Here is a 144179-nt window from a genome sequence, read left to right as displayed (position 1 = left end):
AGTGGGCAAACAGCTGGCCAGAGCAAGAACGAGGCATTGTCCAGTGGAACCAAAGCAATCCTGACCAGCTGTTGGTGACTTTACCCAGACAGAGGGGAAGAGAAGACCCTCGGGGAACCACCAGGAAATAGAATGACATTCACAGTAATCTTCATTTATTAATACGTCATCAGGAGTCTGATGCATTTCATAGAGATCCATTTCCTCGTCTTCAGAACAATCCTTAGGAAGCCTTGGCACCATTCCGGTGTGGTAGAAATGAAACTAAGCCACAAGAATAAAGGGACTTAATAAGATCCTCATAATCCCAGTGAGGAAACCGAATTCAAGCTATGAACGGAAGTTCCTTCAAAGGCACTGAATTTGAGCTTATGGGTTATTTAATTATCACGGGTTAAAGGTGGGGTGTGCTTAAGCAGAGATGAAGTGTAAATCTAAAAGTGCAAGTTGTATTGGGACGTCTGGCCTAATTTGAAAGCAACTGCCATAGCCTCTCTCCCTCTTAATTTGCATGTCTGTGGTTGTACAATATTTTATAAATGTATGTCTGCCTTTATTTAATTCATTTTTAGTTGGATATTTCATTTATTTACATTTCAAATGTTATCCCCTTTACCGGTTTCCCCTCTGCAAAGCCCCCATCCTATCTCCCCTTACCCTGCTTCTATGAGGGTGCTCCCCGACCCACCCTCCCACCCACTCCCACCTTACCGCCCTAGCATTCCTCTACACTGGGGCATCAAGCCTTCACAGGACCAAGGGCTTCTCCTTCCGTTGATGACAGATAAGGACCCTTTAGCTCCTTCAGTCCTTTCCCTAACTCCTCCATTGGGGTCCCTGTTCTCAGTCCAATAATTGGTTTGAAGCATCCACATCTGAATTGGTCAGGATCTGGCAGAGACTCTCAGGAGGCAACTGTATCAGGTTCCTGTCAGCAAGCACTTCCTGGCATCCACAATAGTGTCTGGGTTTGGTGTCTGCACGTGGGATGGATCCCCAAGTGGGACAGTCTCTGGATGGCCTTTCCTTCAGTCTCTGCTCCACTCTATTTAATTCTTGAGGTTTGCACTCATACAATAGTGGCATCAAGGTTATGGGGATAACTGCTTTGGGGTTAGATTTAAGGCCAGATCCACAGAAAAGAACTGAAGCCTAAACTCTAAACCTAGTCAAAAGTCCATGACTTGAAAGGTCACAAGTTGTTAGGGAGAACCTACTATAGATGTTTGCTGAGTGACATGATTCCAAGCTCCTTTTAAATATTTCTGATAATGCAAATGGATTAGTGCTACCCTCAACCTTAACCAAAGATACTTCTCTCTGCTGTGGTGAGCAGCTAATGTGGAGACTCACTGCTGATCAAAGAGAACAGTAGTTGAGCGCTTGGCCCTAAATAAATAAGTCTCTCTCTCTCTCTCTCTCTCTCTTTCTCTCTCTCTCTCTCTCTCTCTCTCTCTCTTCACACACACACACACACACACACACACACACACACACACACACACATACAGAGAGGGGAGGGGAGGGGGAAGGTGGAAATAATATTAGTTTGAAAATGGGAATGAATGTAACACTGGTGGTGTCTGTGTGGATTTTAGTAGAATGAGTAGTGTTTGAGCTACTCTTCAGTTGCAGTGATAAAATACCATGACTAGAACAACTCATGAAAGGAAGAGGTCATTCTGGCCTACAGTTTCAGAGGTGTAAGAGTCTGCCATGGTCGGGAGGCATGGCAGCAAACTGCAGGAGAAAGAAGCTGTGAGCTCACATTTTCACCAACAAACAAGAAGCAGGAAGAGGAAACCAGAAGTGGAGCAAGGCTCTGTACTCTCAAAGCCCACCTGCAGTGCTGTGCTTCCCCCTAACAAGGCTAACTCAGAGCTTCTCCCAAATATTGACACCAACTGGGGATCATGTATTCCAAAGGGGGTGCTATGGGGAACATTTCTCTTTCCAACCCACCACAGGTAGTCTTGTTCTAAGAAGATTGATTTTTTTTTTAAATTTATAAATAAAGAAATACAGTTAAGTAAAACTGAGACAATAGTAATAATGAAACGATAAAATTCAAATATGTTGCTAAAGATCCCACTTTCCTGAGACAAAAATCAAGAAATAAAATTACCAAACTTCTTTCTTTTTTTTTTTTTCTTTTTCTTTTTGTTTTTTCTTTTTTCTTTTTTCTTTTTTTTCCCCCAGAGCTGAGGACTGAACCCAGGGCCTTGCACTTGCTAGGCAATCCCTCTACCACTGAGCTAAATCCCCAACCCCAGCTTCTTTGATTAGTAGGGACACGGGACACACCAAAATGTTAGCCCCAATCAAACTAATTGTGTAAGACCCAATGTATGTCTTAATCTTTATGGAAGCAATTCATTATTATAGATTTTCCAATTTTGATTTTGTTGGAGAGTTCACAGCTCTCCCAAATACCCAGCATGACTTTAAGCTCATCCATTTACATGTTGGAACTGGATTACCACTACAAAGGGAACAGTGGCCAGAAAGAATGTTTCCTTCCTGACTGGTCCACGTGAAGCTCAGCATACTTTACACTGCTAGCATGGCCTGCTGGGCTTCGCCAGCCTCCTGCAGTGGCCAGAACAGCCAGCAGAGGGAGGTGTGAGTACTTGGTCTGCCTACAGTGCACTTTGTTAATCAAAAGAGCTTAAACTCTGTGAGTTGCCTATAGAATATCTTCTCCCCAAACAAACTGCAATTTGGGGTGCTTCTTCCCAAAGGATAATGACTAAAAGAGATAGAGTAAGTTAAGAAATTACAAGTTTTTGAATTAGTAGATTTGTTAGAAAAGAAATTACAGCAATTCTGAGTATCAAAATTAACGCTGAGAATTATCTCTGGATGAAGTATTCTAAGAAATGGATTACTAAAAGGAATTGTGACGCGGTTGTGACAGAAGTGAAACCAGGATGAAAAGGGAATAAACAAATGTTTATGAATGGATTGAGTGGCTGACCCTCAACAAGATATGCACACCAGCCTCTCTAAAGCTTAGAAAGATAAAGGACGAAGGAGGGGTAGAAAGAATACAAGGGCTGGAGCATAGCGAGAAGGGCTTTCAAGTGCCATCTTCTGGGCATGACCTGGCCATTTCAATCCTGATCTCACAGCAGTTGTGGTCAACTATACTGGGTCTGTGCAAGAATGGGCCCTTCAACAGTCAGTCAGCAATGGGTAGCAGGGCCAAAGGGGACTCCTCCTCCATGCTGAACTATTGGCTAATGATAGAACTCCATGACCTTCAGGACAGCCCTGAAGTCTGTGGGAGAGAACGCTGAAAACATGATTTCAAAAATATATAATTTCTCAACTATGCAAAATATAAGGATGCAATGTGAATTGTATAAGGAGCTTCACGGGCCTAAAAGAACAGAGGTAGCTGCACTATGAGCCAGCTGGTCAGAAAGACATAAGGATGAACATGAAGAGAATTAGGGAGTGTTGATTGGAGGGCAAGATCCCAACCAGCTAAGCTGTTTTGTTTTGTTTATGCTTACAAAGGCAGGCAGATTCCTGAGTTAAAGGTCAGCCGGGGACAGAGGGAGTTTAGGTCCAGGGCCAGGCATTGTAGGGATAGCAATTTCAGGGCAGGGTCCCACCCAGCTATTTTATTGTTTGTGCTTGAGCTTGCTAACTCTTCCTAAGAATCAAGGGGCTGAATAATGGGATGCTGATTCATGGGATAATCAAAAGGGAACCTAGGTTAATGACTAGATTGATATAGAAATAAAAGACTGGTCTTTTAATCTGCAAAAGATGACCTCTCCAGAAGATTTTTTAGAATTGCATAAAAGGGCTGGAGAGATGGCTCAGAGGTTCAGATCACTGACTGCTCTTCCAGAGGTCCTGAGTTCAAATCCCAGTAACCACATGGTGGCTCATAACTGTCTGTAATGGGATCTGATGTCCTCTTTGGGTGTGTCTGAAGACAGCTACAGTATATTTGTATATAATACATAAATAAATCTTTTTTTAAAGAGTTGCAAAAAAAGCTGTCTTGAGCAGGGAACTGTCTGGAGATCTCCAAAGAAATCTGGCAAGAGAACAAAAGAGAGAGCTAGAGAGTGAGAGCGAGAGCAAGAGAGCAAGAGAGAGGCAATCTAGAAAGCTGTTTCTATCAGAACATAGGCCATTAGCTTGTAGCCCATGACTTACAGTAGTTTGTTTTGAAGCTCCCAGATACCCCTTCTCTCTGGAACCCTTCTCCAAGCTGAGGCCAGTCCTTGGCAATAGGGTAGGAGTAACAGAATCCATCATATATAAAGCCTAAGAACAAATTTAATTTTCAAAGAACACACATATGTTTGGACAAGAGCTGTAACCAGTTGGTAACTCTATCTGCCTAACGTGCTAGAGAGCCTGGGTTCAATCCCCAGTACCATTCAAACCAGTGCACTGCTCACCTAGCATCCGAGACCTCAGGAGGTAAAGTCAGGAGGATCAAGTGTTCAAGGTCAGGCTCGGCTACATAGTGAGCCTGAGGCCAGCCAGGGGTACATGAAATAAAAGTTAGTACCTAGAAGATGTTTAACATAGAAACGCTAACAGAAGTATAATGTGAAGAAAATACATGTTTGGTCAAAATGTTGGTTCAACATATCTTTACACACATTAATATAGAATGATGTGGAACGGGGTCACCCTGATGGTTCACGAAGCACCGGCCTCCAAGCCTGATAACCTGAGTTTTAAAGCCTGGGATGTGGCACGCCCATGACAGGAGAGACCCAAACCCTGCAGATTATCCTGTGACCTCCCCATGGGGGCATATACATAAGTACAATCCTCACCTCCATAAAAAGTAAATGGAATATTGGAGAACATCAAGAAAAATGGGGAAGTATTGACCAGTGATTGTCTCTGGGAGGTGGGGAAAAAAATGAACAATTGTGATTGCCATAGCTTCCTCACCAAAAACATTCTGGAAATGGGTCTCTACTGGTGTGGCCTGAGAGATGTGTTAGTTTGCTTAACTAACCATTGTAACTAAAGGGATAAAATACAGCCCCAGATAAATGGCATGACTAGGCAGTGTGGAGGGAGAGGGGGAAGAAAAGGAGTGAACAGTGAGGGACCCTAATGAATGTCATCAGGCAAAGCGGGGCCATGTCCACTCCAGGCTCCTCATCCAGGGCTTTCATGCCAGAAACTTGACCATTGTGCATTTATTTACAGAATGCAAAAACCAAGTAATGCCTCGTGGCAGAAACTCATTGTTTAAAAAAAATTCCCTTTCACTTTCCGTTTTATTTACAGTGACATTTGCTTTGCTTCGCTTATGCCTCTTAAAATGCCAAGCCAGCTGTATGAAGTGGTTGTAAGTTTGAATCCCTGTCATGAAAGCAATTTTAGTAAAAATAAATAAGCCTTGTAAAGGATGTATTTACTCAAAAGCAGAATCCTTGCCAAGGAAATGGTAAGAAGGGAGAGGCCGCCATCTAGCGGCTACAGGGTTTTCGTATCAGTGTGAAAACACGAAGGATTTAGAAACAGATTGGCTTAAGGGAGATTATTCTATCAGCAAGAAGAAATAAAATGATTAAAAACTAAATTGGGCATGAGAGCACGTCTGGAACCCGGCAGTTAGGAGGCTTGAGCCAATGGGATGGGTTTGTGGCTATCCCTGGCTACATATTGAGTTTGAGGCTAGCTTGGGCTGCATGAAACTGTGTCTCCCTTCCTGTTCCCCTTCCCAAAATATATGTTTTCTTTAAATAAAAGTCACAAAAGATAAATTTGGAAAAATCATCAAGGAAATAGTTACACAAAATCTCCTCTCACCTCCTATCACTGTGGGGTTACATTAAACCTGGTTCCTGTCTTGGCTTCATGAGATTTTTTTTGGGGGGGGGGGGGACTAGTCAAATTTCTGTGGCTGTCTTTCACAAATTGCAAAATATAAGTATTCAATTCACACTCATATAACTCGTCATAATACCACTATTAAGTTTTTTTTTTTTAACTTGAGTATTTCAAGTGTTATTCCCTTTCCCGGTATCCGGGCAAACATCCCCCTCCCCCCTCCCCTTCCTTATGGGTGTTCCCCTCCCCATCCTCCCCCCATTGCCGCCCTCCCCCCACAAGTCTAGTTCACTGGGGGTTCAGTCTTAGCAGGACCCAGGGCTTCCCCTTCCACTGGTGCTCTTACTAGGATATGCATTGCTACCTATGAGGTCAGAGTCCAGGGTCAGTCCATGAATAGTCTTTAGGTAGTGGCTTAGTCCCTGGAAGCTCTGGTTGCTTGGCATTGTTGTACACATGGAGTCTCGAGCCCCTTCAAGCTCTTCCAGTTCTTTCTCTGATTCCTTCAACGGGGGTCCTATTCTCAGTTCAGTGGTTTGCTGCTGGCATTTGCCTCTGTATTTGCTGTATTCTGGCTGTGTCTCTCAGGAGCGATCTACATCCGGCTCCTGTCGGTCTGCACTTCTTTGCTTCATCCATCTTGTCTAATTGGGTGGCTATATATGTATGGGCCACATGTGGGGCAGACGCTGAATGGGTGTTCCTTCAGTCTCTGTTTTAGTCTTTGCCTCTCTCTTCCCTGCCAAGGGTATTCTTGTTCCCCTTTTAAAGAAGGAGTGAAGCATTCACATTTTGATCATCCGTCTTGAGTTTCATTTGCTCTAGGCATCTAGGGTAATTCAAGCATTTGGGCTAATAGCCACTTATCAATGAGTGCATACCATGTATGTCTTTCTGTGATTGGGTTAGCTCACTCAGGATGATGTTTTCCAGTTCCAACCATTTGCCTACGAATTTCATAAAGTCGTTGTTTTTGATAGCTGAGTAATATTCCATTGTGTAGATGTACCACATTTTCTGTATCCATTCCTCTGTTGAAGGGCATCTGGGTTCTTTCCAGCTTCTGGCTATTATAAATAAGGCTGCTATGAACATAGTGCAGCACGTGTCTTTTTTATATGTTGGGGCATCTTTTGGGTATATGCCCAAGAGAGGTATAGCTGGATCCTCAGGCAGTTCAATGTCCAATTTTCTGAGGATTCTCCAGACTGATTTCCAGAATGGTTGTACAAGTTTGCAATCACACCAACAATGGAGGAGTGTTCCTCTTCCTCCACATCCTCGCCAGCATCTGTTGTCCCCTGAGTTTTTGATCTTAGCCATTCTCACTGGTGTGACGTGAAATCTCAGGGTTGTTTTGATTTGCATTTCCCTTATGACTAAAGATGTTGAACATTTCTTTAGGTGTTTCTCAGCCATTCGGCATTCCTCAGCTGTGAATTCTTTGTTTAGCTCTGAACCCCATTTTTTAATAGGGTTATTTGTTTCCCTGCGGTCTAACTTCTTGAGTTCTTTGTATATTTTGGATATAAGGCCTCTATCTGTTGTAGGATTGGTAAAGATCTTTTCCCAATCTGTTGGTTGCCGTTTTGTCCTAACCACCGTGTCCTTTGCCTTACAGAAGCTTTGTAGTTTTATGAGATCCCATTTGTCGATTCTTGATCTTAGAGCGTAAGCCATTGGTGTTTTGTTTAGGAAATTTTTTCTAGTGCCCATGTGTTCCAGATGCTTCCCTAGTTTTTCTTCTATTAGTTTGAGTGTGTCTGGTTTGATGTGGAGGTCCTTGATCCACTTGGACTTAAGCTTTGTACAGGGTGATAAGCATGGATCGATCTGCATTCTTCTACATGTTGACCTCCAGTTGAACCAGCACCATTTGCTGAAAATGCTATCTTTTTTCCATTGGATGGTTTTGGCTCCTTTGTCAAAAATCAAGTGACCATAGGTGTGTGGGTTCATTTCTGGGTCTTCAATTCTATTCCATTGGTCTATCTGTCTGTCTCTGTACCAATACCATGCAGTTTTTATCACTATTGCTCTGTAATACTGCTTGAGTTCAGGGATAGTGATTCCCCCTGAAGTCCTTTTATTGTTGAGGATAGCTTTAGCTATCCTGGGTTTTTTGTTATTCCAGATGAATTTGCAAATTGTTCTGTCTAACTCTTTGAAGAATTGGATTGGTATTTTGATGGGGATTGCATTGAATCTGTAGATTGCTTTTGGTAAAATGGCCATTTTTACTATATTAATCCTGCCAATCCATGAGCATGGGAGATCTTTCCATCTTCTGAGGTCTTCTTCAATTTCCTTCTTCAGTGTCTTGAAGTTCTTATTGTACAGATCTTTTACTTGCTTGGTTAAAGTCACACCGAGGTACTTTATATTAATTGGGTCTATTATGAAGGGTGTCGTTTCCCTAATTTCTTTCTCGGCTTGTTTCTCTTTTGTGTAGAGGAAGGCTACTGATTTATTTGAGTTAATTTTATACCCAGCCACTTTGCTGAAGTTGTTTATCAGCTTTAGTAGTTCTCTGGTGGAACTTTTGGGATCACTTAAATATACTATCATATCATCTGCAAACAGTGATATTTTGACTTCTTCTTTTCCGATCTGTATCCCCTTGACCTCCTTTTGTTGTCTGATTGCTCTGGCTAGAACTTCAAGAACTATATTGAATAAGTAGGGAGAGAGTGGGCAGCCTTGTCTAGTCCCTGATTTTAGTGGGATTGCTTCGAGTTTCTCTCCATTTAGTTTAATGTTAGCAACTGGTTTGCTGTATATGGCTTTTACTATGTTCAGGTATGGGCCTTGAATTCCTATTCTCTCCAGGACTTTTATCATGAAGGGGTGTTGAATTTTGTCAAATGCTTTCTCAGCGTCTAATGAAATGATCATGTGGTTTTGTTCTTTCAGTTTGTTTATATAATGGATCACGTTGATGGTTTTCCGTATATTAAACCATCCCTGCATGCCTGGGATGAAGCCTACTTGGTCATGGTGGATGATTGTTTTGATGTGCTCTTGGATTCGGTTTGCCAGAATTTTGTTGAGTATTTTTGCATCGATATTCATAAGGGAAATTGGTCTGAAGTTCTCTTTCTTTGTTGTGTCTTTGTGTGGTTTAGGTATAAGAGTAATTGTGGCTTCGTAGAAGGTATTCGGTAGTGATCCATCTGTTTCAATTTTGTGGAATAGTTTGGATAATATTGGTATGAGGTCTTCTATGAAGGTTTGATAGAATTCTGCACTAAACCCGTCTGGACCTGGGCTCTTTTTGGTTGGGAGACCTTTAATGACTGCTTCTATTTCCTTAGGAGTTATGGGGTTGTTTAACTGGTTTATCTGTTCCTGATTTAACTTCGGTACCTGGTATCTGTCTAGGAAATTATCCATTTCCTGAAGATTTTCAAGTTTTGTTGAATATAGGTTTTTATAGTAAGATCTGATGATTTTTTGAATTTCCTCTGAATCTGTTGTTATGTCTCCCTTTTCATTTCTGATTTTGTTAATTTGGACGCACTCTCTGTGTCCTCTCGTTAGTCTGGCTAAGGGTTTATCTATCTTGTTGATTTTCTCAAAGAACCAACTTTTGGTTTTGTTGATTCTTTCTATGGTCCTTTTTGTTTCTACTTGGTTGATTTCCGCTCTGAGTTTGATTATTTCCTGCCTTCTACTCCTCCTGGGTGTATTTGCTTCTTTTTGTTCTAGAGCTTTTAGGTGTGCTGTCAAGCTGCTGACATATGCTCTTTCCTGTTTCTTTCTGCAGGCACTCAGCGCTATGAGTTTTCCTCTTATCACAGCTTTCATTGTGTCCCATAAGTTTGGGTATGTTGTACCTTCATTTTCATTAAATTCTAAAAAGTTTTTAATTTCTTTCTTTATTTCTTCCTTGACCAGGTTATCATTGAGTAGAGCATTGTTCAATTTCCAAGTGTATGTGGGCATTCTTCCCTTATTGTTATTGAAGACCAGTTTTAGGCCGTGGTGGTCTGATAGCACGCATAGGATTATTTCTATCTTTCTGTACCTGTTGAGGCCCGTTTTTTGACCAATTATATGGTCAGTTTTGGAGAAAGTACCATGAGGAGCTGAGAAGAAGGTATATCCTTTTGCTTTAGGATAGAATGTTCTATAAATATCCGTTAAGTCCATTTGGCTCATGACTTCTCTTAGTCTGTCTACATCTCTGTTCAATTTCTGTTTCCATGATCTGTCCATTGATGAGAGTGGGGTGTTGAAATCTCCCACTATTATTGTGTGAGGTGCAATGTGTGTTTTGAGCTTTAGTAAGGTTTCTTTTATGTATGTAGGTGCCCTTGTATTTGGGGCATAGATATTTAGGATTGAGAGTTCATCTTGATGAATTTTTCCTTTGATGAATATGAAGTGTCCTTCCTTATCTTTTTTGATGACTTTTAATTGAAAATTGATTTTATTTGATATTAGAATGGCTACTCCAGCTTGCTTCTTCTGACCATTTGCTTGGAAAATTGTTTTCCAGCCTTTCACTCTGAGGTAATGTCTGTCTTTGTCTCTGAGGTGTGTTTCCTGTAGGCAGCAGAATGCAGGGTCCTCGTTGCGTATCCAGTTTGTTAATCTATGTCTTTTTATTGGGGAGTTGAGGCCATTGATGTTAAGAGATATTAAGGAATAGTGATTATTGCTTCCCATTATATTCATATTTGGATGTGAGGTTATGTTTGTGTGCTTTCATTCTCTTTCTTTTGTTGCCAAGACGGTTAGTTTCTTGCTTCTTCTAGGGTATAGCTTGCCTCCTTATGTTGGGCTTTACCATTTATTATCCTTTGTAGTGCTGGATTTGTAGAAAGATATTGTGTAAATTTGGTTTTGTCATGGAATATCTTGGTTTCTCCATCTATGTTAATTGAGAGTTTTGCAGGATACAGTAACCTGGGCTGGCATTTGTGTTCTCTTAGGGTCTGTATGACATCAGTCCAGGATCTTCTGGCCTTCATAGTTTCTGGCGAGAAGTCTGGTGTGATTCTGATAGGTCTGCCTTTATATGTTACTTGACCTTTTTCCCTTACTGCTTTTAATATTCTTTCTTTATTTTGTGCGTTTGGTGTTTTGACTATTATGTGACAGGAGGTGTTTCTTTTCTGGTCCAATCTATTTGGAGTTCTGTAGGCTTCTTGTATGCCTATGGGTATCTCTTTTTTTAGATTAGGGAAGTTTTCTTCTATGATTTTGTTGAAGATATTTACTGGTCCTTTGAGCTGGGAGTCTTCACTCTCTTCTATACCTATTATCCTTAGGTTTGATCTTCTCATTGAGTCCTGGATTTCCTGTATGTTTTGGACCAGTAGCTTTTTCCGCTTTACATTATCTTTGACAGTTGAGTCAATGATTTCTATGGAATCTTCTGCTCCTGATATTCTCTCTTCCATCTCTTGTATTCTGTTGGTGAAGCTTGTATCTACAGCTCCTTGTCTCTTCTTTTGGTTTTCTATATCCAGGGTTGTTTCCATGTGTTCTTTCTTGATTGCTTCTATTTCCATTTTTAATTCCTTCAACTGTTTGATTGTGTTTTCCTGGAATTCTTTCAGGGATTTTTGCGATTCCTCTCTGTAGGCTTCTACTTGTTCTCTAAGGGAGTTCTTCACGTCTTTCTTGAAGTCCTCCAGCATCATGATCAAATATGATTTTGAAACTAGATCTTGCTTTTCTGGTGTGTTTGGATATTCCATGTTTGTTTTGGTGGGAGAATTGGGCTCCGATGATGCCAAGTATTCTTGGTTTCTGTTGCTTGGGTTCCTGCGCTTGCCTCTCGCCATCAGATTATCTCTAGTGTTACTTTGTTCTGCTATTTCTGACAGTGGCTAGACTGTCCTATAAGCCTGTGTGTCAGGAGTGCTGTAGACCTGTTTTCCTGTTTTCTTTCAGCCAGTTATGGGAACAGAGTGTTCTGCTTTCGGGCGTGTAGTTTTTCCTCTCTACAGGTCTTCAGCTGTTCCTGTGGGCCTGTGTCTTGAGTTCACCAGGCAGCTTTCTTGCAGCAGAAAAGTTGGTCTTACCTGTGGTCCCAAGGCTCAAATTCGCTCGTGGGGTGCTGCCCACGGGCTCTCTGCGGCGGCAGTAACCAGGAATACCTGTGCCGCCTCTTCCGGGAGCTTCAGTGCACCAGGGTTCCAGATGGCCTTTGGTGTTTTCCTCTGGCGTCCGAGATGTATGTACAGAGATCAGTCTCTTCTGGTTTCCCAGGCTTGTCTGCCTCTCTGAAGGTTTAGCTCTCCCTCCCACGGGATTTGGGTGCAGAGAACTGTTTATCCGGTCTGTTTCCTTCAGGGTCCGGCGGTGTCTCTGGCAGGGGTCCTGCCGCTCCTGGGCCCTCCCCCACGGGAGCCCAGAGGCCTTATACGGTTTCTTCTTGGGCCAGGGATGTGGGCAGGGGTGAGCAGTGTTGGTGGTCTCTTCCGCTCTGCAGCCTCAGGAGTGCCCACCTGACCAGGCAGTTGGGTCTCTCTCTCCCACTATTAAGTTTAACATCTGGCCGTGTGATCACAGCTTAGCTATGTAATATTAATTGGAGAAGCAGATTCCCCAAATGTCTTAGTTAGGATTTCATTCATCTCAAGAGACACTATGACCAAGGTGACTTTTATAAAGTACAATATTTTAATTGGGGCTGGCTTCCAGTTCCTGAGGTTCAGACCATTATCATCACGGTTGGAAGCATGGCAAAGTCCAGGCAGATGTGGTGCTGGAGAAAGAGCTGCGATTTCTACATCCTGATGCAAAGGTAGCCAGGAAGAGACTCTCCTGTAGAAGGCTAGGAGAAGGGTCCCTTCCATACTGGGCAGATCCTGAGCATTAGGAGCCCTCAAAGCCTACCTTTGACACCTTTCCTCCAACAAGGCCACACCTAGTCTAAGAAAGCCACACCTCCCAGTAGTGCCACTTCCCATGGGCCAAGCGTATTCAAAGCACCACACCGAGTTTATCTCACACATCTCACAAATTTATAACACATATAATATCATTTTATAAGGTTAAAATCAACTAAAGTAAGAAATATATGTTTTTAACATGATATACCCATGTAAAAATCATAAATAAAATGGTAAACAAGAGAATAATTCTTGCAAGGAAGATCCGTATCAGTTTTTGAAATTTTAATTTTTTAATTTTAAAAAAAGGGGAGGAAAGGGTAGACGTCTTGCCTGATGTGTGTAAAACCATGGGAAAAGTACAAAGAGGGAACGCGTGGTTTACAGAAGCAACGTTGTCATTCTCCGGTTTAGAAACATAAATACATATGACACGGCCCCTTGCTCTGTGAAGGTCATTTCTTGGTACATCAAGTAGATCCATGGAATCGCAGGGGAGAAAGAGAGTAGAATCCTGGGGACAAGATGGGAACATGGTGGAGAGGTGGAATGGGACGTACGATTTTTGTCTGTGCTGATAGGCACAGGCTTCAAAGAAATCCTGGTTGGTAAGGCGGTGTTTGTATTAGCTACTCTTCTCCTGGCTTTGAAATAATGCCCAAGAAGAGCAACTTAAAGACGGAAGGGTTTGTACTGATGCCGTCTGAGGAGAAAGAACATGACGACAGAGTAAGGCAACTGGTCACATTCTAAGAAACAGTGGGAGGGGCATGCTGGTGTTCTGCTTACTTTCTTCTTTCTATTCGGTGTAGAACCCTGGCCCATGGGATGATGCTATCCATATTTAAGGTATGCTATCCCACCTCAAGAAATCCACTCTACAGCCTCCAGAACCCTCACCGATACACCCAGAGGTTTATCCACTCAGCGATACCGACTCGACGATGCTAATCGTCTATTTGTTACAATACGATTACCTCATAGAGTAACATAATTTAGGAGAGAAGAAGGTTTTAAATGTCTTCTTTTGGGCCCCTTTTCATTTTCTACAAAAGTTAAGCGAAACCCAGAGAAGTTAAATAACTTGGCAACGCTACAAAGCTCAGCAGGAGAAGAATAGGAAGCTGAGCATGGAGCTGACCTCTTCGCCCATGCTAACTGGAGTGCCTGCTGCTGCTACCTTCTAACTACAATTTAGAGCCGCAATTTCGTTCCTGGCCTTGTATGGCAAAGTCTTATTGATGATCAAGTGACACAAGCAAAGACGACCTGCCAAAAATGTGAGAAAGAACAGTTTATTTGTGAAACAAGAAAGGAGATGGCTTTTATTGATGGGCCAGCTCTTTTTAGTTTCCTCTACTAGCAGTTTTATTAAATTATTATGAAATGTAGTAGTGCTAAGCTCCCATGCTCTATTTTTATGTAACGTGTTATTAAGCAACAGTAACTTAATATGCAGAAATGTCCATTATTGAAAAGTCTCTTCAAAAACAGATAAATTAGTCTATCAGATTTAGGATCATCGAGAAATAAAATAATATCCTGAATATATTATATATTATAATCACATAGATTATATACCATGTAATTAACTTTAAGGTAGACCTACCATTTGCATCTGTAAAAATTGTTATGGCATTTTGTTATTTTTTTTTAAATGCCATGATTTCATCGAAGAAATGATGAACTACCTACCTTTGTTTTGAAAACCCTTCAACACTTTGCATTAAAAAACGAGGCTTGTCTAACCTCTCTGTGTCAGCCACAATTCAGGCCTGACCTATTTCAGTCTTCAGAGTAGATTGCAGGGAGTGGGGGGTCACTTGGGGAGGTCAAGTGGGAAGGGATCATTGTGAGCATGAGTGTGAGACAATGAACCTCAGAACATTAAAAATCACAGGAGGGTTAACTTTTATGGAAGTCAGCTGTATTTAGTATCCAAGGCAGTTGTAAAGAGCTATAAAGAACGACCCTGTGGTTTCTCTATTAAGGAAACTCACTTACTCAGTAGTCTGTTACACTTGCTCAGTTCATTTGTTTAGTCTTTGATTTCCACCATAAATGATTGGAGTGGGCTGATGTTTGGCTAGCTAAAAACTGTTGACTCAAAGGATGTGTGCAGAGCCTATGGCATCAAGTCAAGCCTGGGAACTATAAGTAGTCCATGTTTTTAGATATGACTGTTAACTATGTCTGCCCCCAACCCCTAAAAGAGAGTGATGAATGGTGACTAAATTCTGGGGAGGGGCTGTGGAAAGAGCAGACTTGGTGTTTGATTTATCAATATGTGCAATAATTTAAAAGAATACATTTGGAAACCTTTGTAGAAATGCAAACTTAGGGTTTGTAAAGTAGAATTAATTAAAGCAATAAAATACTCAGACAAAAGCCTAAGGAAGATAGTGTTTATTTTAGCTCACAGCTTGAGGTAGAGTCTGTCACAGCAGGAAAGTCAAGACAGCTAGAAGCTAGAAGCACATTCTGTCCACAGTCAGAAGAAGAGAGCAACAGACACACGTGCACATCTAGTGCTCAGCTCCTTTCTCCATTTTGGAGTCTAAGGTTACTGACAAGGAAAGGTGCCACCCACAGTAAGTGGGTTTTCCTACCTCAGTTGACATAATCAAGATAATTCCTCACATACATGGCCAGAGCCCATTTCCCTAATGATTCCAGATTCTGTCAGGTTGACAATCAATAGTGACCAATCATCAAAGTATTGCTTATCTGCACTTTCACTCTGAACAACAGTAGGGCGGTTGTATTATTCATTTAATGACTTTGAATTTTAAAAATATTTATCTAAGGTTGTGGGGAGGTAGCTAGGTACTTAAGATCACTGGTTGTTCTTTCTGAGGACCCACATATTGGCTCACAATTCTGTAAATCGAGTTCCATGGGATCCAATGCCTTCTTTAAACCTCTGCAGGTACCAGGCACATACATAGAATACATACAAACAAGCAGGCAACATAGACATACACACAACATAGTAAAATAAAAAATAGTTTCCAATTTAAAAACATCTATAATAAAACTATAAAGCATGTGAAGTAAATTAATCATCTTGCCCCCCCCCCAAGTCTTGTTTCTGTTCTTGAATTATGGAAGATCTCCTTTCAGATATTTGAAAGGAGTCCTGTGTGTCACAAGATCTTGGGTAGTGTAATATAATTTTATATTAAGTCATTGGGGCTTTGGGTCAAGCAGGTGTTGGTCTTCTACTAAATCCATGTTGAATCACAACTCTGAGGGCATTAGGATAAAAGGGTATGGCTTTGGGAGGGAGATTATACCCTCGAATGGATCTGAAGTTGAAAGGAGCTGGTTCTTACTCTTCTATTCCTTCTATTTTATGAGGAAATAATATTGTTCCTTCCATAGAATAGAGTAACAAAGTGTCATCATGAAAGATGAGACCAACTGTTCCCAGACACTGAAGCTGTTGATACCTTGATCATGGTCTTCACAGTCTTAATAAGAAATAACTTTATAGCCTTTATTCAACACAAATGGACTCAGACGTCTGGGGAACGAAGGTCAACCAAGATGGCTGTCAACCATATATAAGCGACCATATCCCAATAAAGATCTCTGGACACAATGATCTAGAATTATCTCTGTCTGGCAAGATGGCTTATATGTTGTCATACATCATCACTGGGAAAAGTTAGGGTTGCTCTTGACTCTACTGAGAGAGGTCAATTTGAAGCTTTTTCTGTGGGATTCTCCACCCTTCTCTCTCTCTCCCTCTTTCTCTCCCTCTCCCTCTCCCTCTCCCTCTCCGTCTCCCTCTCTCTCTCCCTCTCCGTCTCCCTCTCCCTTTCTCTTCCTATGGGTGTTCATAATCTCTACCCTTCATCTACAATAACCCATCACTAAGCAACAGTCATTTAGTCATTTTCTGTGATTTCTGTGAGACCTTCCAGTAAATTATCCAACACAAGGGTAGCCTTGGGGATTTGTAAACTCAACAAAGCATTATCAACTTGGTGAATATTTTATCTTTTGAAACAGTACCTGGGAATAATTTCAAGCATTAGCTAAATGACTTCGTTTTGCATGTGAAAAGTGCAATCAAGGTACAGTTCAGGAATTAACTTTCAGTTTATATCATTGAAGAATGGTGGACATTTCAGCAGCCTTTGGAGAAAAGCTGAGAGTACATTCTACCTACCTATAAAGTTTCTTATAAGTCCTTTTCTCTGTACTGTGTGAGTTTGTATGGAAACCATTACTGTGTTGTGTAAGCTTCCTTGTCTGAAGCTACCACAGGGGGCGGGGGGAGAAGCATGATTATTGGACCTGTACTATTTGGGTTTTGAAAACACCTTGGTGGTAACTGCCTTCTGAAACTTTATGTTGGTCATGGAAGTCATTCATAATGAGATCTCTTACATCAAACTGTACACTACTGCATTTCAGGGTTTTTCCATTACTCAATCCCCAGAGTCAAACACCAAACATTTGCCAGCTTTATAGTCACACTTTTTTTAAAGATTTGTTTATTTATTTATTTATTTATTTATTTATTTATTTATTTAATGTATAGGAGTACACTGTAGCTGTCTTCAGACATACCAGATCTCATTACAGATGGTTGTGAGCCACCATGTGATTGCTGGGAATTGAACTCAGGACCTCTGGAAGAGCAGTTAGAGCTCTTAACCGCTGAGCCATTTCTCCAGCCCTATATTCACACTTAATCAGTCTATTCCCATATCTGTTTGCTGTGTTTTGACTCAAACATGTGCTTGTTTGCCACCTAGTCTAGAATCCAAGACTCCATTCTTACACCTCCTCAGATCTTTCTATTTCTTCTCATCCCTGTTGCACCTCTCAGCTCACCCTTCGTGGAAGAAATGTGTAGTGGTTGTCTTTCAGTAGAACCAAGAGAACTTGCTGGGTGAGAGTCCTTGAGATCACTGAGAGCCCTCCTGAAGAAGTGTCTCTCATTGCAAAGAAAGTCTGTTTATAAACACGACTATTTTCCAATAACTCAACCACTTCAAACACCTCCTCAAAACCAGAATAGGTATTTCATTTCTTTAAAAATGCATTTGGAAAGACACAGTGTATAGCTTATGATCAAAATTCCCCAGAAGTCAGGCATTTGAGTTGGGTATGAAATTCAGTCCTCTCTCAGAGTACTGCATGCTTTCTTTGGGGGCTGCACAGAGAGTTGCTGAAAAAATATGCCTAAGTGACTTTGTTCTTTGCTTATTTTAATTTCTAAGCCTAGTAGAGTGGTACTTTAAAAAATATAGTAACTACTAGAAAAAGAAAATAAATTCAAGTTTATAAAAGTAAAGTAAATAAAGTAATTTCAAGTATAAAGACCTTCATGTTTTATTTTAGATTTAAAGAAAATAAAAAGGACCTGGAGAAATGGTTTAGTGGTTAATTTGCTGTTTCTGCAGAGGACCCAGGTTCAGTTCCCAGCAACTACAAGTCTGTCCACCCTCACTGTAACTCCGGTTTCAGGGGATATGATACCCTACACTGGCCTCTGTTGACACTGCATGCACATAAAACACATAAAACTGAAAAATTAAAAAAGAGAGAGAGGGAAATAAAATGGGTTGAATTGCAATGTTTCTATACCATGTGAATTTCCCTTCTGTATCTACTGATCTTCTCTGTTCCTAAGTCCTAACTTCAGGACTCCAATCTCTTTTTCAGATTTCTTTGTTGTAAATCTTGCATAGCACAGATGTGGGTGAGCCACCTTTACACAATGACACAAATACAGTCTCAACCATGGCAGGAGGGGGGGATTCCCTGGATAGTTTAGAGGGCTCCATTTATAAAATCTGCACATTTATACTTTGTATCATATGAGGCCATGTCTATTGCAAGAAGAGAAATCAAAAATTTGAAATTTAGTTTCCTCTCATATAGTGATGGATCATGAACAAGCAATTGAATCTGGTGCTCAAATTAAGTACATTTATCTCAAAACCTGGCACATAGGTATTGAGCAGTTCAGTATCTACCACACAGTTAATGAACTCTGTTGGAATTAACTTAGAAGAACACTGCCCTTATGAAGCAATTAATCAGATCACCAATTAGTTGATCCAAACCAATTACAGTAATAACCAAGAAAGTGCATCCAGACTCACTCGTGGCACATTTATTTCTTCTAAATTCTGGGCTAAAGACGTACAACTTGCTAAGAAATTAAGTATTCAAAGTACCCTGTCAAACAAGGATACACATTTCATTTCTCTAGAAATGTGTTTGAAAGATACAAATATAGAGGGCTTCCTCTATGTGAGTGAAAACATCCTGAATTCCAGGTATCTGTTAAAAATCTAGTCCTCTACCTGTGTACCATGTGCTTGCTTGAGGGATAGAAGGACGGGGAAGGCTGATGAATGATACACAAAGGAGATGTGTAGAAGTGACCCAGGAGCTACTTATGTGAATAGTTGTCTTGTTTCGCTCACTTCTTAGAACTTCGGTTTCATATTTCACTGCCATATCACCACGCACACATCCCTTTGAAGACTTCGACACTAAAATAGGATGATTCTTCACCTTATTTCAAACTACATGTAGAAGATAAGAAATTTTTGTCCTTGGGATTGTTCTTTGGCCCAAAATTCCTGGGGTGAAACCCAAGACATTGCTACTGTTTCCTCCACAGGTCTTTTCAATATTATCAAGAAAGCAATGATTTAATGATAACAGTATTGGTAGCTGTTTTAGGGTGAATCTATGTTCATGAATCAATAAACGACTCTGCTACGAAGTAACAAAAACAGCTTTTCTCCCACTGGGCTTCATGTTCTGTAAAGATGATATTCTGCCTATGACTTCCTTGTACAGAACAAGATTTTTCTCTAATCACTATCTCACCCTACAAACAATAACGCACACATGGGTGCATAAATGCAATCAGAGGTGTCCTTTCCTTCCTCGATTCTCTTACATATTCATAATTTCTCTTTTAATTACAAGATGGGTCTAGGGTTTCAGTGCTCCAAAAATTAGTGTCTAAAAATTAAATTATCACATTCAGTTTCCTTTTCTTGTCTAAGACATCAAAGGAAGCCAATTTTTTTTTCTGAAAATATCAACAATTTTCACAGTCTGTATATGAAACCTGCAAAGAAGTCAGTTGGTAACAAAGGTAAAAAAAAAAAATCTCTCTCTCTCTCTGTGTGTGTGTGTGTGTGTGTGTGTGTGTGTGTGTGTGTGTGTGTGTGACAGTCAGGGCATGTATGTACCATGATGTGATAGTGAAGGTCACAGGGGAGCTTTTCCCGAGTTTTCTCCTCTCACCTGGTTGAGGTGGGCTCTCTCTTGTCTCTGCCGTGATGCACACTCCAGGCTAGCTGGCTAGCCAGATTCCTGGATATTCTCTTGTCTTCTGTACCACCTCACCATAAGAGTTCCAGGATTACAGAAGCTTAGCATCTTATGGAGGTTTTTATATTATGGGGGTCAAACTCAGCTGAGTCATATCCCTGACTCCCAAGACTACCCTTTTTTTAAAATATTACTCTGACTGATTCATTTTTAAATAACAACAAATCAAAAAGACATTTTGTTGCACTAACAAACCTCTAGTTTCTACTTCCCAAGAGTAGGAATTACAAGCATGCTAGATTCTAATCTTTTTTTAAAGGCTCGTGTGGTATTTTATAAGAAAATTTTTATTTCAGCCTTGAAGCACTGTAGTAGACAGAACAATGCCTAAATATATCTGTTTCCAAATCCTAAGAGCCTACAACTAAATACTAAGGGCCAGCTAAGATAGGGACGGTGAGACTAGGAATGTAGTTCAGTGGTAGGGTATTTGTTTAGGATGACCTAGGTCTTGGGTTTCATTCCCAGCACTGTGATGGAGGAGGGGGAGGAGGAGGAAGAGGAGGAAGAGGAGAAGGAGGAAGAGGAGGAGGAGGAGGAGGAGGAAGAGGAGGAGGAGGAGGAGGAGGAAGAGGAGGAGGAGGAGGAAGAGGAGGAGGAGGAGAGAAAGGGAGGGGACAGACAAGGATGGGGATGTTTTAGATGGAATTAAGGTTGATGGTTTGACAGTCTTAAAATTAGCCTTGATGTGTTGGGTCTTCAACTAGAACAAGCTACAGTGATCTGCAGAGACAGAGCCAGGAGGATGCATGGGGTTTGCTGGCCATCTAGTCTAGCCAAAACAGTGAGGTTCAGTGAGAGACTCTGTCTCCAAAAAAACAAAGTGGATAACAGGTGAGGAAGACACACAGCATCAACCTCTAGCCTCCACAAACAAGTACACACACAGACATGCAAAGACAAACACACACACACACACACACACACACACACACACACACACTATACATAAAGATATCACAGAACATATTTAGAAGCAGAAAAAAAAATCTAACCAACCAAACTAATTTGAATTTATCTTCATTTTCTTCCCTTTATTTAGAAAGACTCTGATTAAATGTCTCGGGAAGACTTCAAACTCACAATATTCTGCTGGGCTTACCTAGGAGTATATGCATAACTGAACCAAGTTCAAATTAATTTTAGTTGGGCATAGGTTGAGCAACTGGGTCTCATGTAGCCCAGGATGGCCTCAAATTCACCATGTAGTTGAGGCTATCCTTAAATCCTGACCTTCCATCTTCCCCCTCTCAAGTTCTAAGACAATAGGTATGTGCCACCACGTCGGGCTGCTCCCAATTTAGGTTTCTTCGTGGAGGATATTCAAGGGACAGAAAATAAGACTAGAAATCAAAGTCAATGTTGTAATCAACATTACAAGTTTCTTTGCTGAGTCATTCAGTTTCATGGTATTATAAAAGAGAACCAGTAAGCATGGAGGGATGTGTCAAAAACATGTGAACATTTTTGGTAAAGAACGTTTTTTAAAAAAGCATATTTCAGATTAGAAATAATTTTATGTAGTAAAATAAGATTTAATCAGAGATAAAATAGCTGGTGAGGTGGTTTGAATATGCTTGGGCCAGGGAGTCGCACTATTATGAGGTATGGCCTTGTTGGAGGAGGTGTGGCCTTGTTAGAGGTGTGGCCTTGTTGGAGGAGGTGTGGCCTTGGTGGAGGAGATGTGGCCTTGTTAAAGGTGTGGCCTTGGTGGAGATGTGGCCTTGTTAGAGGTGTGGTCTTGTTAGAGGTGTGGCCTTGTTGGAGGAGGTGTGGTCTTGTTAAAGGTGTGGCCTTGGTGGAGATGTGGCCTTGTTAGAGGTGTGGTCTTGTTAGAGGTGTGGCCTTGTTGAAGGAGGTGTGGCCTTGTTAAAGGTGTGGCCTTGGTGGAGATGTGGCCTTGTCAGAGGTGTGGCCTTGGTGAGGGGATGTGGCCTTGTTGGAGGTGGGGCCTTGTTAAGGGAAGCATGTCACTTTGCGGATGGAATTTGGGACCCTCCTCCTAGCTGCCTGAAGACAGTCTGCTCCTGGCTTCCTCTCAGTTCCTCCCTGCTTCTTGTATGGATAATAATAGACTGAACCTCTGAACCTGTAAGGCAGCCCCAATTAAATGCTGTCCTTATAAGGATTGCCTCGGTCATGATGTCTGTTAACAGAAGTAAAACCCTAACTAATACAGCTGGATTGTTTTTTTTTTTTTCAAAAAAAAAAGAAAGAAAAAAAGAAAGAAAGAATAAGAAAAAGAAATGCAAAAGTAGGAAGCTTAAGTACACCATAAAGGTCACAAAAGGTCTGTAAAAGATAAAACTCAAAGATTCTCCCTGTATCATGAGTAAACATTGTTAAAATTCCTAAGGTCAAAATCCAGGTCACTGACGTAAGTTTGAAATCTGCTTTTTGTTGAAAGCAATAAAGTTTTCCTAATGCATTTATCTGTTCATGGTACTATTTACAAGAACAGACCTAAAGGACAAAGGTTTTAGGGTTTTTGTAAATATAATTATATATGTTGTGTTCTAGGCTTGTTAAGTTTTTATCTATTTGAAAAGTCATACCTTACTAAAAATCAAGATTTATTGAAAAAAATCTGTTAGCTTTTATTTGAACTTTGCTTAAATGCTACCTTCAAAAAGTTAAACTAACATCCTTTGGTTCTTCTGTAAAACTGACAAAACTTCTGAGTGTTCACCAACAAAAGCATACAAGCCAAATCTACTGGCAGTGGGAAGGATTCTAAAAAGACTGTCAATATTTTGGCATTTACTCTCCAAGGTCAGGACAGACCCAGAGAGTGATGAGACCCTTGTACAATGATCTCATCCTGAGTGAGGTAACACAATCACAAAAGAACATACATGATATGTACTCACTGATAAGTGGTAATTAGCCCAAAAGCTCGAAATACTCAAGATACAATTATAGACCACATGAAGCTCAAGAAGAAGAAAGACCAAAGTGAGGATGCTTTCGTCCTTCTTAGAAGGGGAAACAAAATACTCATAGGAGGAGACAAAGTTTGGAGCAGAGACTGAAGGAAAGACCATCCAGAGACAGCTACACCTGGGGATCCATCCCATATGTAGTCATCAAACCCAGACACTATTGCAGATGCCAAGAAGTGCATGTTGACAGGAGCCTGGTATAGCTATCTCCTGAGAGGCTCTGCCAGAGCCTGACAAATATAGAGGTGGATGCTCACAGCCAACCATTGAACTGAGAACAGGGTCCCCAATGGAGGAGTTAGAGAAAGGACTGAAGTAGCTGAAGGGGTTTGCAACCCCACAGGAAAAACAACAAAATCAACCAACCAGATACCCTAGAGCTGCCAGGCACTAAACCACCAACCGAAGAGTACAAATGGAGGACCCATGGCTCCAGCCACATATGTAGCAGAGGATGGCCTTGTCAGGCATCAATGAGAGGAGAGGCCCTTGGTCCTGTGAAGGTTTGATGCCCCAGTCCAGGGGAATGCCAAGGCAGGAAGGCAGAAGGGAGTGGGTTGGTGGATAGAAGCAGGGGGGAGGGGTGATGGGATGGAAGTTTCCGGAGGGGAAATCAGGAATGGGGATAACATTTGAAATATAAATAAGGAAAATATCCAATAAAAAAATGATCCCATTCCTCCAGCAAGCCATAGCCCCTTCATCTGAGACGCTAAGGATGCCCTAGATGCTCTCTAACCACCAAAAGCCCTGCAAAGGATAAGGCTGAAGCCAAGGTGCCTGCCACAGATTATCTCTGAGGCTATGCCAGAATTCCTGTGTCTATGCTAGCTTCTGGTGGCTTGCTGGAAATTCTGAACATCCCTTGGCTTATAGAAGCATTATTCTAATTGTTTTCTTCATCTTATCTTTACATTGGGTTTTCTTGTGTCTGCCTTTGTGCAGTCTGAGAGAGAGAAAGACAGACAGAGGGAGACAGAGACACACATACAGACAGACACACCATAGAGGAACAGATCCCATGTCTAATGCCTTCTTTGGGGGGTTTGATTACCTTAAGAGCCTTTTCTCAAGGTGATGTATTTGGGGTCAGGACTCCGGTGCCATCTTGGAGTATAGAACCCCAATACTTACTTAATTATCCACATGCGTTACAACTTACAACGCTAAAAATAACTTACTGGCTAGTTTTACTAAAATAATGATCTGCACTGTGATACAGAACCTGCCTTTTGTAACACAAAAAAAATTTTTGCAGTTCATGGTATTCATTTCAACATTGCAACTGTTGTTATTAGTAACAGTTTGGCTTACTGGCAAGCCTTAATATTAGGTCAAATGCTACTTGGAATAAATATTTATAAATTCTGACCGTGTGTGTGTGTGTGTGTGTGTGTGTGTGTGTGTGTGTGTGTGTGTGTATCTAGGTTATCCACAGGGAGGTTGTGTCCTGTGGGAACATACGCGTAACTAGTAATTACTAGATTTATATAGTATCTATTCCTTATAGAGAGAGGTAAACACTGTAATACCCAGAGCCTCTGATTCCTAAGCATTGAAAACAGGGTTAATAATACCCAGCTGTCTCCCTCAAGATCACAGAGTCTATGTGAAGCCTCATTAAGATGCATCACTCTACTCCTCCATAGAAGAAAGGAATACGGTGTTTGTAGGCACCCATGGCTTCCTATCCTCACCTTTGTCGGAAGTTCATTTGAGTTCATCAACAAAAAGATACTTCAGCTGCAGCCAGGGCTGCCGTATAGTGCGTTTTGAGTAGGTATCCTATGAATTTTGAAAACAGTTTATCACCTTCCATGATTACGCTGGAGCCTTTACAAGTTTAAACAGATTCCACCTGTCCATTAGCATGTTATCTTTATAAATGTAGATTAAGGAAAGGGGAGATGCGTGTCTGTTTACATGGATGGGACAATGGCCAAGAAGAAGGGGAATGAAGGTCAAAGGTAAAGTTTGAGAAACTGAAGTCTGAAGTGTCCTGAAAATGTCCTAGTCCCACCCAAACGCTCCCTAAGTGTAGTGAATCCCACAAGTCCCTTCCAATTCCGGGAGTAGGCTTAGCCTCACTCGGGCATTGACCTCCTCAGTTCTCCTGGTTTCTAAGAAGAGCCTGTTCGTGCTTTGCACACTCTTAAGACACGCCCGTGTCTTTCTAAACTCAAAACGAGCAGAGGAACAACAGACGCAGTGAACTACAAGTCCTTGCTGGAGCTCTGAGCTAGCTGTCCAGGGTGTGCTGAGGGATGTCTGTAAGGGGAACACTGCTAATTGTGGCACCTTGGAGTGGGGGACTTGGGTTCCAGCTAGTGTAACGTCCTTAAAGCACCACTCCAAGAGGCTCAGGCACTGGATGGGTACCAGCCGGACCTTTTCCACCTGTCACTCTCGTGCTACAACTAGACGAAGAAGCAGGCTCACAGTTTCATTTGAATTGCCAGAGAGTATTCAGGGTTCACACCACTTCACTCTAGACAGTCCTGTACCGTGCTCCGCTCCCTCATCTGCCAAAGCTCCGTGCTTGCCCAAGACTGCTCGCCAGCATACGCCCCACAAAAGCTAGGTCCTTCACTCACGACATCCTACCACTCACCTGAGCCTGACCCGCCTCTTACTGCCTCCGACCTGTCCCTTATTAGCAAAACTCTACCCACCTCCAGAACAACTTCCTCCGCTTCCCAATACCTCCTCTCACCTAGTCTTCACCCGCCCGAGTATTCATCCTCAGCACACGCTCCGCCCCTTATTTACTTTCGCTGTGTTCTTCACCCTGACCCTCATTGTCCTTCATCAGCAAATGCTCCGGGACTGGTCCGTTCTAGCAATGCCCCATATCACTTGCCACCCCACGCTCTCCCTCCCCGCTGCCCCACACTCAGACTCCCACTCGCTCTCCCGCTCGTTCTCCCGCTCGTTCTCCTGGCCCGCCCATCTCTTGTGACCAGTCAACCATCCTCCCTTCACCTCGCTCCTCCCGACGGCGGAGGACCCTCCCTCCAGCCTATTAGACTCGTCGCTTCCATTCCACTTGTCCAATGAGAGTCTCGAGACCGCTCCCCGCCCCGCGCCGTGCGTCGGGTTAAAGGCAGTCCGACCCCAGCCCCACGCTGGTCACATGCCATGTGGCGCTTCAGCGGTCGGCGGGGACTGTGCGCTGTACAGCGACTGAGCAGCGGGTGAGCCACTCCTGGTGACTACAGGGAACAGGCAGGGGCGGGCCGGTAGGAGAGACTTCAGAGTCTCTGCCATCTCTGGGCGTGCGTGACAACCTCTCTGGGGCTCCTTTTACCCCAAACTCTTCCTGGTGCCTCCAGGATCCCCAAACTTTCTTCTGGGCTCCCCAAACCAAGTATTCCTATGCCCTACTTCTATCAGAGGCCCCCTGTAGGGCCTGTAAATAGGTCCTTCTCTCTGTGGCTTGGCACAGCACACTTCCCAAGAAACTGCTGTCCCAGCTACCAGAGTTAGGGGTGACATCAGTACTCCAAAGGGGGGAGCCAGGACCAGGGCATTGAGCTGACCCACTTTCCCTTCTGGATGATGACCCCAGAGAGAGTCCTGAGTGTGGGTTACCAAGGCTGTTTGAAGTAAAGATAGGCTTTGATGCGGATTTTAGCTGTGTAATTAAAAGGCAATTTATGGCTCGTTAAGATTTGCGCCGACTCATTTCTGTTACAAGGCATCGTTTAGGGCTCCATGCTGTTGTGGTAAAGTTATGCCTCCTGGACCCGAACATTGTGTGGGGACTCGATTTATGGAAAAAAGAAATAAGGTGCTTTTAAAGAGTGTTTGGCTTTCATGTTCATCCAAGTCCTTATTTCAGAGTGTAGCCAAGCCCCTGTTAGTCTAGATGAAGAAACCTGGGGGTACAGGTTTCTGTGAGATTGTTGGGTAGGAAGTGTTTGAACTTTGTAAACAGCAGTAGTTGTGTATGTAGCAACCGATGAGTGAACTCCTAGCGATTTGTCATTCAGCCTTATCATGCGTTTCCTCTCAACAATTCAACATCTATATCTAGGATTTTCTGTCTGTGAGGAAATCCAGTTGATTTTAGCATATCTCCCTGATGCTGCCAGTGACCAAATTGGTGGATTTTTTTTTTCCCTTCTGCCCCTACAACTTTTAAAAGGGATATTTCTGAGATATTTAAAAAAAAATAGAAAAAATTCATAAGACATACAGTTTGAGAAAATAATTATTTTAAGTGAGTTCATTAATGCTAGGCCAGATGGCCCTGACAAGATGATAACTCTTTATGTGTTTTGCATAGTCATTACCACCACCACCCTTAAATTATCCATTTGCTTTTTTCTTTTTAATATCTGTGTGCAGTCCTACAGTAAGTTTACCTGCTGACTTGATACCCTGGTGAAGGTTAAATGCTGGACTGGAAACTAGTCTTCTGAAATGTCCAAGATTTTGGAAGATGAAGGATACAAGTTGTTTTTACTTAGTTGTCGTTATCCTACAGGGTTACCTACATATATCGCAAAGATAGGCAGCCAAACAACTTTCCGGGAGACTTGCTAACTTTGAGAACTTTCTTTAAACCGAGCAGGGTCCACCACAAAGTGTGGAGAGAGAAGAGTGACCAAGCCTGTGATCGTGCTCTGCAGTATAAAGTGGGGGAAAAAATCCACGGGTTCACCGTCAACCAGGTACCCGCCCTTCTATCCCGCCATGTTCAAGGTTGATAACACATCATTTTTCCTGGCAGGTGAGATCTGTCAGAGTAGAGACTCCAGTTTTGTCCTTGCATTCCCAGGACCTGGTTAGCCTCCTGACACATCGTGGGTACTCCAGACAGGTTATAATGAAATGATACCCAAGCCTTAATTGTACCCTTCAAAGGTTCCATCATTTCAGATATTAGAAAACGACACCCCCACTCTAGTAGGGCCTCAGTAAATATGCTGATGTGTCTACAACTAAGCCTGATCATTGAATGAGATCTATGCAGATGCTATTTGCTGTTCCCTAGGTCTGCTCATTCACACTCTGTGGTCAAGTATGGTTGCCTTATATGTACATGCGACCTTTTTCTACCTATTTTATCTTGGAGTTGTAAAGAAGCAATCATAGACCAGTATGTACTTGATTTACGTTAAAGACGGGTTTTGTTGGTTCTTTTGATTGTCTTTTTTTTTTTTAACTTTTAGATTAAAACCTTTACATTACTTTTTATTTAATGTATTATTGAAAAAAAAAAGCAGTATATGTCCGTGAATTCAGGGTTATTTTTTAAATATTTAGCAAGTTCATGGCCAGCCTGTCTTGAATGAACACACACACACACACACACACACACACACACACACACACAGAGAGAGAGAGAGAGAGAGAGAGAGAGAGAGAGAGAGAGAAGAAAAATCAGCAATTCAAATTTTTTGGTTACAGCCTTGTGTTATGCTTAAGGATTTAACAAATATGTGAGGGAAGGCAGGGCCTTTAAGCTAGCGTCCTTGTGCAGCTGTAGCAGATGACAGAATCTGAAAAGCTTGTAGCAGTAAGCAAGGTCAGAGACCCGGAGCATCAGTTCCGGGGAGATGAGTCACAAAAGCGGGTGAGAGCGTCATGCACGCTCTGAAAGGCTATACGGAGGAATTTAAGTTTATAATATAAGTCGCTGGTACTGAAGACCTTGTTCCGAATGGTACGCTCTTTTCCTGATATTTCAAACCAAAGAGAAGCTTGAAAGAAATGGTAAATCTTGTTTACCCAGATAACCATTGTTAGGCGGGTGTCACATTATCTCCTGGTTTTACGGACATTGATCATCTAAGTAAATCCAGAAACATTAAACCAGGTATACTTACTAAAGTATGAAGCCCCCTTTTTTCAGTCATTTTTTGTGTCTAGGTCCCTAAGACTCAGGAGACTTGATTCTAATGGTGCCTCTGCCAGGAACTTCCTGTAGAGATGTGAACAGGTTATGTTCATGGTCTCTAAGAAAAGAGAATGATAGCAGTATAGTTATAATATTGTGGATGCCCCGTGAATGAAAGAAAGAGGACTGGCTGACATGAATGCGTGGCAGGGCATTGTGTGTGTGTCCATCTATGTGTGTCCCTGTAGGTGCCAGAGGTCTTCCTTAGGGGTGTCATCCTCAATCACACTACTGTATGTATTTATTTATTTATAGCAGGTTTTCATGTAGTCCTGACTGGACCCCAATGTTTCTTGTAACCAAGCTGAAGGACACCCTTCAACTTCTCTTATCTTCCCCCCTCCATCTCCCAGGAGCTGGAATTACCCATGTGCGCTCCCACACTCTGTTTCTTAGGTTGCTGAGATGGGAACTCAGGGCCTCATGCACTGCCCTCCACCAACTGAGTTGCATCCACAGCCTTGAGATGGGTCTCTCACTAAACCTGGAGTTTACCGAGTCTGTTAGGTTGACTGCTGGCCAGTGAACTGCAGGAGTCTTCCGGTCTCTGCCTCCTTGGTGCTATGAATATAGACACACCCTATTGTATCTGGATTTCTGTTGGTCCTGGGGATCCAACTTAGGTCTTCTTATGTGTGCAGTAAACATTTTACTGACTTATCTATCTCCCTAGCCCCCCAGAACCCTCAGTTTATATTAAGGACTCTAGAGACTTCCTCAAGTATAAGGTCATTTCTCCATCTGTCTCTTCCTTTGTTCCCTCCCTGGAGAGTAGGGATCGTTGTTTTGTTTTGTTTTTTTAAATTTTATTATTCTTGGATATTTTATGTATTTACATTTCAAATGTTATCCCCTCCCATACCTCTCCCCGCTCCTGCTGCTTCTCTGAGGATGCTCCTACTCCCACCTGTCCACTCCCCACCTCAACACCCTGGCATTCCCCTACATTGGGGAAACGAGCCTTCACAAGACCAAGGGCTTTTCCTCCTATTGATGCTGGACAATGCCATTCTCTGCTACATTTGTGGCTGGAGTCATGAATCCCTCCATGTGTACTCATGGATCATTCATTTTTATTGCAGGCATTTATGTCATAGTTCAGTGGAAAGAACATAGTTCAGTCTTAAGAACGTAGACACCAGGTGGATCTTAAGAACGTAGACACCAGGTGGATCTTGGCTCAGTGGTCATTAACTCTGAGCTCAGCTTTTTTCATGTATGAATGCGGGGCTGGTTGTCAATGTGCTCCTTGCAGTTTGTATGTAACATGCTTGGAAAGTGACTGGTAAACAGTTAGTAATTAGGCAGGGTATAGCACTGCACACTTTTAACCCCAGCACTTGAGAGGCAGAGGTAGGTATAACTCTGCGAGTTTGAAGCCAGTCTAGTCTAAAAAGCAGGTTCCAGGACAGCCAGGGCTATTATACACAAAAATCCTGTCTCAAACAAAAAAGTAATTAAGACCCAAATAGCACATAGTCTCATTAGCCTTTAATTGGGCCTTTATTTCCTTGTCTGTGAGATCAGGAATTTGGATCAGGTGGTCTGTCCCTGTTGGGTTTTCTGGCATCTAGTTTAACACCAAATAGCCAGGTCTTTGTCAGAAAAAATAACTTGGTCAAATACTTGAAAGAGGCCCTAAATTGGATCACCAGAACCCATGTTAGAATAAAACAAAGAAACAAAAAAAAAAAAAAATGCCCCTTTCCCCCTAAAGCCCAAAGATGATATCATATACCTGTAATCTCCTAAGAGAAGAGGTAGGGACAGGAATTGGTGGGTTCGTGATGCTCACTGGCCTGTCAGCCTGGCTTACTCGGCAAGTCCGAGAGTAATGAACATGCACACACAAGAACAGAAGCTGGCACTGCTGGTGTGTGCATGCTGTGTAAGTCCGTTCACACTCTCCTCCTCCCCTCAGGTCACTCCTGTTCCGGAACTGTTCCTGACAGCGGTGAAACTCAGCCATGACAACACGGGAGCCAGATACCTGCACCTGGCCAGGGAAGATAACAATAACTTATTCAGGTGTGTGCTCCCTTTAGGACCTGCATCCTAAAATGAGAAGGAAAAAAACGTGCCTTGCCAGGCATGGCAGCTCGCCAGGAAACCTAGTACTAGGGAGGCTGGAACAGGAGGATTGCTGCAAGTTCCAGGCGGTGTGAGTTCCAGGCCAGAGTAGGTTATAGTGTTAGAATATTTCCACTTCTCCCTTTCTACCCAAAGAGGAAGATTATACGAATTCATCTGACGTTTCTATCACATGGATACATTACAATTTTGCGGTATGACTCAGTGGTTCATACATGGTAGTAGAACGCATTTTATCAATCGTCTCCCATTCATCATCTTTCCTGTCCCTCAGTGTACAGTTCCGCACAACCCCAATGGATAGCACCGGAGTCCCCCATGTTCTCGAGCATACCGTGCTCTGCGGCTCTCAGAAGTACCCATGCAGAGATCCTTTCTTCAAAATGCTCAACAGGTCCCTGTCCACATTTATGAATGCCTTCACAGGTAAGAAGGACGTCCTGAATCAGAACCATGTTTAGGGAGCTGGAGAGATGGCTTAGGGGTTATGAGCACTGACTGCTCTTCTAGGGGTCCTGAGTTCAGTTCCCAGCAACCACATGGTGGCTCACAACCATCTGCAATGGGATCTGATGTGTCTGAAGACAGTGACAGTGTACTCATATACATAAATCTTTTTTTTTAGATCCAATTGATAAGATATAATTGCCCACCTAAACGTACAAAGCCCAGTACCATCCATCCCTTAAGAACATTAATAACAACCTTTAAATATGTAGAGCAGACTCTTAACATCACCTGCCATGACTTCTCCCTCTCTCCCTCCTGTCTCTTCATATACATAAATCTTAAACAAGAAAGAAAGAAACAAACAAACATGTTTGGTCCATCAGGCGCCAGTAGATAAATTATTTTATAGGAATAAGAGTGGACTTAATGTTGTAGAGTAATTTCTTTTAAATTTTATTTATTTTTACATCCCAACTGCAATTTTCCCCTCCTTCCCCCCACTACTCTCCCCTTAACTTTCCCAACCCCAGCACCTCCTCCTCTGTTTCCCTCCAGAACAAGGCTGGCCTCCATGGATGTCAATCAGCCATGGCATATCATATCACGTAGCAGAGGACTAGGCACCTCCTCTTCTACTAAGGTTAGAAGAGGCAACCTGGTAGCAGGAGAGGGTCCCAAAAGCAGGCCACAGAGTCAGAGACAGCTCCTCCTCCCACTGTCAGGAGTCCCACAGTAAGACCCAAGCCGCACAACTATATTTTATGCGCAGAAGACCTGTATTAGGTGAAAGACGTTAGAAGCTGAATTATTTTAGGAAAACCATATCTTGATTAGATTATTAAAATATAAATACTAGGGGCTGTCAGGATGGCACCGTTGACAAAGTGCCTGCCCCACAAGCATGAGGACTCACATTTGGAATGCTAGCACCCATGTGAAAGCCAGGTATACTGGTATGTATTTATAATCTCAATTCAGGAGAGGTGGAGGCAGTAGGATCTTTTGACTTTTCTAGCTAGTCCAAGTCACGGGGCGAGCTCCAGTGTAACAGCCTGTATCAAAATAAGGAGAGTAATGGGCAAGAGTATCAGCGTGAACCTATGTCCTCCATGTTCAGACACGTTCCTGCGGACATGCATCTAAGCATGCAAACACGCACACACTCATACATGTGCACACACAGTTAACAAGTAGATAAGTGAAACCCAGAGTCTTAGAACGATGGTGTGGAAGTTTTTTCCCAATAAAGTTCAGAACAATTTTGGGACTGTCCCTACAGGTTCTACAGTGTCATGGTTGATGTATGTATTGCTTAAATTAAATCAGTCTCTCAACCTTATCAATTAAACAAGTCAAGCAGTCAATCAAATGAAAGCGTAGGGAAGGTGACTGACGAGTTGGCGCTGATGTCTCTTCAGAGAAGACTTTGGGATTTGGGAGAGGGCAAGGCTCAGGGTGCCGAGCAGAGTGGAAATAAGGCAAGCGTGGCTTCTGCTTCCTGTTTTCACGGGAGGGAAATACTGAAGGATGTCGACCGGTGAGACTTCGATGTAATAAGTTTCCGCGGGCATGTCACATTTCAAGATCTCACGCTTCATTTCTCCCCAGCCAGCGATTACACCATGTATCCGTTTTCCACACAAAATCCCAAAGACTTTCAAAACCTCCTCTCGGTGTATTTGGATGCCACCTTCTTCCCGTGCTTGAGGGAACTGGACTTCTGGTATGTAATGATGAGTTATAGGATTGGTGCTTTGGTCGTCTGCTCAGCACCGTGACTTATTTATCCCGTTATCATTTGTTCAGGCAGGAAGGATGGCGACTAGAGCATGAGGATCCGAGCGACCCTCAGACGCCCTTGATCTTCAAGGGGGTCGTCTTCAACGAGATGAAAGGGGCGTTTGTAAGTGATCCTCCCCGCTTCTGCTGCACTAAGGTTATCTTTTAAAGAAGTCTGTGTATTTGTATGTCACATGCTCGTTCGTGAGTGCGGGCTCTAATCTGCCACATGCATAACATGTCACATGCGTGTGGAGGTCATGACAAGCTGAGGTGCTAGTGCTTGCCTGCCACTTGGTTTGGAGTGGGTTCTCCTATTTTTCACATGAGGCATTCTGGCCCATGAACCTCTAGAGCATGTCCTTTTTTTCTACCTCCCATCTTGCTATGGGAGCGCTGAGCTTAGGGTGGGTTGCTAACACATCCACCTTTATGTGTGTACTGGGGATTTGAACTCAGATCGTCTTGCTAATCACTGAGCCATCCATCCAGCCCAACTTTGTTAAGTTTTGAAAAGTATGGGTGCTTGCGATATAGGAGACCTGTTGTTAGTTAGTCTCCTCATCTCGATCCTTAAACTATCTGGAGTCTATACTGCGAGCAGAACCCTTCAACGGTAGAAGGGCCTGGTGTCATTATACATGATCTGGAGTGTGAAGGCCTTCCCTGGTCTTTCCTACTCTTCCAGAAGTACATAGATGGTTCGCGTATTTCAGAGCACTCTGATTCTTCTGGTCCCTTTAAATAGCAAACTTGTTATCCTTTATCCTCCATCTGTATCACTTTGTTCGTGAGACCCCATGACAGTACCATCCTTTGGTCTGTATAGTTAATGGACCAAGGACTTCTTGCTCGTCAGTCCTCATCCCACCATGACGTTCTCTCTGACTTAACTGGGCAGTAGATGAAAGACAAACTTCTCAGTCAAGAGAGCCAGTCCCCAGCTCCCGTGCACAGATCACGAGTAACTTGGCTGCCAACTTAAACTGCACCTGTGTAGCTGTTGGGTGGCGTTTGATTGACGAGAATTTTCATGAACTTATTTATTTTCAATTTCAAGACAGACAACGAGAGGATATTCTCCCAGCACCTCCAGAACAAGCTTCTTCCTGACCACACATACTCTGTGGTTTCTGGAGGGGACCCACTGTGCATCCCTGAGCTCACGTGGGAGCAGCTGAAACAGTTCCACACAACTCACTATCACCCAAGCAATGCCAGGTAGTGTTGGGTGTAGAGGTTTGGTGGTAGATCGACCAATAGTGGACTTGTTTGCGTTCTTACATTGAGTGATATGGCGTCTCATTTAGTGAAGAAACATTTGCTGAACAGATTCATTGCTCTGGGTATAGTTGCATTGTTTTAGTTCATCTACAGATCCTACAGGAGGAATCGCTGTAAATATCAATAGTCATAACTCTCCGTTGGCAGTGTTTAGTGGTTACAGCCTTTAGTGTCACCTCTGCTGGAGTCCCAGGTCCCCATCCTGCTCCGTGTCAAGGCCGTCTTATATATAGATCTTATATATGGTAGTGTCCACTCTGGGACTAATGTTCACCATACTCATGAAGCCTTCTGTTGTCTTTGGCGGAATTGAACTTTATTTTTTGTTGTTAGTTTTTTTTGCTGTGTGTGGGGGCGGGGGCAGGTGTGCGCTCACACACATGCGTGCATATGCGTGTGTTTCTGTTGCTTTGCTTGGTGTTGTTTTATTTTTTGAGGCAGGGTCTCACTGCTTAGCTCTGGCTAGTCTCAAGTTTACTATGTAGATCAGGTGGCCTCAAATTCAGAGAAATCCACCCGCTTCTGACTTCTTTAAGTGCTTGGACGTCACATGGTAGCTCTGATGGAAAAGGAAGATGGCCTCTGGGATGTGTAGTCTTTCTTTTCTGGATGGTGACTTAAGTATAGTGTATTAAAAACATGTAATCTAGTAATTGTAGCCTGAAGTTTAGTTTTACGAAGTTCCTTATTTTGGGCTGTCAATCTTAGTTATATTCTTACATACATTACGTATCATAGGAACTCATTTGGCTTCTACAGTGCCAAAATATGACAAGTTCAAAATAAAGCTAATTTTTGTTACATTTAACCTTTTAACCAAATCCTCCTGTTCGCTGTGTGTAGTTAAACTGCCTTAAAACACAGAAGTCGTCCTATATGCAGTTCAGGGGAAGATTAGCTTGGCACACCCTGGTACCCTCTGTGTTATGCAAAAGATTTGGATGTTATTTGTCCCCATCTCATGCAAATAAAGTGCTGTGTTCCCTGGATTTTGTAGGTTCTTCACTTATGGAAATTTTCCGCTGGAAGATCACCTGAAGCAAATTCATGAGGAAGCCCTGAGTAAATTTCAGAAAATGGAGGAGAGCACAGCGGTGCCTGCCCAGAAGTACTGGGACAAGCCTGTGAGTACCCACTTCCCCTTTGTCGGCATTTCAGTCACACCTGTTAAATGCACCACAGACTGGGTCATGCAATGATGCTTTGAGAAGTTGCCCTCGGCTGCACAGTAAGCTTTTCAAGACTGAGAGAATGGTTATTGGTGCAAGCCAAGTGTTTGACATGTCCAGATAATCTGTGGTTAAGACCTTTCATACTCTGTGCCTGCCTGAGGTATCACGTCATTTTGCAGAGGGAATTCCATATAACGTGTGGCCCAGATTCACTAGCTACAGATGCTACCAAGCAAACAACTGTCAGCGTTAGCTTCCTCTTACCAGAGTAAGTACGTGTTGTAAAATTTATGCTTGTCAGCAGTAAGAAAATATACAGATTAGAAGGCTAGATAATTCTCCATGGCTTATGTAATGGGCAGGTGGGAGGGTTAAAAGAATCAACCCAGTTTTAAGAAAAAGAACAAATGTCAAGGTTTTAATAACATCAAAATGGAGTAGGGAAATCAATTTTGCCAGCCAATCAGAGAAAAGTATTTTTCTTACTGTACACACACACACACACACACACACACACACACACACACACATGCACACACATTCACAGGTGGTCTCTACAGTTCAGTCTGACTTGGAATTGGCTGTGTAGCCAAGGGTAACCTGGTGCTTCCTCCTGCCTCTACCTCTCAAATGCTGTGATAATAAGTAAGTGTCACTACTCCTGGTTTTTAATGCAGTCCTGGGAAATGAACCCAAGTTTTCAAGGCTAAGGCAAGGACCTTACCAACTGACCCACACTCCCTTTCCTACTTAGTATATAAGCCTGTTAGTTAATTAGTGTTAAATGCTTCCAGAAAAGAGACTGGTTTTAATTGTTTAACTTGGGGGTGACGGGGGTGGCGAGGATGACTGATCCACGTCAGAAATAAACATCCTGTGAATGCTGTCCTCTGGAGAATATGCCACAAACAAGATTCAGGCCCTGAAGAGCATGTAAGAAAGGAAAGACAGGCTCTTCCACCCTGCCCGAGCTCTGGCTGCTACCCATAACTCTACCTTCCTCTATGGTGCGGACATGGTCCTTTTGCAGAACCTACAGTATGTCAAATACATGGTAGACCTTCTTGTGACACCATTTGCTGCATAGCTAAATTAATTCTGGTTCTGAGCCACCCCACCCCCATCCCATATAGTTAGTAAAATAAAGTACAAATTTAAGAATTTCTGGGAGAAATTAGGTTTGATTGGAGATGCAGGTATTAATTGAAGAGTAGTAGCTGATGCTATGAGCTCTTAGGGCTGTCCAGATGGCTCCGTCAGTAAAGGTTGTACAATCTAAGCCTGAGAGCTGAGTTCAGTCCCAGAAAGCCGGGTGTGGAGACACAAACTCCCAATCTTAGTGCTTGGGTGGAGTGCAAAGATAGACAGATCTTTGGGGCTCTCTTTCCAACCAGCCAAGCAGAATAAGAAACTTCTAGTAAATAAAACAGAGAGCCTGTCTGAGAAAGTAAGGTAGATGTCATCTAAGGACCAATGGATGGGGTTGACTTCTGTTATGTATGCATGTGCACAGCTACAAACGCACATGTTTACACACACACACACACACACACACACACACACACACAGTTTTTTAAAGAAGAAAATACGCCACAACTACTGGGGATGAATCTGGGGGAGATGGGGGTTGGGGAGAGACTGGGAGGAGTGGAGGGAGGAGAAACTGTAGTCAGGATGTAATGTATGAGAAAAGAATAAAAACTTAAAATATATATGAATATATATACTACGTATGTGTGTATAGCCACCAGGAGGTGTTTTAATGTATCCGTCTTACTGACTGACCATCACTTATGTCTGCCCCCTCCATGCAGTATCACCAACACCTTTGAAGCCTTCACCTTGAACCTTCTGTCTTCCCTCCTGATTTCCGGCCCTAACTCCCCTTTCTACAAAGCTTTGATTGAGTCTGGGCTTGGCACAGACTTCTCTCCCGACGTTGGGTAGGTTGGTTGTACTCCTTTGGTTGAATTTGACTGACTTGAACGGTTGACTTTTTGATATGAGTAGGATCCCACATAGGTGATTGACTGGTGAATGGACTGGTTGGGTTTCAACTGACATGATTGATTTAGTTAATTTGATTCATTGGATGATTTGCCCTGGTTGGCCTTGGCATTTTTAGTCCTCCTGCCTCAGCCTCTTGGATAAGTAGGATTAGAGGCCTGTGTTCTAAGGCCTGGATTTATTGGTCTTTTATATCAATACCACTTATTTGTGTTTTAAAATTCATATTATTAGTTCATGTTCCTTAAAATATTAAGATGTTATAAAACAGCAGTTCATTGTTTCCAGAATTATTTTATCATAATGTAAAAGGTTAAGTAGTACTGACTTTCAGAATTATTTAAAAGGGTATGGTTGTACATTTGACTACATTTTGGGAGCAAGCGGCTGAGATTGCTTTAATGCGTTCTCTAGTGGGACGTGATGTAAAAGTCTCCAGTCCTGATGTCAGTAAAGTACATCCCAAATGACAGTGCTTGGCTTCTGATGGTTTGCCCATTTCTGCTTTTTAGATATAACGGCTACACACGGGAGGCTTACTTCAGCGTCGGGCTCCAGGGGATTGCAGAGAACGATGTCAAGACGGTCAGAGAGCTCGTAGACAGGACAATTGAAGAAGTTATAGAGTACGTGTGTGTGTGTGTGTGTGTGTGTGTGTGTGTGTGTGTGTGTGTGTGTGTGCGCGCGCGCGCGCACATAGGAATGGAGTGGTATGACATTTCCATGCATTTCCATGATTTGTTCTTCTTTTTCTTCCTCATGCTGTCTCCTTCCTCCCGCCACGTGCATGAATATGTATATTATATCTCACTTGTTTAATTATCTCATTACTGCCCCTGCAGCTGTGTGCCTCCGAGACCTTTCTCTCTTCCCAGCGTCTCATTTGTTAATTCGTGTGTCTTGTCTTCTTTTAGGAAAGGTTTTGAAGATGATCAGATTGAAGCACTGCTTCATAAAATCGAGATCCAAATGAAGCATCAGTCGGCCAGTTTTGGCATGGCCCTGACATCAGTACGTGATCTTGTTGCCACCAAGGCTTTCCCTTCTGTTTGATTTTGGTTTTATAACTAGTGGTTCTCTATGGTTTTTGTTTGTTTTTTTATTGATGGTGTGTATTGTTCCTTTTTTCTTTTTCTTTTCTTTTCTTTCTTTATTTTTTTAGCTTTATTTTAGACAGGGTCCAGCCACGTAGCTGTGGCTGGCTCCAAGCTTAGCTCTCCCTTAGCCTCCTGGATGCCAGGGTTACAGACATGCACCATGATGCTCCCTGTGCTTCTTGACAGCGCCAAAGTTATTGGTTAATACTAATAATTGGTTTTCATCTGAGTCTTGAACTTCTACTATCCTGAATCAAATACAAACATACTTCTGGTTTAATTTCGTTTTTCTATCATTTTATTTTTTAAAAATATATGTGTATGAGTGAATGCCTTTGAGAATTTATGCTCATTGTGTGCATTCGGAAAGCCCTGGGGCCCAGAAGAGAGTACTGGATACCCTAGGAACCTAGCATGGGTCCTGTGCAAGAGCAGTAGCTCTCCTCACCACTGAGCCGTCTTATCAGCCCTTTGTTGTTGTCGTCTGATTAGCTTGCTTAATTGTCTGACAGTTTTGTTTTCTTTTATTTGCTTGGATGTATATATGTAAGTTGCAGACATATATACATACACACACACACACACACACACACACACACACACACATATATATATATAAAGGTGTGTATGTATCTGGTGTGTTATGTGGAGACTAGAGGCACACATATTGCACCTTAGCTGCTGTCCACTATTTATTATTTATTTATTTATTTATTTTTACTTAAGACTGGGTGGCTCACTGGCTTCTCACTTCATAAGCGAGGCTGACTGGACAGTGAGCCACAGGAACCCACCTGTCTCTTGCCTTCCCAGCATGCATCACCATGCTTGGCTTTTTTTCTTCTTTAGGTGGGTTCTGAAGATCAAAGGAAGATGGATATGTTTGCAGAGCAAGCATTTCACCAGCTTAGCTATCTAACCAGCCCTTAACTTGGCTATTTAGGAACATTATGTTTTTATATAAAGTAGATTTATTTATACCACTAATACACTGTATATCATAAACAAAACAGAGTTAGTAAGCTTTTCTCCAAACAAGTAATGACTTAAAATTTTGTTGTAAACAGTTATGTCTTGGGGCTGGGCAATAATAGGGATTAAACAGGAGGCCTTGAATACACCAGAAAATTGCTGTACAAGCTAAACTATATCTCGAGCCCTTGACCATGAGATTTTAATTAGACATGATAGATTGGCATGCCTTTTATGTGTAGGGTGGGGCAGCCTAGTTTTTCTGAGGTAATAACAGTGTGTTGTGTATTTAAAATTCTTTGTTCTAGTATATAGCTTCTTGCTGGAATCATGATGGGGACCCCGTGGAGCTCCTGCAAATGGGAAGTCAGCTGACTAAATTTAGGAAGTGCCTTAAGGAAAATCCAAAATTTTTACAAGAAAAAGTAGAGCAGTATTTTAAGGTAAGAAACGTAGAGAATCTGTTGTCTATAACTTAGTAGGTAGATTTCAAAATATTCAAGTGTGACATTGAAAACTGTGAAGGCAGTGATCACAATCTAGGTAAGTAGGTTCTGTTTATAGATTTTTATATATACATATGTCCGTGTCTTTATAATAAATAGAGGCGTTGCACAGCTTAAATCCTTCTTTCGAGATTGCAGTGCAGATTCAGTCCTTAGTTACAGTAATATGCATGTATAGACTGAATTATCGGATGCTTATTTCCCTGCTTTCTAGCAAGCCGTGCTTAGCTGTCAGTTTTCTGGTATACTCTACTTAATTACCCAGTGTCACAGTGACCTATTTTGAAAGCTTTCTTATAATGATTGCCATTGTTTGGGACAAGGAATATAATAATTTGACCTGTGATTGCTGTGTTCTATATATCCACCCCTCACACACTTTGATTGATTTAAGTCCAAGCTAGCTTTGAGCTTTCAACCTTCCTGCCTCTGCCTCCTAAGTGTTGGGATTACAGACAAGCACCATCACTTCTAGCTGTTACGTGAGTTCTTACTGGAATCTAATCCACTCCCCTGTCCTTGTAGACTTCCAGTTGAACATTGTGTGCATATGGTGAACTGTTGAAGGAAGTAACAGAAGCATTCTAAGAGCACATTCTTTTATATTTGGTCGCTGTCTGTTTTGTGCACATAACTCATAAACAGATGACTCGTTAATTCCATTGCAGAGGTGGATGTGGTGGCACATGCCTCTGATCCCAGAGCTAGGGGAGCAGAAGCAGGAAGATCAGGGGTCAAAGGTACCCCTGTCTCCATAGTTAGGTTTGAGGCCATCCCGGGCTACCTGAAACCCTGTCTCGAAACAAACAAAATATCGTATTGTAGTTCTAGACTTTCAGGAATTCTTAGTGCTAGATAAACATTAATTTTAAGTTTTTGGATCTTTAATGTAATTCAAGATACTAGGAAGTGCAGGTTTTCTTTACAACCAAGATGTGCATTTTGGGAAACACAGGGGTTACAATAGGCCTTATTGGTTCACATACCGACCAGAGAACAGGTTTGCTTATGAGGGTTTCATATGACATGTGTGGACACAGTGGCGAAACAGGCCTAATGACGTTCTCATCATTAACAGGTGGGTAAACAGAATGCTAAGGCCAAGTCACGCTCTTCTCGGATGTTTTAATTCGTTCAAATTTAGTGTCACCCAGTTGTGTTTTAATCCGGGTTGTTGTTGCCCTGGTTCCCACAGAACAATCCGCACAGGCTGACTTTATCCATGAAACCAGATGACAGGTATTACGAAAAGCAAACTCAGATGGAGACGGAAAAGCTAGAGCAGAAGGTGAATTCTCTCTCCCAGGCGGACAAAAAGCAGATCTACGAGAAAGGTCAGACCTATTTGGGGTGATGCGACTTTCTTGATCCGATGTGTGTGACTTGATGTTCCTTGGGTGTGAACTTGGGGCGCTGTGCGAGCTAGGCAAGCGCTGCCACTCACTCAGCTCTGTCTCCAGCCTGGCACTGTTTATTCTGAGATGAGGCCTCAACACTGGCCTTGTGTGCCACCATAGGAGGGAGGCTAAGGTGGCAGGCATGTGAAACAGCTATCAAAGCCCATCCTGAGTCAAGGTCAGAGCACAGAGCATGCACGCATGCGTGTCCACTTGCCTGTGCTTGGCTAGCTTTCTTCACTTTTACACAGTTCAGAGCCCAGCTCAGGAATGGTGGCACCTACATTCAGGGTAGGTCTTCCTACCTCAGTTAGCTCAGTCCAGACAGACAGTCCCCTCACAGACATACCCAAGTCAGCCTGGTCCAAGTATCTCTAGGTTGCATCAAGTTGAAGATTGAAATAGAGCAGTAGCAAAGACGTTAACGACGATGCTCGTGTTATAGAAGGTGTTTTTCCTGTACACATGCGTGACAGAGCCCCTTTAAAGTAGGGAGGCACAGTGCTGGTACCACAATGGTTGTTTTAAAAACCACTCTGTGGGTTTTAAATCGTGCAGTTCAGTAGTTAGAAATTCTGTGGGTTGAAGTCCAGACAGAAAATGCCTGTGTGTGGGGAAAGGTTTATTAAGGCTAGTCATCAGTGTCTTTGGTGACCGACTTGCATAAAAGACAAAAGTCCTTACCACAAGGGACCTTTTGATTTGAGAAAAGGAAAAAGTAAGATAGCTGAGTGTTTCAGATAATTACTGAGTGTATACAAGCGAGGAGCAATTGGAGTGCCCAGGAAGCTGCAGAATCTCGCAGTGACATCGGTTTGCCTAGACATGGAGCGGCAGTCCCTTGTCCACCGTGAGGATCAGATCCTCTCACCTTGTGGCCTCAGTACCTCCTGGTGCATCTTGGATAATGAAGAATAGCACATTCAGACCCTAAAACCTCCAAACTCCAAACCTTATAGGCAGGTTCCTTTGGGTTTTTTCACTTTCTGTTTCTTTGTCTCTTCTTTTTCTCCACTTCAGGTTTAGAATTGCAGAAGCAGCAAAGTAAACATCAAGACGCCTCCTGTCTCCCGGCACTAAAAGTCTCTGACATCGAGCCCACCATGCCTTTCACCAAGTTTGACATCGCCCTCTCAGGTCATCATCAAGCCATTCCCATGGGTGCCTGGGTTCTTTGACTGTGTTGAATCGCAATTTGCAAACAGGCAGGGGCAGGTTTTAGATGTTTTCCAGAAAACATCTCAATGAACAGCCTGTTTATATGGCTCTACTGTTGGTATGCCTTGCAAATTGTTATTGTTTGGTTTGTATGTGCACATACATATGTATGCATGTGTGTGCCGTGTGCGCGTGTGCGTGCGTGTGTGTGTGTGTGTGTGTGTGTGTGTGTGTGTGTGTGTGTGTGTGTGTGTGTATCTAGACCAAAGGCCAATCTTGGTTTAATTCCTCAGGTGCTTTCTACCTGTCCTCACTGGTACTAGGGTTTTGCAATTCAGTCAAGCTGCAGATCCAAGAGAACTACCCGCCTCCATCTCCCAGCTCAGGGATTACCAGCGTGTACCTCCACCTCCAGGTCTTTTTTTTAAAAGGAGATTGTGAGGATCCAACTCAGGCCTTTGTTTGCACCAACTGAGCTTTCTCCCGGCCCTTGAGAATTATTTTGAAGAAGAGGATGTGGTAGGGTAAACCCCTGGAGGAGTTAGGCAGTGATGGCAGGGAAAGGGCCTGGGGCGCTCTTGGACTCCTGTCTCACTGCTTACAAGACCCCAGGCTAGCTTGTGGCTGGTGGCATGGGAGACAGTTATCTCTAGAATAGCATGTTCCTGGAAGATGATAGCAGGTGAATGAACTCCTGAGTGGCCATGGATAGTTTTTGATTCAGACCAGCGTTGGACTTTAATGCGCACTGTGGAGGACGGGATTTGATTCCATATGATTTGATCTTGGAACAACTGAGAGTCTCCTGTGTGCTAGGCAAGCACTTGATGACAACCCCAGCTTAGGTACACTGTTTCTAGTGAGTTATCTCCAATCCACCTTGCATATTTTAACAGTGAATATCGCACTTGTAATAGGTGTTTAATAGGTTTGTGTAGGCAGGTGGGGGGTGTTTCTAGATATTGGGGTTAATGTTTTAATCTACAGATTTTTATTTTTCCATTTTCATATGTCGGCATGGGTGTGTGTGTGTATGTATACATGTATGTGGTTGTGGGAACGTGTGGGAGCATGTGCATGTGGAGGTTGATATTGGGGATCATTCTCCACTGACCTCGTACATTATTTATTAAGGCAGGGTCTTCCAACCTAGAGTTGACTATTAGGGCTACTCTTTCTAGACAGCCTTTTCTGGGGAGTCCCGTCTCCAACCTTCTAAAACTACAGGTGGCTGCTATGCCCATGTGACATTTTACATGGATGTCTGTCTGGAGATCCAAGCTTTGGTGCTCATGCATGTGAGGCAGAAAACTTACGTACAGAGCAATCACCCCAACCCCTCTTATAATTTATTTAGATGTAAATCTCATTAATTTTCTCTAGTAAGTTTCTGTCTCTTTCATAGGGACAATAAATCGATCATCAACAAAAGTTTTCATTCCTTTTTCATGTGTAGGGCACTGTGCTGGGTGGAGAAATGTTAAATAGAACCCTAAAAACCTACCCTAGAGATGGGGGGACACCCTAAGGTCATAAGGACATTGAGGGCTTGTGGAGGACAGGGCATTACACACTACTCAGTGCGGGAGACTATCAGCGTGTAGATTAGATGCTATGATGCAGTCAGATGTTGTGAGCCTGACCATGTTGTGGACCTAACTGTGTTGATGAAGGGAAGCACTCGGTAGAGGGCTCAGTTACAGGTGAAACGGACACTGAGATGTTGCAGAAATCAGCTGGACGTTCAGAAAAATAGGATCCTTCTCCATCTCAGTGCCTCAGCAAGCAGGGATGACGTAACACTGCAAAGGGTTTCAGTGTCATACCGGTAGGAAAGTGCAGTGGGAAACCCGTGTCCGCTGTAGGAAATAAACGGGGCATTTCTGTGTTCTTCCAAGTCTTAAGCCTTCATCCTTGAAAAGCAGTAGTGTGATTCCTTACATACTAAGAATGATTAGGGGCCGGAGGTGTAGTTCAGAAGGGAGAGAACTTGCCCACCATGCACAGTCTTGAGCTCCCTCCCCAGCATCATATAAAAAACCAAGTGAAAGGGCCCCTACCTGTAATCCCAGCAAGAGAGGTCAAGAGTCCAAGGCGATCCTTCACCAAAGCATCTAGTGTGAGAACAGCCTTGGATACATGAAACCCGGGTTTCAAAGACCACAGCAACAAAACCACTGAAATGTGATCAGTTAAAGCAAGAGCAACTGTTTTTGTTTTCCAGCTGGAGACGTCCCTGTGCAGTACTGCCCGCAGCCCACCAACGGCATTGTGTATTTCCGAGCCTTTTCCAGTTTAAACACGCTGCCGGAGGAGTTGAGACCCTTCGTGCCTCTCTTCTGCACTGTGCTGACCAAGTGAGTTGTGGAACACAGTAGGTGCACATCCATGCTTGTCATCATGTGTGTGTGTGTGTGTGTGTGTGTGTGTGTGTGTCCTTTATGTATTTGTGTTATGCCCTGTTAAGCCCTTGTGATGGTAGTCATCTCCCAGGGCGTCACTTTGTTTCATAAACTTAGCGGCACAGTATCTACAAGCTATTTGCTCTCTTACAGTCATATTTTCTTACATAAATAATGTTACAATATTAATCTGTGGATGGATGGATTATACTTATGAAGGCATCTGAACGGATGGATCGCCAAAGATCTTGAAGAAAGGGAATATACCTAGTCAGGAAGTAGGAACAACTCAGTGTAAGGAGTAGCTACACTTTGAGGGGTGTCTTTGCAGAGTTTGGTGGACTCCTCTGCTTCTCTCCCGAGCCAACTCTGCAGCGGCTGCTTTCCCCACAGCCCAGGGTGGGTACGGATAGATTTGGAATCGTGCTTGGGGTTTTCCTTGACAGTGGTAAGCTGAGAGGAAGCAGCTGCAGAGTTCCTCTCCTCCTCTAGGACCATAAAGGGGAACAAAGCTGGACATGGCCCAGCAGCCCTTGCTGCCACTGCTGAGGACTGGATTGCCATGGAAAATGTCCCTGATCCTTGGGACATTCTGTCCCCCGTCTCAACCTTTTTAGTAACTCCCACTTTTTGCACTTTTAAACCAGTTTTCAGGGCCCCTCTCAGGAGTCCTCTGGGCTCAGATTGATAATGCTTCTTCTAGATACATTAGCACGCAGAATTTCTCAGATCCCTCCCACCCCGTTGCCAGATATTGGAGCAAATGAAGTCTGTGAACGTGTGTAGGAGGAAGAGAGCACTCAGGAAAGACGTTCGAGCTAAAGGCTGGAAAAGCATGCTCAGCCTGTTGTCTTTACTAAGAGACGGTAGCTACTGAAGCGTTTGGCTAGGTCCTCAGCGCTGGACATGAGCTCCAAATGGAGAAACGGATTCGTACCTCTGTGAGAGGGCGCGTGAGCCCTGTAGAGGGTTAATGCCAACAAATTCAAAGCTGCACAGTGTACAGCAGGTACAGAGAGCTGCGGTTATGACTTAGCACACGTACGTAACCTGTGGAGGGTGTGGAAATGGTAGGCACAGCCAGTAGCTCAGGCATTACCCGGGTGGGCTCCCGTAACTCGGGTATCTTCTTGCTCTTCAGGCTGGGTTGTGGCATCCTCAACTACAGAGAGCAAGCTCAACAGATCGAGCTGAAGACGGGAGGCATGACCGTCACCCCCCATGTGCTCCCTGATGACTCGCAGCTGGACACCTACGAGCAGGTAGGCAGCCCATCATGCCCCATCATACTGCAGTCAAAGGCTACAGTTTCCAGGGTGTCCTCGTCTGTCATGGTACCCTAATTAATTTTGTCTTGTGTCTTCCTTTGGGGATACAGGGTGTGTTATTTTCATCCCTCTGCCTGGAGCGGAACCTGCCAGACATGATGCATCTGTGGAGCGAAATATTTAACAAGTAACTTTACTCACACCATATATTAATAAATGGGGGTGTGGCATATCTAACTCTGAAATGCTCTGCCAAGTGATTTGTCTCACTTGTCAGATTCTAGTCTCGTTTTACTCGCAATTAATTGCAAAGCACATGGAATCATTTGAAAGATGCTGAGTTCCTCTGTAACAACTCCTCTGGGTGTCGGAGTGGAGCTGGGTCACTCTCTCCCCTCACTGACTTCCCTCTCCTTTCGTAGCCCATGCTTTGAAGAAGAAGAGCACTTCAAAGTGTTGGTGAGGATGAGCGCTCAGGAGCTCTCCAACGGGATCCCAGACTCGGGGCATCTCTACGCAGCCCTCAGAGCAGGCAAGACACTCACGCCTGCAGGGGACTTGCAGGAGACCTTCAGTGGGATGGATCAGGTGGGCACCAGCAAGGCCACGTGCTGGTCCTAGATGAGCAAGGGTTCCGGGAGTTGGTAATGTTCTCCAGTCATACATGATTCCACCTCAGAAAGCTAACCTTCTGAAAGCTGTGTTTGGTGGTTTGTGCTTAGATCCTAGTGCCAAAGAGGCCGAGACAGGTGGATCCCTGAGCATTGCTGGCTGGCCAGCCTAACCTGTTTGGGGAGTGCCAGGCCAGTGAGAGACAGTGTCTCTTTAAAAAGGTGGGCGGTTCCTGAGAAATGGAAGCTGAAGATGTCCTCTGGCCTACACACACACACACACACACACACACACACACACACACACACACTCACACACACACACACACACACACACACACACACACACACACACAGCCTTCATGGAGGAAAGTGTTTTTCCTTTCTTCCTTGTACTTCACAGTCCTTCAGCTTCACCCAAGCTGGACACATCCAGTGGCCAGTCACAACCTGTGTTAGGGATGTCCGCTCTTCAGACCTATCCAGAGAGGGAACAGACAACTGGAAACTATGAAATTACTGCTGACATGAAAATTACATGGCGCCTAAACGATGTGCTGTGGAGACACTTTTCTACAACTCTGCCAAACTCCAGAGCATCACAAATCGCACTCTGGCATTAGTTATTCTGCTAGTCTGATAAAATGTCGTAACCAAAGGCAATGTAAGGAAGAAGAGACCTTTAGCTTGTGGTTCCCAAGGGATGGAGTCTATCCTGGAGGGAAAGGCGTGGCATCATGAGGCAGAAGCAGAGACTGTTGTGTACAAGCTATTGGCTTTCTTATAGTCATTTCTGCGTATTGTGACCCCTCTACTTCCTAGGAGCTCCATAGCCTCCCCAAACATCACCCTGACCTTCCGGGGATCAAGTGTTTAAATGAGTCTTAGGGGTGCTTTTCTCATCCCAAGCGCCATAGCTGTCCTGTAAAGTCTGAACTGTGCAGTGTCTTGACTGTCGGTGTGGTCTGACTCTATGTCTGCCTCCTATGGTTCAGGTGAAGGTGATGAAAAGAATTGCCGAAATGACAGACATCAAGCCCATCCTGAGAAAACTACCCCGGATCAAGAAGTATCTACTAAACTGTGACAACATGAGGTGGGTGTCCTGCCTGTCCCCAAACAGCTGTTAGGAGTCACACTATTTTGTCAAGTGTTATTTTGAGGTATTTTTCATTTGAAGATGAAATTACCTGAATTTATCTTTAAGAGAGAAAGTGTGTATCATTTAGGCGTTAGGTTACAGGATTCACTCTAGACTTTAGTGTGCCGAGAGAATGAAAAGAATTGCATTTTAACTTAGTAAAAGTTGTATGACGTGGAGAAGAAAGCAATTAAGTTCTAGAACTGTGGGCTGGAGAGATGGCTCAGCGGTTAAGAGCACTGACTGCTTTTCTAAAGGTCCTGAGTTCAAATCCCAGCAACCACATAGTGGCTCACAACCATCTGTAATGGGATCTGATGCCCTCTTCTGGTGTGTCTGAAGACAGCAATACTGTAGTTTACTTACAGTAAAAAAAAAAAAAAAAAAAAAAAAAAAATTAGACCTTTAAAAAAAAGTTCTAGAACTATAAAGTAAAAAATCCATAGAGAAGGTTATCTTACTCAATCTCAGGGTCCCAGTTGGGGTTTCCGCTTCTGTGATGAAACCCCATAACCAAAAGCAACTTGGGCAGGAAAGGGTCACAGTCCACTGAGGAAAGCCAAGACAGGCAGCAGGTGGGAACCTGGAGGCAGGAGAAAGGCCACAGGTGGGTACCCTCCTGACTTGTTCATTGTGGCTTGCTCAGCCCGCTTCCTTATAGAACTCAGGAACACCAGCCCAGGATGGCACCACCCACAGTGGGCTGGGCCCTCCCCCATCAGTCACTGATTAAGAGAATGCCCTACAGCAGGATCTTACAAAGCATTCTTCTCAGTGGAGGTTCCCTCTCAGAGAACTCTAGCATGTTCGAGGTGATAGAAAACTAGCCAAGACAACGGATGTCTTGAAACAGTTTGCACACATTACATTAGCTCTCTGTCCTCAGGCTCAGGCACACATGGAGATGAATTATCAGTAATTTACATGCAGTGCCTTGCTACTGATAATACTGATTATTAGTGGATTGTGATTAGACAGTGCATAATCAAAGCTTCTGTTTTGCATAGATTACTGGTGCCTTTCTGTCGCGGTAAATAATAAAAAATGGTTTCTTTTATCCCGCACTAGTGCTGGCACCGTAGGGCCACTTGGCATCTGTGGGATATTTTCATCTCAATCAGCAAAGGGTCTCACCCACTAAGCTGCACCCCATCTCACACTGCCGACGGCTACTCTCTGAGCCCGGCAACAATCTCTCTACCCGTCTAGTTCCCAAGGTGGGTCACTGCCAGGCCAGTTTCAGACAGAGACTGCCTATTTCCCAGCTCTCTTAGTGCGGACTCGATTAAGTCACCACAGGAAAGAACACACCACACAATAACCTTTGATCCAATTGATAAGATATAATTTGCCCATCTAGACAGCACAAAATCCTGTACACACCCATCCCTTAAAAATAGTCATAACATCCTGTATCTATGTGCAGAAAAGAATCTTAACATCTGCCACAATGTTCTCACAACTCCTTCTCTCACTTTGGCTCTTTCTCTCCTTTCTAAAACTTTTCTCCCACCCATCCTTCCTTCTTGTCCTATGATAGGCCTCCTTCTATCCTATACCTGCCTTCCTGAATAAAGACATCAACCTACACCTTTCTCCACTAACAGATGCCACAGGGCTGCTAGCTGGCAGGAATGGGGTCAGTGCTCCAGCCCTGGGTTTATGTGGGCCTGACTTGTACTTCCTTCCCCCTCTACCCAGGCCAGCTGAATTCAGTGCTTGCCCTTCTGCCCCAGGCTTTACCATAATTCCCCAGGCCAGCTTGGCCCAGCACTCACTCTCACATCCCAGGCTAACCTTTCCCAGTGTTCATTTTACACTCCAGCACTTAACCTGTGTCCTGGGCTTGCTTCCTCCTGTGTTCAACTTCACATCCCAGACTAGCTTAGCCAGCACTCACTATAACAACCAAGACCAGCCTGGGTTACTTCACACCATAGACTGTCCTCTTCCTTCTCGATAAAACTCTTTTTGCAAGTTTCTCACAGACAATAAATTGATAATAAACACAAAGAGTGAGTATAGAGCTCATATACAGTTAGCATGAATTCAATAGTCACGGCTGTGAATTCAGTGCCCAAATCGGGAAATGTGCACACCGTAAAACACTGCAGGGTTCTCTGATGGCTGATCTTTGTGATTCTCTCCAGTTTGGAGGAATTTTGTAACAGGATGTTTTAAAATATTTTCGGTACCTTAAGTTTCTGCTGTATGGGGCTGGAGAGATGGCTCAGCAGTTAAGAGCATTTGCTACCTCTTACAGAGGACTAGAGTTCAGTTCCCAGCACCCACATTGAGCGTCTCACAACTCTCTGTAACACTCCAGCTTCAGAGAATCCACTGTCTTCTCCTGGCCTCCCGGGCAGGTACCTCCACATGTGGCCCACATGTAGACTCGTGTACACACACACACACACACACACACACACACACACACTGTTTGTAATTCTCTACTTTAGCAGCAAGTATGTAGTTTCAGATTGTTGAGTCTTTTAGGGATATTCATGTTTCTTTGTTTTAAATTTTCCACCCTTTGTCATAAATCTGAAGGCATTTGTTAACAGCTGTGTCGCAGTGACGTGTGGGTACAGAATGAGAGGGGCTGCATGATTGCCACATCTGCATCCCGTTTCATTTAACGGCTCTTCTGTATTTTATGACAAAGCAATGTTAATCACGTCACATCTTTGTGTCCCTCATACTCGGGTGTGATAAGTTCATAAAATGTAGGGGAGGGGGATGGCTAGATGGTTTTACGTGTACACGATTCTTCTCCGCAGATGCTCAGTGAATGCTACCCCTCAGCAGATGCCTCAGGCAGAGAAAGAGGTGGAAAACTTCCTTAGAAACGTCGGCCGAAGCAAAAAGGAACGGAAGCCTGTCCGCCCCCATATTGTCGAGGTAATGGAACCCAGGTGTGCCTCTCACCCTGACACGCGTCCTGATTCTCAGGCAGGCGGTAGATAAGAGGATTGAGTGACTTGCCCAGCATCACCATACTTCAGTGAGTTCAGACCCTTGCTTTGGTCTCCATCACACACTATGTTTTTGCTCACATGCAGTAGTGAGCTTTTTCCAATAGGGAAGAGAAGAGTTTGGCGTGGGACTCGGTACCATTAACAAAGAGCCGGAAACCTTAGTCTGATGACCTTGTCTCTTGCAGTTTGCTAGGGCCCCGAATCCCACACAAGTTGGTGAAAGCCTTTCTCTTTGTCTCATTTGTCCTAGCGTCCAATGCCTGTCAGTGATGGCACAGGAGGTCACAGCTCCTTTGATCTGCAGACGTTTGTTTAGCTTTTGTTTTTTGAGTCTGAGTCCCTGGGAGCCTCTCTTGTCACAGCAGAAAGCTGTCACTTTGCAGCTCTTGTAGGAATTACTTTAGTGTCATCTGTGCCACAGTTCACACGTCCCTTCTCATTGGCCTCTTCACCACCCTAAGGACGGGAGAGCACATGGAGGTGACCTGCTGCTCTGTAGGACCCTCTGTCTAGAGCCTGTCTTGTCACCCCAACCTCTTGCTTTGGAGGACACAGATATATCTAGATCATTGTTTTGTTGTTGCTGGTACATTTATTTCTCTCTGTGTTCATATGTATATATATGTGTGTATATGTGTGTATATGTGTATGTGAAGGTCAGAGGACAGCTTGTGGAATCAGTTGTCTGTTTCCACCTTGTGGGTCCAGCCCTATTGAGTGCTGTCACACGGGGCCCGAAAGACACAGTTTTATGACTAGAAAGTACCACGGGGTGGGGGTGGGAGGAGGAGGAGAGTGGTTAAAATACCTTAAGTTTGTACACAGGCTGTCTTCATTAACTATTTGAAAAACATGCTTAAGCTTCCATTACAATATGCAGCCTGTCTGCCTTGGCTAACCCATGTAACTGTAACTTTATAATGTCTGTGCCCTAATAAATATTTCAAGGAAGTGTCTCTTCACGCTTGGATCCTTTTTTATTTTCAGAAACCCACACCCAGTGGCCCCAGTGGAGGTGCCCATGCCGATGGGTCCCAGATCATCAGAAAGTTGATAACAGTAAGTGACCTAGGCTGGCAGGCTTGCCATACCCTCAAGCATTCTTCTAGTGGGACCATTCCAGGGCTGAACCATAACCTTAGACCAGGGGGTGTGCTGTCCCTTGTCATTACCACTCTAAGCCTTCTTTTCTTGAGACAGCCCAGAATGGGGGTCCCATCCTTTCATAAGCCTCTGCTTATTGGGTCAAATGGTCTCATCTCTGCTCGGTTTACACAGTGTAGCATCTGATGGTTACATGGCAGCGGCTGCCTCTGGTCAGACCATCGCGTAACATCCCATAACATCCACCCCTCTCTACTCACAGGTTTCCACAGTTGTAATGCTTGACCTGGTCCTTCGCATGGTAGTTTCATGTGTTCATGGAAACTGGTGCACCATCTGAAACGCCTTTAATGCAATAGTAATTTCATTTTATTGCACCTTGCCGAATGGTGGAGTGTTTCTCATTAAAGCTTCCTAGTTTGTGAGGTTCTGCTCTTAGCAGTGGCCTCACTAGTGACTCCCATAGAGAAGTTGATGCCAGGATGCTGCCGCCTGCGTTTACAACCTGAGGGCCACATTGGGTTGGGCATCCTGGTCTGACCCGTAGCCCTCTCTGCCCCTTAGGACCCCACCTTCAAGCCGTGCCAGATGAAGACACATTTCGTGCTGCCCTTCCCGGTGAATTACGTTGGCGAGTGTGTCAGAACCGTCCCCTATGCCGATCCAGATCATGCCAGGTAGGTGGAGGGCGGGAGGTTGGGGAGGAATGCATCCCCCTCTCACAACTAGACTTGAGTGAAACGGTTGGTCCAGCTTGCTAGAAGGTAGAAAAGGGTCAGGTTGGGGAGATGGCTCTGTAAAAATTAAGGACCTTCTGTCTAAAGAATGGCCGTGGTAGCTGAACTTTCACTCCAAATGACTGAACTTACTACTAGCATACACCAATTAAAAGGAAAAGAGCGGAGAGCAAGCAGTTGACCACAGAATATCCAATCCTGTACTTACAATGTCCAGCCGAAGTGACTGGGTGTGCACTGCAGAAGCTGTCAGCTAGAGTCCAGGTTCAAAGTCTCAGCCATGTTTCCCCCTTGAGTGAGGGGCTTCTGGCTTCTGGAAATGGCTTGCCTTCCACCTGTTCTCAGGGCACAATGTTTGTCATCACCCTTGGGCCCTTCTCTTTTCTCCTTGTCATGGGACCATGGGGCCAGCCTGCCCCAGAACGTAAAGTCTTCAAGGACACTCGAGATAAATACGCTCGAGTCTGAAACAAGGGAACTCACCCTGTACACAGTCAGCGCTCACCAAGCACACACAGTACATGACCTGATTCGATTTATAATACAGAGACTCAGAGGGGAAGACATCATTGATTTCTGAAGCGCATGTGCGCGCGCGCGCGCGCGCGCGCGCACGCGCGCACACACACACACACACACACACACACACACACACACACACACAGAGAGAGAGAGAGGCCTGCATGTGAGTGCTGTAGAGGGCACAAGACATGCTTCGTATGTAGAGTTTCTGCACCAGCTTTGCACACTGGACCTTGTGTTACGTTGGACCAGTCTGTCATCCGCATCCTCTGACTGCGCCACTCTGCAATCGTCATATACAAAACAGAACAACCTAGTAGGAGTCTATAAATAGCATCTTTCTGAATAAAACACCCAGTATTGGGTGCAGTTGTTTTTTTTTTAAAGGATTTATTTTATTATGTATTCAGTGTTCTTCCTGCATATGCATCTGCACACCAGAAGAGGGCACCTGATCTCATCATAGCCAGTTATGAGCCACGATGTGGATGCTGGGAATTGAACTCAGAACCTCTAGACCTCTGCAGGAGTAGCCAGTACTCTTAACCTCTGAGCCATCTCTCCAGCCCCTGTGTGCAGTTATTTTTGTGAATTATTTATATCCCTAAGCAGTCCAGTGTGCAACGATATAGATATTTGTGCCCCTAAATGCAAATGTCCTTCAAAGAAAACGTACTCTCCTCATCTTTAACAATTGTATAATTAAATGTTAAATCTGTCTGATAAAGATAGAATGAACCCGAGTCCTTGCATTTCACACACACACACACACACACACACACACACACACACACCTTTGTCCCTGCTGTGACAAGACAGTAACAACTACGGAAGGGAGGTTTATTCTTGTTCACACTTGGAAGCTACGTTTTTGCAGGATGAGGAAACCTTGGCAGGAGGATCATGAAACCACACATAGTGAGTCCACAGCCAGGAAGTGGGGAGCAATTGCTGCTGGTGCTAACTCGCACTCCGCTCTGTACACAGTCTGGGACCCAAGTTCATGGGATGCTGCAGCCCACATTCACTCCTTCCCGTCAGGTTGGCAGTCACTGTTAGCCACTCAGGACGGATGGCGTACAGTGTGTGAGAGCTGCAGGGACATTTTGAAAGTGGCAGATAAGAGGCACATAGACAGTGTACCTCAGGGGTCCTGTGGAGAGACAGACCCACAAGGGAGGAGGACAGGCTGTCCTGAAGCCCTGAGGCAGCAGCCGGCTTCATGGATGCATCTCTGAAAGCAAGATCTGCAAATTAGGGTCTGTTCCAGATTCCTCTGAGGACTCCATGCCCCGCTGCCACCTCAGAAGCTTAGAACGGCCCTGGGTGATGGAGCGGAAGTCAGTGCTTAGAAGAGGGCAACTGTACACGGCCTTACACCTTAGCTGGACTTTCTTTTCCTTTCCAGCTCTGTACCCCACCCCTAGGCTTTGGTTTTCATAGTAGGCTTCCTGTGCGCCATGCTCTTTCTAACTTGGTTTCTCTCTCTTCAGCCTTAAGATCCTTGCCCGTTTAATGACAGCTAAATTCTTGCATACGGAAATTCGAGAAAAGGGGGGTGCTTATGGTGGAGGTGCTAAAGTCACCCACACCGGGATCTTCACGCTCTACTCTTACAGGTGAGTTTCTGAGTTAACATGTGTCCCATGTGAGAGCGCCCACATGCCAGCCGCTGGCTCTGTTCTCTCAGAGTGTCAGCACGCTCTGCCAATGTTAGCACAGCAAAGAGTACAGCTGCTCTTTATTTGGCCCCCATCTAGAGCAACTAACCATAGCCAGCTGTATCTTTCCTGTCTTGCTGCAAGGAATAGACACAGTTGTGTTGTTGTCTATATTAGACAAAATTCTAACCTGATAATCAGCCTGTTTTGCTGGAATGCAGTCAGAATGGTTTCTGAACTTACTTCTATGGTGGGAACGGAATTGAGATACAGTTCTGTTGGGTTTTCATAGAGGGAGACTGTTGCCCTTTTCTGTAAATGGTTAGTTCCTGAGCCACTATTGAATTCTTGTACACCGATGTGTCAAGAGCACCACCTGCCACCAATCTTTCTCCTTGTCCTGACTGTACCATAGAACTCAACTTTAAACAGGGAGGGTCCCATGGACACATCTTCAGTTCCTTGATCATGAGCCTAAAGAACTAAGAGGAGCTTTGTCTTAGACACAAGAAAGTACTCCAAGCTCCCTGCACCCCCCACCCCATCCCACCTCCAGCTAACTTCTAGATTATTCTGGGTCCGTCTAAGGAAGTAAGGGGCTAGTTTAACGTGTGTCTTCTCCATTAATGTCTTAGGGAGTCCTGACACCCCTCCATCCACTAGACTTCCTTTACAGATGAAGTCACAGTCTAGCAGTGAGGTGAATTGCAGTATTAAATACAGAGAGCGTGTTGTGGGGCTTCCTGAGTCAGATTTAAATTGCTCCAGAGAGTGAGCTCTGTCATTGGGTTATGTAGAGTATAGACTATCAGAAGGGGAAAAAATAACTGTTAAATCTACATGATTACCATAGATTGTTTCCCCTTATGATATAATGCTTCTGTATTGATTTTATTGGGTTTTCCAGGGATCCAAACTCCATAGAAACACTACAGTCTTTTGGGAAGGCTATAGACTGGGCTAAATCTGGAAAGTTCACACAGCAGGACATTGATGAAGCCAAGCTTTCCGTTTTCTCCGCTGTGGATTCTCCTGTTGCTCCATCGGATAAAGGTACGTTGAGTTCTGGAAACCTGGGTGCATGGTTTCCCCAGGCAGAATTCCATACAGTATTCTAAGTCACCCGTCTCTGTGCTCACATGCATGAAACATGGTAGCCACTATGTTGTTCCAGTTCCTCCCATCTCTCTGTCCTGTGTAACATGATATCTACACCTGAAGGCTGGAACATTGACATTGCAGCTTCTTGTGGACTGGAGAGATAGCTCCATTATTAAAATTCTCGTTAAGCAAAAGGTCCAACCTTGGTTGAATCCATGTAAAAAGCCAGGCACGGTAGTAAGAGCTTTTTAATCCCAGCCCTGGGAAGGTGAGAACAGGTAGAATCTTGAGCTCAGCAGTTAGCCAGATGACCCAGCTTGGTGAGCTCCAGGCCAGTGAGGGAGACCTTGTCTTAAAAAACAAGATGGGTGGAGCTAGGTAGGTACATGGCTCATCATCTAAGAGTGGCTATTGCTCTTGTAAAGCTGAGTTTGGATCTCAGCACCTGAATCTGGCAGCTAACACCCACCTGTGACTCTAGCTCCAAAGGGATCTGATCGCTAGTTTGGGTGAGGGAACATATTTTGACACAGCACAAGCCTGGCCACATCCTTAGTGCTGCTTCCGTTTGATATGGTAACCTCCACACGTGGCCTATACTGAGTCTCCATCTGTGCTCTGAAAAAGGGAGCTATAACGGGTCAGGTCCTGTTTTGCAGAGGAGGATGTCAGGTTTGATCTGTCTTGCCCGTGCAGACCTCTAGGTTGAAGAGCATACCCTAAAAGTGACAGGAGTGTCCCTGCTGTCCTTTGAGCACAGAGGCTCCTATGCAGCCTGCTCCCCAGCCATACCTGTGCTTTAACTTTTAGGAATGGACCACTTCCTGTACGGCCTCTCCGATGAGATGAAGCAGACATACCGGGAACAGCTCTTCGCTGTCACCCACGACAAGCTGACCTCTGTGAGCCATAAGTGAGTGTGTGCTCTGGCTTCCTGTGTGGGCTGGGGGTAGGGTAACTCAGGATGATGAAGGCTTCCTGTTGACCACTAATGCTTCCAATAGAAAACAGTCCAACGTGCCTTCTCCTTTGCAGATACCTCGGCATCGGGAAGAGCACGCACGGCCTGGCTATTCTGGGACCAGAGAACTCAAAACTCGCCAAAGACCCATCGTGGATCATAAGATGAATATCTTTGAGTATACGTAAGAAGTCAGATGCTCTTAAAAACTGAGCCTCTGAGCTAGATTTAATGTAGATGGATCACAAGAGTTACTGGTTTCTTTGATCCAAAAGCCATTTTCATATGAAAATCCAACCAAAGGTATTTACTGACTGGCAAGTTGGGCAAAAACGCTTAAGGAAATACTGTTACCATGAAGAAATTCATTAATCATGCATTAAATGACAACAGTGAGCAAATTAAGCTTCTGAAACATTCTGAAACATTACTAATAAAAATATTTATTTTAAAAATAAAAGCCAACTCCAACCTACCTGGGCTTTAGTCATTATTCCAAACAGTAATTTACTACATTAAAATTAATGTCTAGGCCTTTAAGAAACATGACTTAGCAGCTAAAAAGCACTTGCCGCTCTTGCAGGAGACCAGGTTTGGGTTATTATCTTCCAAATAGCAGCTCACAGCCGTCTGAAACCACAGTTTCCAGGGATTCTATGGGCACTGCCTGCATCTGGCAAACATGCATGGAGGCCAAACATTCATACACATAAAGACTAAGAACAAGTAGATCATTTAGAATCCTTACAGGAAGTACAGAACTTGGCATGGAGAGAGTGTGTGTGTGTGTGTGTGTGTGTGTGTGTGTGTGTGTGTGTGTGTGTGTGTGTGTGTGGTGTCACACTGCAGGCCTGAAGGAAGCAGGGTGTGAACGCTGAGTTACACGGAGCTGCCCAGCGAGCCTCCACGGGTGCTTGTTAAGTTAATGTTACCTCAAGCTTTTGCCCTCTGTCTCTACTGAGACAGGAAGAAAACTGAGTGTCTGTTTTATTTATCCTCAAACACAACTGACATTTAGTCATCCCTTTTCTCTGTAAACATTTCCTCATGTCTGCTGCAAGGATGTTCCGGAGGATGCCTTTAGGCGGAAGTGAGAAGACACAGACTAGTGACAAGAGGCAGGGATGCTTTGACCTCCAGACAACTCATCAGGCTGGAGCGTCGTGGGGTAGAGTGGATAGGCTTTTGCCAAGGACCCCATCATTTACCCTAAACAGTTGAGTTGAAAAATCTTCCAGAGGGTGAAAAACCCAGCACCCTGGCTGCTTTTGAAGAGGCTGATACCGGATTGTCTTTCGAAACCTTGGCAGCTTTGTCGTACAACTAAGGCTGAAATTGAGAATCACTAGCTCAGAGCTGTGCTTTTAAAATCCTGTATGTGATCTGATTGGAAAAAAAATCATAAACCTAGCACAGAGTAGAGAAGTACATCTTAATCCTAGCACTTGGGAGGTGGAAGGATCCCTGTGAGCTCAAGGTTGTCTGGTCTACCAAAACAATGCTAGGCTACCCCTGCAGTAACTAAAATCATAGACTGGGAGTTAATAATTTCTCAGGTATGATCATCGGTGTTAAGGCCAAGTAAGCACCATACTTAGGTCTCAGGCCAGTGTGTTTGTGTGCGAGATGGTGGTTGGAGGTGGAGATGAGACAGAGAAAAGATAATCTGCATATATATGCATGTGGAGGCTAGAAGACTCCATCAGACATCACCCACCATGTTTTGTTTTTCCGAAACAGGTTCCCTCATTGGCCTGGAGTCACTAAACAGACTAGGATGGCTGCCCACGCTCGAGAGATCTGTCTGTCTCTGCTAGTGCATGTCCATGAGGTTCAAACTCAGGTTCCCTGACCCATCCCCCTTCCATAGATTTTCAGTATAGCCACATAGGAGTTCCATGCTGACTAAATGACACATAGCTGGTGGCTAACACTGTGCTGTCTTTCCCCTCCTCTTATGACTTTGCATTTGCAGGGTCCCTATCTACACCTGTCCCTGGAGCATCTAAGGAGACTTTGCTAACCCCTGTCCACAAAACTGCTGAGGAAACCTTTGGTGGCATGGGAAAAAAATCATCTTGAGGTTTCAGACGCCTAACTTAAAACAATAAACGAGTACCATGGGAGTTGTAACCAAATGTTTAATCCCACAAGATACACACATGGTAAAGCACAAGACAGTAGTACCCGGTACAGTAGAAAACTGACACGTGATCAATCGCGCGAGGCTGGGTTTCATGTCTTAGGGTCTGTTGCGTCAATGGTTATAGCAAGTGATGCTCTCTGATTATTACTGCTGACAATACTCGGCCAACAATTCTTGCATAGAGTGCTGATAAATAACTATGTTACAAAAAGGGGTGGTCCCTGGAGAACATTACAGGCTTCCCTAGGTAAGTGTGCAGGTCAGGAGACGGCATATTCAATCAGATGGCTGATAGTTCTCCGTGGTTATGCACCGGCTCCAGCTTGCCTACGTCTGACATGTCATAGCTTGCCTCATACTTTGCCAAGATCTTCATGATCGGCCGCAGTTTCAGCCACCACTGTTGCTTGGGGATACGGTGCCTGTCAGGAAGAAAAGTCAGCTGTCAAATATGTCTGCTGGAAGACAACTTCTCTCTGCTACAGACCGCCGAGCACTGAATAGTCTCACCAGAAAACTGGCTTTTGTGGTACAGTCACCTAAATATATCTGGGATAAGGTACCTCTTTTTCATTTCAAGACAAAGTAGCCTAGGGTGGCCTTAAATCGGAAAGAAAACCTTCAGCTGGTCAAGCAACTGCTGGGATGACAGGTATGCACCACCATATCAAGTGTAGTGTGTGTGTGTGTGTGTGTGTGTGTGTGTGTGTGTGTGTGTGTGTATTTAGCTTCAGAAAAGCTCATGTTACCTAAAGCAGCTCAACAGTGAGTCCCTTGCAGTACCCAGGGTGGTACTGGAGCTCTTTCCCCAAAGCTCCTATTTCCCCTTCCTCCTAGTGATGAGATTCAGATAAATATCATGGCATCGACTTACTCAAAGTCAGTAGCCTTCCTTAGCTCTGCCACTGGTTTAAACAGGAGGTCTCTCTTCTGAATTCCCAGGACACAAATGGAATCATCACTAACAAATTTTTTCCCTGTGAAAGTAAAGAAAGAAATCTAAGAACTAGTCAACATACTGAATAAGCATATAAAACTGTGTAGGAGGGCCAGCACAGTGAAGGGAGAGAGACCATCAGAGAACAAACCCATGCACAGAGGAAAGAACTGCAGCTCTTCAGAGTCCTGAGGGGTCCTAGCTCTGTGCAAAGCCCACTCGGGATGTGGATTATGCCCGAGAAACCACTGTCCCATCTATTGAGGAGACTTTTAACTGACCGGCGTCTTTCCCAGTCTACCAGCATGTGGTGTAGACAAATTGTAAAGAGGAGGAAAAGCCAGAGCTGGGACTTTGAAAATAGTAAAAGGTCAATTGGAACTATTTATATCTCTTTTGTAGGGTGGCCCTTTTGTAAGCCTCCTGGTAGACATCTCACAGGTCGATTCTGAGAAAAACACACCCAGTAGGACTGAGAAAGAAGGCTGAGATAAGGAGAGGGGACCAAAAAGCCGGGGCCAAATAGCCAGTGTGAAGAGGCAGTGTGATAGGCCTCAAGAGGGAATAGTATAAAGAGTTTTGTGCATATTTGTTGTAGTTTCTTGAAGCACGAATGGATTCATTTAGCACTCACTTCTTTCCACAAAGGAAGCTGGAGGTTTGCACAGGAAGGGTCTACCCGAAACCTAAACTGCTGTCTAAGATAGACTGACGGACGTACCCTCTAATATAGACTGATGGACGTACCCTCTAAGATAGACTGACGGACATACCCTCTAAGATAGACTGACGGACATACCCTCTAAGATAGACTGACAGACGTACCCTCTAAGATAGATTGACGAAGTACCCTCTAAGATAGACTGACGGACGTACCCTCTAATATAGACTGATGGACGTACCCTCTAAGATAGACTGACGGACATACCCTCTAAGATAGACTGACAGACGTACCCTCTAAGATAGACTGACGGAAGTACCCTGCTTCAATTTCATACTTGACCCTGCTGTCTGACAAAGACAATACCAGTGGGGGAAACAGATGGCAGATGTTTCCCGTCACTGAAACAAATGGCCTGCCCCCCAAAGAACTGCCACATGTGGGAAGTCTGGGTATCAGTCCTGGGCCAGGTGGAGGAAAGGGAAGCAGCGCACCTAAGAGTGAACGCAGGACCGCTGAGACTGGCTCAGCGCCTCAGCCGAGCCTACGGATGTGGTTGGTATTAAGTGGTAGGTATTGGGTGAAGGAGACCCAGACCCCACAGCACATGCTGAGTCAGCAAAGTTGGAAATACATGAGGGTCAGCTGGTTATCATGCTGCTCATCAAGGTGTGAATAAGACATCACACAAGTTCAGAAGTTCACCATGGCCTTCCCTTCATAGAAAGCTGAGCTAAACTACATATCTGAGGAGGTATTAACTTGTCATGACATTCTAGAAGAAATCATGGGAATGGGCTGTCATCAAATCCTAAGGTTACCTCTGGAGGAGGGAGCAAGAAATATTGAAGAAAGACAATATTTAAGGTTTGAAGAAGGAAAACAGGACACAGCCCTAGGAAATCAATTGTACATATCCCCTGCCCCTATGTAACTTGCCTACGAATCAAACCAATGAACAAGTGTTAGCCTAAGTGTGAGGGCCTTGAACGAGCTTCGTGACACCACAGAAATAAAAGCTCTATTTTACAGTCTTGCTAATGACAAGCATTATGTGCCAGGCAATCTCCTAGCTAACAAGAATGCTAGCAAACAACTTGTCACCCATCACTAGCGGTAGAAATAAAATAGTTCTATTAATTATGCTTAATTATAACCTCTGGACATCACAATGGTGGTCAGTATTCAGTCAAGGAGAAAGAGCACGGTATGCCAGACCTCTCAATGGCAGACTTAAAGAAGGAAAAACACCATAGCTCTCAGTGAGGTGCTGAGGTACATTTCCCATCCCCAATCCCCTCCTACCTGTGCCGTGGGAGCCCTTCAGTTTGGCCGAGATCCACTCCATAGCTTTGGCAGATATTTTGGTTCCAAAGTTTCTGTCGAATGGAGAAGGTGCTCCCCCCTGTGGTTGGCAAGTTATATGACATGTAAGTCACATGGCAATCACCTGATACTTTAAAAAAAGAGCCCAATGAAAAAAATACCAAAGCTTAATAAGATGCTGTGGTCTGCAAACCCACAAACATGGTTTGGTTTTGTATATCTAGGTCAGGAGGGAAGCAGGCCTGTAAATCCTGGAGCCTGACCTACATAACCTTGAGGTGTTCTCAACAAGAGAGCTGTTATTCTTTGTGTTGTGGTCTCTATTTGTGTCTCTGTGTGGTACAGGCGTGTGAATGTGTAGATGTGCTCTCCTGTGTATACGTGTGCAAAGGGCAGAGCACCACATCAGATACTATGGCTTCCTAACACCTGGCTTCAGGCGGGTTCTCTCACAATTAGAAGCTCCCCATTTAGCCCAGGCTGCCTGTCCTGCTAGTTTCCGGGATCTGTCTATGTCACACCCCAGTAGTGGTATCACAGGCATGGGTGGCCATGCCTGGCTTACTCTGTGGGTTCTGGAGAGTCAAATTCTGATTCTCATTCTTGCAGAGTGAGGGCTGTTTACCCACTGAGCCATCTTCCCAGCCCATTTCTAAGACCAGGGATGAATCACAACTTCTTTTACTGATAACAATCTGTGGACTCACAAAAATGAGCATATACAGATTCCTACTCACATTAACGTCAGGAATTCACGAGCCCTTCAGATATAAAGTTAGGGCCTCCTAGTTTAAAAGTTCCCTGAAATGGGCATCTTTGCTGACTAGCAAAATAGCTATCAATGAGCTCTAAACTGGATTGAAATTCTTCTAGATTGAGTAGTGTGAGAGAGCAAGTGTGGGTGATTCCACATATCAACCTTGGGCCTCCACACGCACACACAAACACACACACACACACACACACACACACACACACACACACACACACACCACACAGATACACACAAATGGATGAAAATTAAAAAGTTCCCTACAATGCACAAAGGCCAACAAATACACAAAAATGGGGCCACTGTCCCCTGAGCTGACCTCCAGCCTTGTGACCTGGGCGTGCTCCCTTGACAGAAAGGGAGAGTAGAAAGAAAAGCAGGGAAGATATTGAATAGAAATGCCCCTGTCCTGGAGGCAGAGAAGTGGCTTTATCTTCCCAAAAGATCTTCATTTGGTGAAAGGGTCAAATGAATACGACTGTCCAGAACTCCACCTTCAAAATTACTAAATGCTGATATTTAACTTGACAAAGGTATCAGAGGTTTTCCAATGACCAGTTTGGGGGTGGAGCTTGAGACAGACGACTTGGAGAAAACAGGTTATTGTGGAAGCTCATTTGTTGTCTCTTAGCCCAGCCCCCAGACTCACCTCATGATTCCCCTAGACCTCCAGACCAAAGCTATTCAAAGCGACCGGCTGCCTCCCACTCCTACCCCCATGCCTTTCCTGCCGAGGCTGGCTCTAACCCCTTAAACTGTCAGCCAGCATAAATCCTTCTTCCGTTATGTTGCTTTTGGTCAGCTTGTCTGGTCACCGGCAGGAGAAAAGCATCTAAGTACTTCCCATAAACTCCGTGTCACAGACTATAAGGACTCCTGAAGGTGATGACATTCCATATGACTGAAAAGTCTGCACACTTGCAATAGCTTCAGAATTAATCTATGCTCACTTCCCACAGACTGGCACCATTCTGAGGAGGGCCCTGGAACCCCCTCAGAGATCACGGAGACCTTGGCCTACCTGCTGCATGTGGCCTAGCACGTTCTTCCTGCAGTCAAACACTCCTTTCCCTTCCTCTGAGTAGAGCTGGTAGATGAAGTCCGTGGTGTAATTTACACTGCAGTTTTCATTTCTGAAACAGATGTGAAGAAGTCAGGTTTACTGGGCTGTGGAGATGGGCCGAGGGCTTTCTGGAGTACAGCTCCAGCCAGCCAGTCCGCCTCAAGGCTCGAGGCGCAAGCGCCACGTGAACTTCCTCATCACTGCTTCTACCCTGACTCTCTACGTTCCCCTTTCCTCATAAAAAGGTCAGGGGGCATGAGGAAATGAGGCATCTTGAAAATAACCATGAGGTCTACAGACTTATATAGAGCAGAAGTAAAGTGCAGAAGGTTGTCCGTTGCTTAAAGAAGACCTGTGCTTCTTTAGCATCCACAGAATCAGTGGCAAAGGAAAGATCCCACTGGGGTTCAAATTGTATGGCAACTTCTGTTCCAGGAAGAATGGGAACCCTTTCGGTTACCTGAGGACAAGGCCCCTCTGGATGCTGGTCTTCATTTTCTCCGTCAAGTGCATGACGTTGGACTAGAAAAGATTGTTTTATTAGTCGGTCAGACAGTACCCTTATTCAGACAGTACCTACGATAACACAACGTATGCTAGAATGCAGCATCTTGTATACACACAGTCAGCAGTTTTTAAACGTCTTGGGGTGGGTGTCACAGTGCACAAGAGTGCAGTAGTTGAGAAAAAGGATGGTATCATTAGTAAACTAGATAAACACAGAATGCGTAAGAGGTGTGGCTGCGCTACTGGGTATATTTACTGGTAAATGAATACTGCCCCACCTCCAACTAGGTTTCCCTTTTTAAAATACTCTACACATTGGCATAATCCACACATTTTTTTTTTAACATTCATGACTGTGATTGTGAGTGTTCACTGTCAACCTGGCACAACCTGTAAACACTAAGGAGGGTCTCTGTGTTATCTAGATTAGGCTGGGTGTATGGGCATGGGTATGGGGGATTCCCTTGATTATGTTAATTGTGGTGGGAGAAGCACCCATTGTGGGTGGCACCATTCCCTAGGAAGGATATTCTCGACCATAAACAGGAGATACTAAGCTGAGCACTAACACTAATGCATGTTTTCTCTATGTGGTCTTGACTACATGTGGCATGCAACATCAGGTTCCAGCTGTGCTGACTTCCATTAGACGGTAACCTGGAAATAAGCCCTTTCTCCCTTAAGTTGCTGTGCCCTGGATGTTTGATCAAAACAATGGGGAGCAAAAGTAGGACAATGGCAATATTTCAAAAGGCCTGGGGACACTGTCTGAAACACCAGGCCCCATTATATAAGTATCTTTAAGTGATTTATATCAGACACTGGGAAAGCATTTCATATTTCTCAAATGAAACACAAATACATACACATACATAAACAGAGTGTGTGTGAGTAGATGAGAGAAACTCTGTGTGTGTGTGTGTGTGTGTGTGTGTGTGTTGACTCCTAAGAGCAATGGCTGGTCTTGCAGAGGACCCAGCTTCTGTTCTCAACACCCTTGTGATGGTTTACAACCATCCTTAATTCCAGTTCAAGGATCTGTCACCCTCTTCTGGCCCCTAAGGGTATGCACATATATAGATACTCACAAAATACTCATATTTACAAAATAAAAATATCAATCAACACACACACACACACAGACACACACACACACACACACACACACACACACACACACGAAGGGCCCTCAGCCCTACCTAGTCATGGTCACTTATCCAAAGAGCTCCTAAGACTTAAGTACAAGCATCTGGATCTGAAGATGGCAACTGAAAAATGAACAGCTTGCAATGTTCTGTGACACCATCTCCAGCCTTCAAAAACTAATGGGGAGTTGTTAGTAAACACGGTTCTTTATTTAGTACTGCTGAGTGAAGTGCTCTGGGAGCCAAGCGTGCGTGCCATGCATCCATTGACATACCTGCAAATCTCGGATATCAAATTGTTCTTCAAAGATGTAGGCAGCATCGGCTCCCGCTGCAAGTCCCCCCATGTTGGCCAGGTAGCCACAGTATCCGCCCATGGTCTCAATGATGAACACCCGGCGCTTGGTCCCACTGGCTGACTGTTTTATGCGGTCGCACGTCTAGTTACAGACACAGAGATCCATCATTTGAATCCAGGACCTTGGCTAGTGCCACATGTGCACGAGCCCAGGGCCTGTACCCTCCACAAACTGCAGCACATCCCTCCACCAAACCTGTGTGCGCGTGCGTGGTGCAGAAGCAAGCATTGGCTACAGAGAGGCACGGTGGCAAAACTGCTCAGGTGTAGCCTGTCAGAGTCTCTGCAATTACCAGAGGTGGGGCCCCGGCTAGGCTATTACCCTGGAGACTAGTCACTCAAGTTAGCTCACTACCTGTGCTGTTCGACTGTGTCCTTGCTGGGAGGATTTTTGCAAGTCGATATTTAGCTGGTATGAATTTGTATTTCTATGGAAATGTTGGTTATCCAACTTCCTCTTTGCTACCTTTACTTTTCTGATGTTTCCTTGTGAAAACCTCTTTGTGATGTTGGGACAGTTTTGTTTACCTTGGGTATATCCTTGGGTCTTTCATAAAAGATACCTCTGTCCAAAGAGAACAGCTTCTTAGACAAAGGCATACAGAAAGCCACTCTCATACTGAAATGCACTGCCAACCATTCTCCAAAAGAACCCAGGTTCAGGATGGAGGACAGCTGAAAACTGCCCCCACCCCACCCCCATGCCCCCAACCTTCCACCCCCGCCTCACACACATGGCAGCAGTGCACGTACCAATCATTTCCTCAGATGTCAGTGAAAGCCTTCTGCCTCATTCTTAGCATGTGTTCCATTCCGGGGAAACTGAGGTCCACACATACAGTCCAAACCTGATGGAGCCTTGGCTTCTTCAAAACCCCTCAGCACAGCTCGTAAAGTATGCCTCAAAGCCTTCCTTCCTTCCTATGGGATGCAGAGCCCTGCCCATCCCCAGCACCCTCTCTGGCTCCCAGCTCCACATGCTGTTCTAGCTCAGAGATCCTGCTCTCTTGAGCCTCCATGGACCCTCACACAGTGGTCTCCAGGCACAGGGAAGAAGACTCAAGAGGTAGGTATTCCATTCATACTCCCTGGCACTCCTCATACATCTTGAGGTGGGAGTATTTTGGATCACCTAAGAGAGTCTTGGGTCATCGTGTCATTGTGAAGTAGGCAAAAGAAGCCAGGGCACGGAAACTCCACAAAGCTACTGCATGAAGGAATGGAACAAAAGACTTTTTGCCAGCTGAGAGGAAGCAACAGAGGCTGGGGTCATGGCCTGCCAGGGACACAGGTGTGGAGATTAGAAGATTCAGGGACAGCCTCTCTCTTAGAGCTCACACCTTGACTTCAGTTCCCTGACTTCTGCCCCTCACAGCTGTAAGCAAATGGCTGCTAGGTTAATACCAAGGATACAGCCATCTATCACAACTGTAAGAGACTCACTCGGGCTCTTTCCTGCTCTCTTATCTGCAACCTGTGACCCAGTTAGAAAGTCATTTCCTCAGGAAGACACTATGTGACCTCCAGGACTGGACAGTCCCTCTTGTGGGAGCTCTCGTGACTCTGTGTCCTCTCTTCACCCCAGTACATCTTCCTGTAAAGTGTGCTTATTAGATTTGAATATTTCCTCTCCAGATTAAAGTCCTTGGAGGAGAGGAGCCCTGGGACAGGTACTACAGTACTACACCAAACCCTGTGGGCTTTGGTGGGTGGGAAGCCTTGGTTTCTCTAGGCAGAGATGTAACAAAGGAAGAGGGGGATCCATGTTGTACCAAACATCTCTCTGTGGCACTCAGGTATTGAAAGGGTCACTGTGTGGTCTTTGTTACAGAGCCACGCTACAAGTGAAGGAAGACTGCATATCAGCACAGAAGGCTATGCTGAGGTGGGGTGCCCGGTTTCGTGAAGGGAGCAAAACCACACAAGTTAATGTCCCACTTTAATCTTTCCCAAATACCCATCCCATTGCTCACTAATCCATAAAACCACGCTGTAGTCACTTAGTGATTCAAGGATATTACTAAGAAAGAAGCCTTTGGTCCCCAGGACTGTTAATACAGATCTCTAAGCTCTGATCTCAACCGGTTGCTGAAGAGACATAAATGAACTGCTTGGACTAAACCTGACATGGAACAAGAGTCCAGGATAAACAACGGGGGTTTGGAATGGTCTGCTCTTGCCTGGAGCTTACAGACACTCCTCCTCAATGCTCTCTCATTACCCAGACTGCACCTGAAGATTTCAATCACCTCCTTCTAAAAATAGTAAGCCATCCTTGCCTTGACTCACTCAATCACTAAAAGTAGTACTGATGTGGAAACAGCCAGAACAGCAAGGCCATCTGCGACATGCGGGTGCCACACGGAGGGGCGTCCCTGACTTCTGGCCAAGAGGAGCGACCACTTAGGACTCTTGTGTCTTATGCTACAACAACTGCCTCATAGGCAAGTTCATCGAGCTCCAAGGGCATAGGGCGGTGATTCTCTGGGGGAGGCCTCTGAGAGGAATGCTGCTGGAAGAATTTCAAGCCATAGTTCAATCATTGTGGCCAGACCACTACACACACACACATACACACACACACACACACACACACACACACACACACACACACACGTCTTTGAAAAGACATATTTGAAAGGTGAGATGGTAAGGTGGAGTCTGTCACAAGGCTAGATCTTTTTCTGAGGGATAGTAATAGACTTTATACGAATGAATGTGGGAATAATCATATCGTATGAATAAGACAAATGGTTCCCTTCCCTCTTCTGCCCCTGACCCCGTAACTGGTATCCCTTCAGAGTGCTTGCTGAAGCGCTCGGGTGGGCAGATAGGGAAGGAACTGGGCAGTATAGGCAGAGGGAATCCTGTCCTATTGTGTGCTGCCAGAGACAAGGGACTGATCCTCATTTCCCTGTCAGTGGGGCCAATGTGGTTCCAGCCAGTGTCTAAGCCAGAAGGCTGAAAAAACATATTGGTTCACCTAGGACTTCTACCTGTCCCATTGCCTGGCAACCATGGTGTTAGAGGACTGTGTCTGGGCCCTAAGGCATATGGTGACACGGGTTCATTCTATGGGCTTCTTTGGGATTCTATTTAACAGGCAAAAACATTAAACTCCAGTGAGGGTGAGTAGGGGTCAGGGGAGCTTCCACATTGCTTAGGAACTAAACCCACAAACAGGTAACAAGGGACAGACCTAGAGTGTGTTAATCTATTTAATAGTCCCATGATAAGATTTTAATGGAAAATTCGGATGCTTGGTCCAGCTGGGCACCTCACCCTTTTTCCTGCCAAGTAATTTAACTTAGAGGGATGAACTTGGGATATAAGGAATCTCTCCAACGTTTAAAACTCACTGCGAACTCCAAAGCAGGAGTTCTCAACATCTCTAACTCCACAATGCTTTAATAGATTTCCTCGTGTTATGGTAACTTAAAATTATTTCCTTACTACCTTACAGCTGTAATTTTGCTACTGTTATGAACGATAACATAAATATCTGATATACAGAATATTTGATACGTGACCCAGCCTGGTTGGGAACCACTGCTCTGGCGCCAGCTTAGGTACAAACATCTTAAGTAAGAGGTCAGCTTGTTGCCTTTGGGTGAGGGTGAAAGGAACTGAGCATGGTAAGAAGTCAACTTATATAATGCCTGACCAGCATCTGTTCTATTATTAGATAACCACTACCTGCAGCAATGGCCTTTAGGCTAGTAGACATCCACCTGTCTCAGTGCATTCACTTCATTACCTGTGTTACAATGTAGACACCAGTACCACACTGGTCCTGCTGGTCCACCTCCCCAGACAGTTTGTAGCGGGTGAAATCACCTTCCTCTCAGAGAGTGACTTTGTCTCCTGGAAAGCCTCTCATCTCTCCAGGATGTCACTGTAAGCCTCAGGCTCCTTTGTTTGAGCACTTGCGTTAACCACACTTAGTCAGTGGATTCTTACACCTACTTACAGGGTAGCTTGGTCCGATCCTTGGTGCACACTCCTGACACTTGCTCTCTAGCCCCCCTTTCCCCCACATCACCACTCTAACAATGGGACTTGGGACAGAAGCAGCTGACCTTAAGAGATGTGATGTCCTCAGCTCTCCTGTTCAGGTGGTACAGAAACGCTATGGAGAGAAACCTGCATGGAGCATTTTATGGTGAGTTAGAAAAAATATAAGGATTCTCACCATGAGAAACTAGGAAACGCTATCCTATCACCAAAGGTAGGGCCAAGCGGTAAAGATGGGATTTGGCTTATTCCCTCTGAAAAAAGACATGAAAGGGTGTCTTTTTCAGCTTAGAAGCTGTCTGACCTTAACAGTTAAGGTCAAACAGGTGAAGGTTAAAGACTACGAGTTGAGAGTTTGAGCTGTCAGGAGGGCTAAGCGCAGAAGAAAAACCCCATTCGGGCAAAGATGAGAATTGAAGCAGAAGATCTCTTACCTGGACAACCACATTCAGGCTAGTATCAGAACCAATACTTATGTCTGTGCCTGGGACATCATTGCTAATGGTGGCAGCCAAGACACATATTGGGATGCAAAACTCATCATGACTGTTTCGAGCCTCAGAGAGCAGCACGGCACTGTGAAAACCCTGAAGCAACAGGGCCATGGCAGTTAGCAGGGTACTGGTACATCACTTGCCAAATCACTGAGCGTGGGCAGTAACTCCAGGGATGTGACAGGGAGGGGACCAAGTAACCAGCAGGAAGTTGGTCCACATGGGTGAGCAGAGCCCATGAGAGTCTAGAATTGGCATCTGAGCAGGTGCAGGGCATGCGCCATGTATTCCCCGGTCACTGGGTGCATCCCTCAGCCTTGTCCTTCTTGTCCCGCAGGAAGAAGACACAAGTGGCAAGTCAAGGCGGTGCAAAGCAGGCAGCAAAGCAGGCAGCAGGCCGAGGGGACAGAATGCATTGTGGGTTAGTCATTAGACGGAGATGCTGCTCCTTACTCAGCATCACAGAGGAGGCGGGGAAAGAAAATGAAGTTGGGGCTTTTCAGCGCAAAGCCCATCCCAATAATTCTTTAGGTGGAGGTGAAGAGTGGGGAGGAGCCCAGGGATAGCAAGGGTAACATCAAATGACTGGTATCACCAATGCACGTGGTTCACTACACCACCGCCAACGGCTGACAGGAAGAGACATGCACTTGACATTACCTGTAGGCCCATCCCAGGACCCACATCGGTGTCTGTGTGGTCCCCTGCTCCCTGTTAGAAATTGGCCATACTTATATGGAGCAAGATAAATCGTTTGGAGCCTCAGGCACTGCTTCAAAATGATAAGTTAAAAATGTCTGACTCTGAGGTAAAGAAGGCTACCAGTTGGTCTACAGAGGTTTCCCATAACCGCCTCAGACAGTAAAAGCTGGGTTAGTGGGAAGGTACAGGTCTACTCACCCACAGTTCCTGAATCCAGGCAGGTCTCAACAGAGTATATAGGGAACTTTTAGACCCTCGTGGATGGCAAGTCTGACTTATTTATTTTTCTGATAATCATTAGTACAGTTTGCTGCAGAATTGTTGCTGCGATAAACGATGCACGTTCTATGCCATCTTCCTTCAACCCAATCATCCTGAGATTCAAAACCTGTGTGCTCCAAGGATTCTGGACAGTGGGTCATGGACCTGGGGTACGTTAGTCCTTGGTATGGTCAGTCAATAGGTCAGACAGGGTAACCAACCCTGGCCAGTGGCAGGGTTTCTTTCCTTCCCAACACAACCAGACCTCCGCCTCCACTCACAGTTGGCTCTAAGTCTTTTGGCTGCTCTCCCTGTGCTTCGGCCATTTTGGGCTAAGGTTATAATTGTTAAAATTGACTGCATTCAAAATGACATCTAATAGGAAAAGCTCTGGGTACACCCACTGGTCAGTGCGCCACCCATTTACTAGGCTCCTTAGAACTTTCCAGGAAAATCCTTTTATTTGCCGAGGGCCATCTTTGCTAGGTATTCATTAGAAATAAATTGTACAGAAAAGAGCGGTGTCTTTGAGAGGCCTCCCACTGGAAGTCAGAGCCGGGGTAGGGAGCATGCTTGACAGACCAGAGCCTTTGGGGTGGGCTGGGGACTGGTTAATGCCTTAACTTCATTCTGACATTGCTGGTAATGGCTATATTGTTGCAAAAGTTTTCTCCCCTCTCTAACCAACTGAAAGTAATGCTCCAGGAGGGAAACCCTACCCAAGAAAAGTAGCAAACTCTGAAGAAACCATCCAGAAAGTCTTACTTCTAGATCCTGTAGGAGGCACCAGCAACTTTGAAAACATCAATAAAGCCACTTTAGACATTTTGAATGACCACCCTGCAACAAGGGATGGTACGCAGTTCTCGGGACCTACAGTCAACGTTGTATACCCTAGTGTTCACAACTTGCGACACCCTCAGAGCTGTAGTCATGTCATGGCCCTGGCGGTCAGAGGCAGCTCTCAGTTATCGTGCCTTGGTTGTGTTTTTTTGACTAGAATAAAGCTTGATACTGATGGTAAGGAATAAACCAAGCCCACTGGAAAGCACACCAGACTTCAGATGTGCCTGTTTTGACCTGCATGGCCCAGAGAACTCATCCGTTACCTTGCAGATGCTGAGATGCTGCCAAGGGACGCACCTATGCCTGAGGATCAGTGCCGGTGAGGAGGAAATGATTTGTAAAGGCAATGGCCAACACGCAAGGGCTATGGTGTTTGATCGGACTGGAGAAGCTCAAGCATTCCCACCTCAGCACAGCAGACATCCTGACGCTGAGCCATCCCCGTGGCAGGGACTGTCCCCATCACTGTAAAGCAGTGAACAGCATTCCTGATATCCACCCATAACACGTGAAGGACTCCTCTCTCCTACCTCTGGTGACGCACAAGGTCCTTCCTCATCGCAGCTGTCTGTGAGATGCATAATCAGGGAAAGCTGAGAACTGCCTGACCTGCCCTAAACCCAAGGGAACAGTTGGTTCTGGGAGACAGCCATAGACTGTGGGCATTGATGTCATTCAGAGCCCGGTAAGAGGCTATTGTCCTCTACCAACAGATATGAGTGAAGATCCAGGTATCTTATTGGATACCTGTTCTTTCCGAGTGACACAGTAAGGTTAGGCAGCACTAGCAACTCCCTGCCAGCTCTCCACCAAGGCCTTCCTAGGTCTAGCAGCAGGAGATGATGGGTGCTTTGGGGAGAGGCTCCTCAGGTCCTCTTTCCCTAGACACAGTGACAGCCTTCTTTCACCCTGTGGTCGGCCTAGCGAAATCAGGTCCAACCTCGAACTATTAGAATTGACACTTTTCCTTCATGCCTTTTTCACGTTCTAGTCATTTTACCCTTGGGGACACATGAAGGGACTCTGAGCTGTGTTCTCATCCTCATACAGCTATTGACTCCAAAGCAAGCAACGGCAACCTTCACCAAGGTTATCCCTAGGGGTCCGGCTTCAGACACCCACCTTGAGATCAAAGAACAACTGAGAAGACCAAACTCCCTGGTGTCAGAGCAGCAAAAAACAACAACAACAACAACAACAAAACAACAACAACAAAACACATGTGCATGCCGACTTACCCCACATGAGCTAGCCTGAAGTCCTCAGGAATGGCCACCTACCTACCTTTCAGCTTGCATTCTCGCATGCTACCACTGGCTTTGAGAAACTCAAATGAATAAGAAAAAGAGATTAAAGAAGAAGAAAAAAAAAAAGCAAGAAATCCCTCTAATGGAAATCCCTCTAATGGGAGTAACAGGAAGAGGGCGTAGATGACCTTTCCCCTCCTCTCTATTTTGAGCTTCAAGTTTTCAACAATATGTATATATTGTATATTCAAATCTGGGACAAAACAACCACCAGTGTGGGAGTGAAGAATCATAAATTCTAATTATGGGGACATTGTAATCAAAGAGAGGATCTTCCCCTCACGTCTGAAGGTGCACACTGAATATCCACCAGGAGATAAATTACCCACCTTGACTGGCATCTACAGAGGCTCCCACCAAACTGCAGGTGACAGTATACAAGTGACAGTATACAGGCGTATCCAGCTACTAAATGTTCTCAAAGGACGATGTTGTCATCTACAAAGTTCACACTCAAAGCCACAGAACATAGTTTCAAAACTGACTTGCAAAAATGAGTCTCATGTTATTTTAAATGAGTTTACGTTTGTTTTGTTTGTTTGTTTGTTTGTTTGTTTGTTTGTTTGCTGACTAGGCCATATTGACAGCTGCTCTAGGGCACATGCTGTCCCAAGGACTACTGCTCAGATACACCTGCAAGTAGGCTTAGGTGTCAAAGAGCTTGTGAAAAAGGCACTCTTAATTGTTTCGCTCTATAAATTCCTCCCATGTAAACTGTAGACTTTGATTCAGTATCTGGGTGCACAGAGCCCGGATCCCAATCCGTTTTGTGACAGACATCCTTCTTTCCATTCACAAAGGACGGTAGATTCACGAAGTGCCCGAATCCATCAACCACAAGGGCAGAAGCAATAATGACAGTCACCAGACAGCACATGCAACAGACAAGAGGCGTTAGTGATCAGGAATAGCCAAAGCAAACACCAGGCACTTGGCTTCAGGAAGCAGAGGCAAGAACAGTTCCGCCATTCAGGAAAGCAAGAAATCAGCGCTAAGCGTTACTTACCACTGTAAGCTTTATCGTTTAAAAGCATGGGGGCTTTTATTTACCAGTACTAGAAATGAGTTTGGTGTCAGGAGCTTAAGAGAAAACAAAATCCTAACCAAATTATGTTTAAGAATTAGGTCTCCTGGGGAAAACAATTTGAGTTCCTGAAAAATTTTAGATTTCTGACTTAGTGATCTTAAACTCCCATAGGAATTAAAAAGTATAATTTAAAAATGTAACACTAACATGTATGTGTATATTTTGTTACTTTTTTTTGCAAAAAGAAAAATAAGAAAGTATCAATATTCATGACACAATTTAAGACCTCCGATTTATAAAATAACGGTTACAACCTTAGCTAAAAACCCTGTGAAATGACCATAGTTGGTTCACGGAATGACATTATGAAATATTTGGTTAATTTTCTATATTTACATATCAAGTAGACAATGTGGGACACAGGATTTAAGTGTAACAAGAGGCTATAGGCAGAAAGAAAGTTACGTTCAGCCAAATCCCTACATTGAGTATCTGATCAGAAAACATGGTGGTCCCGCTCTGCTTGAGCTTGCAAGGGCTGTCACTCCACAGGTCTTGGTGATGCAGCCAAGTCGTGCTAGCAGCAACACGAAAGGAACCATGAGAAAAAACAGGGGATGTGGGGGCAATTAGATGAAGCATTTTCAGGATCCAAAAGGAACTTTGAAAATGTGCTTTCTTGAAACAAAAACACTTAGGGTGTCCGACTAGTAAAAGGCTATTTCTAGTGCACTGGTAGATAAAAGGGTCCCGGCCTCGGGTTAGCATCAGCGGCACCTGCTTTGCTGGTACATCCGCACTTACGTCTGTGATAGTGTTCAGAGCCGTGTCTGCCCCGATGCTGAAATCAGAACCTGGCACATTGTTGGAGACAGTAGCAGGAACCATAACCATAGGGACACAGAACGCCTCATGTTTGTTCCGGGCAGCTGCCAGCTCTAGGAGTCCCAGGTAGGCCTGTCAGATTAAGTCTGTGTGATTGCAGGGCCAAGGGAGGGAGAGGGGGGCGTGGATAGCATGTGGTCGGGGGCGAGCAAGCCCGGGGGTTACACAGTGCACAGGGTACACAGTGAGGAAACCAGGTAACACTAGAAGAACCAACACAGAAGAGTTACAAGCACAGACAAGGACAAGCAGTTTCCTGGGCATAAAGGGGAGAAGGGGTATTAGCATACAGTACTAAGACTAACTCTCTCATCACTTTGAGTCTGGTTATGTGAAGTTCCGATCTTCCTTTAGGTAAATTATTTACGATTTCTATGGAATTCATCCCCATCAAATAGGATGTAAATAAGGACTACAGGTTTTCAAAAAAAAATCTGAAGAGAAACATTAACCATATAATCTTCCTTTCTAAATCATCTGTGTATTTCAAATAGCAAATATGGAATATCTATAGATTGATAACAAATCTGAAAACATCAAAAGATGTTTCAGCAGAATGGGAAAGCTCCGTTAATTTACTCTATCAGAACTAGGCTAGCCTTGGGCTGCATCTCATTACCCTACTATTCTGTATTTCAGGGCAACGGGGTTGCTATTAAAACCCCAGTTCCCAAGGAATAGCCATTAAGATGGGGTAAATGTGACACAAACATAGGGCTACCAATCACACCCCCAAAGCCAACAAGCAGGGAAGGAAGCAGAGACACAATAATGTACCTCGAATCCGCCAATGATCAGAAGGGCATTGATATTTTTCGAGTGCATCTGTTCTGCGATCTTCTCCAAGTACTTTCCGGGTAGGGTGCTGAAGACAGACAGACAGACGAAGAGGTAAGAGTACACCCACCAGCTGCCAAACTTCTTGGAAATCATTCTTTCCACTGCTGGTGTCTCTTCTCCCACCTTCCACCCCTGTCTGAATTCTGTGGTGTGAAAGGTACAGTGGGCAGTGGAGCTACTCTCCCACACTTCCATGGTTGACAGCACCAGGACAGTAGAATCCTGGAGAATGATCTCTTAAGGCAGGAGTGGCAAGGTATCAGGTCCCAAAAGAGCATCTTTTTCAAAAGTAGGAGGTCTAGGGACTTAGCTTAATGGTCGCCTAGGTGCAATCCATACCGCTGCAATAAATAAATGAGTAGGCAGGCAGATAGAAACAGTGCCACTCCAGAAGAATTATCTGGCAGTGTACACCTGAAATCCCAACATTCTAGGTGGAGGTAGGAGGTTTCTTGAGTTCAAGACCAGCCTGGGCTGCAAGGAACATAGTGAATTCCAGAACAGACTGAATCACATAATGCTCTTTCTCAAAAAGGTCAAAAAGAATTGTACTGGCTCATGAGAAAAAAGAAAATATGTATATAGCTTACAGGTATTAAGAGTTAAGTGTTGGGCTGGAGAGATGGCTCAGCGATTAAGAGCACCGACTGCTCTTCCAGAGGTCCTGAGTTCAACCACATGGTGGCTCACAACCATCTATAACAGGATCAGATGTCCCCTTCTGGTGTGTCTGAAGACAGCTGCAGTGTATATATATATATATATATATATATATATATATATATATATATATATATATATATAAAATCTTTAAAAAACATGAGTTTATAAAAAAAAAATAAAGTGATTGGCTCATTTACCATTTAAGAAAAAAGAGTTAACAAGCAGTATTACAGAGCAATAGTGATAAAAACTGCATGGTATTGGTACAGAGACAGACAGATAGACCAATGGAATAGAATTGAAGACCCAGAAATGAACCCACACACCTATGGTCACTTGATTTTTGACAAAGGAGCCAAAACCATCCAATGGAAAAAAGATAGCATTTTCAGCAAATGGTGCTGGTTCAACTGGAGGTCAACATGTAGAAGAATGCAGATCGATCCATGCTTATCACCCTGTACAAAGCTTAAGTCCAAGTGGATCAAGGACCCCCACATCAAACCAGACACACTCAAACTAATAGAAGAAAAACTAGGGGTTGGGGATTTAGCTCAGCGGAAGAGCGCTTGCCTAGTGAGCACAAGGCCCTGGGTTCGGTCCCCAGCTCCGAAAAAAAAAAAAAAAAAAAAAGAAAAACTAGGGAAGCATCTGGAACACATGGGCACTGGAAAAAATTTCCTGAACAAAACACCAATGGCTTATGCTCTAAGATCAAGAATCGACAAATGGGATCTCATAAAACTGCAAAGCTTCTGTAAGGCAAAGGACACTGTGGTTAGGACAAATCGGCAACCAACAGATTGGGAAAAGATCTTTTCCAATCCTACAACAGATAGAGGCCTTATATCCAAAATATACAAAGAACTCAAGAAGTTAGACCGCAGGGAAACAAATAACCCTATTAAAAAATGGGGTTCAGAGCTAAACAAACAATTCACAGCTGAGGAATGCCGAATGGCTGAGAAACACCTAAAGAAATGGTCAACATCTTTAGTCATAAGGGAAATGCAAATCAAAACAACCCTGAGATTTCACCTCACACCAGTGAGAATGGCTAAGATCAAAAACTCAGGTGACAGCAGATGCTGGCGAGGATGCGGAGAAAGAGGAACACTCCTCCATTGTTGGTGGGATTGCAGACTGGTACAACCATTCTGGAAATCAGTCTGGAGGTTCCTCAGAAAATTGGACATTGAACTGCCTGAGGATCCAGCCATACCTCTCTTGGGCATATACCCAAAAGATGCCCCAACATATAAAAAAGACACGTGCTCCACTATGTTCATCGCAGCCTTATTTATAATAGCCAGAAGCTGGAAAGAACCCAGATGCCCTTCAACAGAGGAATGGATACAGAAAATGTGGTACATCTACACAATGGAATATTACTCAGCTATCAAAAACAACGGCTTTATGAAATTCGTAGGCAAATGGTTGGAACTGGAAAATATCATCCTGAGTGAGCTAACCCAATCACAGAAAGACATACATGTATGCACTCACTGATAAGTGGCTATTAGCCCAAATGCTTGAATTACCCTAGATGCCTAGAACAAAAGAAACTCAAGACGGATGATCAAAATGTGAATGCTTCACTCCTTCTCTAAAAGGGGAACAAGAATACCCTTGGCAGGGAAGAGAGAGGCAAAGATTAAAACAGAGACTGAAGGAACACCCATTCAGAGCCTGCCCCACATGTGGCCTATACATATACAGCCACCCAATTAGACAAGATGGATAAAGCAAAGAAGTGCAGACCGACAGGAGCCGGATGTAGATCGCTCCTGAGAGACACAGCCAGAATACAGCAAATACATAGGCGAATGCCAGCAGCAAACCACTGAACTGAGAATAGGACCCCCGTTGAAGGAATCAGAGAAAGAACTGGAAGAGCTTGAAGGGGCTCGAGACCCCATATGTACAACAATGCCAAGCAACCAGAGCTTCCAGGGACTAAGCCACTACCTAAAGACTATACATGGACTGACCCTGGACTCTGACCTCATAGGTAGCAATGAATATCCTAGTAAGAGCACCAGTGGAAGGGGAAGCCCTGGGTCCTGCTAAGAGTGAACCCCCAGTGAACTAGACTGTTGGGGGGAGGGCGGCAATGGTGGGAGGGTTGGGAGGGGAACACCCATAAGGAAGGGGAGGGGGGAGGGGGATGTTTGCCCGGAAACCAAAGAATTATTATTAAGTATTAAATAAATTAAAAAAAAAAATGTAAAAATGTACCTCCATACCTGTACATTTACATGGACATTTACATGGACATACATACACAGACTTTTGTGCCTCCATAGAGGCATAGAGATATAAAATATAATAAATAAAAAAAAAGAGTTAAGTGTTTACTCTTGGAAATTTCCATTTTCCAAATTACATACCTTTGCATATATGCACATGTATATGCCTGTGTATGTATATATTTTATATATAATATATTTAATATATATTTAAGTGTATACAAGTAATATATTATATACAATATACCACACACACGCATATATATATATATATATATATATATACCCTTTGTATAGAGAGATATCCATTTATTTTTCTTAAAAACCATATCCACCCACATTCTGCCTCTATACTGTCACCTACTTCAAATGAGAGCCAGTCAACCGGGACATTACCAAGCAAAGGAAACTTGTTTATGCCCCATTCTAATGTTTTATCCGACAACCACCCCTAAAACTTCCTTCCATGTGTAAAGAAAACACTATATACTTATACTGTTGGTAGACACATGTAAGTTGTAAGATGAAGCTATTCCAATATGGAAAACTGTAGGGAGTGAACATGGCAAACAGGCAAATTTGACAGCTTCAGCGAGCATCTCAAGCTGTCAGCTCATCTCCACCCTGCTCAAGAGCGATGCCCAGGTTGCCTTCCATAAAGCACACTGGGGCCGCAGCTGGACAGCCTCTGTGCCAAGGCCTAGGGAGCTTGTCTGCACAACCCCCAGTCTACCGAGGCTTTGCCATACAACGTCCCAACACCATGGCACAGAGACGCGATCCAGAAGGCTGTGGAAGCCACCTGGGGAATCCCCACCTGTCTAGCTGACACTGGAAGCCCTGATATTGAAGCAAGCAGAAAAGTTGACTTGATTCTTCTCAGACATTAGCCACAGGGACATAAGAGCCCCAAACCTAAAAATTGCTTCTCTTCCGTATGACAGATGAAGGTACAGTAGTAGCTGGTATTAATATTTGCATCCTAGAAATCACCAATGATAACACGGGGCTGGATCTGATATAAAATACTTTCTTAAAAATATCTCAATCCCAAGTACTTCCTCCATGGCTTCAGATACATATGTAGCAGAGGATGGCCTTATCTGACATCGATGGGAGGGGAGTCCCTTGGTCCCAGGGAGGTTTGATGCCCCAGCATAAGGGGATGCAGGCGTGGTGGGATGGGAGAGTGTGAGTGGATGGGGGAGCACTCATACAGGCAAAGGGGAGTGGGGAGGGCGGATGTGGGATGGAGGGTTGGTGGAAGGGGTAACTTGGAAGTGGGATAGCATTTGAGATGTGAACGAATGGAATGAATAATAAAAAAAGAAATTTTAAATTACCGTTTCGTCCCAAGAATGGACCCTCCTTGTCCCGTCCAACCTCCGACATCTCCCCAGCCGATTTCTTTGATCTAGTATTCAAACACAGAGTCAGACAGCTGAGGGGAGGAAGAAAGGCAGACTTGGAAGGCTCTGAAAACAGCTTAGGATTCTGTACGCTCACAGGCTGAGTTCCCACAGAGATAGGGAAGGCAGCAGGTCGGTTTCCAGAACTGCAGGGCTGACTCAGTCAAGGCCTGCCATGCCCTTCTAAGGTTAAACAAAATGCTGAGCTTCAGTGAGAGGCTCCTTCCCTGCCTGTGGAGACCATCCGCACCCTAACCCGAGGCGCGTGTCCTGAGTGGACACCTTAGCTGGCCAGAATCTGTCACTGGTAAAGGGGAAAATAAAGAATACCAAATTGGGGGTTGGGGATTTAGCTCAGTGGTAGAGTGCTTGCCTAGGAAGCGCAAGGCCCTGGGTTTGGTCCCCAGCTCCGAAAAAAAGAACCAAAAAAAAAAAAAAAAAAAAAAAAAAAGAATACCAAATTGGCAAAGGTTAAAGCAATTTAGCAAAGAAGAAAGGGAGAGATAAAATACAGCTTGGGTAAACATATGAAGTTTAGTCAACTGGGGGCGATTCCCAGGTTAGGTGAGGCAGGGGCTAAGTTAAGACTCTGGGTCTGCAAGCTTCCAGTCATGTGGTTTTTGGTGAACTTCTTAATGGATCCTGGTGGGATCTTTAGAAAGTTACAGACATCCCCCAACGTGGCATCTCTAGCTTCAATTCCTCAGGTTCCTGGAGAACCAGCACAGGCTCTACCTTCTTGACTCTCTAAATCCCATTTCTCCCCTTTCACTCGGCCAGCTGAAACACAACAGACTGTGACAAGCTTTGCCTCACACCGCACATCCGTCCTGAACAAAGTGCATTGTGAGAGACTTCAAAATGGAGTCTGATCCTTGAAGGCATCTCTGTCTGCCACGGTTGCCTCTGACACTTCTTGCAGTAACTGTATAATGTCTTTACAGTCCACCTAGTCCGCTAGCTTCCTGCCTTCGCCAGGCATCGGAAAGAAGATGTACCAGTATGTACAACCCCCCTCCTAAGAACCTTCCACCTTATTTAGGCAGAAAACCAAATTCCTACAGATACCTGGCTCTTACTTTCTTCTCCCCTTCTGCTTCCTTCCTCTCCCTCCCTAACCTGGCCCTTATATTATTCTAAAACAGGGGCAGATCCAACCCCGGGGTCTTTGTATCACATCATCTGCCTGGAGTGAGCCAATATCCCTCTTGGTTCCCACTTATCCATTAGTGGGAGATCGGCTTCCCATGAGCAGCTGATGCATGAAACTCGTGCAGAGCGCTGGGGGCCTGTGGACTCTTGTAAATATTGATCCAGCTTACTTCCCTCTCTTCTAAGCCAGCGATATGGCTTGCTAGTGTAGTCTTGCTGTCGTTGCCTCCAAAACATAGAGTCTGCAGAGGTGGGGGTTTAGACCGTCTCGCTCACACGTGTAATTCCACAGGGTTACAAACTGACCGAGGTATCGACCAGATGTAGTACAAACCACAGCATTTCTGGGTTCAGAATACAAACATGCCTCACCATCCTGCTTCAAGTCCTCCATCATGAGAACTGTAGCAGGTGAGTCAATGTTTCTACTCCTTATTTCTCTCATAAGAAAAATGGTAGTAAGACCTTAGACATAGTATAATGTCAAAGGGATTAATACATGTGAACCACATGCTACAAAAGGGAAACAGTGAATGTTCCAGACTTTGTTGGCCAACCGTTGTTCTCCCAATGCTGAGGATAAAACCCTTAAATGCTGGGAAAGTATTCTACTGCTGAGCTAGAAACCCAGCATTTTTATTCTTAAGAATTAGAATTATTATTTTTTTAAGGTTTTATTTCATGGAGTTCTGGTGTGTGCTGGTTTGGATGACACGCCTGTGGTCATCAGAACTTGACACAATAGGCTGTGAGGTGAGCATCATTGGATTACTGTGCCTTGGGGCCTTTTGAGAAAAATCTGAAAGTACATGACACCCTGAGCTTTATGGAAAGGCTTAGAGTTTAACTTAGGGCAGGGATCCTAAGTGAAAGGTAACCCTTAACCCTCAAATTGGTAATAGGTATAACTACAGCACCAAGAATCCTGATGCTGCGGGGAGGCTGGCCTCCCCAAACGCAATGACATTTTAACTTCCCCAGGGACTCCCGGGAGACTCACTTGGCCATTGGCGAGGCCATCAAAGCCGTCATAGATTGCGAACATCTTGTGGCCCTCTGCAATCCCAACCCGAACAGCGGAGCGCACGGCTGCATTCATTCCTGCGGCAGGTGCCCCTACATTGATGATGGCTACATTGCAATTGCTCTGAAAAGAGAACACGGTAGGGCCAAGTCATCAGACGGGTGCAAGTCCCCACCTGTCGCACATCTATAAGGGGTCATACTATGCCATGTTTTGTAGGAGGTGACCGTGTCAGGATTAAGATCGCAATGGAGAGGTGAAGGTAAGTTTCCAGGGACCTGCACTAGAGGGTTGGTCGGGGGTGGTAGAAAGGATTCCTAGGCCACTCTGGAGACTGGATCATGAATGGGAGCTGGCTACCTACCTTGGGGATCTTGTCATCAGGCTCCTTAATGGCAAGACGCTTGTAGGTGTTCAGGTTGCCCTCAAAACTCCTAAAGAAAAAAGGGACATTGTAGTTTTAATTATGTATGGGTTTGTGAGGTGTCTGTGGGGGCCAGAAGAGGGCACCTGATTCCCCTGGAGCTGGAGTTACGAGTAATTAGGAGCTAAGGCATGTGGGTTCTGGGAACCGAACTTGAGTTGGGCTTGTAACTGCAAAGCTTCAGCCCCGGACTCTTAAATTTTTATATTATGACTAAGTCTCAATGACCAAACAAGTACATTTCTACTAAGAGTTTCATTCATGATAACTCACCTTCCTCGGAGTTTTACGGCTTCATCAAATCTCCTTTCATCCATTGCTTTCTGTACATCCTGGGTCTTAAAAAAAAAAAAAAAGAAAGAAAAGAAAAAAATGAATCAAGCCTTCAATGCTCTCTGGGTGGACTTCACAGTCTGACCCCATTGCATTGCTCATGGACCTCAAGCTGACGGCTGACTCGGCTGTGAGGTCAGAGCCCCAAGGAAGGGGAGGTGACACCTGCTGCTCGATGGTCACAAGATCATAAAGATGATTTCCCCAAAGACAGAGCTCGTGGAAATGTGTCTCTTAAGAAAGTATCTGATTATTCCACAGCCTAGCGCAGATGAGGATAAAGAACAACACAGGTAGCTAGCTCACCACGGAAGACTGCAGAACTCGAGTATGCTTCATGATGGCTGAGAGCAACCGAGGGATTAAGGCAGCCTCAAGACACAGAGCTCAGGGCTGGACATCCTGACCAGCCTCAGTGAACTGCTGGTTCTTAGCAAGAGGCTCTCTGTGGTGGCTGCTTATTAACAAAACCACCATGATGGTTTGAATACCCACGCAAGATAACCTCACGACAAACTGTTTTACCCGGACAAATCTACTTGTCCGCAGTGAACTCACGAAGCTGCATAGAAAAGTACCGTGCATGGTTGGGGGTCCTAACCGTTTCAGGCCTATCACCTCTCATGCAGTTTCAGACACTTCTCTTGCTCTTCTATCCCCAGGGATACACAGGAACACACATCCATCTTTGCACGCACAGACACTTGTAGCCACACATATGTACATAAACTGTCCGCGCTCCTACTGGCTTCTGGGAATTAAGTTAGGGCTATTTTCAGCAAGTTCCTTCACACACACACATCCTCATCCTCTCCCTTTCCCTCTCTCTCTCTCTCTGAGAGTGTGGTGTGTTATAAAGAAAATACATGACAGGATCATTCAGAAGCCTAAATAAATAATGCAACATTTCATGAAAAAATAACTGGGGGAAATGAAAGATAATAGCAGTTTCTAAAGAAGCAAGCCTCATCAACTAGAAAACTGAGTTGAAAAATAGAACCATTTTTCTTTCAGCTCTCAGTAGACACGTCTGTGGAATTCCATTCCCTAGTGTACCCTTACAGATCAGACTGTCCCCAGGGACAGAAGGATAGAAGGTAACCAGAGGACCGTAGGCATGTAGCAGCTATAGCACCAGTTAGTTCCAGGCAGGGCCATTTTCCTGCACTGGGGCTCACTGCTCCTGGTGTGCAGGAGCTACAAGGCCCATCGGTAACTGTGGGTGGTGGTCACAGTCAGCGACTCTTTTTTTTTTTTTTTTTTTTTTTATTAACTTGAGTATTTCTTATATACATTTCAAGTGTTATTCCCTTTCCCGGTTTCCGGGCAAACATCCCCCTCCCCCCTCCCCTTCCTTATGGGTGTTCCCCTCCCAACCCTCCCCCCATTGCTGCCCTCCCCCCATAGACTAGTTCACTGGGGGTTCAGTCTTAGCAGGACCCAGGGCTTCACCTTCCACTGGTGCTCTGACTAGGCTATTCATTGCTACCTATGGGGTCAGAGTCCAGGGTCAGTCCATGTATAGTCTTTGGGTAGTGGCTTAGTCCCTGGAAGCTCTGGTTGCTTGGCATTGTTGTACATACGGGGTCTCGAGCCCCTTCAAGCTCTTCCAGTTCTTTGGTTTTCCAGGTCTTAGTGGAGAAGGCTCATGACCAACAGGCAAGCCACAGAGAAGCTTTTACACATCGTCCAAGGATGCAGGAAGCCTGCAGCCATCACCCGGTGGGTATCCTTCTGCCCTCCTAAAGGCCATTTTAACCCAGTGCTCACCGAATCTGAAGCCAACCACGCAGATAGGAGCACCCTATCTACAGGTAGCCCAGTGTCTGTGCTGACCCAGCACCTGAGCGCCTGAGCTCACCATTTGCACGCACTCCATCAGAGGCAGGCGTACAGCTTGATTTCCTCTCAGTGACACGACACAGGCTGGGGTCTCAGGGGTAGCTTCCAGCAAGGCAAGGACAGCCTCCACTCCCATACGGCTGGCCTGCAGATGACAATTGCAACCACTAAGAGATAGCTGACCCCTCATTCTATGCACAAGAGACACCGTGTGCATAACCAGAGGCCACCCCAGGGTTCACATTCTGCCTCCTTTCTTGGGCTGTAAAACGAGGATTTAATCAGGGGCTACCCTGCTTCTGCCATGATTATCTCTACTCATCTCTGTAACAGTAAGACCATAATTCTAATAAGAAATGCTAGGCAATGTGAGAATGTAGGGTTTCGACTCAGGATGCCTGATGTCCTCTTAAGTTAGGTTCTGGAAGCTTGCACTCGGGATACCACATTCCTACCTCCTGGGTTTCACTCTCTTAGCACCCCCGTCTTCCCCATCTGTAAGCAAACTGACCTCCCACATCGGCTGGGACCTCAGCCCGGGAAATCATTCTACGTCAGTAAGTCTCAAAGGACGTTTAAATAAGGGCATAAGCCACTAATGTCTCCAGGGATGAGCCTGCTGGTCAGCCTCTGAGATAAACTAGTGCTTTAGAACGTCTCTTGAAGAGGCCTCATAAGAACATCTAGCAGTTTCGGTCTCCACTTACCAAAATCCTGTCAAATGCAGAAGGGGTCCCTCCTCTCTGGACATGTCCAAGAATGGTGACCCGGGTGTCAAAGCCCAAATTTGTCACCACAAGCTGTGGGGAAAATGTCCGTCAGAAAATACACAACTGAACAGACCACAGTAAGGCTATACCGGCCTCATAAGGTACCAGCACTGAGCAAGGGTCCTCTACTCTGTCTTCAGAATTATGAACGTTAAAACTGGTCATCGTTTCATTTCTACTGTGGGAACAGCTGCCTACAGTCCTAAAATCTATTTTTCCAAATAATGCTTTCATTGTTGAGTAAAAGCTTTTTTAATATTGTTGCTGTTTGTTTTGATTTGGTTTTCTTTACTGAAAACAGTATATACAGGCCAGGTTGGTCTTGAAGTTACGATCCTCCTGCTCAGCATCCTGAGAGTTTGAAAGTTACAGACAGGAAGCACCACACTCGGACTACTAAAGTTAACATCTTTACTTTCTGACAAGCAGATAAAAGTAAATAACACCGACTTCGCTACAAAAATGCTATCTCAGGTAGTTGTTTTTAAAGTATTATTTATGTTATGATTATCTCCCTTCATGATGTACAACTCTGCTGGGAAGGGAAGAACCCAGAAAATCCAGCCCCATGCCACCAGCAATACTGGCTGGTGATCTACAGAGTCTATGAATCTCCTTGGGACTAACAGATCCCCTGCATATATAATAAGGCTACCTATATCCATCCGTGCGCATTTCATGTTGCTGGAGTTCATCTTAATTTTATGTTACTGAGAAAGACAACCTCTGCCCTGCTCTTCTAAATAGATGTCAGTATATGCTGTTTAATATCTTTTTCACCAGCCCCAGTTGATGATTTAATGCTAAGGTGCAGATCTGGTACTGGAGTCATTACAAAATGAGCTTGGCTCATTAAATAACTGTAACTTAACAATGGTAAAGAAATCAGCTTGTAGGGCTATGGGTGTGCCTCGATGGTAAAGCACTTGCCAGGCACTTGAGATCTTGGGTTTCTAGTCCTTGGCACTGCCAAAGACAAGGAGCAAGGCATCGCATGGTGGTTGCACCTTTAATTCTAACAAGAGGATGGCCAATTCGAGGCTGGCACAGGCTCCTTAGCAGGAAGAAAAAAAAATAATGAAAGTTAAAAAATAAACCTTGTAAAACCAGATTAGTAATGCCTGCGGGCCCTGACTCAGGGCTGGAACCACGTAGCCTAGCTGTTGCTTTGTGGCCTCCTTAGTCCTTCTGCGATCCTGGTGAACAAGGCAAAGTCCTGTAGAGACTGGTAAGCACAGGTTGGAAAGAGTAGCAGGAAATTAGCCTGCCAGACCCTGCCCTACCTCAGGGGCCGTGAGGAGGCCGTGACTCATAGCCAAGTAGGCAGTTTTATTGGTGAGAATGTCATCAATTGATGCTTATTGGGCATGGCCTTGTCTATTGTTCCAAACAGAGAGGCTCTCAGAATATGCTGTCTGTGCCAAGTAGTCAAGATTCCTTACCTTCTGTGCAAAGCTTGCCTAACAGATGGTCCTTTCTAACACAAGAACATCATTATCTACCCAACTGTCTCACGTCTATGGTTAGTGACAGTTGTAAATGACCATTGAAGGTGAGGCATAAGAAGAAGCGCTGCCCGTCCAGATGTTCTTAAGTTTCACATCTCCAGTGCTTTGAAAGTTGAGTCCATATTCTAAATCTAATCCTGACAACTGACTGACAACTCCTATGCCCATCTAGGCTTACCTCCTTGATTTTCTCAGAGGTGATTGGCTTATTTTGGGTGTCGATTGCTCCTTCAGACACAATGATGATATTCAGCCTTTTCTTTCGGGCACGGTTCTAAGGAGACAGAAAATCAAGACTCCTAAAACTTTTAGTAGGTTTCTAATGACAACAATTCCGGGGAAATGTGGCCTAAGTGGAGATGGCCTCTTTCCAGGTAGAAATCATTGCCTAACTTGGGAATATTTCTCAGTAACCCCAAAGGTAGGTGAAAGATGCCTTTGCAAGATCTGAGGGGGGTTGTAGACGAGGTGACATTACAAGCGTACACAAGAATTTGGCTCCAGTTAGCCTGGGTTAAAGTATGGTGTGTAGACATGTTGATTATAGTGAGCCCCACAACAGCAGGCAAACCGAGGCTGGACTCTCCCAGTTTAGCCTACCCCGAAGCATGTTTTCTGTTCCCTTTATGCTAGAGCTCTTTCCAGTCTCTGCATGGACTTCCCTAGACTCACTCACATGAGGTCAACAACTCACCCCCATCACATGTGGTAATACTGCATACACGCCTGGGTAGCAGATAGGTACGTAATGGATAAGAAATTGAGAAAGGATACAAAAAAGACCCATGCATTGAGGGATTTTTTTCCCCAGTCTATAGAACCACTGGGTGAGGATATGAGGTGGAGCCTAGAGAGAGAAGACAAATTACCTGGCAAAGGGTCCTTTGGGAGTGGATATTATGACCCCATCCCCACTCTTCATTCCCCCATGGTTTTTTTTTTTTTCTTTCTGGCCACCATGAGGTAAATAATCCTCCTCTGCCTTGTAAGCCCTGTCATGACTCATGGTGTCATTGAGGGTTCAACCAACCATGAGCCAAGACCTCCAAGATCAGGAGCTAAAATAAAGGTTTCCTTGGCCTTAGTTCAGAGGTTTACCGCAGTGACAGAAATCTAACAGACATACTGCCCATGCGAAGGGTCTGAGATGAACACAGTTACCTCTATTTGCCAGGTCCCATTCTGGTGCCCTGTGCCATGTGCTTAGACCCTGGCACACACTGCCTTATATAAACTCAAGCAGTCACTCAAGGATATGACGCGTCTAAGAGTGCCTGGCCACTATATCATGCTGTAGGTTAGCTCAGTGGATTTTCTTTCTATAAAAATCACAAACAAACTATGGTCCCTTAGAAAAAGGTCGGTGTGATGGCCTGAATAATAATGGCCCCCATAAACTAATGTGTTTGAATTCTGGGCCCCTAGGGAGTGGCGCTATTATGAGGTGTGGCCTTGCTGTAGGGGTGGGCTCTGAGGTCTTACATAGGCTCATGCTACGTCCAGTGTGGTACAGTCTCTTCTGCTGCCTGGGGATCAAGATGTAGAACTCTCAGCTTCTTCTCTGCCATGTTTTCTCGCCATGATGTTAATGGGCTAAACTTCTGAAACTGTAAGCCAGCCCCAACTAAATTTTTTCTTTGTATGGGTTGCCATGATATGAGATCTCTTCGCAGCAATAGAAATCCCTAAGACAGCCAGTGTCATGTGTGTGGGGCCCTGGCTATGCCTGAAGGGGGGGCAAGAAGTAGAATGCTGACATGGATCAGAGGCACACAGATAATCAGGGTCACAAAGATTTGTTCTTGTCTATGACAGCTATGAAAAGCGCCACACTTTGAAAAATGTGTACAATGTGAAGAATGAAGAATTTGAAGAATAACAAACACTTTCTTACAAGCGTAAAGGCATGAGAAGTACTGGGTAGATTGCCTTAACGTTCCTTGAGAGAGTACTAGAAAGACAACAGGCCACAGAGATGGGACAGCTAAATAGGTGTGCCATAGCCATGGTGCAAACGATCCCGAAGTGGTTAAAAGACAGTGGAATCCGTGGCCTAGGGAAACAGCTTTGGTTGCTTGTAAAGTACTTGCCCTTTCAAACACAAGAACCTGAATTTCCAGAACTATGCTTTTAAAGAAGGACGGAGGGGCATGATGGACAAGCTTGTCGCACTAAAGCTGGGATAGTCGACAGGAGGTGGTTCCCAATTAAGACAGTGTCTCCAAAGAAGAAAAAGGGTAGACAGTGCCTAAAGAACAACACCCCAAGGCATTTTCTTGATTGCTACTTGAGGTGGGACGGCTGTGCCCACTGTGGGCAGTGACACCCCTGTGCAGGTAGGTTGGCATAAGGAAGTAAGTAAGCAGCATCCCTCAATGGTTCTTGCCTTGGGCTTCTGTCCTATGTTCTCAAGATGACGGACTACAAGCTAAAATAAACCCTTCTCTCCCAAGATCATTTTGGTCCAGTGTTTTATTACACCAACAGAGAAACAAACTATGATTCCTTTGCATGTGTACAAATACATTTATGCATACAAACAATGGAATTCTCAGGGCATTTAAGAAGGAAGAGAGATACAATGGCCCTACCACTTACTGAGTGCCTCCAAGTTCAGGGTCTAGACTGAATTAATTGACCCACTGACCTTCATAAAATCACTAATTTTCCCATGTAAGAGAGGACATAAAAAGGTGACATTCTGTGGTCAAAGTCATTCTCATAGCAGTACAGCCAATGTCTAAGCCAATGAATTCTGTACCCTTGCAAGAGATATTTTTTCCGTAAGCTAGTTAACCCTTCAAAATATTGGGGGAAACCTTACAGCATTGTATTGGTGGCCAGGAAAAAGTAAAAAGACAGATACAAAGAGAGCAAAATGTTCGGCTCTAATTCAGCCAAAACCTGGGGGATGGGAAGGTATAGATCCTGGTTTTGTCATACCAGAAAGCACAGTGTACACGGTCTAGACTCTAAGGAGGTTCTTTAGATAAGATTACATGAAGAAGTAGCCTTTAATCTAAAATGAGTATCTAGACATTGAACGACCGTTTTGAACAAACTGACTGTGCACTTCCTGTCAGCCAAGCCCAACAGTTATCCTTATCCCTGAATCACTCTCCATGGATGTGTGGCCTGTGACAGTGTCACTGTGCAATCAGGCTGCAGGCAAGTCAGGAAGGAGAAGACATGAGAGCATTAGACTTGACGTCTAAGGAAGATGAGACCACAGAAGTGATGAGACCACAGAGGTGACGTCCTGTGTGGTGGTAATCTAGTCCCCTGGGTCATACTCAAGCTCCAGGAAATGGGAATACTACAGCTCAAGGGACCAGGTGTGGACAATCTGTCTTAATTGGACACCTGAGGATATTGCTAATGTCCCACAGGTCAGGACCAAAGCAAAGGAAACTCCCTCCCAGAGGGAGGGTCGTTTTGATCATCCACCAGTAGCACTAGCTTGTTAAGACATCAGGCCTCCAAAAGAAGCTCGGTTTTTCTCACTATGACATAGCTTTAACCGTTCACATAGGTTTCTGTTTTGGCAAAACCTATTTGACTCATGACTTGGATGCTTTTCCTCCTTTAAGACTGACTCAAAAGCAACATTTTATTACCCACACACACGCAGCCGCTTCTACACACTGCTTCGGGGCTCGCTGGCTCTAAATAAAATTGGTCTGTGATATAATGGTTACATAACTTTCTTGTAGCTCAGTTATAAAGATCGCTTCAAAAATAAGGGAGAGAAAAGTCACCTACATATGAAGATCGGTAGTCCTGATAGCTAAGCACAGTCTTAAAGAAGCCAATCCACATTGTCTTCCGACTTCATAGGGGAATATCGGCCCCACCCTAAAAAGCAACTAGGCTGTCAAAGACAACATACAACAAACTCCTGACCAAAAAAGGGAGGAGCATGGATCAAAATAATTAGAGCACAGAAGAGCCTAAACTCCCCACACAATGTAGAAAGGAATGTCACAATACCTCACCCCTTATTTGGATGGTAGGGGAGATAAGATTTAAAAGGAGAGGTCGACACATGCCTGTCTGAGTTCAGTGATGACTCGAATAGCACCCGAGAGTTTCCTCTGTGATCCTGATGTTGGGTAGCCACCATGATCTCATCTTGTGACACTCAAGCCACTTAGAAGCAGAACTACTGCTTTGGATGGGAGGCATCAGTGGTGCCAGTTGTTTCTCCATGACAACGTCAGCCTATGCAAGCAGATCCTTGGCAACGGGCTTGACCTCATTTGGTTTTTGTTTTGTTTTGTTTTTTTACAAGCAAGTTTTTGAGTATTTAAAGGAGCCATCCAGCTTGGCCACCCCAAAAGACCTCGTGCATCCTTACTCTAGCAGCATAGCCCAGAGTCCCAGGTACCTCGGAGAGTTTGAGGCACATTTCTTCCTCCCAACCTTCCTCTGGCGGAGACTCTGGAAGGAACACCCAGTCGGCACCGCAAGCCAAGGCGCTCACCAAGGCCAAGTAACTGTGGGGACAAAAAATAATTAATACACTGGGAGGAAGGAGCCTGCTTGCAAGGCTAGTTAGTGTACCACTTATGCTCACAGACAACCTTGGGCAGCTATGCCCCTTGATATCCCCTGGGGGTTCTGGTTCCTTTGAGACTGCCCCCTGTTTCTAAGACTGCCCCCTGTTGCAATGAGTGGTGCAGAGCACTCATGTAGACGCCGCTAAGGTTCATTCCTACCAGGATGGTGTTGGCAGATACCTACCCACAGTGTCTCCCCATCACCTCCAGGACGAAGGTTCTCTGGTGGCTAGGAAGGGGGTAAAGGACACGTGTTAGCATTCACAGCAGAAAAAGCGTACTTAGAGAAGAAAGCTTGCTCCTCAGCTGTCTGGCTGACACCAAGCTGTCAAAAGCTGACTCGTTTTCTACAAAAAGCAAACTCTACTCAGTGCAAGTGCTTCAGACCTAAAGAGTAATGGGGCTTCAATAGTGACTGCATTTTGAGGGGGGAGGCGGGGGAGGGTGCTTTTTGAAACATGCTCTCATATGCCCCTCAGCTGACCTTGAACTGTGTGGCCAAGCGTAAGTGACCTTGAACTTCCGATCCTTCTGCCTCTGCATCCAAGTTGCTAGGACTACACGCATACGCTACCACCTCCAGCTTATGGGGTGCTGGAAATTGAGCCTGGGCTTCCTGCGTGCGAGGCAAGCACTATACAGCTAAACCACATCCTCGGTATTGCTTCAAGTTGCGATTCATCATTTCCGAAGACCACGCAATACTTTTAAGATGGCTTCCTATGCTTTTTTCTAACAAGCATCTACTCTGAACTAAGTTGGATACTTCTGAAAGCTATGGGTTAGCTGGGATCATAGCCGAGATCTGAGAACTTGAGAGGCCATGAAGTTGGGAGTCTAAAAACGGCCAATCTCATCTACAGAGGGGAAAACAAAGCCCCAAGCTGGTTATATCCAAGTAAGCCCAAGATCATGAATGCTACAAATCAGCTCCACCAGCACACAATGGCTGCCTGTCCTTGCTGTTGAAAGATCCAATTCCTCTGAGCGGTCCTTCCAGTCCAGAAGAGGTGATGTGATTTTCCCAGCGTCACAGAGTACAATGGGCAGAGGCAGCTAAGAACCAGACGTGACACACAAAAGGGGCCAGCCTCCCTCAATAACACTTGTTCCGGATGCTCCAAGCTTCGAGCCATCCCCTCACACAATGAAAGGCGCCTGTCTGGCTTACTATTTAGCTTGATTTTCAGGGAAAGATTTATGGGAATTCTGTGGTTCTCTAGAAAGCTGCTAGTCAGTCATGCCTCCTTGTAAGCCTAGATCACTGCAGATAAACTGTTAAATGTTCTACTCAAAATCGGGCTCATCGGTACCTTGGAATCTCAGCGGTGATGAGGATGTCTTGCTCCACTAACAAGTGTGCCACTCACTAAGAGTCTCTCTCTCTCTCTCTCTCTCTCTCTCTCTCTCTCTCTCTCTCTCTCATTCTGAAACAAGATGGCCTTGGGAGGGGGGGGGGGGCTTTGGATAATTATTGTTTCCTTGTGTTTTCTAGTTTTTCTCCCAATAAGCACATTTAGAATCATACAAATATGGGATCTGCTGAACGCTTTCAGAACCAGAAGTAATAGCCCGCTGGTTGGTTTCCCTAAGTCCTTTTACCTCTGGGCAGTGGTCATGATGGCATCAACAACTTCAATAATTCGGTGCAGAGCTGAATCTGTACCGATGGTCATGTCTGTGCCACAGAAGTCATTGTCAATGGAGCCCACCATGCCCACCACGTTGAGGTAGGCGTGCTTCTTCACTGTGTCCGAATCGATCTCACCTGTGTTAGAGATAAGAAACTCAACTCAGATCCAGCAAGAGCTACCATAGTCTCCTGGTGCTCCACCAGACGTGAAAGACAGTGGCCAGGGTATAGAAGTCAAGTACCCCGAGTTCTGTTTTTTTTATTAATTTCCCCAGAACTCTTCACAGCCTGAAATCAGCATACTGAAGGAAAGGTAAGCTATGTGAAGACAGAAAGAACTAGACAGGACAGAAATTGGCACTGGACAAGTTAGCAAGAACATTAGATTATAAAGATCCAAATGTTGCAACTTAGGATACAAACTTAAACATTCTTCATAGCAATGGCTGTGGACAATAATGAGGACACTTATTAATTTCTGAATTAAGTACCACAGAAACTTCTGATCACCTTCCTAGAGATGTCTTAAGGATGCCCACTCAGGAAACTAGTTAGTAAGTATGCTGTTAGCTGTCAGGATAAACATACCTGGTCAGGTGGTTCTACATAGATGAAATTAGAGTAGTGTGTGGGTGGGGGCGTGTTTCTTCTAAGTCTTTACTCATGGTCACCAATGGGCTGGTGTTAGATGGGGTATTAGAACAAACAGATGGAGTGAGGCTTCTCGGCTCCATTTCCTGAATAGACTTTTGAAGTTTGCTTAAAATGAAACTTGAGGACATACACTTTATCTCATTTCCGATTTTCATGAAATTGCTGTTTGAGCAACAGACTCTTGCTGATTACATTTGATATGCAATTGGGATTACAATAATAAGAACTTTATAGAGTCCTCAGACATCCTAAATAATATCAAAAGAAATTTAAAATTAAGAGAGAGGAGGGGGAGAGCAGATCAGCATCTTTAAATTGAACTCTTGTAACATAGAGATTTAGAGACATCCCTAGACATCTGTGTATCAACAGAAATACGTGATGGCTGGAAATGTGGATGCTGGCGTCCAAGGGCCAGTGTGCACACAGACAATGGTTACAGCTGCTTGGCTTCCCTTATGACCCTTATCTCTTTGATAGGGGTGTATATGATTACTGTCATGAGAGTCCACGGACCTCCCTAGGAAAAGGGGCGCGTAGTACCTAGCACACAATAGGGCTTACTGTCATTGCTGTTCTTATCTGGGATACAGATTTAAACTCTGCAGTGCCAAATCACAAGGGGCAAAATGACAGCCACAATTTGCCTATGGCTAAAAACGAAGCTGGGACTTCATTTGTGTGGTGGTACACCCTTTGAACCCAGGCTGGCAGGGGCAGGTGCAGGGAGATCTATAAGTTCAAATGCCAGTCTGGTCTATGTAGTGAGACCACATCTCAAAAACAAAAATAAGAAAGATGGCTCCGAAGTCGGTATGTTCAGGCTGGAGAGATGGCTCAGTGGTTAAGAGCACTGACTGCTCTTCCAGAGGTCCTGAGTTCAATTCCAAGCAACCACATGGTGGCTCGCAACCATTTGTAATAAGATCTGATGCCTTCTTCTGGTGTGTTGGAAGATAGCTACATTGTACTTATATATAAAATAAATAAATACATCTTTAAAAAAGTATATATGTTCACATCAGTTTCCCTCTCTCCCCCTTAAAGAATACACAGTGTACTTACTATTCCCACACTTTTAAAAACAAAAAAACAAAAAACACCGACAGGGAAATCTGAAGCAGGCTTCTCAGAGAAAAGCACTAACTTGGGAAACGGAAAGAGAAACATACCATTCTTAGCCAGCTCTTCCAGAAGACCGCTCCACTCCTTCCGGAAGAGGTTGGCTCCCGTGAGACTTCCGTCCCCACCGATCACGCACAGGTTGGTTATGCCCAAGCGTACCAGGTTACAGGCGGCTTTCAGACGCCCTTCACGGCTGCGGAAGGCTTGGCAACGCGCACTGCCGATGATGGTCCCACCCTGGAAAGGACATAGCATGCAGGCAGTAAATCAGACGGATCGGCACGGGCAGTGATCCACGAGACTTGCAGGACTTTCCAAAGGGTTTCTTCATTTTCATCTCGGTCATCAGTCTACTTCAAAGTCTGAGTTTCCTACTTTTAGTGGAAGTCCCTAAAGGAACACACTAACACTAGCCTGAAGCTCGTGGAAGGTGAATGTTAGCTTTCCACTGAACAGACAGAGTCAAGTGTCTATGGGGTCACTGCAGCCTCCCAGCTTCTTGGGGTCAAAGCGATGAACTGGCACTCCACTGGGCATCAGCCATGACCTGTAGAGCAAACTGGTCCTGCCTCCTGATGATGACCTCGCTCTCTTATGAGTCAGATCATTGAACCACAGGAATCTGAAAGGTGGGTAGTTTCAGTGGCTTCACTTAAAGTGTAGCCCCAATATGGTTGTCCCCATGAAGGGTCAGGACGATACCCAAGAGTGAGAGTTCACCTGTGCCTCTCTCAGTAAAACTGCCACCGCTCCCCCAAAAGCTTCCCACCCCTTCCCCAAAAGTTATGATTTTAGAACAATAAGGTTTCTTTAAAAAAAAAACAATGAATCAATTTAGAAAAGTTGAGTCCACCCCTTAGACAACTGCTTTTGACTAGTGAGGTTTCCAGGCTGAACCATGCTGCAGGCAGAGTTTCAATGCAGATGGCTCAACTAAAAACCCATTATCCTTCTTGCATGCAGAATTTATTTGTATGTTTATAGCTCATTTATACAGCCATAGAAATTTACAATTTTACCTGAAAATTACTGCCAGGTTGTTGAGTGAAACTTTAGTTAGAAATTACTAATAGAGCTGGAATCAATTCACCACCTATACCAATCCTGGGTTAACATTGCCGATGCTAAGTGTGATGGGAAACTGCTTATTCGGACATCACAGAGGCAGGCCAGGGGTGGCACATGCCAAGTCCAGAGCAGAGCTGAGCCTGTCCTCTGAACCTTCTGATGAAGATCAGTCAGAAGGACAGACTACTTGTTACAACCGGAAGTCAAAGGGAACCATGGGGTCACCAGGGCTGAACAGATATGGCGGCCAAAGCCAGGGAATGAAACTATGAGCAAGCAACTTACAGATGCCATTCACAGATTTACACACACACACACACACACACACACACACACACACACACACACAATCTTTTAACCACAACAGTGTTTCCTGTTTTCCTATCTCAATCACAACAGCAGAATGGGGATGTTCTGTGTTGATAATGCGCTTGTCTTGAGAGCATTACTCCGCCTAACTATGATGTGCCAAAATGTCCTCCACTCTCTAGGCACGCAGCAAAACTAAGAAATTCCCAGGTGCAGTGTCTGAGTCTTTGATATTTGTTAAGGAACACACATGCCTTTAGCACCTTCAGAGCGAATTTGCAATTTTACTTATATTGAAAAGTACTCAGGATAAGTCAAAGATTAATCTTAGGTTTTAAAGGCTCTTCTTTCCTTTCTACAACTTCTCTTTACTTCTCAACTAATTAGGAACCTTCATTAAGGTTCTAGGGATATTAGAGGCAGAAGTTTCCCTGGACAGATTTCTTTAAAATTCAAAGCAAGCAACTGTTTTTTTTTTTTTTTTTTTTTTTTTTTTTTTTTTTTTTTTTTGCCTCCAGTGACAATTACCTCTTCCTTGTGCACAACACAGAAATTAGCTGTGTCTGCTTCAAGCGAGAACAGGGCTGAAGTGTCCCAGTTAAATCCACAGCCCCAGGGGCTGCCAGGCAGAATATTTCCCAGGCTGTGTTTTACTCTGTGCCAAGGATATGTAAAAACCCAGTGGGCACAGAGATTGACCGATGAGCACACAGTACCAGCAAACCGAATTAACCTTTGCACTCTTCTGCTCTGGAGGAAAGAGTCTGCCACAAGTACCACAGTGAACAGTAACTGAGGCTTGCAGAGGCACCCAAGCTTGTACTGCAAAGACGCTTCCTGAGTTAAGGTCCGGTTGATATTTTTAAGACTTAATAAAAGGGCCTGAAAGATGACTCAGTGGTGAAGACTGCTTGCTCTATAATCATGGGGACCAGATCCTCAGATTCTAGCTACCAAATACCAAGCCATGCATTGCACAAATGGTTGTAACTGCAGCCCCGAGGGACCCAACATCATCTTCTAGACTTCCATGCACAGGCATACACATATGCTTACATAGGCACTCAACATACACACATAAAGTAAAAATATAATTAAATGGCACATATTGTAGATTGAATGCAAAGTGTACCCCACAGGCAGCTGACTTTGAAGCCTTGGTCCTCAAGCAGTGGTGCTATTTAAGAAAACTGTAGCTGGGGCTGGGGAGATGGCTCAGCAATTAAGAGCACTGACTGCTCTTCTAGAGGTCCATTGTTTAATTCCCAGCAACCACATGGTGGCTCACAACCATCTGTAATGGGATCCGATGCCCTCTTCTGATGTGTCTGAAATGTACTCACATAGCTTAAAATAAATAAAAATCTTTTAAAAAAAAAAAAAAAAAGAAAGAAAGAAAGAAGGAAAGGAAAGGAAGAAAGACAGAAAGAAAGAAAACTGTAGCTGCTTTGAGACTAGGTGAATTCCAAGTGGTTTGCTGGGGTTGGCCCTTGAAGGTGACAACCATCTCAACTTCTGGCCCCAGTCCTCTGCTTCTGATCTGCCAGGGCACGGAGAAGCCACTCAACAGTCTCTCTTTGTCACAAGCTTGACCACAAGCCACCGTGGCCTGGACTGCACAGTCTCTCAAGCCACCTTGCTCTCCTGACTTGAAGGACTCTACCTACTGAACCACGAGCCAATGTAACCCTCCTTTGGTTTCCTTCAGTCAGATATTTGTCCCAGAGACAAGGAAAATAAGGAACAGGATAAGAAGTGAGTGTTCCCTGGCCTTATAACCATCTTAAAACAATAAACTAATTACAGTTTATCATTAGCTACCAGGGATGGGAACACGTGTTAGAACTTACTCAAGCATCCAGTGTTTTAAACAGAAGCAGAGACTTTAAAATAGAGAAACAAAGAACAGCAAGGCACCTACCACTTGTAGAATGCTGGAGACACACTCCCACTTGGCTTCCACAATATTGGAGCCTCCATCCACCATGCCTTGGTAACCCTGGATGAGAAAAAATAAACATCTATTTAAAAAGAGTCTGGGCTTTAACTGATCAACAAACCCACGAATTATATAACAGAAACACAAGTGACAATGAACCTAGTTTTTAAACTGTTAAAAGACAGTGCAACGTAAGCACTGGATAAAAGTATTTAACTATAGTAATCAATCAACCAATCAATCAATCAAAATCAAAAACCTCTAAGTTCATTTCTATAATGAACATAGGAAGATAAGGGAATGAACAGTTAGAAGTCTCAGTGCACTCTGGGTCCATGTGTCAGGTCCTACTTCCCACTGTGATGAAACAGATCCTGCCTAGGGTGGCGTATCTTCTAGGGTGGAGTATCTTCTAGGGTGGAGTATCTTCTAGGGTGGAGTATCTTCATCCAAACTCTCAGGCTGCTGAGCCGGAGAGAAAACAGTGAAGGCTGCAGCTAGGGTAGCATCACAACTCAGGAGCTCTCCCAGAAAAGCAGGACACAGAGTTACACTCACTGAAGGGCTGGGATACAATGTAACACGAAGACCTGCCAAGCTCGCACACAAAGGCTCATTGAGATAAGGTCTGCACTCAGTGGTAAGAGAATGTGGTCCCAACGTGCACTTTGGAGAAGAGGACCAGCGGGAGGTTCCAAAGCAACCAGAAATTGTTTCGGGTCTAGAGCAGGTACCCCTTTCCTGGCATCAATGTCCTGTAGCATCCACACTCGCAGAACTGTTCCCCACTAGGCCATCACAGACCGTTTGACCACTTAACTATGCTACACATATGTTCCCTTTCCTCTTACTCTTTTAACTTAAATGTTGGGCTCTGTTTGTTGGTGCTCACGCACCCCAGACTAGGCCTGAATTTACTGCGAAGCTGAAGATGACCTTAAACTACCTCCCATGCAATAGAGTTACAGGTGTGCACTGCACCCGCACACCCCGCTTTATTTGGTGCTAGGGATTAAAACCAAGACTTCCTGTGTGCCAGGCAAGTATTCTACCAACCATTCTATACACATAACCAGCCCAAAATACAGACTCGATACTCTAAAAATTGATTTACTTATTTTTTTTTTTTTACAAAGGGTTCTGCTACTTAGAAAACAAGATATAGATAGCCTAGATATGTTCGGCAAAGGAATAAAGTCAAAGGAAAATTCAAAAAAGAAATGAGAAAAGAATGGCTTCGTTACTATTGCCTTTAAAGCTTCCGCCCCACTGCACCCATGGGAGCTTGCTAGGAAATGACTCGGGTTTTTACTGCAAAGTCATTGTGCTCACATCATATCAGAGAGAGAGAGAGAGAGAGCTGCCACCTGCAGCTTTAAGCTGCCTTTGACTAAAAGGAAGAGATTAACAAATTGAGAGAACTAATTTTACCCTTTTCATTCTCATGCAGAAAGTGAGATCCTTTTTTTTCCTATTGAGGCAGAAGGCTAAACACTTAATGTAGCCAAAACATTTTCTAAAATTCCATTTTATACTCTTACCTTCAAAGCCAGTTTTATGACTCACCTAGGAAAGCAAACCTCTGAGCCTTTTAAAGTTCACATTCAGAAGAAAGATTACTACCAGCTTTGTTAATACCTATTCAGAGGCTATGGGACCTGGGCTGGTTCTATCACAGCCATCCTCCAGCAGAAGTTCTCCTGTCAGGCAGTTCACTCCCAGGAAAATGTAGGCCACAGGCTCTGAAGTATTCTGAACAGCACCAGGTTGGGCATCCGTGGCTCCCCACTGATTCTGCTAGTACTTAAGGGTCCTTGTGACTACTCTGCCGAGTCATGTGCTGACTCCACTAGAAACAAAGTAAGACTCACTCACAGAGGGTTTTCAAAGTGATCTCTCTTTTTTATTTTTTAAAAATTAAAAGACCATATGGAAGATTACCATCTCATATTAAATTGGACCTTTCATCATTTTCCTTTTTCCTGACCTCTCTACAACCCTTCCTTCCTACTGCTCTCTCTAATTCATAGCATGTGTGTGTGGGCATATATATATATAATATATATAATACACATATATACACATATAGACACAATTATATATATATATATATATATATATATATATATATACATAAGAGTACATACTCCTAAATATATTTCAATAGACATGCTAACATAAAAGAGAAACTAATAAGACCTCAACTCTACACAAAGAACTATAAGCTACTAAGAAATAGTGAGGTTTTTAAGACCTAGTCTTCCCAAATTGGTTATCCAAAACCGTGAAGTCAAGCAAACACTGGGCCAGCTTTCTAGCCTCACCCCCTTTAATTTCCAAGACAAGATCTCACTCTGCACCCCAGACTTGTCAGGGCCAAGCTAGCCTTGGATTCATGGGAATCCTCCTGCTTCAGCTTCCTGACGCAATTACGTGCATAAATCACCACATGGGTTACCATTGGTTTTTCAAGTTCTGGATCTTGGCTTGGTTTTACCCATGCAGAACCTAAGTAGACAGTGTTCCCTTCTCAACCTGGAGGGCTCTGATCACCTCTCTCCCAAGGGCACTGAACTAAAGTAAAATACTTCACAGCCACCCATTTAAAAAAAAATGTACTCAGTGGCTTAATTACTTCATGGAAAATTCCTATAAGGAAAGAAGCCATAGAGTCAGTCCTTGGTAAAGCTGGGTCAGTTCTAAAATAGATTAGAGCATGGCATGACATTGTATGGTCCTGTACTTGGAGCTTGAGCAAACCACTAACACACTAACTTCATTTATTTCGGCCTTTGGCATTATTAGATTTCCTTAAGCCAAAGCAAACAATTTCAATTGCAGGAAAGCTGTGAACCTAAAAGCCACAACAGGAAGGAGGTGAACCAGCCTTCTACCATGATCACAGTCAAATCTACACGGCTGATCCGGACACCAACATCCTCAATGGGAACTCACTCAGCTTCACTGGGAGTGACAGTGGAGGTGGCCAAATCAGGGAGAGAGTCCAATTTGACAATGTTAAGTGTGTCTGGACGGTCTGAAAGCAAAACCAGCACTGATGGCCGTATGAGGTCAGAAATGGCATGGGGCGTATGAAGTTAGTATAAGAGCTAGCATAGTTTAAGCATTCAAGGAATGGATGAATGAATGAATGAATGAATGAATGAATGAATGAGGAGAGGACGGGAGGGGAGAGGAGGGGAGGGGAGGGGAGGGGAGGGGAGGGGAGGAAGGGAGAGGAGAGGAGAGGAGAGGAGAGGAGAGGAGAGGAGAGGAGAGGAAAGGAAAGGAAAGGAAAGGAAAGGAAAGGAAAGGAAAGGAAAGGAAAGGAAATATCGCTTGCCCCTGAGGCTATTAGCAACACTCCAGACACATCCTAGCCAGTGTTCCAGTGGAAAGGGCAGACATTAATTATATGAATTGGCCTTTTGTAAATCAGTGAAAGTTAGCCAGTGTAGCTAAGAGTCATGCATGTTAGTGCAAGGGCTGGACCTGACAGGGTGTGTGCAGCTGAACAGCCTCTCAGGAGACAGCATATGGGGCTGCAATACAGCTCCACTCTCAAGCACCACTGCTATTAGTTTTAGGCAGATGTAGAGGTTAAGTAGCTTAGGTATTAAGGATCTTCCAATGTACAAATAGTTAAGTTAAAAATCCCAGAAGCATGCTTGAATGAGTTGTGGGTAATAGTGCTTCAAGGTCGAAGCACTGACAGGGGCAGTGGAAGCCAGCACGAGAACGGGAGTGGCATTTGAGGACAGCAATGAACCAAGAGATGCTTTCAAAAGTCAGCCCGGACACGGTGATGTGTTTTCAATTCAAGGAATCCTACCCACTGGCTTTGTCCGTGCATGTCAAGAGCACGAGAATCACCCAGATTGCAGCCCAAAGTCACCTCTGTGCTCATTTCTCCAGGTGTGGGTCCACCATCTTACCCAGGCTGACAGGGCGAGTACACTTCTGAATAAAAAGAGCAGAGGCTAGAACGGGGTTTTGTGGATTTTTCTGTCATAAGCTTAGCATTCCTTACTTGAAAGGCCAGGAGTTGGGAGCTCGTTTTACAGGAGAATGAGAGCTCCAGCAAAGTGAGGGCTGGGGAGGAATCTGCATTAGGAAGGGGAAAAAATGGTGCCAATCCACAAGTTAGGGATTCTTCTTTCCCTTTATTTCTTTGACGTTCATCTTTCTGTTTTATTTATTCACTTGGGGACAGTCTCATGCAGCACCGATTAGGCTCAAACTTAGAGGTTGCCCTTAAAATTCCTGTTCTTCCTGCCTGCACCTCCAGCGAGCTTCCAAGTTTACACTGTCGGGGATCAAAGGCGAAGCAGCAAGCAGGCTAAGAGAGCACTCTCCCACCTGCGCCACACTCCCCAGCATTCGTCAGGATATTAACTAGGCAGGCCGTGGTGCTCAGGGCCTGAAACCAGAGAAGCTGAAGTGGCAGGCTAATTGTTTACATTCAAGATGAAAAGCCCGGCTGGTAGAAACCAGAAATAGACGCGTCAACTGAGAGACAAGGACAAGCAGAGACCCTCAGGCCACTGGAGCCACAGGGAAGATGACATTGGTTCCATTTTGGTCAGTCTGTGAGGCATGGCAGTGTCAGAATTTGGGATTAAAATTTAGGATAGCAATAAGATTAACGGGACTTGGTTTCGGGGTGGGCAATGAGTTGAGCTTGGAGAGTAACTATAAATGACTGCTAATACACAATATCAAACTGCTGTCTTTCATGTAATGATACAAGCCACTTAGGTTACCTTTTTTGTAAAGTCTCTAAGAATGCTTCTTTGAAAATCTGCAAAAAACCTTCCACAATAGGACATGAAACCCACACAATAAACTAAAAGCAATGAGAGTCCCGTCTTCTTCAGATAGGTTAGTTTCATTTTTCCTATCCTGGGTTAGACCCAGGCAGCCTGCTCTGGATATGGTCTTTCCTGAATGTATTGGTCTTGTCTTACCACTGCTACGGAGCCATGGCCTTCTGTGGGCTATTAAGCCATAAAACAAAAAAAACAAGAAACTTAAGAGCAACCAAACGGGGTGGGGGGTGGGGAGAGAAAGTAATAAACAACCAGCTCACTGCATAAGAAAAACTGGGTTAACCCACCAACCCATCCCATCTCTCCTGGAATGGAGCCCAAGACTCCACACGCACCACACGTACGCCTGACCCAGATCCATGGGCCTGCAAAACAGCAGCCAGATGGAGCAGCTCAGCCAAGCAGGTGCCAGGCCTTTGCGGGAAATACCAGACTTTTCAGGTTCATCATACATTTTTCACGCACTTTCAGAAGAAGAGAAGAAGGGGTGGTGGTGGTGGGGAGGAGCATGAGGATAAGCATAGAGAGAGAAACAGGAGAGGGAAGGAGAGGAACAGAGAAAGGGGGGGTGGGGGAGTGAGGTGGGTGGCAGGGGTGGTGGGGTGGTGAGGGAACCAGGAGAAGAACTCATTGTTTCATTAATACTAACTAATCTGTTTAACTGTTCCAATCTTCTGGCAACCTTGGCAGTTCTAGGCAAACAGAAACTAGAGCATTCATTGTTGTCTTTTATAAAAAAAAGAAAAGGAAGGCCAGGGATATGTTTGGTAGGGCGAGGTATGGTGTGGTGGAAGGGGGTGCCTCAGCGGGTCCCTCTGAGGTACCAGCCACACTACAGGTGTAGTACGGAATAGAGTTTATTTAGGACATGGGGAGGGAAGTCGAGAGGGTAGTAGAGACAGAGAAAGGCAGAAAGAGTGTGTAGATGAGTAAAGGCTGACCATGATCACATGGAGAGAGAGGGGGCAGGAGAATGGGGAGAGCAGGGGCATTGGGGGAGCCGGGGGAAGAGGATAAGACAGCAAGAGAGCAAGAGGGGGCAAGCATCCTCTTTTATAGTGAGTCAGGCATTCCTGGCTGTCGCCATGTAACTGTAGGGCAGAGCCTAGAAGAAATGCTAACATACATGAAACAACGTGTTGGGATGAATCACTAAGTGATGCTTCAAAACATAATCCCAGCACCTTTCTAAATTCAAATCAAATAGATTGAGAACAGTAGTCCCTTGTGAGAGGGACTATGCCTCCCGGGAACACAGCCACCTCGAAACGATCTTGACCGATCTTGACCGTTAGAACTATTGGGAGGAGGTGCCTCTGGCCTCGACTGGGTAGAGGCAGAATGCTCCTTCACGCCCTGCAGTGCTCAATACTTCCAGTGCCCACCCTTGAATGATCTTTCCCATCCCAACGTCCACACAGTGCTGCGTGAGGTTAGGAAAGAAGCCTCAGTCTTGGGGACAGCTCATGAGTCCCAGGTCAGGGAGTTCATCACTTCAGTCACATGCCTCAAGTCTGTGCCTGGCTGCAAACCAATGGAGTCAAAGGCAAGTGTGTCTTCTTGCCCTGCAACCAGCCGGCAGCCAGCCCCTTCGGAGGTAGTGCTCGAAACTATTCCACATGTTTTCTCCCAGTGAGGGGGTGAGACAGAAGGGCTTTGTTTTCTTCCTTCCCTTTCTTTTCTCTTTCCTCCCCTTACCTCCCTCCCCACCACCCCATTCTTTTTCTGAGGTTTGGAGGCAAGAACTTATCCGAGGCTGGCCTGGAACTCACTAGGTAACCAAGGATGCCTTTGAACTCCTGAAGCTTCCCTGCCTTCATCATATCCAGCCCAGATATGACTCCCCTGGGTCAAATGAGGTCACAGGATCAAAGGGTTAATGCACTCCTTCCCAGGCACTGTCTGGGCTGCTTGCTGTGGATCCAGTGTCCTACCTAATCCCTGGAAGAGCTGTGCTAGGACTCTAAAGGTTTGGATGTTCAAAGGCAGTGTGGATGTGACCGCACATGTGACTCTGGGTGACCAGGAGCTCAGGGGAGGCCATCCCTGCAGGTGTCGGCTTCTGTACAGAAAGGTACAGCCCCTCACACCAGGTAAGTTGAGCCAAGATAGTTTTCAGCCTCGTTTCAGGTCACCAGGGCTTTGCTGTCAACAAGTGGGTAAAAGCTAACAGATGTGGGGGTTCTTTTTCGTGTTCTAAAATTATTGAAGCACAAGTTTTACATCTACAGTGGACTGCTTACTGCTACTCGAGGGAAGAATCTTACTCATGTGCCAAGTCCACAGCGCCATCGCCCTCGCTCCCATAACGAGGCTTCCAGAGTCTTAGACTGAACATTTGCTCATTTCCCCAGCTCAATCAGAGCAGTTTGAAGAGTGTGTAAGGCAATCTAATAAACCCTGTCTTATAGCCGTACATTGTTGGTTCTGTTTCTCTAAGGAACTCGGAAAACAATAGTGCAGGGGATAAATCCGGTTAACCTCAAAAGAAAGATCAAATGTCTTCCGCTGTAGGCTGACAAGATGTTCTTTCTTTCAAGTCTTTAATTTGTGAAATGTGCAGAGTCTGGTAGACACTGGTCTGGAGTTTATTTAAATATCACCAGAACTCAGACAGATAAGGCGGGATATGACAGAACAAAGTACAGACACAGGACATAAGAACTACCCATGCGGGGCATCTGAGGGAGCACTGAGAGTTTACCAGACAGTAAAGTTAGACCCTCACACAGACATAGCTTGTGGTCTCTTCCCCAACTAACACTCAAAGACAGAGTTGACTTTTAAATGGACCAGTGGGTTTCCCAACATTGCTAGAACTGACACGTGGGGCCCATTGGTTCTTCAAGGTTGAGGGCTTAAAAGGTGTTAGGCAGGGTTCCACTGTAACCTTCTGGGTGCCAGGTACAATCATCTCTCTAAGAATGAGATTATCAAAACTGTCTTCAAGCGATGGCAAACACCCTTCAGTACAAGTCAGAAGTAACTAGGTAAGCTTGGGGGGGTGGGGGTGGGGGTCTGTTATAGGGCTGAGCTCCTTCTGGCCCTACAAAGGACTGAACAGTAACTTGGAGAATGCCAACTGTTTAGGGGAACATTTGGTTTAACTGTGAAGTAACAGAAATATCTGACTTCCTTCCCTCATACAACCTACTGAGCCCCCAGCAAGATCAAAGCAGTGACTCATGTGGAGCTTTCTACTTTCCTCTAGGTGCTCAGCAGCTTGTAGCCAAGAGCAGAGGACACCAGGGCTGTGGCCTGTGTAAAGAAAATCACATGGGCTCCTAGGAGAACCTTCTGTAGACTCTAAGTCCCTAGTAAATTTGAAAGTGCTGCTAATTTTAACAAGAAACCTCATCTGGCACTGCTCCAACCCCAGAGAGCTGGTGAAAGCCACATTACTTATTAAGAACTGCTCTTGGGCCAGAATGCACAGTTTTATCTCAAGGCTCAAGGCAGGAGAGAAAGGCAGAGAGAGAGAGAGAGAGAGAGAGAGAGAGAGAGAGAGAGAGAGAAAGGGAGAGGAGAGGAGAGGAGAGGAGAGGAGAGGAGAGGAGAGGAGAAGAGAGGAGAGGAGAGTGTGAGTGTTAGGGGAGGTGGGAGAGCTCTGAAACAGAAGCAGAAGGAACAATGTAAAGGCCCCAACTGAAACGGGGCTGACACTTGGATCCAGATAACTTGTGTAGCAAGTTCTTACCACACAGAGCCATCTCCTAAGCCTTGAACTGATCTGTTTAAAAAACAATTCTTTTGCATTTTGAGCCCCATTTGACAAATACAAAATTTACAAATATAAAATGGTGTTCCTTATAGTTCTGGAAATAAAGAGGCTCGGTACATGGTGGTTCCTTCTGGTTCTCGTGCTATAGATTTCCTAAGCTGCCAGGACCTGAAGCACCAGAGACAAAGAGCAGTTTTTTGAGTGTGGTTAGTTATTGTTACTGAGTTTCAGTTTGTGTCAGTGATGATGGTTTCATTGTGGCATTTTCATACATGTTTCTCCTCATTCATTGCCCTCCTCTCGCTCCTGTCCTCTTACCCTTCATGCTAATCCCCCATCCCAACATCTTTCTACTGTCCTCGTGTCATAGGTATTTTATCACCTTCTCTCCTGGTCCTGTTCTATGCCTTTAGATGTCTTCTTGCTGTCATATCACACACACACACACACACACACACACACACACACACACACACACACGCACAGGCACATTGAAAATCTAAGATCTGCCGGAGAACAAATGTATTCATCTTTCTGAGGCTAGCATTTAACATGGTGATTTCCACTTGTATCCACTTCCAGACAAACTCATGATGTCGTTTTTTATTTGTGCAGCAATAAAGTTCCATTTAACCCAGATTCTTCACCGTGAAGCCAAGACATGACCAGGCACTGGGGTGTGGTGTCGGCTTCACATTCATGATGGAAAGCTCAAAAGGGATGGCTTTCTATTTCTGGTCCTATTCTTTGAGATCAGCTCACACGTTGACATCCTCATAATCATTGACCCAGCAATCAAGACCAGGAAGTGGATACCAGCATGACTTTTGAGCTGTCTTATCTCAGTTTCCTTCTCACTCCTGGTGCTCAGCCAAGGGAAGCAGTAAGAGAGAGAGACCGGTGAGCTCAGGGCTGTGAGCAAGTGGGTGGGGCAAATTCCCCAGTGAGAGACAACACAAATGGGAAGCACTGACCTCGTATATAAAGTACACTTTGGCCCCCGTGTATATTCCCATGCGCACCACAGCACGGACAGCAGCATTCATGCCTGTGGAAGGAACAGAATCAGTTGTCAGTAGACAGCGTGTGGCTGGTTCACCAAAACCTTGGTTAACTGCATGTGCTTCTGTTTCCTTGTGGGCTGTGACTGTGACACATATACTTCAAGGATTAGTACAGTGAATACAAACAACTGGAAACCAGGGAACCCCGCATATTGGGGTTCATCTAAGGGTGGGGTTCACACTGGAAAAAGAGCCTGGGATATTTTTAGTTTGGAGTATCACTCATCATCTTTCTGTGGCTTTTCCTTTTTTGAGACTAGCTCGAGGCTGACTAAAGCTTCCAGCTCCCTAGCCTCCTGGGTGCTAGGATGGCAGTGTGTGTTCTGAAGCACAGAATACTAGGCAACTCCAGACAAACACTAAGGAAAACGGATGGCAGGTTTTGAGGGCCAAACTCAAAGAAATTAACACCGAAGGTAGCAATGGGTCTGTGACTTGAGGAGAAGCTGAATAATTATTTTATCCCTAGATATTGATGTAATAAAAAAAGTCTTTATTATAAAACAAATCTTGGCATTTTTTTCATTAGAAGAGGAACTAAGACAAGTCAACCTCCTTTTTTTTTTAACGATTTATTTATTTATTTTATGTATATGAGCACACTATAGCTGTCTTCAGACACACCAGACCCCATTACAGATGGTTGTGAGCCACCATGTGGTTGCTGGGAATTGAACTCAGGACCTCTGGAAGAGCAGTTGGTGCGCTTAACTGCTGAGCCATCTCTCCAGCCCCGACAAGCCAACCTCCACACATCCTTAAGAGAGACCAGGGGCATTTTGTACACTTAAAGAGCAGCAGCGAAGCATGTGTTACAATGGAAGGCTTCTGGCTCGATTTACTTTCCACGGGGGCAGTTTTTGGAAACTGAAAACTGGCTTGAGTAGCCTGCCAGTGGCGTAACAGTTGAAGGCCCTTGCATCATCTTAGCTCGGAGTCAAAGGTCCAGCAAGAGAGAAGGAACAAGGTAGAAGAGCCGTGCGCGGCAGGATGGAGCCTTCAGCCTCAGAGTGGAAAGCAACCGGGCTCTCAGCCAAGTCCCTCCGAGGCCACCGTTCTCTCCAATTCTCCCATCCTGTGTCTTGAAATTTGGGGAGACAGCTACCAGACATAGACATGCTACACTACAGAAAGGCGACAAAGGGACGGTTTAACTGAATAAGTGCACACATGAAACCGGAGCCAGGGCAATAGCTCCGTCCGTAGAGTGCTGCACAAGATGGCGGCCTGAGCTCTGAGCGCTACCGTCCATGTAAAGAGCGAGCACCACAGTGCGCCTGTAGTGCTGAGGACCAGGTGAAGACAGGAGGGTTACTGGGACTTGGTAGCTAGCTACTCTGTCCGCTTCAGTGAGATGGGGATTCATTAGCAAACCCTGCGTCAAAAAATAAGGTGGAGGGACATTAGGGGAGTCACCAGACCTCTGGCCTACACAGTAAATGGGTGCGTGTGCACGCATGTGCGTGCGCGCGCACGCACGCGCGCGCGCACACACACACACACACACACACACACACACACACACACACACACACACACACTTCCCTCATCTTCACTTCTGCAAATCACTTAGAAATATGTGCAAGCGGGGTTGGGGATTTAGCTCAGTGGTAGAGCGCTTGCCTAGCAAGCGCAAGGCCCTGGGTTCGGTCCCCAGCTCCGAAAAAAAAAAAAAAAGAAAAAGAAAAGGGGAAAAAAAAAAAAGAAATATGTGCAAGCCTTTATCATGTAAACCCACAGCCTCAATTTTGCCTTCCACTGAAATCCTATTTTGGAAGCTGAGTAGTAGTCCTCTCTGGCATAAGATACCATGTATCACCCAGCAGTGGTGGCACATTCCTTTATTCCTGGCCCTCAGAAGGCACAGACAGGTGGATCTCTCTGTAAGTTCCAGGTCAGCCTGGTCTACAGAGTGAGTTCCAGGACAGCGAAGGCTACATAGAGAAACCCTGTCTTGGAAAAAAAGAAGATATCCTGTATTATTGATTTTGGCTTCTAATCACACATAAGGAGACAGCCGTGAAGGCACCCACCCCTTAAAATATTTGGTAAGGCTCTCAACTGCTGTGTCCTACAGAGTCTCGTCCTTGTTCTTGGACTCAGCAATGTTTGAAGAGTTTTTGGCCAAGAGAGTGACTTTTTTTTCTAGATGTATATATACATGTGCCAAGCTCCTACTCTGCAAGGGTCCAAGGGAAGGGAACCCAAACTGGGGTGTGTGTGTGTGGGGTGAGGGGGTCCTGGCCACACCCTGAGGATTCTCCTGCTATTTGATGTCAGGGAGACAACCCTGTGACAGCTGCCTGCCTGCTTCGCCCCTGATACGGATACCGAGCCCTGAGACCCATTTCGCGGGGGCTTGTGACGACATCTTCCCCTGACCCTTCCATGCTCTTCCCCTGAAGCCCTCCCTTAACTTCCTAGTTCTGCTTCTCCAGTCCCCTACCCACCTCAGACAGAACTACCTGCCCCCTCTGTAGACATAGATGTCTCCTAATGATATAAGCATCTCTCCAAGGGAAAAGTGAGCTCAATCTCGATTTCTCTCTCTCTCTCTCTCTCTCTCTCTCTCTCTCTCTCTCTCTCTCTCTGTCTGTCTCTCCCCATGGCTCCTGCAGGATGGCTGTGGTTCTTCTAGGGCTTTCTACTCCAGCAGTAATCACCTAATAGACCACTAGGTGCCCGAACTATAGGAACCCTTGTAAATGGGTGATACAGTGCTCTGGGCAATGATACCCTGGACTCTTTCGCTCCTTCCTTAAAGACTTCATTTCCACAAGATTTTTTTTTTCCAGAAATTTATTTACTTGAAAACCCTTGGGGGTTTGAAAAATGTGTTCCAAAAAGAGGCAGAAGGAAGAAGATGGCTGAAAGCTGAGAGTAAGAAGGAAAGGAGGAAGCTGGGTGTGATGGAGAAGACGACTCCATTCCTTCTAGAATCCAGTGGGTGGGGTGGGGTGAGGGTGGGGTAGGAGCAGAAGGAATCTTCTGCAACCACTTCACACAGGAGATTCTCCTGATGACCTCCAAACTCACCAGGAAAGAGCATGCTTACACTCAAGCAGGTGACCTCAGGCCCAAGGCAGGCTTCCTAAGGCTGGGGCCTACATATGCTGTATCCCTCCGGGGCTTCTCTAGTAGAGCTGAGAGTTTGTGTTTCTCCCTAGTTCTTGACTGTCTCCAGAATCCTTTGAGGGGCACAACCACCATCCTGGTCATTTGGGTGAGATTCTCTCAATGCCTCTAAAGGCAGCCCATTACCCCAAACCCCCACCCCCAAATCGTGAAAGGGCCCAGCCGGGGCTGGCTGAAACCTCCTGGGGAAGCCTGGGGCTCTATAAGGATAACAACATCAATCAAATGGGAAGTTGTGATTTCAGTTCCCTGTACTTTAATCAGGAAGCTTCCGGTTTGTTTTCGTACTTCAGAATCACCAAAGGCACAAGTTTCACAGAAGAAAGCCTACCCGGGCCAGAGTCCTGTCTAACTGCTAACGAGATTCTAGGCCCCGCTTTGGAAGGGATACAGTCAGTGGGGCAGAGGGCTGCATCGGAGTGGCTCCCTTGGGTAGAAAGCAGAATGACATGAACCCCAGGAAGGCTAGGAGAAGGGCGGACAGAGATCAAAGAGCAAAGAAAGAAACCAATGTGTAGACCGGCATCCTTATAATTTGGGTTTTATAGTCTTCTGGGTAAACATCTGTGTTCAGTCATTTGGCTTACGGTTGTCCTCGTCCTTGGCCACCTGGTCATTTGGGACAAAGACAGATTCAAGGGTTTCCACTCACATTCAACCTACTGTTTCTCCAGAACATAGTCTTCATTCACTCATTTGTTTAGGTTTTATTCTCTGACCAGGGAGTCAAAACAACCTTCCAAGGGGGAAACATCATCTTCCTCCTAAGTAATAAACATGGAGTTTCGAAAGAAGTCTAAATCCCAGTCCAGGGCTCCCAGGCTTGGAACCCTGTCAGCGGGAATAAAGATAATCTGAGGAGACAACCGGGCCCCTCCCTTCGTCTTTCAGATTATTCAAACAATGGACCCTAAGGAATTGGAATTTCCCCTGGAATCTCTTGCATAAGGAGAAAGGCTGGGGCTGGAGAGATGGCTCAGAGCTTAAGAGCACTGACTGCTCTTCCACAGGTCCTGAGTTCAATTCCCAATAACCACATGGTGGCTCACAGCCATCTGTCATGGGATCTGATGTCCTCTTCTGGTGTGTCTGAAGACAGCTACAGTGTACTCAGAACATAAAAGAAAGAAAGAAAGAATGAATGAATGAATAAATGAATAAATAAATAAATAAATGAAGAAAGGCTTGGTGTCAGTGTTTTCTCTCAGAAAGATCGGCACATACTTCTGCTAACTCGTCAGAACACATTGCAGGTAGCAGGGTATGGCGTCACCGCGGCACTTGGAAGGCAAGAGACAGTGTCTGTGAGTTCAAGGCCACCCTATGGACAAATAAGTTCCAGGACAGCAAGGGCCATTATACAGAGAAGTCTGTCTCTCAGAAAAACCAGAAAGAAAAAGTGCAGGAGGGACTGTAGCCTACACAGAGGTTAAGTCATCACCAAGGGGCATGACCACACTAGACCCGGACCGATAAATTTGGCTCATTTCTTATCTTCAATTTAAGCCTAAACCTGGAAGGAAGTCAAACATGGGGCAGGGCAGGGCAGGGCAGGGTGGGGCAGGGTGGGGGCCGTGGATGAACTTCGTTTCTCCTCTCAGGTGTGGTCACTTGGTATAAATCTCCTTCATCTGCTTTTCACTATTAGTGTGTTTAGTTGGCTTAATGAGGTCTGGGGGCAAGAGCCCAGTGTGGCACTGCCCCTAACTACACTAGCAACAAGTATAATCTTATAGAACTAAAACTAAATAAACGTGGAGACAACAATGATGCTGTTAGGTGGGAGGGGTGTGTGTGTGTGTGTATAGATGTGTGTATGTGTGTGTCTGTGCATGTGTGTATGTGCATATATGTGTGTGTATGTCTGCATGTATATGTGTGTTTAAGTGTGTGTATGTGTTATGTGTATGTCTGTGCATATGTGTTTATGTGTATATATGTGTATGTGTATGTATGTCTGTGGGTGTATGTGCATCTGTGTATGTGTGTACATCTGTGCACATCTATATGTACGTGTGTGTGTGTGTGTGTGTGCCTGAAGAGAGGTGTGATGGAAAGGGGTAGACACAATATCAAACAGCTTCTCCCTGAAGCACAGAGAGAAGCAAGGACAGCCTCACTCCTTTCCTTGAGGCAGAGTCTTTCATTCAAAGGCCACGAAAAGGTAGAAATCTCAAGTAAATCTCTTCTCAGGCAAATGTCCCATGGCAAAGGCTTCCTTTGACATTCTGCTCTGACCACACATATGCTGTGAGGCATGTGAAAGGGACAGCTTGAGGCAAAAGGGCTAATGACCCACCTCATCCAACCCTACACGTGACCTACAGATACCTCGGGCCCACAAAGTAGTACACGTACTATATACCAACTAATAAAACTAACGGAGGACAAGAAAAATATTGTCTAATAAAATCCTACAATAATTTGAGCTCATCTTTTCACCATCTTTGGGATGGGAAGAAAAATCTCAACCTCCTCACTTAACCAGTTGGCCGTGCAAGTGTATCCCACAGTTCTTACAGTCATTCATTTAGTGATCTCCATTATTTCACTTCCTTTTGGAAGGAGACCGTCAAGGCGGCTCAAAGGGGTTACTAGCTTGTCAAAGGCACAGTTGTGAGGAGCTGGAGGGATAACAGAGGCTAAGAGCCTCTTCTACAGAAGACCAGAGTTTGGCTCTGAGCACCCATATATTGTGGCCCACAACCACCTCCTCCAGCTCTCGGCATCCTACACCCTCTTCTGGTGTCAGCAGCAACCCACACACCTGTGGCAGTCATTCACATAGACACACATACACATGAAGCAGATACACATAAGTAAAGCAGAAAGGTCTTTATAATAGGTGGACATAAAACATGCCCTACGTTATTCTTGCTACTGTAGTTACTCATTAAGTTCTGTCTCTATATGACTATGACATTGACATGGACGGGGCGTGTATGGAGGAAAAGAATTCAGGAAAAGCCTGGCTCCCTCGTGGTTATCAAGCTTCGAGTCACCCTGACCCCAGGTCCAAGAGTCAACATCAGTTCCATAAGCATGTTTTCATCTGCCCGGCCATCACATGCACCTCCCATGTATGTAAATTGAAAGTCTATTCTTCGCCAAGGACTACTGGGTGACTTCACTGACATAACGGGGAGATCCTGTCCCTCCGGAGCTTAGTACAGTCAAGAGAGCACAAACAGCAGTAGTGTAAGCATGTCAATCAAGCCCACGGATGGGGTTTGGGAATTCAGCTCAGTAGGAAGAAGAAAATCTGGAGACCCTGGGCTTGGCCTGCCACAGGAGTAAAGGAAGGAAGGAAGAGATGAGAAGACCATTCATTCTGTTGATAAAGGACAGACCCAACAGCATACATCTGCAAACCCAGCCATTGGAGGAGGAACCCATGAAAAAAGGCAGAGCCCGGGGGCTTATAGGTCAGTCAGTCTTGCTAACACAGTGAGCTCCAGGTTCATTTAACATACAAGTGTCTTATAAAATGAGTGGAGAAGTGACTGGGAAGGATCTCCCATGTCCACTTCCACACAAGCATGAGCATACACAAAGACACAGATATACAGATATACACACACATACTGACACACACATCCTTGCTGCATGAATGAATAAATAAATACATAAAAATTCATAATAAATACTATCAAAACAGCATAACTGCTAAGAAGAAAAATGACCAGCAGGGTGGTACAGGAGACTGGGAGCATTGAGGATTTGGGAAGCACTATCGTGGTTAACCAAGAGCTTCTCTGGAGAAGTGAGCAGCGGTGTTTGAGAGAGAAAATAAAGTGGAAGAAGTTAGCCAGACAGACAGATGGAAAATACTGGAGGTCCTGAGGGTTCATAGTGTGAGGTATCCCACTGTCCACAGCAGACAGAGAGCTTTTTAAAAAGTAAACTATTTTCTAATTTTATATATCTATGTGTGTGTATTTTTGATAAATGTTCCTCCCTCGTTATATTCTTATCCTCTTCCCCCTCTCACCAAATCCCTTCTTCCCAAATCCTCTCCCTTCCTGTGTGTATTTATACGTGTGACCTGATAAATGCAACTAGAGATTTATGCAGGAACATGGGTGGGTGGGTATTTGACGGTTAAGGTTCGAGTGTCAGTGGCTATATCACTGAGGAATATGATTCCCCCTTGCACAACTTTACTACCTATAACTCCTATGAGAGAGTCGGGGTCTTATCTACAGCTCTTCCATCAATGGTGGGATGCAGATGGGCCCACCCTTGTGCCGGAGTTATGCTGTTAGCCCCTGATACTGTGGGTGCATGTACAACAGCCATGTCCTGACTGTCAGAGAGCAGTTTACAGCACTCTTTCCCCCTCCTGTTTTTACATTCTCTCCTTTTCCTTGAGGAATAGAAGACCCATTTTTTTGAGAATCTTTTAAATGTAGGTGATAACACACCATTATAACTCTCTAACCATAGTGCCCATCAAGGGTAGCCTCTGGTCACATGTGTTTTGTCCAGATTTAAATGGTCTACTATTAATGACACTGCACACTGATTCCGGTCTTAATGTGGGAAATAAAACCTCAATAAGCAGTGCAGTAAGAATATAAAATACACACACACACACACACACACACACACACACACACACACACACACACTCAATTTCACTTTACCTCTCTTTCTATTACTTTCATTACTGTGGCTACTATGTCACTTATAATTACCTGTAACATACAGACTACAATGCAAACCTTAATGTGGTTGGGCAGAGATGCTCTTGAATCTATACTCAACAACATGTAAAGTATTGTACATAGCTTGTCCGTATATCAGATACTAACGAACACACTGGAGAATGCTCTATATCAGGAGCTGACAGGACCTCCTTCCTAAGGAATTTTTCAGTGACTTGTTTTTCTCTCTTCTGCCTGTTTGTATGTTTGTTGCTATTGTAAGGACCTCTGAAAAGGCTGTATTCTCTCACCAGCCTTCCTATACCTACTTCTCTCATGTACCATCAATATTGTCTCAGCAGATGAGTTCTTGACTGTCCTGTACTCCCACCTACTCAAAAGCCCTTCGGTGTCAATGGTAGCATCCTGTCAGTCACATGCCCCACCCACCCCACCTCCTCAAGCCTCCATCAGTAACTTCCTGTTTCTTCTGAGTCACTAAACTCCAGTTCTCTGCCTCTCCGTTCCACAAAGTGACCTCTACCAGAGGCAGCCAGTAGACTCAGCATGGCTTCCCCAGGTCGCACCAGGTAAATCCAAAGTCTCTACACTTGGCCTGCTCTGGCTCCGACCTCACCCAGGACCACTTCTGCCCATCCCCCATGAGGCCTGTGGCTCCCTGGCCTTGGGCTACTTCCTGCAGCTCATTCCAGGCATTTCAAGGTTCTGATGGCCTCTGTAAAAAAGTAGCTTGCGCCACTCCTGACCCCTGGTACAAGGTCCTTCTTAGTATCCCTCTGAGATACACAGTCCTTTGCTTCGTGCTATAACAGTGATATCAAGAGGACTCCAGGGTTCTACCTAAGGGTTCACCCATTCCACAAACTGTTCCTGGGTGGAATGGTGATACAAGAGCATAAACGATCTCAATAATAGTAAAACCAGAATGAAAAGATACAAGACGGAATGTCTGCCTGGGACAACTACACGCCCACCCCTTTCAATAGTTCCTAATCAGAAAACTAACAGGGTCACACAGTTAGACAATGGACATTATAGTATAGAATCCTCTCAGTCAAGATACTAGCCAAGTTCACAAAACTGTTAACAGTGGGCAGCTAGGTTGATGTATTAGGGAAGCCTCCCCGGGGGAGCCTGGGCTTGCAGACTCCCCATGGATTCCTGAATCTTGTCTGTGGTCCATAATCCACCTGGGGATAGACTGATTAGCAGGGAACTCCAAGTACACATGGCCAGCCTTTCACAGATGTATCCTGTCATCATGTGAACCTTCACAGCATCTTTTGGGCCCTCCTGGGACAGTGCTGTTAGGGGTCCAGAACAGATTGGCCTTTCCTCCTTGACACTGTATCCTACTTTTGCCTGAAGATGTTAGGTGATAGGGTGATTGGTGACTACAGGCTGCTGGTGGGGAAAGGAAATGGAGAAAGGCAGAGATGGGGCACTCTGTCTGCTTCACCTTGAAAATCAAGAAAACCCTATTGCTATGCTAGTACACAGAAGACTGGGCCTATAAATAAGTCGTAGTCTAGGGAGACTGTTCTGCTCTGTTTTAAAGCTTCATTCAGCTAGACGGGCACAATTGCTATAATTCCAAGCAAAATACAAGGTGTCGAAGCCCTACAAACGCACAGGCTTCTGGGAGGAATCCAGCTTCCATGGAGAGACTTGGTAACCAGTCAAAAGACCAGTCAAAGCTTGTTGAAGAGTTTAACTCAAAAAGTGACTCAGCTGCTTGCTGAATTCAGCCATCTGCTCTCCATCCCTGAGTACTCTGTTTAACGCAATCATGTAATGATTGTGATCGTGAATGCGGCTTTGTAGTGAATGCAGCTTTGCAGTCCGACATCTGTCTTCAACCTCATCCTCTTATCTCTAATTCTGATGGCTTTTGATAGTAAATCAATAGATCAAAACTTAAACTGTCCCTGATAAAAGCCTCCGAGTTCCCACCAATGGAAGGCATGCCTCAGGGTTTCATCTTACTTACTCTGAAAAGGCAACAAATTATCTAGCTTTCACAGGTCATAGGAACACATGCCACAAAAAGATACTTGTCCTCCGAGAAAAAACATGCACCAAGGCTTGGGGAGCAGCCCAATTGTAAAGCACTTGCCTGACTTGTGCAAAACTCCCGGGTTTCATCCTCAGAACCAGGAAATAAACACTATGCTGTCAGACAAAGCCCCTACTCTCTGATGGAGTTTGCCATATATTTTTGCTCAAATAATATTTTAACTTGGAAAAATCCACTCTCAGACAGGCAGAATGTTAGGATAGTAAGCATATGTGCTTAGGTAATTTGCTTACACAAATTATGCACGCGTACGCATGCAGACACATGCAGACACATGCAGACACACACACACACACACACAGAGAAAGAGAGAGAGAGCGCTATGGAGGTCACATGTCTATTGTTCAGAAGGTCCTTTCGCATATACTGACGGCTTATAAAATCACAGTTATGGGTAATGACAACTAGGGCTGTTGTGTGAGTATTCAATGAACACAGACTTGCTTTGATAATTCTCCAGGAATCCATTTCAAGACCCTTTCAGAAACCAAATTAAGGAGTCTGAAGTCCATCTATAAAAATGACAGAAGACGCCAGGTGGTCGTGGTCCCAGCACTCAGGAGGCAGGGCCAGGCAGATGGATTCTCTGTGAACTCAAGGCCAGTCTGGTCTAGAGTGAGTTCTAGGACAGCCAAGGATACACAGAGAGACCATGATTGGGAAAACAAACAAAAATGACAAAAGTGTTTATGCAACCTTGCACATCTTCCCATGTGCCTTGAAGCATCTCTGAATTATTCACCACAGCTAGCACACTGCAAATGGCAAGCACACGGTTATATGCTGTATTCATCAGGGGGAAATGATAGCAAAACGGGGTCGGTATTTTAGTACATGCTACATTTAGAAATATATACTCAACCAATGCCTGTCATCATTAGCAAATGAGAAACCTACACATACAAAAGGCAGAGTGAATGTGCAAAATAGAGGAACCAACTGGGCACCTGGGTCAAGTCTATAGGCATCTCCTGCTTCTAACTGCACTTTTAAAGGTCTTTAGTATTGCTAGTGGTTGGTACCTAACTACTTAAAGGCCGAAGGAGTAATTCTGATTGGTGAGGGCTTTATTCACCTGAAGGCGGTACAAGTATTCTCCCTGTGGCTTCTCATTGGTGATTCCAGGTGGGAGACAGTCAACAAATATCACAATGCCTGCTGTCTGCCATACCAGCAGACAGCTGCACTGAGGACTCTACAGTCAATAGCACATTGTATCTGTACCCCAGTCAACAGCACATTGTAACTGGATCCAGACTACAGCCACAAGGTCTGCCCCTGACACTCACTTCTTGGGAACTTCAGAAAACAGTTCATCTTAAACTTCACTGACTCATGCACCAGGTGGGGATAAATCGGCACCCAGACTACTTCAGCCTACCCTACAACAAATGGTCTTTAATGTCTTTAATAGTCTTTAATGTCCACAGAGCCCAGAGAGATTGATGTAGAATCTAAGTAGGTGTTTTACATTAATGTTGGTGTCTCCGGAAGACAGCTGAGCCCACCCATGGATTCTGACTAAACTGAATGCCACCATACACCAGACCTGGTGAGGCCACAATGTAGTTTTTTAAGTTATCACATTAATTATTGATTTATTTGTGTGTAGGGAGGGGCTATGAACATGCCATGGTTTGCAGAAGTCAGTTTCCCCTTCCACCATGTGGAACTCAGAGACTGAACTCATTGCGCTTATCAGCAAACACAATCTCCCCACTAAGCCATCTCAGAAACATGCCACAGTGTATCCAAAAGCGGTAATTATTTTTGTACAGGACTTAGTACTGCCTGCAGATGGGTACTTAGTTATAATAAACTTGCCTATCTAGCAATGCCAGATTATTGGTGAATTTTCAGTTTTATTTTATAATGGAACAATATACATTTCTTTGGAACATGGAAGTCTCCTGTTGCTTTCATATTGGGTATTAGGTTACATGGTTTTAGTTACCTCACTGTTGCTATTACTTCAAAGAAAGAGAAGGGCATTTATCTGCTGTGCTAACAAAGTGCGGTTTTATAGAGAGAGACCCACACACTTCAGTTAAAAGAGAATTTGGGGGTGAGATTTCATAAAGTATCATTTAAGTCCTGCTACCTCGAGGTATGAACCTCATGGCCTTCCTAAGTCACTTATCTCTGTCAATCTCTCTCCTTACCTGTTAAATGAAGAACTCCGGATGTATCCTGGGGTCACATAATTAGGCACAGAGATGAGAACTATAAGGCTTTGGCGTATAAGATGTCTAGAATACGTACTGCACTAGCCATGGTCATTTCAGTATAATATTATACTATCATCCTGTCCGTGTCAGATTTGAATTTGCTGCACCCACACCTCTGGCTATGAGCAAACTCCTTTCTCAGGAAAATTCAGGTACTGATGCAGTCAAGAGGAAATGGGGGAAAGCATGAGGGGGCAATGGACATCTTTCACCCCAGGAATAACACTGTTCAGTCTAGGTGCTCTGCGCATATGTCTCGAGGGAGAATTTTCCAGGATAAAAAAGAAATGCAGGCCCAGTATAGTACCACGATAAAACATGACTATTTACTCAAGTTCGTAGAAAGTCCAGGCTTGAGCCAGTTGTGAGCGTGCTCTACCAGAGCTCAGTTGTAACGAGGGATAGTAGACAATATCACCTGTTAAGCTGAGAGCACCCTTCTTTCATGGATCTGGTACACTACTATCCCAGCGATGTTCAAATGTAATTTTTGTTCTCAGAGACTCCTTTGCCACAGTAGACGCCAAATGGATTTAAAATCCAGATTCCCCCCAGTTCTCAAAAATCCAAGATAAGAAGAAAAGGAATCAAAACAAAACAAAACAAAACGGAGTTTCTCTCAAATCCCCTAGAATCTCGCAGAGTTGCCCACGGGCTAGATATTTCAGGAACGTTTTTGGACAGGGATTTGAAAATGACAAACCGTCAATATTGGTTGGCTAACTGACCCAGGATGTTAATTCTGAAATAAAACCTTTATTGCTTAAGCTTGCAGCCCCAGTTGCCATAAGCGTCTACCTATAGTGGGAGTGTCTTCTTATCTTGCCTTAGCAGGGTTCTGTGTAAGCATGCTATTTTCCAGCCTCCGGTGTATCACAGCATGCTCTGTTTCTGGGAAATCAGCCCTACCTGAGGAAACATTTATACAGAATCTCCTTACGAAAATCCTAGTATTACTCCAACCCGGCTTTCTGGGGAGGAAGGCGGGACTAGTGGCCTATGGTGACTAATGTTGCCATTGGCTCCTTTAAGATAATGGGAGGGAGAACACTGGGGACCCCTCACTGGGCAGACCCAGCTTCCGGTGTTTGTGAGCCAGTTGCCCTGAGCCTCGGAGGCTACACTAACGTGAGTGAGCCGGTGTGGAAGACCTAGACCTGGAGCACACGGGAGGCGACGGGCCGGGCATCACGTAGGCTCCCACGCGGGGTGGGGCGGTGCCCTAAGCAGCTCCCCAACCTGCCGCACTGGCGCCAGCTCCGCCCCGCTCAAGGTCGAAGGGAAGGTCATCCGTGTGGTGGGCGGAAGGCAAGGACACCGGGCGCCAACCCTAAGCCTCCCCTCTAGTGCTGGCTTAGAACGAGGGGAAAATGAAACATGGCATTTGGAGTCATCTAGAGCAATGGAAAGAACTGAAATCAAAAGCAAAACCTGGCTGACAGAATTGTCTGCAACTGGCGCAAGCTCAAGTCTTGAAAATGTAGGTCTCGCTTCTAGTGACTGTCCCCATCAAGAAATTAGCACGAACTAGGAAAGCCCTCACTGTTCGAGAACCCCAGCGCCCCCACGTGTACCCTGGCTGGGAAATGGTATAGTCACCCCATTGCTCTTATATTTTAAGTATTCTCTTAGTTTATCAAATCCAAGCGTCCAGAATTTGAGTTCTTTCAGCTCTGAAATCAATCCGGTCATTGGGAGAAAAGGGAAGCCTGGAGCTGGTACTCAAGTGAGGGCTGATGACGTCCTGGAGTCCCTGCTTCCTGGTCTTTCCCGTCCCGGGGAACCTGGCCCGGAGGGCCTAGTGACCCATTTTAGTTTTCAGTTTTGTCACCACAGGAAGGCGACGGGAGAAAATCTTTTAAAGGATCTCCCTAGTGAAAACACGAGACGCTGCCTGGTAGCCAATGCCACACCCGGAGGATCCCCTGCGTCCCCCCGCCCCCCACAGCTGCGCATCCCGCAATGCAGCAGCAGAGAATGCTGCCAGCACCGCGTGGGAGGCAGGACTGGACAGGAGGCGCTGTGGGGACCCCGTTGTTTTTCCTACGAGTCCCAGGGATTAGGGTGGGGCGGGAGCTGTGGCATCCTTATCGTCGCCCTGTCCTTAATTCCAGGAAAAAACGCCAGACTCTATCATATGACCCAGACACTAGAGGACCCCATTGGCTAGCTCAATTAATAAATTTGGGGATGGAAAACTGGTTCATCGTGAGAATGAAGGATCCTATAAAGGATATCCTTTATCCTTTGCACCTCACCACGCAATGGGGCTCTATGGTCGCTCCTCAAACACCCTAGCTGTTCCTAGCTTAGGGCTTTTCCTACTCTTGAGCCACCGGTTCTCCTCGGCTCTCACAGGTCATTTTCACCAAGCCCTTTCCGCATACTTTGTCCCAGATCCACCTCACTCAACGTTTTTCCTCAGCTCTCCCTTCTCTTCCCACCCGGGTTATCCTCCACTGAATCCCTCGCCTCCCGCCCGGGGACCGGGGACCGGCGCACCTTGGGCATCCCCGCCGCTGGTCAGGACACCGATGGCTTTGCCATCCCCAGAGAGGTGCTCCAGGTACTTCGGAAAGGAGGTGCTGGACGTCGAAGAGTCCTGGTCACTCATCTTAAGGAGGTCGTGAGATGCCGAACGCTACCGTACTCAGCAAGCACTGAAGCCTTGTCCCACGCGCGCCAGCCTTGGAACCGCTGCCCCGCCTACACCCGCAGGAGCCGCCCACGCCTCGCCCGAGCGCCAATGGGCTGTGGCGATAGGCGGGACTCATGCAAGGGCGGGGTCTGTCGTGTCTAGGATTCTGGCACACAACAGGAGGGGGTGATCAGGTTAGTGTGCAACCGCGTAGTGTTAGGGATGCGTCGCTGTAGACCCTGAGAGGTGGAGTCGGGTGTGAGGTGCCATCTCAAGTGGGGGATGGAGGAATCATCGCCTGGTAGAGAGCCCATAAGTGGACGGCAGCTCAGCTGCGGGGATGATTCCGCAAGTGGGAGCAGAGCCTGCCAGCCCACCACGTGAGCGCAGAGGCTCGTGGGGCGCCCATCACCCCCACCTGCTCTAGCTGTTAGGGTGGCGGTTGAGGGAGCCCAGAGGTCTGTGCAGTAGCAGAAGCACGCGCCTCACTTCCGGCAGTGTTCTTTCCTGGCCTGGCAGTCAAAACAGTAGGGCGCTTCAGCATTTTTGTTCTATGTCCGGGAGCCACAGAATCCTCCAGGTTTCACCTCCACTCTGAAATCAAGAAAGATGTGAGTAGATCAAGTTGTGTCACTGACTGTGGAGAAGGGATTCGGTGTAGAATTCTTAGACACACCCTCAGCAAGCAGGCCTGAGTACTAGATAATCCAAAAGAAATGGGAGATGGTGCAACAAAATAGGCTTGTCAGGGACCCCTCAGGTTCTACTAGAAACTACCAAAGAAAAGTATCCAATCTGGGGTTGATTTTTGGTTATTTTGGAGATACACCTCCTGAGGGTCTCTGTGCTGTCTTGGAGCTTAATCTCTAAAAGCACGGAGATCCCTTCTAAAAGCAGCAGTCACCCTGTGAATAAGACCTCAAAAGCCACCAAACTAGATGGCTCACAGAAGGAGCCGGGCGGGGCGGCAGCGCTGAAGGAGCCTCCTTCCTGTGCAAATGATACATGTTGAATACATAGAAAAATGGGAGACAAAATATCAAACTAAGTAAAAGACAATACACGGAATGTAATTATTACTATTAGGACAACCGGAGGAAAAAAAGAGGGAGCCACACAGACTGTATCTTCCAATTTATTCTTTAAGCTTCAAACATAGAGTTAAAAAAAACAAAAAAACAAAAAAAAACAAAACAAAAAAACCTGCTGTAGATAAGGATGGATTATGTCTGCTCTCTGCCTTCTTGAATCAGGTGAGCAGTGCCTCAATTCCCATGATCAACAGAAGTTGGCTGTCTTCAGGGCCCTCCCTACCACCTCCCAACTTTTGGGAAAACAGCCAGGAACTACATATTTTAACAGGTTCTCTACATTTTAATGTCCAGCACTAAATTGGAGAACGTCTGACCTAATGGCTTGGTAATGGATTTTTCCTGAGCATCATAAAAGGGAAGAGAAGAACATCACTGGGTATCTTGAAATTGGCTTGAGATGCCCTTGTTCTTCCAAAAGCAGTGCACATCATCTATCTACTGGAAGTAGGGGTGTCCGATTCAAAGCACCACTGCCCACAGAGGTTTCTGTAGCTCAAAACCCAGGGTGAAGCTCAGGGAATCTTAAATCATGCCTTTCTGAGGCAAGCAACACTCTAAAAAGGAAGACGGATTGTGAACTTCCTCTGAGCCAAATGTCCTTTCTGTTCTGAAATAATTGATACTTTTTAACTTCAGAGCCTGAGCACTGGTCACTCACTGTTACAAATCTGCAACTTGGAAGGTGTCGTTTATATGCTAACAGTTCTAATAGGATGTGCCAGATAAAGTATGACAGAATACAGACTGGGATTTTTTTTTAAAGGCTGCTATAGTTAGGATTATTAAAAGAAAAGAAAAAAACAAAACAAAACAAAACACAGTTTGAGAAGAACTGTTCTAGGTTTATCCCAAGTAAACAGCTAGTGCTAACCTGGCACTTTTTTTTTTTGTTTTGTTTTGTTTTTTTGTTTTTTCGGAGCTGGGGACCGAACCCAGGGCCTTGCGCTTCCTAGGCAAGCGCTCTACCACTGAGCTAAATCCCCAACCCCGCTAACCTGGCACTTAACCATGATCTAGATCTCCCTGGGTGGTGTAGGAACTCCCCAGCCAGCAGGTTGATAATAACCACAGATACATCCTAAATTCCGAGATGCTGAAATGGAAAATACTTCACTTGGAAGGTTAGATAGACGAAATTAATTAATTAATTAATTAAAAAATAAAAATCAATAATAACAGGAGGAAGCCTTCCTTATCTTGAGGCACGCAGGACCAGCTGGGCTGCCCATGACTGCAGGCAGGACCTTAGGAGACAGCTTCCTTTGGGTGCTATAGTCCTCTCCACATGTTTGGGGTATTGGCTCCTCATACCTGCAGGGACCATGTCTAAGCTCAACTCTTTTTTTTTTTTTTTTTTTGGTTCTTTTTTTTTTTTTTTTCGGAGCTGGGGACCGAACCCAGGGCCTTGCGCTTCCTAGGCAAGCGCTCTACCACTGAGCTAAATCCCTAACCCCTGTTAATAAGTGGGGATTTTTTTGTTTGTTTGTTTTTTGTTTTTTTCCGGAGCTGGGGACCGAACCCAGGGCCTTGTGATTGCTAGACAAGCGCTCTACCACTGAGCTAAATCCCCAACCCCCCCCCCTTTTTTTTAAATTCATCTATTCACTTTACATCCTGCCTGCTGCCCCCCTCTGTGGCCACTCCCTCCCACAATCCTTCCCACCCCATCCCTTCTCTGAAAGGGTGGAGGCTCCCCTGGGGAACCCCCCTCCCACCCTGCCACATCCAAATCTCTGCAGAGCAAGGTGCTTCATCTCCCACTGAGGCCAGACAAAGCTAGAAGAACATCTCCCACAGTCAGGCAGGAGCTAAGCTCAAGGTTTTATACACTGTGCACAAATTCTTCTTTAGTCTTCCTCCTCTCCCTCCTGGTGCCTCCGTTATTCCTGATATACAGGTCAAAGCCTTGGGGAGGTGGGGCAGATAACTGGAAAGTCCTGACATCCGACCTCATAGGGACATTCTTCTGGAGTGTTCTGGGATGCTCATCATCTTGCTCTTGGGGCTGTAGAACCATTACTGCCCCAGTCCAAGCATCAGCTTCCTTTCTGGTCCCTGTACTCTGCCCTTCCTCCACCTTCCTCCTGTGTATCTTCAATACAGATATCAACATGTATATTAAAATGTAATGTAGGGATTAAAGTGAGAGCTCAGTAAAGTGTTTGCTTGGCAAACATGAGGACTTGAGTTCTATCCCCAGCACCCATGTAAAAAGGCTGGGCATAGTGGCACAAGCTTGTAATACCAGCTCTGGGGGACTAAAATGGACCCAGGATCAGCCAGTCTAGCCAATTGGGTGAGTTTTAAACCAGAGAACAACCCAGGGAATGACACAACAGAGATAGCCTTCACACAAATGAACATACACATATATGAACACATGTACACATACATAGGCAAGATTTTTTTAAAATATAAATTCAGGGCCTTGTCCCTGATCCAGTGACACCTGTTCACTCAGAGTAAAAGTTTTCTCTCCCACTTGGAATACATCCAATGTCCTCATCCACTGCCCCCTTGGCTGGCTTGGTTATTCTTGTCTAACAACATCAGCCGTTGCTCTTTCCTGAGCTCCATTCAGACAACAGATTCTCAGCCTCTGCACCTGCTCATTCCTGTCTCCAAAGCTGTCTCCTGGTATCTGCCTCCTTGCCTTGGGGTCTTAATCAAGGTCAACTTCATTATGAGGTCTTCCAGGATAGCCTTTTGGAAACTGTGGCTTCTATCAGGCTGCCTCTCTGTTTCCTCCAAAGGACCAGTTAGCAAGTCATGTCCACCTCCTGTTCATTGCTTCTGTTTACTTTGGATTTTGACAGGATCAATCTCTTCACTGGACTCCAGATACCATGAACAGAAAGAACTCTGTTATTCATGGCTGCTGCCCAGGACGACCCTGCATGGCCCAGACAGTCCATGAGTACATGTTGAATGAATGAATGAATGAATGAATGAGCACACCCATCTCTCACAGAAGGAAGGAGAGATAATTCCCCACCTATAAATGCTACAGTTGTCATGGCATATGCCTGGCACAGACACACATTTTCAAAATATTTTGCTCTATTTGGGCCTCAGACAACCACATTGCAGAGGGTCTTTATGTGTTATTAGAGATAGTCCACACATTTAGGGGTACTTCTGGCTTTCCTTCTTTCTTTGTATGGGGTTTTTTTTGTTTTGTTTTGTTTTGTTTTTTCCTTTTCTTCTGTCCTTTTATAGTGTTTCCCATTCTTGGAATCCTCCAGTCCTATTTTTATGATACCATATCCTCTTTCTTGGCAATCCCTTCTGGTTAAAAAAAAAAAAATCGATGTAAGACAGAATGAAGACAAGAAAGGCAGGGTCCGCCAAGCTGCCCCTCTCCACTGTCCATCCTTCCTTCCTCTTATTTGAGTTACCCTGTGCACTCCCAATGAGATACACCAAACACGGGTAAACAGCACAAGCATTTCAAAAGGCCCTCGTTGCTAAGGAGAGCTCCCGGTGCTGCCCCCACCACCAGTGGACAAGAGTTCCTAGGAATCAGACTTTGCCTCCACCCTGTCTAGCCTGGTTCCTCCTCTTCCACCATCTGGTGGACTTGGGACTCCTCTGTAGCTGAAGCCACACAGGCCCCCTCCCTGGCATCATGCCTTCCCTCCTCCTCGTGTCCTTGTCCTCTTCCTTCAGATTTGGAGACATTTAGGAAGAAAGACAACCATGTGCTAGTCTAGAAAGTGTCTCCTTCAGCCCACGCCTTCCCATCCCATTCCCTTCCAGATCCCGTATTTTTTCACTTAGTGTTTAAGCTTTCTGTGTGTCAGGGTGTTTCACGAGCGTTAGATACAGAGCCACTGAAACACCATCCAGACATGGGAGTGAAGGGAAAGCGAGGCATCACATTAGTTCTGCAGACTCTGTGAGAGTTCTATCTGTTCCCCTGGTAGCAAAAGGGATCATTTCTCAAACTTTCATTAACTTGAGACTTGAAAACAGAGGGGAAGGTATTTGGGAATAAGGAAAGGACCAATAGCAGGTAGGAGGGGTGGGACAGGAGAAGGTGAGTATTACATGAGGCTGGGGATGTAGTTTGGACGGTAGAGCACCTGTCTAGCATGCATTGAGCCCTGGATTCCATCCCCTATGTGAAAACAAGATTCTGGTGTCTGACTCCCTGTATCCCAACACTCAGGAGGTGGAGGCAGGAGGATCAGAAGTCATCCTCAGCTACCTAGGAGTGTGAGGCCAGCTCAGCCTCCAGGAGACCGGTTTAGATGAGAATGAGCCAGCTGGGGAGGAGGGTTCGTGGATGGAAGTGCTCTCTGTGCGAACTTGACAAGCTACATTTGATCCCCAGGCCCCAAATAAAAAGCGATGCGGCATGTATCTGTAATTCTAGTATTCATGAAGAAGAGACAAAGTCAGGAGAAGACACTTAAAGCTTGAGGGTCAGCTAACCTGGAGTACACAGCATACCAGTAGAAACAAGAGATACCCTGCTTTAACAAGGTGGAATACTGGAAGTTGTGCTCTGACCTTGATATGAGAGGAGAGGGCACGTGTGTGTGTGTGGGTGTGTGCGCGCACCCACCCACACACCCACCCACACACACACCCACACACACACACACACACACAAATTTCAAGAAAATACATTCATAAATTCATACATTCATTATGTGTATGCTTGAGAGTGTCACGATGAAATTTATTTTGTGCAATAAACACTTAAAAAAAGAGAAAGGTAATTTTTTTTGACAGTGTGGCAGTGAGATCAAATGTGTCCTCCCCTCAGCTGTGAAACCCTGCAAATGAGTGTGCCTTTTTATGTGCAAACACAGACCTGGGGCATTGTTGCTTACAAGCATAAGCTTGTAGCTACGAGCTCTCTTAACTTCTTTTTTACAGGGAACTGTTGTACAATGTGGATGGAAAAGGAAATTAGTACAGTCATTATGGAAAACAGTCTGGAGGTTCCCCAAATAATAAAACAGAAGTCCCATGTGAGCCAGAAATCTCATTACTGGCTCACGGCAGAAAGAAATGAGATCAGTATGTAAAAGACACATTTTTCCTTCTTGTTCATGGAAGGAACAGTCATAAAAGCCAAAACAAAGGGCAGCCGAGGTGTCCTTCAGTAGATGAGTGGATGGAGAAAATGCCATTATAGCAGACACACACACACACACACACACACACACACACACACACACACGCTCAGTGGAATGCTAGTCAGCCCTAACAATGAAGAAAATTCTGTCAATCATAGCAGCATTGTTAGACTGCTAAGTGAAACAAGACAGTAAGTACAAGAGAAAACATTGCATGATCTTATGTATACAAAGAAACTAAAAAAAAACAAAACAACAACAAAACACTCACAGTATAGACTAATAGGAATAGACCGTGGAATAATGATAGTGTTGGGGGCTGGAGGAGACTGGAGAAGTCTGGATTGAAGATTTCAGAGATTGATTGAAAGGACAGGAATGCCATTTCAGAGGCATATCCATTGCCTGCAGAACTCAGTGATCCTCGTCACAGTGGGATCTGAAGTATCCCCACACGCTCCTGTTTTGAGCATCCAGCCCCCAGTCTTTGGCTCTATTTTGAAGCCTTCAGAGCTTTTAGGATATGGAGCTTGATGGCAAAAGCAGACCCTTAGGGGAAGCCTTGAAAGATAAAAACCAACCCAGGTTCTGGCCTAGTTCTCTGCATCCTGAAGCTGCTCTGACAGACGACCCTCCCTGCCCTGATTGATAGAACCCTCTGAAAATGGGTTGCTATTTCACCACATTAACAACAAGGCAGTTAAGCCACTAATGTCTTATGCAAATCTCGAGAGAACTGTTAACTGTTCTCACTGCAGAGCAGTACTCAAGGAAGAGGACGGATATGCAAATCACTTTATTCAATTTTACAGACCTGGACCAGGACATCACAAAACTCATCTTGATTTGTCAATTAAATTTCTATGTTTTAAATTAGCTTGCAAAATAACTTGTTCCCTGATGACATTTTCATACAGAGTTTGTTTTGTCTGATCCTCTCCCTTCTCAGACTCTTCTAGAAAGTAGCCATTGTGTTTTATTTATAACCACTACTATTAAAAAGTTGCTAATAAATAAAAACATCAAGCCCCCGAATTGACGAGAATCAAAGTCTATACAATTTAATGAACTCATGTATTATGAGAATTGGCATTCAAAACAGAAACTGAAACCTCTCTTTCATTCTTTTCAGTTTCAGTACTAAATACATCTTAGTAAAAGTTTCTTTGTTCACTAATAGAACTAGCGTTGCTCTTGGCAAATTAATAGAGATATTTGAAGCAGAAGCTACAACAAAAGTCCTTTTCAATCTGCAGGAATGTATACCTGGAGTCACACTCCTCGTACCAGTGTACCTGGGTCCAGTTGGAGTTTTTAGCATGTTTGAATCTGAGCTTTCAGAGATTCTTCGAGAAGCCATAGACCCTTCACCTCAAAGACCCTATTCACTTGCCCACTGATGGTGCAGAGGCTGGTAGATAAGAAAGGAGAAATTAAGACTGGACAGAGCAAAGGCCCAGCCTTAGGTCCCATGTCAGGGGAGGACATCTCAGTTCTCTGTGAGTGGCCAGGATGCCCTTGTAGGATCAGAGCTGGAGGACTATGAACCAAGTGATGGTGAGAATTTGTTGCAAAGACAAAACAAGCTGTCCAACAGGTTAAGAAAACAGGGCCCCATCCCCCATACACACATGTCCTGCCCCTCAAGCTTTCCATCCCCAATGAGCACTATTAATTCAGAGCTCCTTACCCTCACAGCTGAGCTGCTGCTACAATGTATCAAATGCAAATCACTTCCCTCTCTTAACCTATTCTGAGATCGTTCTGATTTCTCCTCCGCCTGTCTACCTATCATAAAACCTACAACCTTTCTGGGAACTACTTCTCTCTCATAGTCTAAGGTCACGAGGAAATGGCCTGGCTGATCTGGTCATTTGGGAGATGAATCATCCCCTCTGACCTGGCCATGGATGGGCACTGCAGATGGCATTATATACTGGCTTCCTGCGAGTTCCACTCAGAGCTGATGGGAAAGTTTCTGGGCTTATTTGCATATCAGGGAAAATTTGCATACTGTAGCCCAGAGAAGCAGTGGGAAAAGAGGGAAAATATAGAAAATATAGGAAGATGGGCAGATTAAGCAAATACACAGCATTCCTTGATTTTGCTTCCCAGTCAAGTTCCCATACTATTTTTGTGTTTCTAATAATAGAAATATTTTGAAGTTAATTCTTCTTCCTTCTATATAGCTTCACTCAACGCTCCTAAAATCCACCTCTTTACTTCTCTGGACCGTCTCCCTGACAGGATATCAGTTGACTTTCTGAATGACTAAACATGAAAAAGTTTGAAAACAAACTACTCACTCCTACTCTTTTACTCAGCTTTTCAGCATGGCCCTATGCATTCTTAATACCCTCCTCTTCAATCTTTCTCCCCTCCTCTCTCACAGACACACACACACACACACACACACACACACACACACACACACACACACAAATGAAACACTTATTTGATAATTCTATTTTTACTACTCTACATTCCTGACTCTAATTCCCCACTTTTCAGAGATTTTCTGGAAGAAAATCCACTTAGGAAACACTCGGGGCCAGTAGCTCGGCCTTCTGTATTTCATCTCTCAGTGGGCTTCCTAAGCAGGCTTTTTTTTTTTCCCAGAGCTTTCAGGATGTGAACACTCCCTGAGTGACTGCAGCTTGACAGCTTAATTGCTAAGAGGCGAGCCTTAGGACGGTAGAGAGCCGTAGATGTAGTTTTCTCCGAACAGAGGGCTTGGCTCCCATGCAGGAAGTTCTGGGATTGGCCTCCAGCATTGACGAAAGCTAGGAGCAGCACGTACACCTGCGTCATGACGTGACACGTAGAAGGCCTAGAAGATGGAGGCAGGAAGGTCAGAAGCTCAGGGTCATCATTAGCTACATAAATTCAAGGCTAGCCTGGGCTACAAGAGGTCCCATCTCAAAACAAAACACAACACAGAGTGTTTGACTGTTGCCGCTCAATTTCTCCCAGCCCTGTCGTGTGAGGTCCTCAGCACCTGTTGTCTCTTCTGCCCGTATGGTTGGTTCCAGATCTCAATAAACCCATCAATCCTGCACAATTCCACAGAGGGCAGACACCGCACAAGAGACCTATTGCCATTTAGACTTGCTCACAGAAGGCTACCACAGAGAGCCATCCTTGTCCACTTCCATGCACTTCTGACATGTCTGGAGAAAGAATGGCAAGCAATCACTCTTGCCTGCACTGTAGGGCCAACTCCTGGAACACACAGAAACCACCTTGAGCTATATTCTCTTTTTTTTTTTTTTTTTAAGATTTATTTATTTATTATATATAAGTACACTATAGCTGTCTTCAGATACACCAGAAGAGGGCATCGGATCTCTTTACAGATGGTTGTGAGCCACCATGTGGTTGCTGGGAATTGAACTCATGACCTCTGGAAGAGCAGTCGGGTGCTCTTAACCGCTGAGCCATCTCTCCAGCCCCGAGCTATATTCTCAAATGAGACTCCTCTTCTCTTCTTTCTCTTCTCCTCTCCTCTCCTCTCCTCTCCTCTCCTCTCCTCTCCTCTCCTCTCCTCTCCTCTCCTCTCCTCTCCTCTCCTCTTCTCTTCTCTTCTCTTCTCTTTTTCAACCAAAGGCTTGAACAACATGCTGTCTGTGTCTAACTCAGATGTCATCACTTTCAGCCCTACTGAAGCTGCTGCTTAAGGCCGGGGCTCCTTCTCGACTCTGGTAAGCTCATAGCACTTCACACAGCTGGCATGAAGGACTCACAAATGGCTGGGTGTTTAGCCACCACACAACAGAAATGAAAGGTTCCCCAAGTCCTGGTGCGAGCTTCACATTGAGTCACATGCAAGAACATCAGAATTCCCTGTGTCTCCAATATTATCTTGTGTTAGTTTTGTTGTTGTTGTTTGTTTGCTTGTTTTTTGTTTTCGTTTTGTTTTGTTTTGTTTTTTTAACTAACCGAAACCTGGTGGAACCTGTACCTGCTTTTATCACCAAAAATTAAAAATTCAGAGCATTTTCTTCTATAAAGTTTGGGTTTTGCTTTTTTTTTCCATGTAGTTCTTCACCACCATCAAGGTCATCATTATCACCATCATCACCAACACCATCTTTTTTTTTTTTTTTTTTTTTTTTTTTTTTTTTTTTTTGTTCTTTTTTTTTTTTCGGAGCTGGGGACCGAACCCAGGGCCTTGCCCTTGCTAGGCAAGCGCTCTACCACTGAGCTAAATCCCCAACCCCCCACCAACACCATCTTGTTAAGTGAGATAGAAGATTAAGCAACCTTGCAGCTACGGGAGATGAGGAATGCTTGTTTGAGACAAAGAGTCTTGGGCAACAGAGACTAACCTTGAACAGTGAGTCCTTCTGTCTCCACCTCCCAAAGGCTGGGGTTATAGACATTCGCCACCACAACTGACTTCTGTCCTGGTGGGGACTGAAAGCAGGGCTTCGGGCATGCCAGATAAGCACTCTACCAGCCGAACTGCATCCTTAGCTCATTTCCCTCCTCGGGAAAAGGAGAATTAGCCTCTCCCAGAAATGAGTCCCTTAGTCCCTTTCTTGATTGTCCGAATCAGAGTGGCCAGCGGTGATAACCGTATGCCGACAAATAACCAAATTATAGCTCTCGTCTGAGAGCAGTGTATTCGTTTCAGTTGCCCTCTTACTGAGTGGGCTGTCTCTAGTGTATGCCTTTGGCTTTCTGAGCTCATTCCACGTTCCATGTGCTCATCCTCCATCAGATGCGTAGCTGCCAGGGTTTTCCTCTCATTCTCCAGCCTGGACTTTGGCTCCATTCGACCCTTCGCCATGCAGAAGCCTCATAAATGTCACGCAACCCCACGTATCAGCTCCTGATCCCCTTTCCTTACTTATGAGGGCTTTCAGAAATGCCTCGCCCAATGCCACGTCTTGAAGCATCTTTGCCTGATTCCCTTCTAATATCTCCCCTGCCCAGCGTCTGAGCCACAACATTGCCATTGCCAGCTCCGTCTCCCCATGACTCAGAATTTGAACATCTTCTTGGCAGACGCACTGTGTAGTGGAAGCCAGCTCCGCAGAGGCAGGGTCTGTTGCTTCCTCTGGGCCTGGCTTCCTGTAGAAGGTGGGTGGAAGCGTGAGGCAGTAGGTACTGCTTTTGTGTAGGTTTGTAATGGCTCTTTCTGGTTTTCAACTTGACTATATCAGAATCCAAGAAGGAGGGCTCACCTGTGGTCCACATCTTGAGACTGGAAGATACAAGTTTCTGACCTGGATCTTAGCATAGAGAGCTTAAGGCAAAGTAGCTATGAAAAGCTTAGAACCAGTCAAGGTAGTACATGCCTTTAATCCCAGGAGACTGAGGCAAGGAGATCTCTGAATTCAAGGTCAGCCCAGGACAAAGCAAGTCAAAGATGCAGGTGTGGTGGCACACACCTTTAATCTAGGCCACACCTACTGCTGGAGGCCAACAGAAGGACTTTGGAAGAAGGAAGAGTCTCCTTGCCTGCTTGCTTTTACTTGCCAGCACTTCTGCAGAAGAACCAGCTGAAACAACTAGCCTCGTGGGACTGAGCAACTTGGACTTCCCATTCACAGCTGATCGTTGTTGGGTTAGTTAGACTACACGTCACAATAAATTCCCTCAATATAGAGAGATGTTCCATAAGTTCTGTGACTCTAGAGAACCCTGACTAAGACAAAGCTCTTTCCTTTTTTTTCTTTAACGTGTGTATCTGTGTGTGTGTGTGTGTGTGTGTGTGTGTGTGTGCTTGTTTGCATGTGTGCATGTACACAAGTGTGAAGGCAAGAGCATTGTCATATCCCACCACTATCAACTTAGTCTTTGAGGCCGGAGCTCTCACTAAAGCTGGGCTGGATGGCCAGCCAGCCTCAGGGATCCCCTTAGACTATTCTGTACTGGAATTACAAGCATGCATGCAGTGATTGTGCCTGCCTGCTTTGTTTCTGGCTTTTGGTTGTTGTTGTTGAGATGTGGTAATTTTATGCAGCCAAGGGCTAGCCTGGACTTTATTACCCTCCTGTCCAGGTGCTGAGATTAGAGGTATACACCCCTACACACAGTCTGACGTCAATTTTTTTTTTAACAGTATGAAAACTATGAGTGAGGGTGAAAGACTTAGCACTTTAGTGTTAGGACTGGGGTTTAGTCTCAGAAGGCAAAGAGGTCAGTTTATATACTTCCTTTTGCTTCCTTAGATGAGAGGTCAAAGCCTGTTCTACCTACGGCTGGCGAGCTAGACTACGTTAGTCAGCTCAGGCTGCCATAACAAAATACCACAGTCTGAGTGTCTTAAACAGCAGACAGTTCTCTTTTTTTTTAAATAATAAAATATACTTTTTAAATAATTTTTTAAGATCTATTTATTTATTATAGATGAGTACACTGTAGCTGTCTTCAGACACACCAGAAGAGAGCATCAGATCCCATTACAGATGGTTCTGAGCCACCATGTGGTTGCTGGGAATTGAACTCAGGACCTCTGGAAGAGCAATCAGTGCTCTTAACCGCTGAGCCATCTCTCCAGCCCAAAATATACTTTTTTAAAAATATTTTATTTATTTAGTATATATGAGTACATTGTAGCTGTCTTCAGACACACCAGAATCTGTTATAGATGGTTGTGAGCCACCATGTGGTTGCTGGGATTTGAACTCAGGACCTCTGGAAGAGCAGTCAGTGCTCTTAACCCCTGAGCCATCTCTCCAGCCCCCAAAATATACTTTTAATTGTATAGAATTACATCACTTTCCTTGTTCCCATTCCTCTCTCCAATCCCTCACCAGCTATCTTCCTTTGAACTCCTCCTATCTCCCCTGACTTTCAAATTGATAGTCTCTCTTCGATTGTTGTTAATTACATATATATGTGTATGTATGTATATAAGTGTGTGTGTGTGTGTGTGTGTGTGTGTGTGTGTGTGTGTGTGTGTGTGTGTTGAATACAAACTGCTGAATCTATTTCTGTGGGTGGTATTTATGCAGTCCCAAAGTTGACTAATTTGCATTGGACAAATGCATTGGAGAACCAGTAAGGGGGCTCACCCCTGGGAGAGGCTAATTCACTTCCTAGAGTCCTTAGTTACCTGTATCTCTTTGTCTAGGGGTGGGACGGTGACATTTCCCCACTTCCACATTTGTGCATGGGTCCTGTGCCAGCTAGTTTTATGTCAGTTGACACATGGTTGACACACGCTATAGTCATCTGGAGAAGGGAATCTGGACTGAGACAATTCCTCCACAGGATGGAGCTGTGGGTGAGCTTGTGAAGCATTTTCTTTCTTTTTTTATTTTTAAATTTTATTTACTTATTTTAAGTGAGAACACTGTCCTATCTTCAGACACACTAGAAGAGCACATCAGATCTCATTACAGATGGTTGTGAGCCACCATGTGGCTGCTGGGAATTGAACTCAGGACCTCTGGAAGAGCAGTCAGTGCTCTTAACCCCTGAGCCATCTCTTTAGCCCTTTGGAGCATTTTCTTAACTAGTGATCGTGGGTGGTTCCACCCCTGGGCTGGGTGTCCTAGGGTCTGTAAGAAAACAGGCTGAGCAAGACTCAAGAAGCAAGCTAGTAAGTAGGACTCCTCCCTGACCTCTGCATCAGCTCCTGCCTCCAGGCACTTTGCTCTCTGAGTTCCTGTCCTGACTTCCTTCAGTGGTAAACAGTGATGTGTAAGCATAAGTCAAATGAACCCTTTGCTCCCCGAGTTGCTTTTGGTCGTGATGTTTTATCACAGCAACAGTGATTCTACCTAGGATAGATGTCATTGACGTTGACATTGTTCCAATCTTACTTATGCAGCTCTTTCTAGAAGAGCCTTTCTCTCAACAGCCTTTCTGGTTTCCTGGCTCTTAATATCTTTGCCCTGTGATGCTCCCTGCGCTGTAGATGTAGGAGTTGTAATGTAGATGTATCCATAGAGACTAGGCTCCCCAAGGTCTGTTGATCTCTACACAGTGTCCAGCTGTTTATGTAGCAGATAGTGATTTCTCACACTTCAGAGCATGGCCTGTGGGCTCAGATCACACTCTCTCTTCCTGGATTGCATGTCTGTCCATCTGTCTGTCTGTCTGTCTGTCTGACCCTCCTCTCTCTCTCTCTCTCTCTCTCTGTCTCTCTCTCTCTCTCTCTCTCTCTGTCTCTCTCTCTCTGTCTCTGTCTCTGTCTCTCTCTCTCTCTCTCACACACACACACAGAGAGAGAGAGAGAGAGAGAGAGAGAGAGAGAGATCACCACTCAGATCAGGATACCGTCCCTGTGACATCATTTAAGCTTAGTTACCCCCTTAAAATCTTAGCTCCTACCCTAGTGTTTGGTGCTTTAATGTGAACTTGAGGGGACGAGGACACACAGCCAACTACATAGCAATGATCAACTGTGTATTCTGTGTGACTTACAGTGTTTCTAACAGATCCACAGATAATGAGGCACAGGTACCGGGAGACATGGACAACATGAAATTCCATATGCTAGCAGGCTATTGGGGCCAGGAGTCATTGGAAAGCCTTGGGTGATTCCAGCAGGGTTCTAGCTGCAAAGGGAACATTGAGAAGGCTGAGCTCATGTGCAGCATAAGGCTGCGGTAGAAGGGGTTTCTATAAACAAGGCCCTGTGCTGTAGTTTATTTTTGGTGCTGTGATAGTGTTAATTGTCAACTTGACAGGTGCGCTAGTATGTGTGTGCGTGATGTGTGTGTGTGTTTGTGTGTAGCTTTACTGTGAGAATATATGCAAATGTGAGTATGCTTATGGCTATACATGTATGTACGCACATATTGTGTATTTATGTGCACATGTGTATCTGTATACATGTGGTTGTGACATAGTATGACAGACTGTGTAATATGTATGTTTTCATGTTTGTGTGTGCATGTATGTAAATGTGTACATGTATATGAATGATGTATGTGTATGTTTGTCCATGAGTGTCTGTCTGCTTGTGAGATGGGAGTGTGTGCAAATAGGTGTGCATGTGTGACTCCTTACATGTGAGTTTTCCTATAATTGTGTGTGATTATGTGTGTAGGTTTGCACAGGCATATGCATAATTATGTGTGACTTTCATGTGTGACTAGTGTTTGTATGCATCTATTCTCATGTGCCTTTGAATATATGTATTAATGTATAGCTAAGTGAGTATTTTCAGAGTTTATATGTGCATGTATGTGATTGTATATGCATGTGTGTGCATTTGTGTATATTGCACATATGATTACATTTTAAAATATGCACAAGTATGTGTGCACCTAAGTGTCAATGTATTTCTGTGAGACTATTCAAATGTGCTTGTGAGTAGGTGCACCTGTTCATATGCTTTGTTTTGTATATCAAGAAGTATGTGTGCCATATGTGCATATGACTGTGCACTCATAAATTTGTATGGGTAAAATGCATTTGATCACATATTTAACATATATACAATTTGGATACATGAATGTATATGCATTTGTAAGTGTGTACATGTATGTACTTGCATGTGTATATATGCTTTTGTGCATGTGATTGGATCCATGTATGTGCCCATTTGAAAGTGTGAATTAGTTTTGGTGTGCATTTGAGCATATTTGTATGTGTGTGTTTGTGTTTTTATATGAGTGTGTTGATTGGTATGTTTGAGTGACTGTGCATGAGTGAGAAGATGAGGGTGTTTAAGCTGGTGATTGTGCATGTGCTTGTGTGTGTGTATGTATATGTGTGTGTTGGCATGTGTGTATGTGTTCATGTGGATGAATTTGTGTTAATGTGTGTGCTTCTGTGTGTGTAGATTTGTATATTCACATGTGTCTGCTTATGTGTGTACATAGGCATGTGAGTAAAACATAGATCTTTACATGTGCATTTACATGTATGTGTCTTTGCTTTTGTGTGTAGATGCATATGATTATGTGTGTGTGTGCACACAAATATGCTTTCATTTGTGTGTGTGCTAGTATGTCTGTATATTTGCTTATGTTTGCATTACATGTGTATACATGCATGTGTGTGAGTGCCTATACCATATATGTGTAGTGTGTGCATGCATGTGTGTGTATGTGACTGTGTGTGCGTGACTGTATGTGTGTGTATGACTGTGTGTGTGAATGTGTGTGTCAGTGTGTGTATGTGTGTGTATATATGTGACTGTGTGTGTGTGTGTGTGTGTGTGTGTGTGTGTGTGTGCTTGAGATAAGGTATGAGGGTATGTGCATCACCACCTGCGTCTTCTCACATCCAACATTCACAGATTCACGTGCAGAATGGAGAAGTGTAACAGTGAGATAATTCCAGGCACAATTTGATGAGTTCCTTGGAAACACTAAGGTGGTTGGAAACACGATTAGAACTGATACAAACCTAGCAAATGCCAATATTCAAAGTAATCAACAATTTCCGTATGCCAGCAGCAGTCAGGTAGAATAAAGGGGTTCCATTCACAGTGGTACTGGTCTTGGCAGAGAGGCCCATGGATACCTCTAGCATGGACATCCATCTGCTGGGACCTGGCTGTCACATTTTCCTGTGACATTTGAGGTTCAGACCATCCATCACTCCTTTCCTGGGGCCTCACACTGGTTCCTGAGCCAGGCAAGAACCCACTCTCCCTTTGTGATATTTCCTCACATGACCTCTGAATCTGGCTCAGACACCCTCATTCTTCAAGTGCCCTTGCTGGATCGCTGCTCTGAGAAGGCCTTGTTCTCTCCTCACTGACCTGCCATGTCTGGCTGAGGGCTGATTCAACTTGGCTTCCTGGCTGAGGCTGCTTCAGCTTTGGCTTCAACATTTGGACTCATTCAGAGAGCATCCTTTTAAACTTCATTCTCACAGTTTTAGTTTGTTGTTGTCAGAAAACAACAAAAAATCAGGGAGGTATATAAAATGGATGAACTGGAATCAGAGGCAAGCAGAAGGGAAGGTTAGAGAAGCAAACAGAATATTCATGTTTAATCACAGAATAATGTCTGTAGGCTTCCTGTAGGTGAGCCCAGGAGCCCAGTCTTGAAAAGAAAGAAGAAAGAAAGAGGTGAAAGGAAAGACGGAAGAAGGGAGAGAAAGAGAGACAGAGGGATGGGTGGGGGAAGGGTGGAGATATGATAATAGAACTGTTAATAACCCACTTTTTTTTTAAAAAAAGATTTATTTGTTTTATTAAGTACACTGTGGCTATCTTCAGACCCAGCAGAAAGGGCATCAGATCCCATTACAGATGGTTGTGAGCCAACATGTGGTTGCTCGGAATTGAACTCAGGACCTCAGGAAGTCAGTGCTCTTAACCCCTGAGCCATCTCTCCAGCCCCAATACCCCGATTTTTTGTTTAATGGATTTTATAGCTTTTTTTCTTCTGAGGATTGAACTTTGAACTTACAGAAAGAATCAAATAGCATACGGGACTCAACACATGAGCATGAGAACCCCAAACCAATGTACACGTACTGGGGCCAGGCTGGGATGCGTGGACTCAGTGCAGAGGATGCTGGATGAACAGAGAGGGTTGTTCTTGCCCAAGTGCCCAATGTGGGATGGGAACAGGGAGGGAAAGGAGAAGAAAGGAAAGAGGCAGACAGGGTCAGGCAGAAGAAGATAGGGAGAATAGAAGGGGAGGGGGTGGAGAGGAATTGTCTAAAGAACCAGGGATGGTTGCCTTGAGGGGAGAACCCATTCCTTCAAAGCTCATGGAGAACAGATTGCTCCTTTTATAGAAGGAGAAAGTCCTCTGCCTGGTCTATTTCTTAAAATGAAGAGTAACATAAAAGAGCTTGTTTTTCTGCCTTTGTAGCCAAATCCTGGTGTCATTCTGGGCATGATTTCAATTTTCTGAGTGCTGGGCCCTCACATCTCTTTCTATGAAACCCGCTTCTGGAACCTTTCCTGAGGAGCCTAGCTGCACATAGTGTTTATGAATTCCTGAGATTCTCAATCAAAAGAAATTAGTCTCCACTGGTTTTCAATGCTTATTTCTAGCTATTCTTCTTAGCGCTTAAACTCACTTGCTTCTGGAACCTGTGTCGTCCTTTAAATGTCATGTGAGTGTCATAAAGTACCCAGAAGTGCGCATGTGTCTGTGTGCACACAACACATTTGGAGCTCGGGCAAACCTATTGGTGTCACTTGCTTTTACGAACTGGCCGCCAACACGGAGGTGCTGGCTATTTTAATTCTTAGCTTGCATCTCCCATTGGCGACTTGAGCATCTCAGTCATGCACTAGTCGGTATTTTCTAGAAAACAGAGATGATCTTATGATTTTAAACTGTTTCCAAGGTCCTGACCCTCTCTCTCCAAATTGTGTCTTGTATCTTTGATTCAGCATCTTTATATGTAGAAGTCACTAGAGTCTGCTCAAGTCTAAATGTCTCTGTATGAAGGAGCAGTGACAGAAGAGGTGATGAGGTTATATGGGAGTGTGCCAGAGGGGTCCAACTGATCCCGTGGGGACTAAAGCTAGTTTCCTAGTAACGGTGGCCTAAGAGACAGATAACAATTCAAAATAAAGGCCTTATCTTTGGAAGCATTAAGAAAATGCAATCCGTGTGGGAAGAAAATGTTCTACAGGAATTAACCAGGGAAAGTATGGACAAACAAGGAGAGAGGTAAAGGGAGGAGAGGGAGAGGAAGAGGGAGGGGTTAAGTGAAGGACAGAGGGAGAAAGAAGGACAAACAGACTTACACACACACACACACACACACACACACACACACACACACACACGGCGGGGGAGGGAGGATTAGTACTCAGCAGGTGGAGAGAACAGGTGGAGAGAGAACAGCAGAGAGAAAACAGGCAGACAGCCTGACGGCTTCCCCATAAGCAAGCACTGGGAAGACTTCTTCTCTAACTCAAGTTGCCTGCTGGCAAGTCCCAAGGAGGCTAGGGCGCAGTCCCTGCCCTAATTCTTCAGGAAGGAGAGTTTAGACACTGTTATCTTAAGCATCCACTTCCACCCTCAATGCTAACTTTTGTTATTGGAGAGCTCAGACACCAAGTGCTCTTTTGTGGACACCTTGGCTCTTAACAGGACACGATCAGAGCCATCTTGGTATGACGGCCAGCAGGAATAGACCAGTTTCTGCGGCTGGACTTCCCTTTGCCTAGATCAGTAGCTTAGTCATCCTGGTGGGGCCCTGGACTTCCTTGTATGGTCAGACAAGGAGAGCTAGGATGACCTGACCCTGGGGCTCCTGCAGTATCTGTCTGGGTTGCTTTGGGCAGATTCCAAAGAGCAGACGGGCTGGGGAGGAAGGGAGAAGGGCTCTTAAAATAGCCTCAGGCTGCTTTCCTTTCCTTAAAAAAGAGAGAGAGAGAGAGAGAGAGAGAGAGAGAGAGAGAGAGAGAGAGAGAGCGCTATAAGCTCCATGGGGCCTTGGAAGAGTTAGTGCTGGCCGGAAGCACCCTAGTAGGCTGGGCACACACTCTGTTTCATAGCCTGTGAGCGATGGTTATTGCTTAAGAAAAAAAACAGTAAAACACTACATATCTGAATATAGTACATTTAGTAATTATTGCTAGATGAAACTTAGTTTACTTATGTATGCATCAAATCAAATTGATTCCTGTGAGTTGTTATTGTTATTATTATTATTATTATTATTATTATTATTATTCAGTTTAGGCATCATCCATTTATTATAAAAGGGAGGCATGGAAATTCTTTACATGATGAAATAGTTCAGAACAGCAGTGGAATGGGCAGCTCCATGTGACATCATTTCAACGGTGATTTCAGTCGACATACTTTCCAAGAATGTCACCATCTCTAAATAAGAAGCAATCCTTGCTGTCTAGCACGACTTTGGTGACTCCATATTCTGGGAGAACTTTATCTCTCTCCAACTTTTACACTGACAGGCTGAATCTCTCCACCCTTTCCTTTCCCACCTGATCCCACAGCCACAACCGTTGCTTGCAATAGTTTTCCTTGAGACTTTTCTGGAAGCGTAATGCCACCTTCGGTTACAGTTTCAGCCGCACTCCTCTCAACCAATACTCTGACAAAGAGTGGAAGAAACTTCCTAAAAGTTTGTCCACTGCAGCTCCGGACTCGGCACTTGTTGTTGTTGTTGTTGCTGTTGTTGTTTTTGAAGTTCTGGAGATTGAACCCAGGGCCTCACACTTTCATGGGTGTGTATGTTCATGTGTCTGCAGCGGTACATATATGTATGTGCAGGTGCTTGTGCAGAGAGAGGTTAGAGGACACCCTCAGACTTTGCTGGTCAGGAGCTGTTCCCCTTGCTCTCTCAGAGAGCATCTTTCAGCTTGGTTAGAACTTCACAAGTCAATGAGGCTGCCCAGCCAACCAGCCTCAAGAATTCACCTATCGCTGTCTGCCAAGCCCTGAGCTTACAAGCACCCGGCTTCCCCCACCCCTCCCCCTGCTCCCACACCCCTTTATCTCATTTATTTTTCTGTACTAGAAAGGACTCTGATA

The 144179-nt window shown here is 44.8% G+C and overlaps 2 protein-coding genes, 1 long non-coding RNA gene and 1 pseudogene across 7 annotated transcripts; 2 read left to right on the top strand and 2 right to left on the bottom strand.

The window, feature by feature from the left end:
• The first annotated feature begins 26117 nt into the window (after positions 1–26117).
• On the top strand, positions 26118–57769 carry Pitrm1 (pitrilysin metallopeptidase 1). 3 transcript variants are annotated; one of them, NM_001415160.1, is made up of 27 exons: positions 26118–26184; positions 27567–27666; positions 30817–30923; positions 31261–31412; positions 33045–33159; positions 33243–33339; positions 34276–34436; positions 35497–35623; positions 35851–35939; positions 37486–37614; positions 38191–38304; positions 38593–38689; positions 40056–40190; positions 41449–41587; positions 42671–42787; positions 45033–45165; positions 46352–46472; positions 46589–46665; positions 46901–47066; positions 48085–48185; positions 51011–51131; positions 52196–52267; positions 52877–52989; positions 55065–55190; positions 56140–56285; positions 57144–57246; positions 57369–57769. In NM_001415160.1, exons 1-27 carry the CDS (start codon positions 26129–26131, stop codon positions 57460–57462), a joined length of 3108 nt encoding a protein of 1035 aa, NP_001402089.1. In that variant the 5' UTR covers positions 26118–26128; the 3' UTR covers positions 57463–57769. The 3 variants fall into 3 exon arrangements, with proteins under 3 accessions (NP_001402089.1, NP_001100833.1, XP_038951700.1); XM_039095772.2 differs by lacking the exon at positions 26118–26184 and having other exon boundaries at positions 27622–27725; NM_001107363.2 differs by lacking the exons at positions 37486–37614; positions 38191–38304.
• A 1643-nt stretch (positions 57770–59412) lies between these two features.
• Positions 59413–123719, bottom strand: Pfkp (phosphofructokinase, platelet). Of its 3 annotated transcripts, XM_063276718.1 has the most exons (23): positions 123470–123719; positions 108771–108844; positions 99229–99306; positions 95978–96167; positions 94121–94286; positions 92703–92747; positions 92347–92455; positions 88138–88233; positions 86389–86481; positions 85701–85826; positions 83780–83844; positions 83447–83516; positions 83059–83205; positions 80841–80911; positions 76523–76610; positions 75665–75817; positions 70658–70810; positions 66127–66291; positions 64660–64721; positions 64158–64269; positions 62344–62443; positions 60315–60417; positions 59418–59862 (listed from the first exon to the last, which is right to left on the bottom strand). In XM_063276718.1, exons 1-23 carry the CDS (start codon positions 123579–123581, stop codon positions 59721–59723), a joined length of 2520 nt encoding a protein of 839 aa, XP_063132788.1. In that variant the 5' UTR covers positions 123582–123719; the 3' UTR covers positions 59418–59720. The 3 variants fall into 3 exon arrangements, with proteins under 3 accessions (NP_996729.1, XP_063132788.1, XP_038951965.1); NM_206847.2 differs by lacking the exon at positions 70658–70810 and having other exon boundaries at positions 59413–59862; positions 123470–123655; XM_039096037.2 differs by lacking the exon at positions 75665–75817.
• A 385-nt stretch (positions 123720–124104) lies between these two features.
• Positions 124105–133799, top strand: LOC134482869 (uncharacterized). The gene is made up of 2 exons (XR_010059494.1): positions 124105–124216; positions 133445–133799. It is a non-coding gene; the product is annotated as an uncharacterized LOC134482869 (long non-coding RNA).
• A 9560-nt stretch (positions 133800–143359) lies between these two features.
• LOC134482636 (10 kDa heat shock protein, mitochondrial-like) overlaps positions 143360–144179 on the bottom strand; it is a 3509-nt pseudogene continuing 2689 nt past the window's right edge.

The sequence above is a fragment of the Rattus norvegicus genome, chromosome 17 (assembly GCF_036323735.1).
Source record: "Rattus norvegicus strain BN/NHsdMcwi chromosome 17, GRCr8, whole genome shotgun sequence".
NCBI lineage: Eukaryota > Metazoa > Chordata > Mammalia > Rodentia > Muridae > Rattus > Rattus norvegicus.
The sequence above is the reverse complement of the archived record's forward strand: the minus strand, read 5'-3'. Positions and strand labels throughout refer to the sequence as shown.

Coding starts and splice junctions, on each gene's coding strand:
- Pitrm1 (NM_001415160.1), top strand. CDS start 26,129: ATGTGGCGCTTCAGCGGTCGGCGGGGACTGTGCGCTGTACAGCGACTG. Junction 35,940..37,485: donor GTTAGCTTCCTCTTACCAGA/GTAAGTACGTGT, acceptor CCCTCCATGCAG/TATCACCAACACCTTTGAAG. Junction 46,473..46,588: donor AGCTGGACACCTACGAGCAG/GTAGGCAGCCCA, acceptor TTGGGGATACAG/GGTGTGTTATTTTCATCCCT.
- Pfkp (XM_063276718.1), bottom strand. CDS start 123,581: ATGAGTGACCAGGACTCTTCGACGTCCAGCACCTCCTTTCCGAAGTAC. Junction 92,456..92,702: donor GTGATGGGGAGACACTGTGG/GTAGGTATCTGC, acceptor TTGTCCCCACAG/TTACTTGGCCTTGGTGAGCG. Junction 62,444..64,157: donor TGCTAGGCCACATGCAGCAG/GTAGGCCAAGGT, acceptor TGCCAACCACAG/GGGGGAGCACCTTCTCCATT.